The 144179-nt window shown below is 38.8% G+C and overlaps 6 protein-coding genes and 3 long non-coding RNA genes across 14 annotated transcripts in view; 6 read left to right on the top strand and 3 right to left on the bottom strand.

The window, feature by feature from the left end:
• LOC145551320 (uncharacterized) overlaps positions 1–1766 on the top strand; it is a 2757-nt gene extending 991 nt beyond the window's left edge. The window contains exons 1-2 of the long non-coding RNA XR_014087131.1: positions 1–738; positions 840–1766. The exon at positions 1–738 is cut by the window's left edge and continues 991 nt beyond it. This is a non-coding gene — a long non-coding RNA (uncharacterized LOC145551320). The remainder of the gene's footprint in view (positions 739–839) is intronic.
• An 8379-nt stretch (positions 1767–10145) lies between these two features.
• LOC145551514 (uncharacterized) lies at positions 10146–11661 on the top strand. The gene is made up of 3 exons (XR_014087378.1): positions 10146–10463; positions 10955–11069; positions 11164–11661. It is a non-coding gene; the product is annotated as an uncharacterized LOC145551514 (long non-coding RNA).
• A 26341-nt stretch (positions 11662–38002) lies between these two features.
• On the top strand, positions 38003–55729 carry s100p (S100 calcium binding protein P). Of its 2 annotated transcripts, none has more exons than XM_008407816.3 (5): positions 38003–38248; positions 47433–47540; positions 47657–47827; positions 49275–49470; positions 54824–55729. In XM_008407816.3, exons 2-5 carry the CDS (start codon positions 47491–47493, stop codon positions 55106–55108), a joined length of 702 nt encoding a protein of 233 aa, XP_008406038.1. In that variant the 5' UTR covers positions 38003–38248; positions 47433–47490; the 3' UTR covers positions 55109–55729. The 2 variants fall into 2 exon arrangements, with proteins under 2 accessions (XP_008406038.1, XP_008406037.1); XM_008407815.3 differs by lacking the exon at positions 38003–38248 and adding an exon at positions 40081–40253.
• On the top strand, positions 50790–53020 carry LOC145551513 (uncharacterized). Its single transcript, XR_014087377.1, has 4 exons — positions 50790–52209; positions 52388–52525; positions 52635–52737; positions 52826–53020. It is a non-coding gene; the product is annotated as an uncharacterized LOC145551513 (long non-coding RNA).
• Positions 55730–56733: 1004 nt separating the features above from the next.
• Positions 56734–69865, top strand: mep1ba (meprin A subunit beta a). 2 transcript variants are annotated; one of them, XM_008407814.2, is made up of 15 exons: positions 56734–57184; positions 57274–57301; positions 58448–58498; positions 58571–58614; positions 58807–58885; positions 58970–59087; positions 60629–60807; positions 61501–61719; positions 64573–64722; positions 66066–66281; positions 66475–66731; positions 67354–67564; positions 67646–67822; positions 68510–68760; positions 69739–69865. In XM_008407814.2, exons 1-15 carry the CDS (start codon positions 57143–57145, stop codon positions 69769–69771), a joined length of 2055 nt encoding a protein of 684 aa, XP_008406036.2. In that variant the 5' UTR covers positions 56734–57142; the 3' UTR covers positions 69772–69865. The 2 variants fall into 2 exon arrangements, with proteins under 2 accessions (XP_008406036.2, XP_008406035.2); XM_008407813.3 differs by having other exon boundaries at positions 68510–69865.
• Positions 69866–70442: 577 nt separating this feature from the next.
• uhmk1 (U2AF homology motif (UHM) kinase 1) lies at positions 70443–85250 on the bottom strand. 4 transcript variants are annotated; one of them, XM_008407812.3, is made up of 9 exons: positions 84310–85250; positions 83441–83570; positions 82853–83042; positions 82582–82773; positions 82200–82294; positions 82045–82121; positions 81791–81889; positions 80049–80137; positions 70443–78910 (listed from the first exon to the last, which is right to left on the bottom strand). In XM_008407812.3, exons 1-9 carry the CDS (start codon positions 84602–84604, stop codon positions 78764–78766), a joined length of 1314 nt encoding a protein of 437 aa, XP_008406034.1. In that variant the 5' UTR covers positions 84605–85250; the 3' UTR covers positions 70443–78763. The 4 variants fall into 4 exon arrangements, with proteins under 4 accessions (XP_008406034.1, XP_017159908.1, XP_081462775.1 ...); XM_017304419.2 differs by having other exon boundaries at positions 82853–83039; XM_081606649.1 differs by lacking the exon at positions 80049–80137.
• A 594-nt stretch (positions 85251–85844) lies between these two features.
• Positions 85845–94292, top strand: akr1a1b (aldo-keto reductase family 1, member A1b (aldehyde reductase)). The gene is made up of 9 exons (XM_008407810.3): positions 85845–85977; positions 86910–87005; positions 87882–88001; positions 88228–88379; positions 89251–89446; positions 89523–89722; positions 93637–93709; positions 93811–93897; positions 94026–94292. Exons 1-9 carry the CDS (start codon positions 85909–85911, stop codon positions 94089–94091), a joined length of 1059 nt encoding a protein of 352 aa, XP_008406032.1. The 5' UTR covers positions 85845–85908; the 3' UTR covers positions 94092–94292.
• Positions 94293–94350: 58 nt separating this feature from the next.
• On the bottom strand, positions 94351–104405 carry c4h19orf44 (chromosome 4 C19orf44 homolog). Its single transcript, XM_008407809.3, has 10 exons — positions 103955–104405; positions 102822–102983; positions 102246–102367; positions 101669–102164; positions 100023–100350; positions 98017–98078; positions 97442–97919; positions 97261–97350; positions 95525–95691; positions 94351–94524 (listed from the first exon to the last, which is right to left on the bottom strand). The coding sequence occupies exons 1-10, from the start codon at positions 104072–104074 to the stop codon at positions 94477–94479; spliced, it is 2073 nt and encodes a 690-aa protein (XP_008406031.1). The 5' UTR covers positions 104075–104405; the 3' UTR covers positions 94351–94476.
• A 12772-nt stretch (positions 104406–117177) lies between these two features.
• On the bottom strand, positions 117178–131171 carry LOC103464012 (protein shisa-like-2A). Its single transcript, XM_008407806.3, has 3 exons — positions 130840–131171; positions 128134–128270; positions 117178–121697 (listed from the first exon to the last, which is right to left on the bottom strand). The coding sequence occupies exons 1-3, from the start codon at positions 131019–131021 to the stop codon at positions 121510–121512; spliced, it is 507 nt and encodes a 168-aa protein (XP_008406028.1). The 5' UTR covers positions 131022–131171; the 3' UTR covers positions 117178–121509.
• Between the last annotated feature and the right edge of the window lie 13008 nt (positions 131172–144179).

Here is a 144179-nt window from a genome sequence, read left to right as displayed (position 1 = left end):
ATTTAATACTTATGGATTCATATGAAGCACATTGATCCAGTGATGTTTAAACAAACAGCAAAAAGTTTGGAAGCTTGGAAACTACAGCTCTGAGGAGGAGCTGCGTCTTGAAGGCAGGGCTATGTCCACAGCTGAATGGTTGCCACGGGAGATTAAAAGTTCTCTCAAATGTGTATGAAAACATCAAAGCAACACTCCAGGTACGTTTTTGATGAGGGAATAACATAACATGACGTAAATCTCAAAAAAAGCATAGATTTGACATAATCCTAAACAAACCGTTCTCTCTCAACTGATTTTAATTCAAGTTTGCAAGCAGAACTATCTGACTGCTTGACTCTTGTTCTGAACTAAAATGGATTAGCACTACACTTCAGCTAAATATGAATGCAAGAAAATGTAGCATTGAGATTTTTAATCTTGGAGAGTGCAGTGCGTTTGCTGAACCTGAATCTGCTTCTTTCAGTCACGTCTGAAGAAGAGAAGGGAGAGTTTGGGGATGTAGGCAGATGGCAAACACTTTCCTGCTGTACGGAACCATGGCAGACTGCAGAGCACTGCTGCTCTCTGCTTGACAAGACTGAGCAGGCATACTATGTGTGTGTGCGTGTGTGTGTGTGTGAGGAGCTCTCAGTGAATGTAGGTGAAAGGGCTTTGCTGTCAAAGCCAGGCAATGCAGAGCCCAGCAGAGCAGAGTGGAGCGGTGGAGAGGCGGATCGATGTGGGAGGAAGGAGGAGGTGAGACACTGAAGCCACTTGATTAACTTTTGAAACAATGGCTACAGTTTTGTATTCTGTCTCATGCAGCCATCTTTCAGTGTCGTGTCTTGGCCTTGCAGGGAAGTTGGGAGAGAAGAAGAGCGGCTGGGGTCAGTTCAGACTCAAACTGGCCACCTGAGTCTGTCCAAACAGGAAATGTGTGTATTTTAGTGGAGCTGTATTGTTCAGTTATTATTATGAGTGGATGTCTTCAATAGATATAAATTCTAGGGTCTAATGATGCAAGGTAAAGAAGAAATCTGGTCAACTACTTACATTATTGCTATGGAGATCTTAATTTTTATGGGGTCAACTATCATCACGCATACAGACTACTGTCCTTTTTGATTATGCATATTGTGGTATAAGTTGAATTCTTTTCTGTTCTGGACCAGCCATGTACAATTATTGGCAGTTTGTTTTCTCCTTACTTCAGACTGTAGTTATTTTCACACAAATGCATCGTAGAAAGAGAGTAGAAACATCAGCAAGGCCTAGTTCAAGTACAGAGGTCTTCTTCAAAACTGCAACAGAGAGGTGGGAAGTTTTGGATGAACTAAATAACGGGGCTCTAGAAATGGTGAAAGCTGTGATTCCATAGTGCCGTCCTGCTGTTGGAGCTTATTACTTTAGATCAACATTTAGCTGTATACTTTTAATATCAGAGCAAGACCTAAGGAAACTCCTCTTAATTTACAAATGTAGAATAAATTTAGAAAGTATATAATCTACCTAACAACCCTGAACAAGAATCAAGCATGTAGATCCAACATTTAGTTTTATTAGAAGAATCCAGAGAAACCCGTATTAGTTTATGAATTTTGGACTACTACTTTTTATTCTTATTAAACATGGGCAACCAGTATGTAGTTGTAGTTTTATACTTTTACCTTTTGTCTTTATTTTGGTTTTGTTGTTTTGTTTGTATTTCCTTCTAACTCATGTAAAGCACTTTGGACTTCCTTGTTGCTGAAAATGTGCTATATAAATAAAATGATCCTACCTTACCTTTGGGCCTCCCCAAACTTATTCAAGTCTCCTGCATATACAAACATCAGATAGTGGAAGCAGACTAGTTGAAGCATTATATCAGTATTGCTGTCTGAACGCATTTCTGCATACAACACGGCAACAAACCTCAGACCAATCACACAGTGTAGTTCCAGCAGGGCTTGGTGTGAAGAAGGGGCGGCAGTTTTTATCTGCATCATTACACATTACCTCATCTATGGTCATGAGCTTTGGGTCATGACCGAAAGAACGAGATCACGGGTACAAGCGGCCGAAATGGGCTTCCTCTGCAGGGTGGCTGGGCTCTCCCTTAGAGATAGGGTGAGAAGCTCGGTCATCCGGGAGGGACTCGGAGTAGAGCCGCTGCTCCTCCACGTCGAGAGGAGCCAGTTGAGGTGGCTCGGGCATCTGGTAAGGATGCCTCCTGGACACCTCCCTGGTGAGGTGTTCCGGGCACGTCCCACCGGGAGGAGGCCTCGGGGAAGACCCAGGACACGCTGGAGGGATTACGTCTCTCGGCTGGCCTGGGAACGCCTTGGAATTCCCCCGGAGGAGCTGGAAGAAGTGGCTGGGGAGAGGGAAGTCTGGGCCTCCCTTCTGAAGCTGCTGCCCCCGCGACCCGACCCCGGATAAGCGGGGAAATGGATGGATGGATGGATTACACATAATGTTCATTATTCTTTTTAAGTCATTCTGATTTATTATCGATCTTTACATAATCAGAACTATTGTTTTCCCTCTTAATTTATATGTACAAAACCCTCTGCCCCCTTTAACTATATCTTTTTAAATTCCATTTAAAGTCTCCACATATTTCAGTTTATTGTTCCTTTCTCTTCACCCACATCTTATCATTTGCATCAATATACAGATGATGCACTGGTGCATATTTCTGTTTCCACTGGTCTCAGGTCCGTTTGCAACATGTATTTGTGGTAGCAACTGACGGATCCTCGGCCGTTTCAGCAACAGAACAGACACAAAACCGAAACACTTGTGGTTAACACAAAACGTCCGAGGCTGAACGTGTGTTCCAACTTGACACTGGTTCCTCTGAAGACATTCGGAGCATGTTGGCAATCAAGGAAACATCTTGACTAACCTCCGTTTTGAAAAATTACTTTTCAAGAATCATGTCTCTCCTGGCATGCAGGCATGTTAAATATGCAAACGCTCTGTGTTTATGGTGCCTGGCTTCAAGAAGGATACACACACACACTACAGTCGGACAAAATGACACAATGTACCTTGTTCTTCTGTGCTTGTGTAAAGTAAACGCTGTCAGAGAAATCAAAAAAGATCAAATCAACATAATTCATCCACAGCACAGCTGCAGAAAGACAGACTTCAAATAACCCAAATACCGTATTTTCCGCACTATAAGGCGCACTGGATTATAAGGCGCACCTTAAATGAATGGTCTATTTCAAAACTTTTTTCATATATAAGGCGCATAGAATAGACGCTACAGTTAAGGTTTCCACCGGCGACGTGATTTGGACCATACTCTACAAATGTGGATATGTAATAATAAAGAAGTGGTCCCAGAGTACTTTATATACTAGGCTGCCCCAGTCATTGTTTCACTCACGGTGTTGGTGTTGCGATATTGTGCCCAACTGCTTTCTGGGTAACACAGACCAACCGACACGCTGCCGCCGCAGTCTCTGCCTCTCTTCTCCCGCCCCCCTGGCTTTAAATGTATAGGGGCTGGTCCCTTGGTAACCCTAGTCGAAGCACCCTGGATGAATATCTAAAGCCACTTTGTTGACATAAAGAACGTCAACAAAACAGTCCGACTCCGGTCAGCGAGGAGAGCCTTCCGCGACTGGGCCGGGGCGTGGCCGGACGATGGTCACCCTTCTCCGTTTGCGCACAGCATGTTCATGGAGAACCTGGTGCTAAATGACCTGCAGACGACATGATTATCAGGTCGGTAGGTAGAGAAGTCAGTCAAACTTTATTAACAAACCAGCGTTCTGACAACTATCCCAGCATGCACTGCGAGCTTCTTTTTCTACGGGTGAAAATGAAGTCGGCGGCTGCTTATCGCATAGACATAATATAAGGATAGACGCCTCATGGACCACTCTCGCCTATTGTCGCTGACGAGATTTAAGGCGGCCATCTTGGAGCGGTACACCACTCCACTCAGCGTTATGTGTTTAGCAGGCAAAATAACGTATCAGCGCATTTAATCGATCATAACACGCTTTTTTGTTACTGGAAACCATATTCAAACATCTATCAAAGCTACATTAAAGCGATGTAAGACGCTGGTTCTGCTCTCGCTGTTGAACCGCTGCTACGCGCTACAGGTAGTAATATTTCACAGACTGAGCGCCGCTTCTGCTCCACCTGGTAGTGACTCTCACACCGAACCTCTGTTTAAAGCTGCAGCATCTAACCTAAAAAAATACATTTTACATACGTATTAAAACTTTTGCTGTCCTAACATGAGACAGATAATCTCTAAAAAAATAATCAATCTCCTCCCTGCTCTGCATAATTATTCCGCTCAGTCAGAAACGGCCAATCAGAACTAGCAGTAATCAGTTAGCCGCCATGCTAACAGGAAGTTTTCATTCAGTAACTCAGGATTGTTTATTGTAATGGAACCTGTATTTGCCTTTGAATGTTAAGTTTTATACTTGAATTTTTTGGCAATGTTGAGAGGTTTTATTTTGGCTCTTTGCATTATTTAGCCTTTTCATAGCCTTCATATGTTATCAGTCTGTTAAAGATAGTACTATCAATTAGGGCTGTTGTAAACGATTATTTTAGTAATCGAGTAATCTATAGATTTTTCTTACGATTAATCGAGTAATCGGATAAAAACAATTATGAAATAAAATATCGGTAAATCTTCCATAACACCAGTGTTACTATCGGATATCAACATCAGTCTATTTTTTTGACATTTGAGCTTCCCTACCAGTTACTTTTTTGTAGACCGGGGGAGTAATACTGGATATTTACAGCTCCTCCGTTCAGAAACTCATCTACCAGCCATGTTCCGCCTCCCGTTTGTTCAGACCGGGATGATATAAGTTTATTGTGCGGTTCGTCCGTAAAGCTGCTCTTACCCTGTAAGCATCAACCCTCAGCCGCCCGCCGTGTTCAGTCTCTCCGCTCACCTGTATAAATCCTCCTCAGCTTCTTCCCGCCGTTCAACCAGCAGCTCCGGAGCAGAAAGGCTGCCGAATTCCCGGCATCGCGCCGGTCATTTTAAGGATGTTTATTGGTCCCACAAAAACGATGAAAACCCGGAATTATCACCAATCAGTAAAATCACCACGGGCCGAACTTGAAGATTGGACGTTATGCCGCTAACACGTAGCTTCCGTCAACAACTCAGAGGCGGAAGTCAGAGCTCCGCGCAACGCAAATAATGTTCCGGCTGAAACACGGTGCGCTAAATGATAAAACATAAATTAACGAAGCTTCGAGGCAGGTCAATTTTCCTCGAGGAATTTTAATAATCGAGGTACTCGAATCACTCGAGGAATTGTTTCAGCCCTACTATCAATAGCAGTACAATTTGCAGAATGCCTGTTTTGTTTAGTTTTCTTCTTGGAAAAAGTTATTAAAAACAAGTTTGTGTCTAAATTAAGGTGAATTCATGGTTCCTTTTTCCACATAATGTAACCGGTAGTGTTTATGAACAAAAAAAATTAATAATTATGTGATCGGCACCGGTGATCGGTATCGGTGATCGGCCCTCATGGGTAATCGGTATTGGTATAGGCAGGAAATAATCTGATCGGCACATCTCTAATGTATATACATATATATATATATATATATATATATATATATATATATATATATATATATATATATATATATATATATATATGTGTTTCTCAGCCGACGAGTTCTAGCTTCAGAGTGATTCAGCAGCTGAGACTGAGTCCAAAATCCGATGTGAGATTCATCCGTGCTGCAGTGAATCTGTCTGTCTTTAAAAGATATCTCTCTTCTTCCTCACATTGTGTCTTTATAAAACTTTCAAAACAAAAACGGAAGATTTAGGATATATCTTACTAGTGAAAGAATTACATATAAATAATAGTCTTTACCACCTGTGCAAACTTTGCTGGTGAATGTTATAACACATAATATAAGTTTTATAATATGTGTTACATTGTTTCATTTCTAATATAAGCTCTTGTGTCAGATAATCTAAGTCAATGTTAGAGAATAATAAATTTTTTTAGATTTACAGAATCTCAGTTAGCCTTCATAGCGGGGCTGAATCCCGTATTACACCAAGCACTGTAGCTAATATTAGCTGGTATCTCACCGGTGGACATAAATACAGTAAAGTAATATTCCAATCACAATATATACACAATAATATGTCCATGCTACTTGTGAAATGTTGTCTGTGGAGCCCTCACATCAATAGTCCATCAATCAGAACAACAATATCCCTCAGTGCTGAGGCATCTTCTGCTGTTTTGATTGAGCAAAGTAGGAGGGTATACTGCTCCAAGATGGCCGCCGTATTTCCTGTGCCGGAGCAGCAAATGCGGGGTCTACTCTTATGTCTATGGCTTCCCGTAGTTGCTAGACCTGTTGTGGCTCAATATTGGTCCATATATAAGGTGCACCGGATTATAAGTCGGCTTTGGAGGAAATTGAAGGTTTTTAGGTGCGCCCTATAGTGCGGAAAATACGGTACTTTCCTAAGACAGCTTTAGAAAAGTCTTTGGTTATATAATACAAAGCTGTTTGGGCTGCAGGAGATGTTCGCTGTTCACCAGGGAGAGATCTGCTTCCTGTGCTTAACAAGACTGAGCTATAAAAAGACAAAGATTCAGCCTGCCAGTGTGTATGTTTGTGTGGGAACCTGCATGAGCTGCCTGCAGGCACAAACCTGGGAAGGACAATCAACATTTCCAGGCAGCTGAGAACTGGTAGGGCGAAGGTGTGAGGGAGGTGCAGCCGAGAGACGGTAGAAAAATGAATCAGGGTACATGTGAGCGCTTGGCTAGGTCAGATAATGAATTGCTGGGAGAGGGTGGGAGCCGGGGGCGCAGAGGAGTAAGGTTGAGGTTACTTCAGGCCAAACTGTCCTCAAGGGACCAACAGAGCAGCTAAACAAAGCAGGCAAACAGGAAGATCAAAGGATCACAAAATTATTCTTTCCGAGTAAACCGTTTTCCCACAAACACTACAGAGCTGGAACTCTGCAGATGTTACCTGACAGAGTAAGCTTGTGTGCTCATCCTTTCTTTAAACATACAAAAATATGCAGCAGGTGCTGTATTTTAGTAATCTGGTTTTACCAAACTCTAGTTTGTTTCGAGAAGTGTGAATGTGTGCAAGACCCTACAATCCCAATGTCTTGGGTCATTGGGATGAGAACGCCAAACAGACCGGAGAGCGCTCCAAAAAGGAGGAGGTGGATTACAGCACAGGGCATTCTGGGTAAATACAACCCAAACTAACATGTGAGTCTAACGCTAATAGGATAAATGACCCGTGACCTTTTACCAGAGGATGCGATCCGGTGACACTTTGTGTTCAGTTACCTGCTTTCCAACAAACTCACAGAAACCGTCGACCTTCGACTGGAATTGTGCTGGTAGATTTGGACCCAGCGATGTTCGTGCTGCGGCGCTCCAATGGAGGGGCGGTTATACTGTTTGTGTTGCACTGAAGTGGTAACATCAAGAAAAAAAACTGCCTGCACAGTTTTTTAAATATTAATCTCCCAGGCAACTACAAGGGTATGGAGGGTATGAATTAACATTTAATGCATTAATCAGGAAGAGGAAAACAAGACTGAAGTCACACCTGACTGCAAGATGCATGAGTAGAAAAACTACAAAAAAAAGAGAAGTGTGACATATTGTCTGAAAAACAGTTTATAGAATTTAGAGAGCGTGACGATAAGTCACATCATGCACGTTTACATAAGAGTTAGACATTGATCCAGCTGAATGTGTCATGGTTTTGTTAAGATGTCTGACCCACATGCACAGATGCTCTCAGAAGAATAATAAGATTTAAAAAGTGAATCCAGGGTGATTGCTCTGAGTAGTGGTTAGAGAAAGAGGATCCTGATGTTTCCTGGGACTAGGTTGGTGCTTTGGAAACTTTGGAAGATAAAACGGTTGAACAAGGATGGTTGTTACCAAGACGTTCAGGCTGCTAGCCGTGAAGATGAGGACCCTGGATTATGATGACTGAAGGATTTTCCAGCTGAGGCATAACCAGGGGTTTGTTCAGGAGGGAGAATCACACTTGGAGTCAAATGAGAGATACTCAGGAGCTCAGGGAAATCAAGCTCAGAGGTTCCTAAAAGAACACAGATTTTAAGTAAGAGCCATAACATGCCCCTTCCTTAAAAGGGACATGTTCTGCAAAAGCCACTAGGGGTAGTGAAGTGTTTTCTATGTCAAGGCTTCGCAGCGCATGTTGAGTAACCCAGGAAGATTTTCAAGGCTTGTGTTGATGGAGGTTGTGACGTTTGAAGCCTCTGAAGGTGACTGATTCAGGAACTGGTTTGTCAGTTTGCTTGCGGATTAAAATAAATGGCACCAAAATGCTGCTGTTTCACCATCACATTTTCTTATTTTATGATTTTATTGTGTGCATGAGAAACAACTGAAAAACAGTGCTGAATGCTATTATTTTATGAGAGTAACAATTGAAATGATGTTCTGAGTCTCATTTGTAAGAACTTTCTTGCCATCTTGTTTGACTCTTGTTGCCTAACTCCAATCTTTGAGTTAAGTTGGAGTTAGAAACACCAACTTTGAGGCAGTTGGTGTTTCTAACTCAGGTTCTGTTGGAGAGAAAGGTTTTTTTCACCATCACAAACTCTTTGTTGTAAGTAACAGAAAATGATGATTGTTGTGACTTAGCAAAAGTTAATTACTCGGGTTTTTAAAGAGAGTGGAAAATATCTCTGCATAATAGGGAGGCTTCCCCATCTTCAGTGGATGGATGAGAATGGTACACTGCAAAAACTGAAATCTTAGTAAGATTAAATATCTTAAATTAAGGAGATTTTTCTTGTTTTCTTTCTGTCAAGATAATTTTTCTCACCAAGAGGGATTTATGTAAGAATATTTTTCTTATTTTAAGTGTTTTTGTACTTAATTATCTCAGTAAGATATAAAAGCTTAATGTTAAGAAAATATTACTTATTATGAGTAAATATGTGCTAGAATCTAGAATATCAATATTTACCAATCAAACTTCAAGTCTAGAACTTATTTTATATAAGTAAAAATTTCTTATTTCAAGCACAGAAAGCGAAATCACATACTTAATTAAATGTATTCAGATAATTAAAACAGACTATGTCCAAATGGAATCCTTTGTGTTATTGACAATGAAAAATTAAAAAAACCCATGAACTTATATTCTTGTATAAGTTGGCAGAGTGTACAGGAAATTATAATTTAATATTTAAACGATTGACATTTAACACAACAATTTCAGAAACAATATCAGTTTATATATCAAGATAATTCTTGGCATGTTTCCATCTGCTAAGGACCTTCTTAATTTGATCTTCTTGATGCAAGATGTGGGACCTCTTACTGACATGTCATGAAATTTCTATTGATGTGTGATTTGAAATGGCTGGTATTCCACACAATGAGATTAGAATCAACAATATTGATTAGCTCAATGTCATGATAAATATTTTAACTTTTGGTTTATATTTCAAATTCTTACTTTATAAGTTACTAATATTAGTTTGAACAATATTTTATTCATCATGTTTGTAACCCCTTTTATGACATCATACAATCCACATGGGAAAGCGCCCAAAATGTCAGTGAGATAGTATTAATGTTCGATACAACAGATTTTCTTTCCGATCCAATACCGAGTAAAATTTAAGGTGGTATTGGCAATACAGATCCCATACTTTGTGCAAAAGACAATTAATTTGTTTCTTAATTAAATAAAAAATAAATGTAATCCATATCTTGGCTTCATAAAAAGAACACAATGTACTCTGATGCACTCATTTTAAACTCAGAAGTACATTGAGAACAATCTCGTTTACTATAAGCTATTTTAATTCAGCAGAAATATACAAAACATATGAAAATGGAGTTGCAAACTAAAAAAAAGAAAATTAGTAAAGTAATAACCCTACTAAACACATCCTTGTTTAATTATTAAAACTACTATAAAATGACAGCTGAAATGGCTCCATGTCACTTTTTTAATAATCTGTCAACATGTTCATTTCTGAGTGAGTGAGCGTCAGCAGCACGCTGCGCTTGGGCATTACGTCCTTACACATTACATACTTACCAGGCGGAAGAAAAAGTAGTTCCCATTAATAACGTTTCATTTCGGCAAGATCTCAATAATTTAGTTACTTTCTAACTTGCTCTTGTTGATCTACATTATCTCAAATTACTAAAGTGTTGAAAGTATTGATCCTTGGATCTGACAATAGATTTTAAAGAATTAAGTTCTGGTATCGGAAGAATCGATATTTCAGTATCAATCCGCACATCACTAACGGCAACGCCAGAGATCATTTAACTGCCCTGATTAACCGTTAATTCAGTTGTAACAGCCTAACTAAGCTTTTATCTACTGTACTTTTATAAGATTTTCTTTTGGCAAATTCTCTAATCTCGGTTGGACATGAATGAAGATGGAGGACTTTTTTACGTGTATAGACCCTACAGCTGCTGTACTCAGAGGTAAGTTTAAAGTTGTCTGTCTTTCTAAGATAAGCTAACTGAAGCTAGTTAGCATGTCGTGATATGCCAATTTTCATCCGTGGTTAAAGAGCTGCTCTTGTGAATATGAGCTTTGAACAGTTATTAACCACAATAGCTGTGCCTTAAAAATATCGACACGAGTCTTGGTAGCTTCCGTTTTTTAACATAGCTAAGGTGGCTTCTCATTCGTAGCTTATGATTCGGGAAATGGTTAAAGAGCAATTCCGCCTAGTATTTCACTAACTGAGGGTGTTTGATGTGCTGTAATTTAAAAACTTAAATGCAATGAGACTAAAAGCCTAGGTTAGATATTCCACACTGTTACCAGGATATTTTAAACACTATTTTTGATTTGTGAATTTAAGTAGTCCTAGTTTGATTTAATTAAAATAACTTTCTTGCCATCTTGAATTCATGTAATATTGTAATTGAGCACATAAACTAAAATAAGACTTGTTTTATTTTTCAAGTAAACCAAACTGTTGCCATGGTGAAGCCTATGCCAGACACATCTCCAATCACGTATTGCACCATCTACAAGAAACTTTGGGAATTGCAAGTGACGGCATCCTTCACATTCTTGAGGTAAGAAATTTATGATACTGATTCATCATTACACTGATTAGTCCCTAAAACGTGGTTTGTTTTGTGACTGTTTTTCTGTCTGTGCTCCAATTAGCAGATGACCCAACAACTTCAAACAAGACCACTTTTCAGCTCTGTGGTGATCGTGAAACCAACTTTCTACTGGCCATTGGAACCATGCCTGCCTGCCCTGATCTTCTGAAAGGAGGACATCATAGCTACTACACCTTTCAGCATCCGTGTGTGGGGCCACTCCTCTCTGTGCTGCTGACAGACGTCTTGAGAACGCCGTCCGTAACTGAGGCAAGACTTCCACATATAAAAGGCTATGGCTTATTGGAAGAAGTTCATTGCGGGGGAAGCTCCTATTGTTGACATCTAATCCCAAGATTTTTTTTTGCTTTGGACAATTTGGTTTGCTTGACTCTTAGGGCATCTTATGAGTGCGGCAGATGTGTCAGATCTTCATTGTTCTGTCATTTTACAGGATTGTTTCAGAATCAGATGCCCATCCAGACTTTAAATTCTGACCAGTAGTCATGTTTTATTGTGTTTATGTGAAACTTAAACGTAATAAAGATGTTAAAAGTAATTGAACTTATGTCTTCATTTCAGCAAGCCAATAACATCTCTAGTTCCAGTATTCACAGGATCAATTTTTGGATGTTTGTCTTAGCATAAGAACCTTGAGTAAAGCTGTGACAAAATATTTAATCCTATGCAACAATAAAAATAAACTAGATTTAGGTATACACTGCAAAAAGTCCCCTTTCAAAAACAAGAAAAAAAAAAGTACAAAAATAGGGTATAATTTTCTTAAAATAAGAAAAATTATCTGCCAACAGAACAAGAAAATTTATCTTGTCAAGATTTTCCAAAACAAGAAAAAATATCTAACCAAGATAAACCTACAAATATCTTAAAATTAGTGTATTTGTACTTAAAACAAGCCAATTTTACTAATACAAATAGAATATATGAGATTTATTTTCTTAATACATAGAACATTTTTCTTAAAATAAGAATATTTTACGCTATTTTAAGAAATTCAGTGTCAAGTAACATTTTCTTTACTTGAGATAATTTTTCTTAAAATAAGATAATATATCTTACTCGTATAAGTAAAATTGGCTTGTTTTAAGTAAAAATACACTAATTTTAAGATATTGTAGGTTTATCTTGGTAAGATATTTTTTCTTGTTTTAGAAAATCTTGACAAGATAAATTTTCTTGTTCTGTTGGCAGATAATTTTTCTTATTTTAAGAAAATTATACCCTATTTTTGTACTTTTTTTTCTTGTTTTTGAAAGGGGACTTTTTGCAGTGTAGGTATTTGAAATATGGCTGCTCTTGCTCTTGAATAGCATTTTCTGAGCAGCTTGTGTGTGACAGATGGAGCACTAGTGGTGTGTGGAGTTTGGGGGTTGGGTTGATACAGTGTGCCAAAGTCGGAGAAAGTGATTCTCCTAAGTGCATGTCCCAATAAAACACGGGTCGTATCTGAGACTTGACTGGATTAGACTATTAAATAAAAACCCGGGGCAACGAGGAGAGATGGACTGCTGGGTGGGGCAGGAGAGCTGACGCCAACAAGACTCTGAAAACATACAGAGTAATACTGAAAAGAAGAAAACAAAGGGGGAAAGAATGAAGGACACATACAGGCTAACGGTCTCAGATGATCGACTACTGTTGAATTCCATTGCTGCATTTGATGTGGTTAAATTCAAATTACTGTATTTATCCTGAAGGGAAATTAAATGTTGCTGTAACTTACAGGTATACAAACAGATGTACTACAGCAAGACGGCGGATGTTGCATAAAAAACAAGCAATGTACAAGTGAAAAAAAAAAGCCTGCTAATTCAGGTTGGACCAGAAAATGGTTTGACCTTACATGTTTCAGTTGTTTTTATTTTCAAACCTTTCTGGATACAAAAAGATGCAGTCATCAAGCAATCTGTACATTGAAGTAATTTTTTTATATAATCTTAGTGCTGTGAGAAAATGTGTTTATGTGGCTTATTCAGTCAAAAGTCAACTTCAGTTCAACTGGAAAAGAGGGCGTAGCATTAGCTTCTATGCTCCTCAACTCTTGAGAAAACTTGAGATATGCAGACAGACTGAAAACATGATGTAACGTCTTTCATACTGAGGTGGACAGATTGATCCAAAATATGAATAATATTGGTACCAAGTCAGTATATGTTTCTGCTTCAGTTTCAGATTCCTTCTTGGACATTTACTTCAATTTTTTCTTTTGTAGTTTCTCAACTCTACCTCAAAAAACATTGTTTTGATTAGCTGTCAAATGATCACTTTTTGCACTGCTTTAATTTACGAAACATATGCACAAATATGTTTTGGTTCACTATCGTGTCTGTTTATCGAGTAATAAAATACATTATTAAAGTATTTTGTAGAAACCTTTAATTTTTGCCCAAATTCTGTCCAACATTTTAGCAAAATAATTCAAAGGAAACCCACAAAAACACCTGATGGTCACAGTTATGATATATCGAACTAAAAACATCAAAAATAACAATATTGTGTATGTGTGTACACGCATATACACTAGTAGAGTGTGTATGTTTTATCAATAAACTTTCTATAAATTGCTAATAGAAAATTTTACTGAAAAATAATTCAAGTTAAAACCATTTACAGCACATCACTTTATGCATGTGTTCTGCACATACACAGCCTTATGTTAATCAAGTACAGGTGACGAGGAAAAACAGAAGCGTTAAAATTCCATGGTTCCATTCCAGAGCAAATGCTGAATGAATGCAGGTTGTACATTTGAGGCAGAAGAGTTCTGGAGAGTAACGATGGATAAAAAGGCTGAAGCAGAACAGGAGGGAGAAAAAGTTGAGGAAAAACTCAAAAAGAGAAAAAAATGGCGGTGAAGCCAAAACACAAGTGTAAAACTGTGGCTGACTCGTAGAGTGAGAAGTGTGTGCGTGTGTGTGTGCGTGTGCGTGTGTGTGTGTGTGCGTGTGTGTGTGTGTGCGTGTGTGTGTGTGTGTGTGTTGTACTCAGAGTCTAGGGAGCTGCTGCTGCCTGATCAGTTCACTTATTTATAGATCTAAAGAAACAGACACAAAACACTCTTGTTAGAGCATGACACTCGATTCCTGCATTATTTTCTAGCCCAGGATTCTCATAAAGAGCTAGTGACAATTTTTTAAAATTGTCATCGGTAACCTTACTTAGATGTCATTAACTGAATGTTGAAAAAGATTTGAAGCTTTAATCTGATGGAAATCACCAAGAATAAAAACCTTCTACCATTTCTAAAGCTACTATTAATACCAGTAGGCTTTTTTTCAATTCTAAATAAGGATAATAATGCATCTGGTTTAAGCAGAATTTGTATAATCTGTGAAAAATGTCTTCCAGCATTTTGTGTTTTTTCTGCCCAGAACTGATGAAGAACACAAAGAGACATCTCCTCTGTGTGTTTTGATTCCCACAAAGTCTGCAACATTCTGACTTCATCTTTGCAAAGTCTGCTTTAACTTTTAAAATCTAATAATGCCCTTCTTTGACATCTAACTGATGCTTTCCTTTTCCTGCTTACTTTAGATTTTTTTGTGGAACTGGATTATTCTTTACCTTAAGCTCTTGTATATCATCTCTGTCTTTGAGTTCACTGACGAAGTCAACATCAGTTCATTAATAAGCATTTCTGCTCCTGCAAGAAGAAACTCCTTCATAACCTCAGTGAGAGAAAGCTTCACTCTGAGGAGTAAAGAGGGAAGGTGTAATGTAATCCCTGCTATGTGTTGAAGCTCTGACCGTCTTCTACATGATGTGTTTTGTTCCATATATTAGAGGTTGGATTCAGATGGCAGAAGTCAAAATCCAGATCATCTCATTTGATTGGCTTATGTTCTTCTTTTGTTTCCCAATATGTTTTCAGTAACAATTTCACACATTAATTTAAAATATTAAGTTATTTTTCCTCAAATCTTACCTAATACATTTCTGTCCTCTTTTATTGTTAATAAATGTTGACTTTAGTCAGAGGTTTTTGCCTATTTAGAAAGAAGCTAGAGTCTCCTGGGTCTAGTGTTCACTCCATAAAGACCAGTAGATTACTGAAGTGAGTCAAACAGAGACTGAATTGCGAAGCATGTATCATGTTTAGAGAGAAAAAAAAACACATTTTAATTTTCTGTTGTTTGTATTTTTTGTACATTTTTCCTGCTATTTTTCCTATAGCAGATAATGATGTCATATGTTCTCTGAAAAAAACAGAATTAAATTCACACCCATTACTTCTCCAGTCTCATCAGCAGCTCATGCTGAAACTCTGCAGTTCATTAATAAATACTCCAGGGCTTTTACCAAGTGTTGGTGTTGCTGCACTAATTAGAGTCTGTCTGTGATGGGTTTGGCATTCGCCTAAAAAATGTGTTTGATTTTGCTGCATTTCAAACTGAAATGAATGTATTAATACAATGATATATTTGAGCCTGAATTCGTAATGCCATGCACAGCAATGCTTTTCTGTTTTCCTTGGGACACATCAGGAGGCTAGAAAACTGTTTGGTATAAATAATCCCACTGAATGTTTTGCTCAGCGATGCATGGGCTAGACTTGTGTAATGCTTTTCCAACTTAGCTCTATACGAACAAGTAAATTGTGGATTTACATACACCCAATAAAGACACGTACACCTTTTATTTCTCACTGTCTGAAGTTAAATCAGACCAAACCCCTGTTGCTTTTGGTTGGATAAAATTGTCAAAATCATTTCAATTTGCACAAAAATGAGGAAAATATGTGAGAGGTGTTTAATAATGTCTTGACAATCAGAAGTTCACATACATATTTATTACACTGGGTTACAAAATAATTCTTGGAACTTGTCTATGATTTTCAGTTGAATTTGGACTATTTTGCACCTTTGAATCAAAAATGACATCTGTTTTAATCAATCAGGTCAAGTTTTTATTCTAATTTGATTTAGAGAAATCTGATCTTCTGACTGAATTGAAGACATTTTTGTGATATTATCAGTTCATTTCCGTTAATATTTCTCATCCAAAAGAGGTTATAGGAGAAAATAAAATGTTTTCTAACAGAGTGTATTAATCAAATGTTACAAACTTGGATTTTTATAAATTTAATATATATTTGTTTTTTGTAAGATGAACAATGAACAGTGATGGGTTTAAGGGGGAAGGGGGGGAATAACAGAAATAAAAATTCATGCCAAGCAATCAGAATGAAATGGTTTTTCTGCAAATCAGCGTAATAAAAGAGGCTTTAATGGAAAAGGAAGGCCGGAGCCAGGGAACCGTTGCAATCCAAAGATACTTTGAAATAATTACCTATTCTGCTCAAGAGCTGTTAATTGCACATATTCACAGCTTTCTGCTGATGTATCATCACTGTCACTCTTGGCCATCAGCGATACAAAATCACCCAGAGTCAGAAGCACAAATGGAAATCTGCTGCAGCCTCTTTCTGATCTCAGAATGGTTGTTGACAATATAAAGCCATAAACGAGCCTTGTGCTCGGAAATGTTCTCTGACAAAGTGTCATTCTGTTTTTTTACGATAGGAATGGCTGCCTTCGCAGGCTCTGATTCTGCACCACTGTACCTCGCCGTCTCTCAACAACAATTTTCAAATCAAGAAGAAAAAGGTAAGTGAACCATATGGTAGGCGAATTAACTATCAGCCTCCATTTTCATGAATATAACATCAAGAAATTCTCGGAGAGGATCAGATTTGAAACAGAAAGTTGGGCGTCCAGCAACAGCAAACCGGTCTTGATGAAGTCACATGACGCTGGAGAGCAACTGTACCACCTCAGTTTGACTCAGTCTTTCTGACGACCATAATACATTTGGAGGCTTATTTCAGAACCAATACACAAAGGTCACCAGGATTCTGTCAAATAATGTTTGACAGTTCTTTCTAGACAGAATGTTGAAATACAGAGGCTTACAATATTAAAGTCTATAGTTTGGTTTGCACATGGAATCAGCCTCTTTTACTTAAATGCACCTAAATAAATCTGGTGCACTAACTCTATTCCAGGACTCAGCATCTTAGTACACAGATCTAATGTAACTTCAGTATATATGTAGCTGTTGTTTGAAGGCCTCTGAGGATTGTGAGAAGAAAATTGTAAAGATGTTTAAATGGGGGGTGTTATGTATTTTCCAAGCATAGTGCCTCAATTAAGTAGCTAGGTTACCTTCAGTTATTGTGAAAATGTGAAATCAAATATGACTTAAAAGAAATTTGTCTTTGCAATTTAAACCCTCCCGACCCCACTAAGGGACAAGGGTGTACAGAAATTGGATGGATGGATGGATGCAATTTAACACCTTGAAATTGTGCCCCTGTCTCTTTAAGAAGCTCCTGCTCTTTCTGACTTTTCACAAAAATGTATGTGGGGACCTTTAGTTATGTTTTCCAGTCTTGTCAGATAGGTTTGTTAGTTTGTTTCCATGACGCCATGACTTGACCAGCTATATTTTCTATGAACCATCAGAGGGTGCTGTAGAGTAATTTAATAATTCATTTTGAGTGCCATCTGCATTTATTTTTCTAATTTCTTATTTCATAAATAAAAAAACTATAAAAATGGTTAAAACCTCCATTTTAATCTAACGTTCTTTGAAAACGTAGAAAATAATTTGTATTAAATTCATTTTAAATATTTCTTGTCAAAAAACCACAATACAAATAGTATTTGTAAATTGTACAGTCTGTCCAGCGCTTTGCTGTGTGATTGATAGACCAGCAGAGTAGCTATTTGCATGGTTTCTACACTGACCAATAATTTCCAGTAAACACCATCTGAATTGTTGAAGGCTGTGTCATAAACGCAGCACGAGTGTTTATGAAAGGACGAATTAACGAAACTGTCACATAACATCCAGAAAATATCACTAGCTCAAAAGCAACTAATTTTTCCTTGATTATTGGTATACATGTTTTATTTATTTATTTTTTTTCCTAGTTTCACAATTTAAAAAAGAAAACAAATTGTTTTTATTCAAACTTGATGAATTTGAATGAAAACATCAATTGATTTGACATTGATGTGATGTCACATCAATTTATGACATCACACTTTTCTATAATGCATCACAAAAAACTGCAATCTTGAATTCTAGCTGACAATCGAGAAATATTTAGTCAAGACTTCAAAACATTAAGAAAGAGTATTAAGAAGGAGTATTGAAAAGAGTATTAAGAAAAATGGTCAAAATTATTCTTTTAAACAAAGGTGATCCAGGCTCTGAGTCCCCAATGATGATAACACACTTGGATAACATAATTGAAATTATCCACAAACTAAGAGGCAACATGGATGAAATGATCATGACGTCCGCTGATGGCGATTTACCTAGAAAAATTGAAGATCTGAAGAATGAACTTAATGATGTCAGTTTGAGAGTTACCACGATAAGAGCAGAACTTCCTGAAAAATTGGAGATGTATAAAGTTGGAATACAGCAAAGTCTGCAACAGCTGGACAACCAGATGAAAGACATACAAAGGCACATGAAGAAAATTAAGGAGCAAAAATCTTTTTTCAAAGGTTTAGCTGCAGGCATAGGAACATGCTTATGCGCAGTAGGTCTTGTAGTAGTGGTGGGGTGGACATGCTTTTGGTAAGCCTATGCTTAACAGACCTTTTAAGTAGGGGAGCCACTATCTAAAGTCCACGATCCCCCCAGGGGCCTGGCCTATATCCCGCTTCGACAGCCAAAATTCGGATGAATGGGGGTTGGAAATGGAGCATCTGGTCCTGCTGGCTTTCGCTGCCAGACGAGTGAGTGTGAAGGACATGGTCTTCCCTGGGTCTCCAATGACTGTACAACCAGCCAACCCCTTGTCCACCCTGGAGAATCTGAGCTCTGGGAAAGGACAAGGGGGGCTCAGGTCTCGCTGCATGGGACAGGTCCTGGCCATCCTGTACAGACGGCCAACCTCTTATCCACCCTGGAGGATCAAAACTGTGGTAGAGGACAAGGGGGCCTCAGGTCTCGCTCCATGGGACAGGCCCTGACCAGCCTATGCAGGCTGACCAACCCCTTCTCCACCCTGGAGAGTCTGAGCTCTGGGAGGGGACAAGGGGGGCTCAGGTCTCGCTGCATGGGACAGGTCCTGGCCATCCTGTGCAGGTTGACCAACCCCTTCTCCACCCTGAAGAGTCTGAGCTCTGGGAGAGGACAAGGGGAGCTCAGGTCTCGCTGCATGGGACAGGTCCTGGCCATCCTGTACAGACGGCCAACCTCTTATCCACCCTGGAGGATCAAAACTCTGGGAGAGGACAAGGGGGGCTCAGGTCTCGCTGCATGGGACAGGTCCTGACCAGCCTGTGCAGGCTGACCAACCCCTTCTCCACCCTGGAGAGTCTGAGCTCTGGGAGAGGACAAGGGGGGCTCAGGTCTCGCTGCATGGGACAGGTCCTGGCCATCCTGTACAGACGGCCAACCTCTTATCCACCCTGGATGATCAAAACTCTGGGAGAGGACAAGGGGGGCTCAGGTCTCACTGCATGGGACAGGTCCTGACCAGCCTGTGCAGGCTGACCAACCCCTTCTCCACCCTGGAGAGTCTGAGCTCTGGGAGGGAAAAGGGGGACTTTTCCCTCCCAGAAAAGGGACTTCCGGTTTTAGGGTCGGAGGGAGGTGGGTCGGGGAGGGTGAGTGGGGGATGGATGAGTGTTTTTTTTTGGATGAGTGGAAGGTGCATGGTGTGTGCAGTTGTTCCTAGGAACAACCTTTTAATTTGTATGTGATGTGTAAAGTGCAAGTAATATGTCTGGTATATTCCTGTGAGTGTTGGTCAGTGACGTGCGGTCAGGGGAGGCAAGCGAGGCCGAGCCTCACCTGTTATCATGGAAAAATAATATAATAATAAAATGATTTATATTGCTATTTTCACCCTGTGGTTTGTACTACAAAGTACCTATTTTTCATTTAACTTCACCAGGTTGATACATTAAATGTTTTTTAGCCATTTTATTGGCGAAGTACAGACAGGAGGAGCATGGTCTCATAGAATGGCAGCCAGTGCAGTTAGCGAGAGGTTGATCAATCCCAGGTGAGGCTCAGCTCACTGCTGCCTCACCAGCTTCACTTCTGAGCATTGAATGGGAAAATGGGAAAATTCAGGGATTTTCAAAAAAAAATCATCAGAATTGGTGATGTTAAATGAAAAATAGATACTTTGTAGTACAAACCACAGGGTGAAAATAGCAATATAAATTATTTTATCATTGTTACGGCCAGTGGCCTTGTGTATGTTTTCTTTTCCTTTTTTTTGTACATCTGCAGCTTCTAATCAAGTTGACTCCACTTGGAAGTGGATGCAGCCCTGCCTTCCTGTGCCACTCCCTGAGGCCTACAGTGATTGGCTCACCAATTGCCAGCTCCACCAATCCCTGAAGAGGCCTCCCCTTTAAAACCAAGAACTTCCTGGGAGAAGGTGCGGCTGATCCTTTGTTCAGACAGCTTTCCACTTTGTTGGGTGTTTATTTTTGACTGCTACTCGCTTTGTTAGCTCTGAAAACTTTTGATAGCTTGTGTAACTCGTCTTGTCCCTGTGGGGGATCTTTGAATCTCTGTTAGAGATTTGTAGTTTGTTTTTGTTTGTCCTGGACTTGAAGTCCATTTTTGTTTGGTTAAGATCTTTGGTTTACAACCCTGATTGCTTTGTTGATTTTGTTTATTTAGTACATTTTGTTGTAAGTCCCTACATTTTGATTATTGTTGGTTTTTTCCTTATTTATTTTTGTTGCCAAAACCCAAACAATAAACCTAAATTGTTAAAACTGTACCACCTTGGTTTCTTTAATGTTACTCCCCTTTTCCCCTGGCCGAGCCGGGTCGTAACAATCATTATATATTATTCTTCCATGATAGCAGATGGCAGGTAAGGCTCTGCCTCCCCTCACCGCACGTTACTAATATATATATATATATATATATATATATATTAAAACTGTCATTATGTTGTGACAGTAGTATGAGAGATAATTTGTAAAAAAAAAATCTATTTCCTCTGCCTTCTTTCAGTAATATCAAGAAACACAACTAATCAGAGGCAGGAGAGTTTTTAGTGCTGTCAATCACAATCTCATTTGGCTGCTCATCTTTATGCTTTGCTCCCGCTTCACAGAAGCAGCTTCGCTTCTGCTCCACCCCGCAGTGAACTCGCACTGAACATCTGCTTTAAGCTCCAGCTTGTAACTTAAATAAACAAAGATTTTGCATATGTTTTAAAACATTTGCTATGTAATGTATGAGCTAGATAATCTCTAAAAAAAAATTTATCTCCTCTGCCTCCTCCCTGTGTTCTGCAAAATTACTCAGCTCAGTCAGAACCAGCGAATCAGAACCAGCATTAATCAGCTAGCCATGCTGTCAGGAAGTTTTGATTTAATAACTCAGGATTGTTTAATGTGATGCAACCTGGATGTGACTCAATGAATATTTCTTTTTTATAGGCAGTGTTGTGAAATTTATTTGACTCATGGTACAGAGAGCCTTACTGTTAAATAATGTTTTACTGATTGTAAGTTTTCCAGTTGTTCTTTGAACTGAATAGCTGCTGCACTGCAAAATTTTGGATGTTTATGTCCAAATCAAGTGAATTTATTGCCAGATAATTTTTCCATTTTGTCAGATTAAATAGCATTTATACCTAAAATGAAAAATTAACAGCTAATCCAGGTGATCGGCAGAGATTGGCCTGATGGGTGATTGGCATTGAAATCGGCAGCAAAAAACCTGATTGGAACACCCTTAGAATGTACATGAAAATTTAACATTACGTCTCCATCTCTTTTCTGTCCTGATGGAACCTCTCCTCCTGCTCATCACTCATCATGCAGATTTTCAGGAAAGCAATCCAGATGTGAGAACAAGTCCTGCATTTTGATGCTCATGTTGCTCCATGGTTCATAAAGTTCACCTGATTAAGCAAAACCAATGTGATTTTTGGATTCAGCTCATCAACATGACCCCCCAAAAAGTTTAAACAAACGATGGAAAGTTGGAAAAAGAGAGGATATAGTAGCCTGAAGCTCTGCAGTCTAAAAGTAGTGCAGGTGGAGAGAAGCTGTGGGTTAGTGGGGTTGGTGAAGACACAGGGTGACTGAGGCCATGTGAAGGCCAAGAGGAACACAAAGTAATTTGATGAATGAATTATAAACCTGCTGGAAGGCGGGTGTGAATGTTTGAGGGCACACACACATATGTTCTTGCGCACACTCGCAGGAAGAGATAAATAGACTAGAAGCCATGTGCAGAGTAAGGGGACCAGAAATAGCAAGCCAGAAGTGGAGAGCATACATGAAACAGGCTGAGATCTGTGCCAGCAGCAGGCACAGCACAGCAGCACAGGCACATGTACAGCTGCACCAGCTTCCATGACAGGAACTAGTTTTATTTATAGAAGTAGACAGTGTGTGTCATCACTGAATCAGTCACTGATTTACCTCTTAGTAAAAACCAACACTACTGCTTCAAATCAAAGCTTTTTTATATTTTCTTCACAGATGGAGTTAAAGGGGATGAAGAGGAAGAGTGGTGATGAAGGTGCCTGAGACTTTTAACTTGGCTCTGTCAGTCATACAATGTAGGGAAAACTGTAGTGTAGAAAAGTCTTAAAGGGGCGGTATTGTGCGTTTTCCATTCACATAGTGCTATTTTATAGTACAATCAAGTAGTTGTGTTACCTTCAATTGTTAGAAATATGTTAAATACATGTCAAATATGACTTTAAACAAGTTTTACTTTGTAATATAATCGCCTTGAAATTAGGCCGCTGGCTCTTTAAAAACTATTGCTCGTTCTGAAACCCCGCCTTCAGGAAGTCATCACAACATGGCTCCTGTTAACCCTTTAACAAAATTTTTACCAGGATTTCACTGAGAAGTAGCTTGTATAATATCAGCAGATGCACCATTCCGCCAGATGTTTGCCATTTGTTGCTGACTATTCTGAAGGAGCTCAGTGATGGAGTACTGCTCTGTGAGGTGGAAGCTTGGAAACTCCACCCAGGCATTTATCTCAGCTGAAAGGTTGCCAAGGGAGACTGAAGGATTTCTCAAATATGCATGAAAGAATCAAAGCAACACTCCAGGTATGTTTTTACTTATAACACGATGTAAAGCTAAGAAAAAAATACTGCCCCTTTTTAAGATTTCCAGGCAGTAAGACATGAAAAAGAAAATGCACAAAGGCATCAGTAGATGAGAACATCACTGACATCCATTAGTATACAGAAAACAATTATGCACTTATTAGTTGAAATTAATATCAGAAAGTTTGGCTTAGACTAGTGGTTTTCACAGTCGGTCCTCGAGGGCCAGCATCCTGTTTTAGTTCTCTCCCCGGATCAAATGATGGCTCATTATAGGCCTAAGAAGAGCAGGAGGTTGAGGCTCAGGAGGTTACGGCCACCAGGGACATAACTTAAACATTCAGCATGTTTTTTTTTAAGGTTTTATTGGCTCTTGTGGCCTTTATTCGATAGTTAATTGACAGAAAAGTTGGTAATGAGAGGTGGGAAAAGACATGCGGCAAATGGTGCCAGGCCGGGAATCAAACCTGCGACAGCCACATTGAGGACTAAGGCCTCCATACATGAGTTGTGCTTAACCCCTGTGCCACCACAGCACACCCACAAGGGTTTTTTTCTAATCATGTGTTCAATGCTTGAATGTGTTCACCTGGTGACATCGTAATGTAGAACTGTGTATCATCTGCATCGCTGTAGCAACAAATACTTTCTTAACCTGATCTATTAGGAGCATGTAGATATTAACTTGGAGAGGTCCTAGGACTGAATCTTGAGGTACTCCTCCTGTGACGTCTGTGGAAATATGGAAAAAAAATAGCTTGGATTAGCTTGGATGCAAGCATGTAAACTTTTCTTGCCTTACAGTATTGTACTTTTCGGCTGTGACACGTGAACTGATGTCTTTCATTCTTGGCTGGCAAAATGAGACACTGAATTTCTTCTCATTCATTCAGTTACTAAAAAGTGTGTGTCAAGTTTTTCAGGTTTGGTTTGCTGCACTATTCCCCACTTGAAAGGGATAGTTTGAAGTTTCAACTGGATTTCACTCAAAGAGCCTTTAATTTAGTTGACTCATCTTTATTTTCTGTATGATGGTCCACATAGCCCATAGCCCATAGGTGATAAACCTCAAAACAAACAAACACATCTATTACATTCTGAAATTAACAAGATAAATACATTGTGAATAATCAGATTTCTACCCCTTTAAACCAGTTTCAAAAGTATAAATATTTTATAGTAAAATTTAACAGCAATAACTAAATTTGCATTTTTATCAACATTTTGTTAAATATTTTCATAAACATTCTGACCAACATTTTTTTTCTACTTTAACCAATAAACACCAAGTGTATTTTTCTCTTTTTTTTTTTTTTACTTACTAGCTTGACTTCAATAAGATTAAACAATTTGATACAACAATCAATCAGAGTTTTTTTGCTGCTCCAATGAAATTCAGCAATGAGCAGCAGCATTGTGAGGCTTACCGGCTGTCTTTCAGTTTGTAGAAACTTTTACAGTTCTGAATTTACATGCTACCAGCACTGTTTGCTTCTCATGCTCTCAAACAGGAGTGGCTGGTCAGTCACACCAAAAGTAGCTGCACTCTGATTGCTAGGAGATTGAGTCCACCTGGTTCTCCTCACTAACAGGCAGAGAGGAGCTGCAGAAAGGTGCAGCAAAGGGGAGTGGCAGAGGGGAGTGGTTACCTGGCAGTTCACAAGAACAGTGCGTCTCTACAGTGAACCAAAGATGGTGAAAAGATTTGCTGTAAATGTTTGCAGCATCCTGTTGCACCAGCTTCAATGAGCATCCATTCAATGTTACTGTTACTAAACAAAGATCTTACAGAGCAACATTACAGGGGGTTGATCTGCATGAAAATAAGTGCAAAGTTTGCCTCAAGGCAAATTTCACCCAAAGATGATGGGAAATCTGATGCCATAGTTGAAAAATTATACCAATGTACAATTTGTAAAAAATACATGGGTGATGCAACAGTGGTTTAAAGCACTGTGGCTTGTTCTTAAGTCAGTATTTATTCATTGTGGCAATGTGTGCAAGCAGACGTTGACATGATGCCATGTGACAGATTGAGGCCACTGAGAAGAGTAAAAGAGAGGCTTCAGTTATTGATCCAGGGATTAAGCTGCACAGAAAACACAATGGCTGCAGCACAGAACGTCCATGATAACAGACTGGATTACTTCAAAAAATAATAATAATCATGATCTGCTTGTTGTTATAAGCAGAATACAACTTTAAGTTTTACAGTAGAAAAACTTTAGCATAATATTAATGCCAAAACAATATGTGGGAGCAGCAGCAGGTGATGAAATTCATAGATATCCCTCTATGAAATCTTAGTGCAATTCTGTTACTGAGAGCGTGTTCACACAGGATTATGGTTGTTCCATGAATTTTGGTAAATTTGAAAAATCTCCCTCAGTGTAAAGTCCATCATGTTGCCCTCACCATGAAGATTTTTCCCTGCTGTCTCTGAGATGTTCTGCAGTAATCCATGTTACTAATACTTTCACCATTTCCTTTCAGCACAAATCAGAGTTCGGTCACCAGCAGAAACACATGAAAACTCTCCGATAACTCTGCAGGTTTTTTTAGAACAAGACAGTTAGAGCCAGCGGAACATGACTGGCAAAGCTATTTATGTTCAGTCCATTGACCGTCTGTTGGAGGAGCTGTTCTTAAAGACAAAATGAGCGTCTATGCATCCTTCAAAGCACAGTAATCCAACAGTGTGCTTTTAGTCAAATGTGTCTTTAGATCCGCGACAATGATGCTTTGGAGAAATGTAGAAAATCTGACATCTAATTTCCCATCAGGATTAGTGAAGTCCTGGTTTGAATTATGTTAAATTCTATTCGACTGAAGTCCAAACAAGCACATTCTACTAGTTCAGAGTGTTGTAACAAACAATGAAGGGAAATGTGTAACATGTTTTATGAATAAACTGTTTCCCTGGGTGATTCTGTAACATAGTACGGTCAGCTTTTTTATTTTGAGGGTTGTAAAATTTGGTTCTCTGATGGTTTGTTTTATGTTTTCAGTCGTGCTGAACCTCCTGGCTGCATGTAGAGGAAAAAACTTACATAAAGTGGGACTAAATTGACATTTTATGGAATACAGATGAAGACTGGTGTGTTAATGTGGAACATTTACCACTGTATGATGCAATTTTGTTTTCAACATAATACACTGGATTTGCTTGGCTCTGACATTGAGAGAACACTGGGTTTCTGGGTATATCAACCCGTGTTCCAGCGATGATGAATGAGTTTAGCAGGACATGTAACTCATTAGGAAATTAAAAAGCCACGCAGACTGAGTAGACCTTCTACGAGTCCCTGTGGAGAATTACTTGCTGCTTGTCACAACAAAGCGAACTGCTAAAGATTAAAAAGGAAAGGGTCGGAGGTTAAGTGGCTACCAATGACTTCTGAGACTGAATGTCTGGATGTTATTCCCTACATCACCCCCATAGACTGCAGCTGTTATCTGCTGGAGTTTAACCACTTCTAATGAAAAGCTTCTGTGCCTAGACACTGAATAAGTTGAAAATGTTAAAATTAGAATATGGATGTCAGAAAGAGTGACAACTCATAAGTCATCATGTAAATAGATTGTGGATGATTCTAGCATCGTATTATGTTGCCCAATTCTATTTTTGTTCTGCCAATAGCCGCTGCTTGACAATTCAGCATAGATTAAATTCTCCCTGTTAGAATGTTACTTGTTTAATATTTGGAACTTACTTGGGGACGGAATTAAAATCATGGTGAATGATAATAGACCCTGAATCATTTTATCAGGACGGGTTATTTTTACCTGTTGTCTGAAAACAAGGTTCTTGATTTCACAAAATGATCCTGTTCATGATATCTGGCTCCAGTAGACATACTGTGTAAAATCTATCAGACAGATGCAAATAAAAGGTTTTTTTTTTTTTTTACATAATGTTTATGTTTTCACTATTGGCCTTTTGGTTTATTTCTTGTTTTTAATGGCTGAATAACATTTTATATTCTATTCAGCATAAACATATGCTATATATATATATGCCTTACAGTACTGAATAGAAGCTAAACAATGAACCCTACAACAGCTTTCCCATTGCATCTCTTCTACAGTCGGTCCTTATGCAACTCAGTGTCCTCACTCAACTCTGCCAATGTCAGATATAAATAGCAGCATGGCCGCCAGTGCTCACAGCTCACACCCAAAAGCACTCACACAGAAATACAGCTTGACAGCATGTTCTACATGATAATCACAGAGCTTTCATTTTCAGCTGGAACAGTTCAGTTTGTTCCCAGACTGAATATGCATTGATCTGTTGCTTGGATACCTGCACATTCATCATTAGAAATAAAACCATCCCATATTCTCCTCTGTCCTGATGGCCAGTAATTAATAAGGCACAAGCTTGGCTGAACCATGCTACTTTAGTAGTCATCTCATATTTTTTCTTTAAAAGTAATTCATGTTTTCATCTGTGGCTGCTGTGGATAAATGCTTGGTTGTACATTGGACACTGAGCTCCTCTAAAGGCTTTTTTGTGTGTGTAGAGGGACAGAGAGCCAGACGGGGGAGGGGTGGGAGAGACTTGAAGGTTTCTAATATGCTTTGGGATCTGGTGTGATTCAAAAATGAACACTAACTCATCTTTCAGATGTGCAAAACGCAGATTACTTATGCTTGCACACAGTGTGTGCAACCATATTCCAAACGATATGTTTGGAATATGGTTATGAAAACATGGTAATATCCCGTTTTTCACGTCGTTAATGCAGGTTTGCCCATGTGTTCAGTGGTGCTTTCACACACACTGAAGACCAAAAGTCTTACAGGTGTCCAAATTTCATGCTGCTGTTTTGTAACCAGCTTGTGATGGGAAAAACAGGAGTGAGAGACGAGCGATAGATTGGGAAATTTATTGACCATGACGTTTAAACACACACAGGTTGTTGAAAGTTTGAGGGCATAAACCAGAAACAATCAAAGCCAGAAACAGTAGTTTACAAAAAGGACCCAAAAGTGAGAGGCACAAATGTTATTGTTGAATCTTATTGTTGATGTTCTTGATGACTTGCAGTTGCGGGTAGAGATGTACACAGTTGTTAGTGAAAGGTCACAGGTCGCTGTGGGGAGCGCTGCACTCAGGCCCAATATAACTAAAGGCTGTGAACTGCAGCGTTGTCCTTTTGAAGACACAATCACCACTGGACAGATGAGGACCTTCAGTGAAGACGCCTGTCCCCCACAACATTCCCTTACAGCCCCCTCTCAGCCTGGTGCTCCATTCATCCATCAAAGGAAAAAGCTCCCAGATCAAAATGCAAACTCTATTTTGTTCTGCCTTTAGATCACAATCCTTGTCCATCCATTGTTGAGTTGCCCCATGACACTGCCTATACCAAATGGTGTTTGACATCGAAAGTGAAGTTTTGACAAGTTTTTTCCAAGGTGCAACTCACATACTCAACTCCACTGCTCCACCAACAAATTTTCCTTACAAATGTGGCATTTTGCTAAGACGCATCACTACAGCAAAGAAAAAAACAACAACTATATTTTCTTCTGTAGAAAATTCTTGTACTCACAGAAGTCTAACATCTGATCCACAGAGAAGACGATACAAACTGACATCAGACCAACATCCATAAATTTCATCGTCATACAGTCTTCAGTCCAAACTAAATCAACCCCATTCCCCACTGCTACACTGTCAAAGAACGTCTCTTATTTAAATTAGTGTATGCCATGTTGCGTTGCTTTGTCTGATGTTATTTTATCTTGGGAGTTTGCCTTTAAAGAATATGAATGGGCGTTTCCTAATTTTTGTTTCTTTTCAAAGTTCTCTCAGAAAATGCTCAATACACAGAATCTTTCAGTTCTCTGCTCATTTTACTGTTTTATTGAGGACAACATTGCATGCATATGACGAAATCCTAATTGAGCTCTTTTTAAGAATGAACTCTGTCAACGTTACTTTCCATACAAGTTTTCATCGTTGTGCCATTTTGCTCTGTCCTAGAACCATGCCAAGCCAGAGTTATTGTGTGAAACATTTGGGGGAAAGAAACGATATTTCTGTCCTGCTCCAGACTTCTGCTGCAGAGGGAAAGACACAGCCTGCCTTCAGTAGTTAGAGTGAAATATTCAGCAGGAAGCAGATGAGGAGCCAGAAGGTAGTTTACTTCAAAAGTATTTAGGCATTTTTATCCAAGTACAAAGGTTTGAGTTCAGTCTCCAGTGTCTTTAAGTCATTGATGATCTTATGTAGCTTCTGTTGGTATAAATTATAGCACAGTCTTCTCTCCTCATGGTTTGTGAATAGATGGGTGAAATTGTCTATTGTAAGGCAAGAAATGGCCTTGTTAATATTTTGGGTTTAACCAAATGATTTTACTCAATTTACATTCTATTGTATTTTTCCACCTGGAAACTAGAAAACTGCAATTTTTAACTTCAAGTAAAAATTCAGTGTTGTATGCATTACAGACCTGAAACCTACATGCTGAACCCACAAAACAGGAGTTTTTCATGACCCAGTCTGGAGTCCGTTTTTAGAAACTCAGTCCATCCTTAAATATGAGGAAACGACATGCTGAGACACAAACATGGCTTCTAGTTTAAAAACGATGGAGAAACAGTTGTAGCTGAAAGCTCTGTTAACCTAGAGCAGAGGAACGAGAGAACGAGTCATGGAAGTGATGCAGCACTCAGTGTTTGTGTTTTTATTCTCAGATATTCTGTTTTACGTCCCAGAGGAAAGAAATCAGTCGGGTTAGATGAAAGTGCTCTGGTATCCAAGTCGTAATCTGTGAGAAGTATTTGCTAGTACCAACAAATCCCCCTAAAACCCTCATGTTTCCATTTTCCGTTCCATTTATTGCTATTTTCACTAGCTGTGTAAGGCCTGACACTACTCATCTGTGAAATTATTTTATCTGGATATTGATTATGCAGACATGTTTTTTATATTACGTTTTTGTGAAATTCCACAGTAGGCATATTTTTTTCCATGCTGTTTTTGTAATGGACTTAAGGTCGTTGAAAATGAAATAGAACTCTAACCAATGATGGACAAACTTCTGCGATTCTGCAGATGTGCTAATAGCACAGCTAATTTTTCATTTAGCACCTAAATGTTGTCACTAGCTTTGAAAATGGTTCATGCACTTAACTTCCCCTACATCATTTTTTTTCTAGATAAATTCTAAAGTGTTAACTTATGTGGCTGTTTCATACATTTTGGGTTAATAAAGTCTGACATGTATGTTGAAATGTTGGTTATCGACGGTTAAGAAATCTTGAAGCAGTTAGACATTTATATTCATGTTTTTTTCTTTTTGAAGTGGATGAACAACGGCAAAACTGTTTTTTTGCAGCAATACTGCTTCGTCTCCTCACTTTCTCTTATTTCCCCCCAAAAATTGATTTCAAACAAGAAACATTCAGGAACAAATTAAAACATGGAGAATAAAGAACAAGAAATAAACGTAATTTACATGTTTTACAATTCCCTTAAATGCTGTACTTATGATGTCAAAATTAAATTGATACTCAAGGATTATAGTCTTTCAAGGGCATATGTAATTTGAATTGAAGTTAGTGCATCTGCATTAGCTCAAATAATTTTAAGTTAGCGGTGCCCACCTATGCCTATAACCATTTTCTTTAAGATAGAAAAAATTACCTTTTGTCTTGATCCTGCTTTAAGAATTTTTGTCTAACCAAATAAGATGTTAAGATACTTAACTGCTATGGGTAAGATATTGATTACTCATAATCTCTTTGCAAAACCTCACAAAAATCTGAACTGTGCCTTAAGCTCCACAAACCTCTACCCAACATTTCAGAGAGCAAACCTCAGTCTGAACACACTATTCAAATGTTTCATGTTGCTTTTTTGGAAATAAAACTGAATATTTTTGAGTTATAAAATGAATAACTTTCCATGAGTGGTGATCCATGTGATCTATAAAGTTGTCTTCACATAACAGATTGTGGATCCATGGTCAGATTCCATTTTCTGTAGATGACCTTTCACACAGCTTTGGTTTTTATTGAGGTCAAGTTCTGTTTGTTGTATTTCTGTCCTTTACAAGTCCGGAGTTGGATCCATTTCTTTTCTTCTGGTATTATACAACAAAAACACAAAACATTAATACTGTCAAATTGTACAGAACCAGAATGATGCCATTTCTACCATCTACACCGAGTTTAATGAGCAGTTTTCTGGACCAATCAATATTCCTTCCATCCACATTAAAATAATCCCAGGCATCAATAGAGCATTTTGTTTTCCACTGTGTGCCTCAGCCAGGCAGAACCGACTCTTCATTTGAAGTGGAGCACACAGCCTCTGGTCTCCCAGGCAACAAGCCAGGTTTCCTGGGGTAACAAATCATTGAAGCCCATTGGTGGGAGGATGAGGAGCTCCCTGCAGCATTCCCATGGCAACCAGCTCTGTGGTTTCTGAGAAATGATGGCATGTTTTTTTTTATAACTCTGTAACACCAGGCTCACCCCCATGCAGACTCTGCACACTGCATACATTTCATGACTGTAAAGCACAGCCTCTTTTTCTCTTGCTTAAAGACAAAAGCTCTCCAGTTCTTCTCCTAACTGACAGAAGCAATAAAACCTGCTCTTCCATGGACTTTCTTTGTTAAACTACTGTAGCTTCAAGGATTCCTAGAACTGTATAACCTTGACTTGGTTTCCTACCTGACTGAGAACAAGGGCAGGACCCTGAAAAGAACTACTAATCTTTACGTGCGTTTAAGAAATCACCTGGCTGAATGAAATGGGGAACAATTCGAGATTTATTATTCCTTTTTAAAGCAACAGCAACATACTTGGTGATTTGCTATATTTTATACGCCATAGCTTATTGTTCTCACCTCTAAATAAGTCTAGTTATTTTGTGCAGTTCCTCTTTTTCTAAATTTTAAATACATTTCTTTATGGACACCATGCAGTCATTTTTTCACCAAGGTGATCTTTAGGTCTTTTGGTTATTTCTACCCTTTATCATTTTTTAGCCCCATTTTCTGACTTCTTGCTTCCATGTTGTGTCCCTTAAGTTTAAACACACAAAAGTCCAGCATCAAGACCCAATGTGTAGATGTAGTGTTAATGTGGAGAAGACAGGTCAAAACTGACCCTTCAGGGGACATTATAGTATTTCTATGGGACCTCTGGTAATAAACAAACTGCTATACAGTGTTTAAATGTATCAAGGGATGAGGAATATTTTACCAGTTTGCTTTGCTAGTTGTTAGGATGTTCACTGAGCCAAACAATAAGCCATTCCTAAGAGTTTTCTGACTTGAAACCATGAGCAGAGAGTTATGGCACGATTTTAGTGCCAAAATTAAGACTATTGCGGTCCCAACTTTGGCTACTTCCTTGACACAGAAGTTTACTGTAAGTCGGCTACTGATCTGATTAATGACCTTTTGCATGGGTAGGCTAGTGTTAATATTGTACAGGCTGGTAGTTAGCAATGGATAGACAAGTGTTAGCATCGTATAGGCTGGTGGTAGCAGTGGCTAGGCTAGTGTTAGCATTGACTATACTGCCATTAGCCTTGAACAGGCTAGACTTAACATTGGCATACAGTAACTGCTGGCTGGCTGGTAACTTAGCCAGGATTGCTGACCTATCAATCAAATCTGCAGCTGGTTTCAGAATGGATATATCATCCTGCAACAAGGAGGGGCCGCAATAGTCTTAATTTTGGAACTAAACCTGCCGGTCACATCTTTCCCAGATCTAGGCTCTGAGGACTAATTTCCAAGTGATGAATGGAATATAATCAACCATAGTCTTTTGGTTGGTTGAAATGCTAGGATCTCTTATGGTAATCTGGACATACCTGTTTGTTTGTGCTATGTAAGCTGAAGCGGAGACTCTATCTGATAAATGTAATAGATATCTCTAAGGTAGAACACCAGGGATACCATTGTATCTTAGCAATTCTCCATCATGGATGCTTAGTATATCTTTGAGCAAAAAAGGAAAACAAAAAGACATATACATGGAATAGTCAGGGCTGATTGAATCTTTCATCACCCCCGTCTGACTCAGTGGTTGCTATAGCAATGTGCAAGAATAAAGCACTGAGCAGCAGCACTATGGTTTTCATTACTGATGCAACATTTACCATAACCCCAACACGATCCACCCCCACACATTCACACACACACACGCATCCACACACACTCACCAGACAGAAAGCACTTTCTCACTTTTATCTCTGAGAGTTTTACGGATTTTGTATGTAGGTCACCTTTTTTCTTGGAGGAGAGATGGAATATGAAAAATGCATCCCGCTACAGTAACTGCTATTGATTGGACAGAACACACACTCACTCACATAAACACACTCAGAAAGTGCTCTCATAACTGATTTTGAGTGGTCATCTCTCTGCTACTGTGTTTCTCTGACCTCAACCCACACGAAAGAGGTCAGATGTCTTGTCCTCTTTGGTCCTTTCTTGTTTTGACTCGATCTACATTTGCTTCACCTCCTCCACCCGCCTATATAGCCTTTGACCTACATTCGCCTTTAATGCTTTGGGCTCACTCTGTCTTGCTTTCTCTTCCAATACCAAACACAGTGGAGAAAAACACACACACACGCGCGCGCATGCACACACATATTAGCCAACACAGAAGGATCTGGGTGAGGTGGAGTCACTGAGTCCACTTGGATCTGTTAGGGTGGAGTTCCAAAATAGAAGCCAAGCTAAGCCTGAGTGAACCCTGTTCCAAAACACTGCATGTTAGAGGCTGGAACTATGGAGGATGTGTGGAAATATCTCCTCCTTCAGACAGCCACCACCTCTCTCATGTCTGCGCTTTTAAGCTCCACAGTGACCCCTGCAGAGCCCTAAGCAACATTGCAATTATGTTCAGTTAAGGTTTCGCTGTCAGATCAGCACTGCTGACACCAAGTGGTATGTTTTATAACAGCTTTTAATCCAGTCTTATAATCCACATTACACAATACATTCCATTCTGTTACATATTACAGTGTGGTATGTGTGAAAGTCAGGATGTAGAAGTTGGACTCAAAGTCAAAATATATAGGTATTGAGATTAAACGGTTTGATTTTATTGAACTATATTATGTCAAACTGGTTTTTAGAAGACCTTCAAATTTCTGATTCTTGTTTTTCCCTTCTCTCTCTACCCTTTTTGTCTACTTATTGTTGAATAAAGAACAGAAATGCTGTAAAAGCATTAAAAAAATGTTGGAGGTTTACAAACTCAAGATCCATTATGGCTGTTATTGTTATGAGAAGTAGTGGTAGCTGAATATAATATGGATATTATTTGTACTTTTAATTATCTATACTTAATTGCATCACACTCTACATGAGTGCTGATCCACTTTTGTTATCAAGTGTGTAGCTAAGGACTTTAACCTGAGTTAATTTGTACCTATGTTGTACCATCCATCCATTATCATACATGCTGATCATGAGGGTTGCTGGTGCTGATCTCCAGCTGTTAATGGGCAAGAGGTGGGGTACACCCTGGACAGGTTGCCAGTCCATTGCAGGGCAACACAGAGACAGACAGGACAAGCAACCATACACACACATGTAAGGAGAATTTAGAGAGACCAATCAAGCTGACAGTCATGTCTTGGACTGTGGGAGGAAGCCGGAGTACCAGGAGAGAACCCGCGATGCACAGGGAGAACATGCAAACTCCATGCAGAAAGACCCGCAGACCTTCTTGCTGCAAGGCAACAGTGCAACCAACTCCACCACTGCAGCCCCGATCCTTCACCATTTTATCATTTTTGAATTTCATTTTGAACTTGTAAAAGTGCAAACCACAGCACATCAATTATTTTTTTTATCTTACTTAGGCAAGAATTATGGAGAAAGAAAAATGACCAAGTCTCATATACAGGGGTGAAAGTAAGGGGGTACGGCAGGGTACTGCGTACCCCTAAAAGATGTAGCAGGGGTACGCAGTACCTGCAAGAGAGGAGCAGCTGTCTGCTGTAAAAAATGAATGGGTTCACTCTGCAGCTGTGAGTTCACCCACTAATCAGCCGTGATCGATTAGGTTTTCAAGAACAATCTAAAACACGACTTAATCAGTTAATACATAGTTTTTTCTCGTTTTATATTGTTTCTGAACTGTTTGTGCTTTGCTAGAGCAGCGGTGCAATATGTCGATCGCGGAAGGTTTTGAGTCGATCTCAACATTAGGTGACAAACTGAACGCAGCCAGGAGGCTGAGACCAGCACGTCCTCCTCTGACTCCTTATCAAAACATTCGTAACTTTATTAAAACAAAGAGCTGCCTGTTTGCTACACTTGCAGTGGAGATGAAGATGGTCCATTCAGGAAAGCAGAGCTGCATCAAACTTTAACGTGGAACTGCAGAAAAAAAAAAAAAAAGCATAAATTGAATTGTTAATGCATGTCACCATGAGAAAAGCCTGCATTAAAATCACACATTTTTGTCTCATGAAATTAAAAAATTATTTGCAAAACAAACTTATTTGCGCTTGTCAGAAATCTTTTCTTGCTATTCAAAGTTTTTGTTTGTGATTCAAAGTTTTGCTTATAATTCTCACATGACGTCGTGGGCAGGGCCTAAAATCGCAACAAAAGATTTCTGATGTGTGCAAAATAAAAGTTTATGTTTGGCAAATAACTTTTTAAGTTCACGAGACAAAAATGAGTTACTTAATGTAAAGAATTTTTTAAACAAAACATTTTGTTTTTAAAAAATAAATCATTACAATTCCAAAGGTTTTGATTACAATTTTATTTTACTTAACTCAGGTTAGTTGTTTTTTTCATTGAATAATTGGGGGAAAAACGATTAACTTCATACTCAGCGAACCAGACCCTAAACTTACTTAAAGTCTGGATTGAGTTTTTTCCCCATTATTAATGACATGTTTTTATTGCATACATTATATCTATCTTGGTAATTCAGGGTGAGTTATTTTTAATTCTACATGAATATCCTTGTTGGACTTTTATTTAAGTGTTATTCTCCTTCAAGATACATTTACCTAATGCCAGAATAAATGAAATGTATGTCTGCATAAAGGAAATGTACATTATGCAGCAAAGGATAATCCATTATGGGCGATGTGCCCTTATTGCATAAGCAATACTGAAGAATGGCTGCTATCATTAACGATACAGGGAAGAAGCTCCCACTACTTCTCATAACAATAACAGCCATAATGGATCTTGAGTTTGTAAACCTCCAACATTTTTTTTATGTTTTTACAGCATTTCTGTTCTTTATTCAACAATAAGTAGACAAAAAGAAGGGTAGAGAGAGAAGGGAAAAACAAGAATCAGAAATTTGAAGGTCTTCTAAAAACCAGTTTGACATAATATAGTTCAATAAAATCAAACCTTTTAATCTAAATATGTATATATTTTGACTTTGAGTCCAACTTCTACACCCTGACTTTCACAAAGCTAGATAGCTTTGATAGCAAAGTCATTAGCTAGCAGCTAGCTAATAGCACAACAACAGTCTCCTCCCGCTCAGTAGTTCTTCAGAGAAAGGCAGACGCAGAGGCCTGTCAGTGGCTGTTGTATTTCATTACCTCTCTGCTTAAACCTTGACTCCGTGCTGAAGCAGAAACGATACTTCAACGTTTTCGGTTATCTGACAAGTAGCAAGTCTGCTCCACTTTATTCACCAAAATCTTTTTCTTTTAATACTCTAAAAACTGTTCTGTAATCTGGAACGTTCGCTACGTTGAGGTCCAGTTAGCCGCCTTATCTCACTGCGCGAGAGGCAACTGCGTCATGCGTGACGGGCAAAAGGTCAACGGCAACAAGGTGACCTGAGGGCTTATGTTGTACAAAAAACACCCAAACAAAAAACTAAAAAAATTTGTACATGTTATTATGTTTCAGAAGATTGCTTAGAAAATAATACCAAAAGAAATAAATAAATAAAAAATTGACCAAAAGGGCACTTGGGGGCAAGGAGCAAAAGGGGCAGGTACTCAAGCACCCCTAGCGCCCCCGCCCTCCTCTGCTGGGAGATATTATTTATTGGAATCATTTCCTGATAACAGACGATGAGTAGGCCTCCATTTCTTACCCAGAAGGACCAGGTTTGAAGAAAACCAAAACTAACGGTGAAGGGGTGAAATGACCAGCATGCTTCAGGAACAGAAAAATACCATATTGTTTTTACAGCTAATTGTTGTTAGCCTCACATAACATTTAACAATTGGTTGTCCATGTTTCAACTGGAGCACAGTCAGAGAGAAAAAGTTATTCCTGAGTTGTTTTTCTGCAGTGTTGACTGCTTGTTTTTCCTTCACTTCCTTCCTCTCCCTCCCTGCCTCCATCCTCACCCACCTCCCCACGCAAAGTTTGCATTACTATCAGTATAAGGCCTTTATTTTAACTTTCATTCACTTTAATAACTACATTTATGTCTCACCCAGGGATTTTAGCCAACCCTAACCATTACTAATCCTAATCTTAACTAAATCTTAATTCACACCTTACCTCTAAACGAGACGGCTTTAGTCTCCATATACCCTGTCAGTCTTCAGGTAAAAATTGTCCTAAATGATATAGTTACACAAGTGCACACGCACCCACACACACACATACACTGTATACTTACACTCTATCATTGTAGCACAAATTTTGACTTTTCCCCCCATTTCCCTATTGCCTTTGAAGAATGAACTCTAGCTGACATTTGGCAATTCAAAAACACACAGTTCAATGAATATTGTTGAATACCTATCAAAGATTTGAGTAAAGAAATAAAATAATAGAGCAAAGGAAATCTTTGGCCCCTGGCTTCATTAAGTGAATGGGAAGTGTGTGCAGTTATGGTCTCCTGCCATCAGGAAGGTAAGAACAGTCTCCACTTCCTCCTATTCTCCATCTGTTTGCTTATGGGATTCCAGTCCATCCTGTGGGCCTGACCGTTGGCAGTCCTCTCGTCCTCTCAGTCTCTGGCCAGCTGATACAAACAGTAACAACTGCATCCAGCACCAGAGGAGCTTCAGGCTAACCATCATCCTCTGCAGCCGAGGGTTAGACTTACAGTAAGTTTTTGTTTTCATTCTGTCCTCTCCGTCTTGGTTTTACTCTCCTTATGCTGTGACACATGTACTTGTATATAATATTGTATATAATATGAATGGAGGTTGTCCCTCTTTTAAGTCACTATTAAACTGTTTTATGGTTTGCATGAAATCTTTGGTATGATTTTGAAAAACACTAATTTGTTTACGCACTTTACTCAGTTATTATCCGCGTTACATCCCAAAGGAGCCAATAATAGCAGATGTTTTGCAAAACTAAACAGCTTTTCTAAAAGCATAAACACATTTATGACTCACATCTCACATCTATGACTGTTTTCCCATCTTACTCTTTTCTTTTAACCATTTACTATGATGTTTAAGGTTTTGCTGAAGTTTCTGATACACAAAGCAAACACTGAATAGACTGGAAATAAATAATGATGAAGTCCACTGATGAATGATGTCATCAACCCTTTGACATCCCACCAGAATGAAGTCTCACTTAGTGCCCATAGGAGACAAATGGAACCCTCCAGAGAAACTGCAATAAAAATAATACATATTACATTTTGTTCTGTAATCAGAACTTTTAAGTATTCATAAAAAGAAAGAAAAAAAAAGATTTAACAGCAGTTTTGCTCTGACATCAAGAAAACTGTAAAACATCCAGGATGGCATGTTAGGAGTGTTTTGGTTGTGTATGGTTTATGAAAACTATTTTGAGTGCCGATTATATTCTTTATTTAATACAACTGAGAGATTCGGCTCAGACTCCTACATTAGCTCTGCTGCCCTCTGGTGGTTAAATATACGATGTCTTTAAGAAAATCCCTTCAATAGCATCAGGCTGGATGCTTCTAGTGGTCAGTGTTACAGCATGTCTAAAGAAGCCTCTGACTGAAAACACTCTGCTGTTATCTGACCGTCTCAGGTAGAAGATGTTTAAAGAACTGTCTTTACAGCATCACACTGCTTTGGAATTTCATGTCCAGAAATTTCAAAGCAGTCTTGTTAGATTCTTCCAGATTTGCCCTAGATCTAAGTTTTCACTTTTTTGTCTCTTATCTTCCACACATTCTCTACCAGAGACAAGTCTGGACTGGCAGGTAGAATCTGAAATGTCTTCAGCCATGTATTTGGATTATGTAGAACAGCATTTTGCAGTCACTTGTTGAGAAAACCTGGCTTTGGACTTCCTACGGACAACTGTGTGTACTGATGTTCTCAACTGTGTGTCAAGTGTTCTCAAAAAAACTGAACAAAAACAGAAATCCTGAAGATTTTTTCCTGTGTTTAAAAGCCATGCTTACACTCTGTGATGTTCCATTTTGAAAAGCCTGTGAAGTTTTGCGATTTGGGTTAACATGCCAATCTATTTATTACACAGGAACGTTTACAGCAGCATGTGTTAATGTGACTTGTGTTCCACAAAGCTTTTGTAAGTAATCCCCTGTCCTTGGGGTTCTGTTGAGACTGATGAGAGGGATTTACGATCAGAAATACACTCTTTGAGCTTAGGTTTGCATGTTTTCTCAATGAAATGAGTCCATATTCTTAAAATCTTTACTGTATTGTGGACGATCTAATGTAATCTTTGATTATAAAAAAATATTTTCACATTCTCCTGGATAATCTTCTGTCAAAACTGACACTGTGCATAACATAATATTTTTTACATTTTAGAAACAGTGCATTGACTTTTTCTTTGCTTTACAGTCTGTCAAGCAAACAGACTGCTTTACAGTCTGTTTGCAAGTATTTCAAGGGGCAAGTATTTCAACCTGTTTGTTGAAATACTTGCCCCTAAATCCCTCTGACACATAATATCACTTACATATCAGCGTACACAGCGAGGGCCAATGACTGCTGCTCGCTCTACAGTCTGGAGGCATGCTGAAGACTGCCAGTGCAGCTCAGTTCATGAAACCCTCATTACATGATGCACTTCCTACAGGACACAGCAGGATACAGCCTCAATGAAAACCTAGAGCCAGGAAAGGTTTGGTGACTTCTCCATTTTAGGGTAAGTTCAGAATCTTGGGTTCTGTACAGCAGTTTAGATAAAATGTGTTGCAGGCCAGGAATTTCATAACTGACTGGCAGTTTACAATGTGATGTTTACAAAGTTGTAGCATCTCTTGCCTATCTGTGAGGATGTGGTTGTGGAAATACCTAACTAAAATTAATCCAATTAACATTTTTAATTCAATTTGATTTTTAATAAAGCTTTTCTCAACACAACCTACACTGCAGAAACAAAATCTTTCCAAGTGTTTTTGTTTTTGTCTAGTTTCTATTAGTAAACTCGAAACAAGACAAAACTAACTTACAAGTAACTTGTTTGAAGTCAATAATTCCTTATTATTGATCAATAAGCACAAGTTCCACTGGCAGATTATTTTACTTATAACATGGGAAAAATATCTTGTCGTAAGTAAATGAATCTGCCAGTGGAAGTAGGATAATGTGCTTTTCACTACTGCTGCTGTTTCTAAGATATGTGTGCACCAATATAGTTTTATCATCCATTGGCACCATCGTGGAAGCTCACTATTTATAAAATAAAAGTTCACCCCTTAAAATTTGTGCTTAAATTTCATTTCTGCATTCCTGTTGCCAGATTTAAAATGCTTGCTCAATTCAGGCTTTTCAATTTAAAGTTCACATTTTATAGAAAATATTGATCCTAGTCATTTAATTGGCTACTTGAATCAAATAACACAATATTGGTTCATCCGCTTGAGAAGCAGCTGGATGGTATATGGTCTTATATTACAATATAAGAGTTAAATAAAGCTAGAAGTGCAATGTAACACATTTCTAATCTTTGTGATTCTTAAAATTTTGATGACCACAGATGGTTCTAAGTTTGATTTCCATTAGCTATTGTTCTGTATTTACTTCCTAGTGTTTTATAACACTAAGAAAATCCAGATTTTTAAATGATACATTTCAAAATTTCCAATTTATATTTTTATTTTTCAGGTTGATATTTGTTTCTTAGTTCATGTGATCATTTAGGTCTGGGTTGGTTCTACTGTTTGTGTTTAATGACAGTAACATTGTTTTGTGTCTTGAGACACTTTGATAACAGAACATTTGAACGAGCCTACTATAGCTACTGTTCTGTGGCTTTCTTTAGTAATTTAATTACATGTACCAGAATGACGCTTTAGTAATCTGGATTATTTCATTAATGCTACATTGCTGTGAGGAGACACAGAGTCTGATCTTGACTGTTAACACCAGCTGTCCCTGCTGCTCTACTATTACTCATTCTAACAATCACAACAGAAGTGACAGATGAGCCAGTCTGAACCTCGCTGTCCTTCACTTCCTCCTCTCTATTGAGGGGTGGTGGTGGGGGTGGGGTAGTTAAGTATTCAGTTTCAACTTAAATATTTATTTTCCAAATTAAACATTGTATTTAGTTAATCAGCTCAGTCCCATTGTTCCAGCCTTTTCTCTCCCAGTACTTCTACAACGTTTCTTCTCTCACTTCTTGCAGATTCCCTGCAGCCGTTAAAGCAGCACATCCAATGTTGTCATCTAAAATGTTGGACATGTTGGGAGGCAAAGAATAAATGATTACAGTAACAAAATGTTACTAAAGTAACAATTCAGTCCCACTAGTGGAGTTTATATAGCAGCCCCCAAAATCCAACTTTTATTTTGAAATTTCACTTCCACTTGTCGGAAACTAAATTGCATCTTAACTAAATATTTAACTTGGACCTAAATATTTAGTTAGCCAGTTAAATATGTGTCCTCTGCCTCCCACAGGTGACCAACTACATGCTGACCGGAGACCAGAACTCCGGTTTGTTTTTTTAATTTTCTGTTTGAAAAAGGTTGGATCTACATTTACATAGTACACCCGCAGTTTAAAAGTGTTTGAACATGAAATGCTGAAAATACTTCATCAGCTTGTGTAGATATATGTAGTGAACTGAGCATAAAACAAACCTCTGTGGTTTCCCATATTGCAGCAAAAATCTTGGGATGCCAGGAAAATCCTCTTTCCTAGATCCAAGTTCTGTCCCAGAGGTAAAGCAGCATATTCCTAAATAATCTGTCAAACCGTCCGTCTATTGTTTATACCAGCTCGTCTTTGCGTGGCCGTGGGGGACTGGTGCCTATCATCAGTGTTCTTTTTGAAAAAGGAGGGATTCACCAGTGACACACAGCACAATGCCACTGTGCATACACACGCACGCACACACACACGCACGCGCACGCACACACACACACACACCTAAGGGCAACTTAGAGAGGCTAATAAATCAAACAGTCATGGTTTTTGGACCTCTGTTAGAAAGCTTGAGTACCCAGAGAGAATCTATGGAGAACATAGAAACTCCACAGACAAAAGCTCCAGGCCAGGACTCAAACCAGTACCGTCTTGATACAAGTCAACAAGGCTGCTGACTGTGCCATGTGCAGCCCTCTGTCAGACATTTCAGCAGTTTACATCCTGGCTATGCATGTGATGTGACCTTCACAAATGACCTGACTCTTCAGAGCAGCTCTTTACCCTGAATGATGGGACTTGTGTCTCAGGTAGTGACAGCTATTCTTGTTTGTTATTTTTTCCATATAATGCTGTCTGAGCATACATCATTCATGGTTTGTTTCGTCACGTGTCATGGCGTCTCTGTGCGCCACCTGGCTGCTCCACTGATGGTCACGGTGCTCCTTTCTCCATGGTTTCTTCTTGTTTGTTGCTTCTTGGTTAAAGTTCCTAGTTGAGTGTTACCATTGATGCATTGCCTTAGTTCTTATATTAAATGGTGCAGAAGAGGATTTTTGTTTCAGCCAAAACAACAGAAGACCAGTTTTTTTTTCTGTTCTTGGTTACATTTTCCTTTGTCATTTGTTGCTTTATATTGATGATTCAAAACAATTAATATAAAACTGTGTTAATGATAAATTGTCGGTATTTAGAAATTAAAGTATATTTTCAGAAATGGACCATTTGAATGGTTCTTTGAATGGATACTGAGGATTTGGTTACCTGCCCATCGCTGGACCAGGCAATAGTTTAAGTCACCTTGTTTCATGGAACTGAGCAGGTATTAGACTTTTTAATTTGATCTGATTTCACAACTGTAATGGTAAGAAAAAAACAAAACAAAAACAAGCTGACTAAAGTTCTCATGACATCACTTGAAAACACACAATTTCACTGAAATAGAACAGTGCAGGAAAGTCATATCAAGACCAATTTTGCAACGACATTTAGTCTGGATTTGAAGTTTACACAAAACATATTTAACTTTAATAAAACAAGCTGTTGCAATACTAATGTAATAAAACTGTCATGCAATTAACCTTTCTGTAACAGGATCATAATTTACTGAAACTATGTCTGCCTATGTTACAAATGTTGGAGGTCCATACAAACCGAAATCCTGAAGCATAAGTCATGACATTAGACTGATGGTGTGATTTAAAGTTAGGTTAGGGGATCCAAAAGGGCATCCAAGCAAAGAGTTATGTGAGCATGAGTTTCCATATAAAAGCATGCATGTATGCCAGCAAGCCCAACCATGTCACTCAGAGCAGCAGCAGCAGCGCCAGCGCCACGCCACCTGCCAGGCCGGCCTTCCAGGAAGAGGAACACTCAATGCGTCAGAAAGAGACAAGCGTCTTATGATCTGCTCCAGATGAAGCCAGCATGTGCATGTGATTGAATGCATGGGTTGGTGTGACATGTTTTTATGTAAGCATCAAAGGATGAAGGAAGGGATGCCTTGGTAGTGCATTGGTACTTCTTTTTTTTTTTTTTTACACAGTAGGTTTTTTACATGTAGGTTTGGGTGTTTTCTTTTTTCCTGTGTTGAAAACAAACACCTCCATTTAAAAACTGCATTTTGTGTTAACTATTGTTGTCTTTGACAAATATTTCAGTTGGTTTGATGTTCTGAAACACTGAAGTGTGATAAAACTTTCTCCAGCTGAACAGAAACAAAACTGAAGTTATTATCTTTGGACCTAAAGAGGAGCGAACCAGAATCAATGCACAGCTTCAGTTATTACAACTAAAAACCAGCGATCAGCCCGAAACCTGGGAGTAGTGATGGACTCTGACCTGAACCTTCAGAGACACATTAAGACAGTCACAAAGTCGGCCTTCTATCACCTGAAGAACATCTCCAGGATTAGAGGACTTATGTCTCAGCACGATCTAGAGAAACTCATCCATGCGTTTATCTTTAGCCACATTGATTAGTGCAACAGCGTCTTCACAGGTCTGACTAACAAATGAATCAAACAGCTACAGCTGATCCAGAACGCTGCTGCTCGTGTTCTCACTAAAACCAGGAAGATAGAGCACATAACACCAGTTTTAAAGTCCCTACACTGGCTCCCTGTAGCTCAAAGAATAGACTTTAAAATACTGTTAGTTTATAAATCACTGAACGGTTTAGCACCACAATACATTAAAGATCTGCTGTTGCTGTACCAGCCGTCTAGACCCCTCAGGTCTTCTGGTTCTGGTTCTGCTCTGCATCCCCAGAACCAGAACCAGACGAGGAGAAGCAGCATTCAGTTTCTATGCACCACAAATTTGGAACAAACTTCCAGAAAACTGTAAAACAGCTGAAACACTGGGTGCCTTTAAAAATCAACTTAAAACCCACCTGTTTAGAGTTGCTTATGGCTAAATTAGGGTTAGAGTGCGGGTTTTGATGTCTTCCATGTTTTTACCTTTTTTTTTTCTTCTTTCTACTTTAACTAAAAATCATATATCCTGCTCAGACTTCACCCAGAGTTTATCAGTCAGTCTGTTCACCACAACTGCAAACAAGAGAAGACTCAGAGCTGATCCCTGACCTAAGAGCTACCACCTTTCTTCTTACTCCATGTTCTACCATTCTATTTACACACATTGCAGATACCTCCCTCATCTATGCTGACAGATGCTGATGTTCTCTCACTTACAATTACCCAATCTGTCAGACAAGAAGACCAGCCAAACACAGATCAGTTACACTTTTTCACGTCCACTACAAAGATACATTGTCTGGAATGGTACCTTGGATCTGGACCATTGATCTTAAAAGATCAGCTCTTTGACATCTCAGTTTTTTTTACCCCCAAGAAGAATGTTGAGTTTTAGATTTATGACTTCTAAGATAGAAAAAAATATTCTTTTCTTCATTTGTTCTATTTTTTTTCAAGGGTACAAGGGTGTAGCTGTGCTCTACTTTAAGGGTTTTGTGTCAGGAAAATTTTACTTAACAGTCACAGGCAATAAGTGTATCAAAACGCAGCAAAAGGAAAGTCAGGATAGATCGATGGATGGACAAGCTTTGAGGTGATTTGGGCCATGCTGGGAGAGATATGCTCCTATATGTTAACAGTTGATCATTGTCTGACTGCGCCACCAGAAACCAGCTACGTTCTGCTTCATCATCACTTACCTGGCCTGAAAAACACAAGACTGTTTTATATTCAATATGTTATGCAGATTATGGCAGGAAGACAGTATTTCCTTGTTTCTTGACACCTCACATGAAAAAAAAAGTAGCAATTCTATCCACCCAACTTAAAATCACTGGCTAAGAGGTGAGGTAGAATTTAAGCGCTTAAATTCCCAGTAGTGAAAACATCCAGACTGGTAGCAGTGCTCAGGTGAACCATTTATTCAGAATGGAGATGCAGGATTGTAATTCTTCACTGACGTTGTTCCAGCTATCCTCAGCCATGCTCAGTGTTTTGCTGCCTGGTGTCTTTGGGCTGAACATCAGCTAATGGAATGGTGCTCAGCTGGGTTTGTGCCAGCGCTCCAGCTCTGCCTTTCATCATATTCCACCTCTTCACCCTGAATAGCTTTTGGATTGCCACAAAAAAACGTTGAAATCATTGTCCTGCTGAATGGCATGTGTTGCATCCTTTCCATGTGTTGAGTCCTATCAATCACCTGTCAGCAGTTAATTTATCAGCAAAGGCCACTATAACAGTCATATTGGCATCCAGCCATGCCTGAGCTGCAACCAAAGATGAGGCTGTGTGTGTTGGGCTAAGATCTCTGTGGGTTTTTTTTTTTTGTCATTTCATTGTACATTCATTTGACAGAAGTTAATTGCGTGTTGGGACCAGATTCTCTTTTTGTTTGGAGCAACTTTCTTTTCAGTTCCTGATGTTTACCACATTGCTTTGGATTTATTTCAAATGCAGGGAAAAGAGAAAGAAAAATTGGTGGAGTAGAAAGTTAAAGAGGAAAAAAGGAGGTAAGACTTAAAAAGAGGAAGGATAGAGAATACAAGAAAACACCCTAAAAGCCTGCTCCTGCACCTGCAAACAGAGAGAAAAAAAACAAGAAACCACAATAAACAATAACATGTAGATATATGAAAACAACATCACTGAAAAGCGCACGGTATTAATTAACATAAGTGAGATCTGAAAACAACTAAATCCAAACCTCAGTGAACTCCTGGGCCCTGTTTCACTAAACAGTTAACAAGCCCAGAGTGGAAGGCAGATACTCTGAATAAACCTACCTAAACACTATTCACCATGGCAACGGGAGAAAAAAAGAAGCAGTCTGCATTTCTCGCCAATGGAGTTAGACATTTTATTGATGGCATGAGAATATCAAAAACATATTTATTAAAAAAAAAAAAAAAAAAAAGAAACAATGCTGCTCCCAAATAGCCAGTTAGCATGATGCGCCAATACCTGAGAGCTAAAATAACAATCAAAATACAACTTTCCTTGGTGAAAATTACTCAGATCATATTTAATCTTGGCTAATAGCAATGAAATAAGATTCTGAACATATCAGCTTTATTGTATGTAAGGCTGGAAATAAACCCTGATTGTGCCAACTCACAGTCATAGTTAGAACATCAGCTGCTTTTGCTGATTGATGTGATGAATTAGACTTGTTAAATTTAGGACGTGCATAAATGGGAGCCATGATGGATCACCTCAGTGATGATGACATATTCAAATGTAGTGTATTCTGAACACTTGTTGTGCACTGCAGTCTGTTCATCAGCTCATATGTTAAAGGAGAAATATGATCCTTGGAGTCACTTTGTATTTGCAAGGTTAGAGCATGCTGAAGCAAAAGTTCTCCTCTGAGAAAATGGAAATCAATCAGAATTCACAAAAAGATCTGGTTGGTCCTTCCTGATTCAGCCCCAATGAATCCAGGTTGTTTGAAACGTTGCTGCATTCTTTGTTGCAGGTGGATCACATCCTCTAGCAGCAGCGGTGGACTCCTGTCTCCTGACTTCTCAGAAACAATGTTTCTCTTTGTAGGAACTAAAGTCACAGAGAGAAGGAATGAACGCAGGTACCACCTTTACTCTGAGCCAGCTTTGTTTTGAGTTTGTTAGATGAATTCATTCCTGCTGAAGTAGACGGAAAACACATTTGACAAGAAACTCACACCATTTTAACCCTGTTCAGTTCTATTTACCAGAGGATTCGGGACCATGAGGTGCTGGACAGGAGGAAGACGGTGACGGCTCTGAGGGCGGGCGAGGACAGAGCCATACTGCTGGGGCTCAGCATGGTCTTCCTCTCTGTCATGATGTACTTCGTCCTGGGCATCACCATCCTGCGCTCTTACTCTGACAGGTACTGTCCTGCTTTATACTGGACCAACTTCTGGAAAGGTGATCACATCTACAGTCCCTTAAAGGTGTAGTATGTAATTTTTTATTTTAAAAAATATGTTTCTTTCATATGTGTTAAAGCTGTCACTATGTTGTGACAGGATGTTATGAGACAGATAATCTGTGAAGTGGCCCTGAGCTACTATTACCATGTTTATGAATGCACTGCCCCCAATCAAAAAGAACCAATCAGACCCAGGAGAAGGGTCTTGAAGCTGCCAATCAAACCTATGTAGTCGCTGCTAAATGTGCTAATGTCAGAGAAACAACTTACAGGAAAACCATTTATTTCCTGTCATTGACCATTCTCTAAGGTTTGAGAATCCTTGTATGATGCTAACTAGCCTTAGCCTTCACGCCAGGTGATGCTAGCTGCAGTGTAGCAAAGAGCCAGGTGAATGTTAGAGGGGGGGATGAGCAGCACCACATAGAGAGGTGATTCAGAGTGCCAAGACCCTCCCCCTGGCCCTGATTGGTTGTTTCTAGTCAGAACTGGGAGAAGGCAGAGGAGATACCAAACTGTCACAGTATGGAGACCATTTGAACAACCATGTAAAATAAATATTGTTTTTATAAAACTTGTACATGGCAACTTTAAAGAAGTACTCTAACTACTTCCTCTTCTATACATTTTATCACATGACAGACATGAGTTTAAATGCATTTTGTGTGAATTTTGTGGGCAAATTCTAATATAGAAGGCAAATGCTAAATGATTCTCAAAATGAAGATAAACATTAAAAAACAAATCTAAAATGTATTATTTCACACAAGAGTCTAGCACAGGGTTGGGCAACTCCAGGCCTCGAGGGCCGGTCTGCAACTTTTAGATGTGTCCCTACTTCAACACACCTGAGTCTAATAATGAGATCATTAGCAAGACTCTGGAGAACTTGACTGCACTTAGGCATTGATTAAGCTATTGGATTCAAGTGTGTTGGAGCAGGGAGACATCTAAGAGTTGCAGGACACCGGCCCTGGAGGACCAAGTTTGCCCACCCCTGGTCTAGCAAAACCACCTTCCACTGTGATTAAAGCTGCAGATCTTTAGGGGTTTGTCTCCACTAGCTTTGCACACATGCAGAATACACCTACCACATGTCTACTGTGTGCAGTACAAACTTAAAACTTGACTTTTCATCGTGGTTTTTTTCACCATTAGCTTGCATCCATGAAGTGAACAAACAGAGTTTGTTCATTAATGTAGCCTTGCTCATGCTAAATATCAATTTCTTTTTGCTTGCTCATCATGTCTTACTTTGTCTTGTGATCTTGCCCTGTCCCATAAAATCCCAATGAGATACATTGCAGTTTTATGTTGGATCACTGACATAATGTGGAAACGACCAAGAAATTTGAATACTTTTCCAAGATGCGGTGTTAAAAAATGACTGCCGTTGTCTCTCCAGTGTGTGGACAGATGAGGATAGCTGCACCATTGTGAACTCCACCATAGTGTGGGATGTAAACTGTTCATACAGTTGTGGAGTAGAGTGCTGGAAGAGTTCCCGTTACCCCTGTCTCCAAGTGTTTGTCAGCCTGAACTCATCAGGACGGCTGGTCCGATTGCTGCACAATGAGGAGACACACGACAGCAATCCCGAGGTATGCAACCACTGATGCTGCAGCTGTGGCTTCATGTCATTCACAAGGACAAGTCTGGTTTGAACAACAAGTGGTGTCACCCAGAACGTGCTACTGTCAGGTGTAGTCTCTGCAGCCTGGATATTGAACTCTTAGTAAGTTTCATCCGTATCATTTACCAAGATTGTTATTTCGGTAACAATCATTAACTGTTGCTGACAGTGCATGTGATGTCATCCTATCTCTTGTTGCTAAGCTATAGACACAACACGCCAATGTGTTTGTTAGCTGCTGTACCAGAGAAAGTAAAATGCTGCGGTTGTATACCTGTGTCAATGATTCTTACACCTCCACACAATGAACCTCTACTTGGCAAATCAGATCACAATCTTGTCTTTCTCTGCTCAGAATATAAATCCCTTGTTCAAAGACATAAAAAGATGACTGTGAAAAATGTTCACAGGAAGTTAAAAATGTCCTGTGTTGTTATGTGTCTATACAGTAGGAAGGACAGAGATGATGTTACTGACTGTACAAACTCCCCACCAGAACAGTGAGATGTTCCCAAATAAAAAAAACATGCATCATCAGGACTGTTAAAAAGTGAAAAAAAGAGACTTTAGGGAGGGAGACAGGGATCATTGAGGAGTATACAGAAACAACTTGAAGTCAAGACAGCAAAGAAAAGTAGAGGAAGAAGCTGGACATCAACTTCCAGCAAAACAATGTCAGAGACATGAAGATCACAGGTTCCAAGCAAAAGCAGGATTGGAAAGATGGAGTGGAACACATTCTTCAAAAGGTTCATCTTGGGAACAAGCTCATCATCCTCCTCTCCTGTCCCCAACCAGACAGACATCCTGCCCTCCTCTGACCCACAGCTTTCCTGTAAAACCTCAGATGCTTTATGTTCTACTTCAGTCACTGCCTCTTCTGCTTCCACAAGCTGGAGAGACTGAACCAGAGCAAGGCTGCAGGTCCAGACGATGTGAGCCCCAGAGTCCTGAAGGCCTCTGAGGGATTCTATAACATCTCCTCATCCTCAGCCTGACCAAACAGAAGGTCCTGTTGTTGTGGAAGACATCCTGCCTGGTTCAGGTACCAAAGAAAACTCATCAATCAGTAATTAACAACTACAGACCTGTTGCCATGACATCACACATCATGAAGGTCCTGGAGAGACTCCTGTTGGCCCACCTGAATAAGCAGACAAGCACATATCAGGACTCTCTGCCGTTTGCTTATCACCGTAGAGTTGGAACTGAAGACGCCATCATACACCTGCTTCAACAAACCCACTGTCATCTGGACACAGCAGGCAGCACTGCTCTGCTTTGTGGGAACAATTATTTCATCTTGAATGTAAACAAAACAAAAATATGATTGTAGATTTCAAGAGAAACAGTTCCTTTTTGTTCCTTTTAATAAGTTAAACTACATGGCCAATTATAAAGTGTTAAAATCATAAAGTAAGTCGTGTTTAGGCCTGTCGCGCTAAATGATAAATCAATTAATCGCACAATAAATTAAACCTATCGACCTCATTTTAATTACCGGCTTTATCATCTCTTCCTGCCTTTTTTTTCTTTCTGTTGATGACACTGAATGAACAACCCAGGTGAAAAAAGTATACTTTAGTATACTTCAAACATACTTAAATTTGTGAAAGTACACTTTAAGTATACTAAATATTAAGTGTACTACCTATAAGTATATCTGAAGTATACTAAAAATATACTTGTACCAATTTCGAAATTAGTACTTTAAACGCACTTAAACATAATTGTACAAAAATACACTTTTAATATATTAAATAAAAATATACTTTAAGTGAACAAAATATGAATGAATATGTATGAATTTTTAAGTGCCTTAATAATCTTTTACTATTTATTAAAATTTCATACATAAAAAAATTATAATCATGATGTAATTTTTAAGAAAGTATCCAATCAATTTTCAGATGTGATGTAAAACCTTATAATCAACGGCATTAGCTCCAGTTCATACTGCAGACCAGATGGTGGCGGTATTGCACATTTTCATTTATTTAAAAAAAACCGCCACAAAGAGAAGAAAAAACTTAAAGCAAGGAAGATAACAGACGCTGTTTAAATTCGCCATTTTTACTCGCATAATATTGCCTTAACAGTAGAGAGGGCCTTGACAATAGTTACTAATTTTGGTAAATTCAAGCTTGAGACGTCCTAGTCCGAATTAGACGACAACACAACGGGACAACAACCGATAGAAATGAAATGTGTGTTACAAAAGGAGCCCGGGGAGACGAAGGCTGCTAAGTGTTTCTAGCTGGTGGTAAGTTTGGTTATTAATTATCTTCATTTAATTATAATCAGTGCAGTAAAGATATATAACTTACGTTGGTTTCTTAAATAATTATTTTATCAATTTTATTGTGACTTGTATGATTATTACTATAGTAATCATTCAGCTTCATGTTATAACTGCATGGAGGCTGTTTGTTGCGACTTATACTTTAATTCATAAACTAACCTGGTTTTAATTAAGCTCCATAAGACAGAGAGACTTTGATATTGTGAGGTTGTTGTTCTAACTCGTTCATCAATGATTTTATCTTCAACATATGTTTGCAGTCCAACTAAGCAAATGGAAGATGAAAGAGGAAGCCAGAGAAATCGGGTGTGAGAAAACCTAAAGACTTTCTGTCTCAGTAGAGGCTCTGACTCCACCAGATCACCAACCAGCTCTGAGGATGTACCTTCACATCGTCTTCATGATGTAAGTTTGTTTTTTCAATGAGGAGCTAGCTACATTTTCAACAACAAAAACTGCTGTGTTACCAACATAAAGTGCTTAATAAATATGATTTGATTTAAAGGTAACTGGAAAGAATTTTTCTCTTCTTGTTAATCTAACATTTATCTTTCTTTTTTTATTATTTGTTGTTGGCTTTCAGGGCCCTGTGATGGACTGGTGACCTGTCCAGGGTGAACCCTGCCTCTCATCTGATGGCTGCTGGAGATGGGCACCACCAGCCCCCCTCACTACACTGCAGGGATCAGTGTGTTCAGATCATGGATGGAAAGATTTTAAGGTAGTTTGTCTCCTTAAGTCCACACTTAAAACAGCTTCATAGTTAATGCCAACATCAACTGATTCTATGACATTGCTGACTATTTTTTTTCTACTTCTAACATAAACAGGCAAAGACACCCAGAAATGTTTTTCCACCCCAGGCATCCGGTCCCAATCATCATCAGTTCTTATGATGTCACATACATGGCGAGTCCACAACATCTTGAAATAGTAAGTATTTTTTTATTTGCCATTTTTCTGTTCTCTTTATATACAAATACTTTCTTAGTTTAATTGCTCTATTGTTCTTTTTTTGTAGGATTCCGTAAGGTGCAGTGAACGGGAATGTTCTGTCGTTGATCCTCACTTTCATGTTTTATTGTCACACTTAAACTTTCATGTTCATGTGTTCACTTTTGATGTGTAAACTGATAATTTATGTAAAGTTCATAAAGTTGTGAGTAAAATTGGGCAATTTTAAAATGTTAGTAATAAAACAAAATATTTGAATTACCTTGGGCATCTTGTGTAATTAATCTTTCCATGTAAATGTAGCCTAAAATAATGTAAGTACTGTAGTGTAGTTATACATGTCATTTACAAAATAGGAAAGTAGGAATAAAGACTTTCACGAGTAATTAAAATTGTATTTTATTATCAATAGCAGGAAATAAAAAAAAAATTAAGTGTAATTTAAATACATTACTGATAAAAATATACTATTATTAATAGTATATTAAAAATATATTTGAAGTGTATGAAATATATATTTTAATATAATTCTGAGACAGAATTATTAAACTCATAATATAATATTTATATCAAAATATAATAATAATAAAGCTGTGAAATATTTAAAAAGTATATTTTAAGTACACTCTAAGCACACTTGAAGTTGTTCCAAAAAAGTACATATAGTATACTAAAATATACTTTTAGTTGTAATTTAATACTATTTAAATACTACTAAAGTATACTAAGCACAAAATTAGTTGTTCCAAAATAGTACAGTTTAGTACATTGATAAAAGTATGTTAAAATTTAGTATACTAAAGTATACTTTTTTTTCACCTGGGAAAGGCTCAATTCCGGTGCTCTCCACTGACCTTCCCTTCCTCATTTCCTTAGTGTAATGTCCAGCGCACACGACACGAGTTGTCGGCCCATTTTCAAAATCTGAGAGACACAGAAATCTTAGGTATAACGGTTCGATCGGGTTCGATTGCTGTGTGGTGTCCAGCCACACAGCCATTATTTTGGACTTGTAGCCCAAAATAATGACTACACGTCCAGTTAGCTAATTTTAAAATCAGGCATTAATCAATGCTTTACTAGAATCTGCCTGTGATGCATGTGGCTAGAGTCAGCGTAAAGTCCTGACTGAATGAAAATCATTATAACCTATTTATGTCACGTTAAGGAAGAACAGCTGAAAAGTTACCGGGTTTATCAACTGCGGTAGCAATTTGGCTCCAACTCATCTTGTCATTTCTATATTCTTTGCACGAAATTTTAAATAAATATTAATGTTGTTTCCACATATCATCTCCGATGTAATTTCCCCTTAGAAAGCAGAGGAGAATCCACGCTTTCTGATTGGCTGCCCGTCACATTCAGCTTTAAGCTCCCAGTCGGGGAAAACCCCAGATTTAGATCAGAGCGGCCATGACGATTAAATCACACTACAGGATGACCGGTTACGAAATCACCAGCGACAATCTTAAGATCGGCCAACGATCTAAGATTGTCATAAGGGGAAAATGGGGACAAAAAAAATCGTGTAGTATGCACTAATGCATTAGGTTGTCGGATGTGCCCATCTTCTCTATTTAAATCTAGTTATTACTGAAGGGCAATATAGTATACAGACTTCATAATCTGCTCTCTTTTGGTTGAATGCAGTATTTATTTCCACTTTGGCTTCATGTTGTTTAGTTTTTATTCAAGTACGTTTTTGGTTAATGGAGACTGAGAATACATTTTATTTTTGTTTTGTTTATTTAGTTTATCAGTTAGTGTTATATGTTCTTTTGAAAATAAAGTGTATCTATCTATGGCAGGAAATGGCGTACATTAGTCATTTCCATTAAATCAGTGTCAAAAGGTATTGAAACAATATTATCGTTTATCGCGATATTTTTTTAGACAATTAATCGCTCAGCAAAATTTATCATGACAGGCCTAGTCGTGTTGATTCATTAAACAGCAACTATTACCATAATATTGAAGTATTAGACAAGCCTAAAAGAAAAGTGTGAAATATAAATCTGTTTTTTACCAGACAAATCACAATGATTACATTTTTTCTATTTTTCAGTGTTTCTACATTCCAAAGTGTCATAAAGACTATGCTGCCACGCATGCCATGGTTCAGGACATTTCTCAGAGACTCAGGACTCAACTCACAGTTCAGTGTTATGTCGACCCAACAGAGAAGACAGACAGCGCCATCATGACCCAGATTTATGGTCGAATTGCCGTCTTCCACTCTTTATTCTGGCCAACCTGCTCTTTGATCGGAGGAACCGCCATCATTGCCATGGTGAAGCTGACCCAGTATCTCTCCATCATGTGCGAGAGACTCAGCCGCATCAAAAGGTGAAGGGAAACAGACGGAAGGTCAAAGACAAATTGAGGTTGTTTTTTTTTTGCCCCCATAATAAAATAAGGGAAGAAGTAAAAGCTGACTGTGGACTGCTGTTTCATGAACTAAAGACATTCATGTCTCACAACCTCCATGCAACCTACAGAAGAAGCAGACACACTTTTGGAATGAAGTCTATCTCAAACATAGGTAGACAAAGCTGCTTCTATGTCGTATATATTTGGTTTTCTAAGTTTTCTTTGAAATTCACAACCAGTGGGTGCAGATGGTGAGTGCAGCTCATTGACTGTAGTTGAATTTAAACAGATCTTGTAGTAGCCTCTTTTGTAGACACAGCACTTGAAATATTGTCCTTATTCCCTGTTATTTACAGACATGCATATTAGGCATTTTAGCTAACATTATTAAGATGTCTTCCTTTGTCTTTATGTAGCCCAACAGATTGTAAGGTCAATACCATTACTATGTACATGTGAATGGATTGTTTAGTATTGGAAATTGTGGGTGTGGTTAAATAAAATGAGTATTTAACATTACTCATTTATTCACAGTCACTGTGTAAACTACACCTTGTGGATGTGAGGGCTATAAATAAATGACCAAGTAAATGTCAAACAAGAGGAAAGTTGCATGTTTGTAGTACAGACATCCGTAAAGTGAAATAAACCCGGCAAAAATACATTAGCCACAAGTAATCTCCACTCTTATTCAGAGATGTGCAGGTGGAGTAAATTGGATTTATTGAGCGCTTTAATAAATAAGAATACAGGCCACGCAAAGTGCTTTGTTATGCTAACGTGCACAAGAAAGATGGACGTCAAGTGAAAATTTCTTTGTGCAGCACATTTCAGCCACCGGGCAGTTCAAAGTGCTTTACATTATGAAAACATAATGCAATGATACATTATGGGACAAGCAATAAACATTACACTTTGCCAAATGCCATCATCAAAAATAATAATCTTCAAAAAAAGACTTGCTTCGTGTTTATAATCAGTAGCACAAACAGGTTTGGGTTTGATGCTTACTGTCTCCTGACACCAAATAAACACCACAATGTCTGGTTTAATTATAGTATATTAGCTAAAGTATACAGTGCAACACTCAGCACATGTGCAAATTAATTTTGTGCAGGGGCCTATTTTATTTTCTGACTGGTTGTTTTCATTTTTATCTCAGATTTTACTACATGGCACTCATGTTGACCAAGAGTTACTGTAATGAATGTTTCTCTTCAGTTTAAACTACTGGTGTAGCTTTTAAGAGTGGCGATTAATCAGTAACTATAAATAAAGGTTTACTGTATCTGGACAGTTTTAAAGAAACAAACATATACTTTCTGATGGTATATAAGTTTGTTTTGGAAGAATAAATCTGGGTTTAGAAATGTAAAATCAGTGCAATTTGTCGCTGTAAAAGCCTTTGTTTACTTGTGGAGAACTAACGTTCTTGCTACTTTTAATCTTTTGCGTTTTATTGGAACTTTTCTCAGTCATTAAAATGTCTATTTTCATCTGTATGCTCTCTGTCTCACTGAAACATGTCAAGTGTTGGGTTTTGTGATCAAATAGGGCGATTGTCAGAGAATTATGTTTTAGAGCAAATTGACAACTGAATTTTGCTTTATGCTTTGAAATGTTACATTTCTGTCTTTCTGTCCTATTTTAGAGCAAAGATAAAGTAAAACATCTAATAAATAGATAGTCACAGTGAAAAGGGGTGGGTGACTATTTTTTATCATATATGCAAGGTTTAACTTAAGTGTTTCCAGGAACTGTTTACTGACGTGTGTTAAACTGTACTACATCTGCAAAAATATGCCTGAATTGTGCTTAAGTTTATTAGTCTGGCAACAACATTAAAGAGTGAATGGGATGTTGGTAATAATTAACGAGGCAAATAACCACAATATGTCTGCCCCTTGACTCATAAAATTGATTAGATAGTTTGTGTATTATCAACACAGGCGTTTCTTCTGATGTTCAAAAAGAGCAGAAGATTTACTGTGTGAAGGAGTCTGCATCTGGAGCCATGATGCTCAGGTGGATCATTCTGGTGTTTGGTTTTGGACTGGTAAGTACTGTGTCTCTTTAAATGTGGAGAAAATGCCTCAGAGGAGTGAAGATATGCAGTGATGCATCTCAATATGTTTTATGTTACAGACAGCAGCAAAACTGACAAGTGAAACAGGTTGGTGAACACATTTAGCACAAGACTCCTCAATTCTCAAGGTTCTGCTTTTTGCTTTCAAGCCTTCATTTACTAGCTTTGAGTTTCTTCTGCTGTCCAGTTTACTTACAGGTCAAAAGACAAAGTTAGAAATGACATCAAAAGTCTTCCTCTAATTGGCAGCTGTAATTTGATAGTATGCATATAGCTATCTATTTATGTAGATCTATAAATGCTTAAAAGAAGCAAATTTATTGAAACTTTCCTCCTAAGTAGCAAGACAAGAAACCAGCCTGCCATGCATATCTTGGGTACGTCAACCAATTCTACAGAAGGAACATTGATTACCAGCAGGCAACACAGTGAAGAGTCCTGCCTGAGGACACAGGCAGGTGAAGCCGGGATAAAACCGGAAACTCAGTGATTGCAAACTCCTAAAGCCTTTGCCACAATTGTCCCACTGTACAGGGTCTGAACCCTCATTGAGAAATGATTTTTTGGTGGAGGCAAGGACTCTGGTGAAGTTTGAAATGATTGAAACTGATTTTACACTGATTCTTTAACATTTGGCTGTGAAAGATGTAATGCGCCAGTTCGATCATGAAGGAAGTTACACTATGAAGCTTACCAGAAATTGCATGTGCTGTAAACAACCATTCCTCACTGTGAACAGAGAAGTTTTGAGCCAAACTAGAGGGGCGTTAATGAAAGCTGCAGGCTTTAAACATTCCTTTTGCTCCAACTTTAATTGCTCAATGTTTGAAAGCGTGGCCAACAGGAACTGAATGGCTTTGTTCACTTCCTCCACAGCCAATGCCAAACAACAACCATAGGCAGACTACAGTTCTAAAGCAGTGCAGAATACAGCTAACAGCTCCTGCTTCTATTTGCTAATTGGCCCGGATGACATTCACCTTGAAAATTCGAGCTCAAAGGGAGGCTGAAGAGAGATCGGGGTTGAGTGGCATTGTGGACAAAGGAAATGGCCAAACTTCATCCAAAGTAAAACACATACTTCAGAAACGACAGGAACTGTTCACAAAATTCTGATGATCTCCTCATGTCTAGTATTGTGTAACTTATTTTTCAAAATGCCACCATACTGTACATGACAAGTTAGGAAACAGCTGCAGCATCTTAATATTCTGACTTATTCCACATCCGCAGAAACTGATGTTGATCAGGGCCAAGACTGGGACATCTTTGACATCAATAAAGGTTTGTTTAGTTTTGGTCATCTTGCTGTTCTCAGAGTTTGTGCCTCTCAAAAATAACTATGATCCTTCCCAGCCGCTGACCTGGACCTGCTGGAGGGGGATATAGAGCAGGATGACGTGAGTGTCATAAAGCTGTATTTTCACTCCAATCTCTTCACTGTTGATCCAAACCAAAAATGTATGGACTATTATATATTCTCGGACACTCCTCAGTAATAGTGAAATTCCAACAGCAATCACATGACAACTTTTAATTACAACTGCTCTGGATTAATTCTACCTTATAACAGCATTCCTCGTTCAATCTAGAACCTTGACAGAAATTCCATCATAGGGGATGAGTATCGCTGGCCAACAACCATTCCCTATTACCTGGAGGACAGCTTAGGTAAGATGTACTGAAAAGTGACATAGTACACCATAAACTCATTAAAACATGCTGTTTAAATGGCTCCTCCTCTTTGTGATATAGACATCAATGCTAAGGGAGTTATACTGAAGGCATTTGATCAGTACAGACTAAAGACTTGCATTGACTTTACACCGTGGAAGGGAGAGGAGAACTACATCTCTGTGTTCAAAGGCAGTGGGTGAGTAAAGCCTGACTGTTGCCTTTACTTCAAGTCTCTGTTTCTTTTCTGCTTAATAAGTTACAAGTCAAAACCAGGAGCATCCATAAAATCCAAAACCATCACATAAGCAATCATGACAGGCGCCCTTGCTCCATCAATTAATATCTGACTGTCATACACATTTTGTCATGGTACAAGTCAAAGAAAATGAGATATTATTTTAGTTAAACATATGTAGAGAAGAAACCTAACTGCTACCATTAGCCTCTCAATTCCGTCGCTCTCTTATTTAGTCTATTAGTCATCCTCCTCAGTATCTTTGCTGTGGCGTCTAAAGTCAGTTCTCAAGAGTCGGTATCTTGCGCATTTTCTTTCTCTAGTTCAGCACATCTGACTCAAACAGCACCTGTGCAGAACGTTGACATGCTGCAGAGGAAGTTGGACTGTTAGAATCAGTTGTGTTGGAGCAGAGACTCGTCTAAAAGTGGCAGGACACTGGACCTTAGAAAGACGACAAATGAGATTAAACTGATGCGGGTCGTTCCATAGTCACTTCCTGCCCTAAATAGATACATCACCGAAGCATAGCAGCGACGTATGGTACAAGTTATGGTATCATATTAATTGTGTCATAGAAGTCATATGGTATGGTACGTGGTCATACCACAGTTGTCATGCCAACTATGGTATCACATAGTAAGTGGAGGTTCAACATAGATACCCCATTGACGCACTTCGTTATCAGTATGCATTTTCTGGCTTCTGTACAGAACAATCTGCTCAGAGGGAGCCACCTGTTATCGGCTGCAGTTCTCCAGTCTGACCCTGGACTCTGCTGTGTTTATCTAAACCACTGAGTCACAGCTGATTTCCCACATATTTCTGTTCTTAAGCTGGCACTTTGGAAACTATTCACACTATTCTCAAGGCATCTGAGCCCCCGTTATGAATGATCATATTTCTACTCAATATATTTTGATTCTACTCTTTATGGCATAAGACCCCACAGGTCTGTACGATGTGTACTCTGTCTGGTAGTTGATCACATCTTCAAACTAAGTCGCCATGCTTTGGAACACATTATGACTGGTTTCTGTGTTTGCATAATCAGAGTTTTTTTTTTTTCAGGCCATAGGTCCATAGATATCCAAGCCCTTCTTCTGAATTATAATTTTTCTACCTCAACACATAAAAATCATATTCACTCATTCTTCTGTTAAAGTTCTTTGCATATTTTACACAAGAGTCTTTCGTACTACTTTAAACATAAAATGACTGAGTTTCAAAACATTTCTGCTAAAAGTTATCAGATGCAGATTATAGACTCCAGATCTATACGCAACTCTTTGGATTAAATCATTTTCTCCTATTTAAGGAGGTATTTACAGATCTTAGAGAGCATCAGGCTGTTGCCAAAAATAAATTCTTTCAACCAGGGTGAATATTACAAAAAATGCTACAAAAAAAAAAAAAAAAAATTCAGGCCTGAAATGATGAATCAGACGTTTTGACTGTTGAGAGACAACAGTGTGTGTATCCTGACTGTTTTCTCTCTGGAGATGTTACTCCTCAGTAGGTAATCGGCGTGTTGGAAAGCAGCAGCTGTCCATTGGTACAAACTGCGACCGACTGGGAACAGTAGAGCATGAGTTCCTGCACGCTCTGGGGTTCTGGCATGAGCAGTCCAGAGCGGACCGCAATGACTACGTCAACATTATATGGGAACAAATTGAACCTGGTAACATCTTGTTCTTTTTCTCTTCAAGTTGATTTCTATCAATTAGCCTTTATACCTGCATTAAGATTGTGAATTTATAATAAAAACAACAAAAATGTTGGAGTCAATTTTGTAACTCAGAATAGAAACTGAAGCAGTTTGCTTTTTGACATTCATCCTTCTTGTAGAATCCCAATGTGCATTCTATGAAGTAGTATCTAAAAAGTGTGGACTAATAAAACTGACTAAATCGTTTATATTCTGTTGCAGACCTGAAATGAATGTACAGCAGCAGTCAGTTCCCAGCCCTGATCCCCAGGGCTGGGTACACACACTGGACACACACTGTCCTGTGTGTTTTAGATGTTTCTCAAGTCCAGCACAGCTGATTTAAAGTGACTGCATTATCTCCTTAGCATGCCATAAACTGGCTTCTGCATTAGCTCCAGAAGCCAGTTAATCACCCTACAGCAAAAATATAGACAGTGGCAACCCTAAACCTAACCCTTCAAATTTCATGAGGCAGCCTGGAGTGGATTTCCTTTAAGGTCATCAAACATTTATAAAGAATGTTAATGTTAACATCTCTGCCCTGTTTGCATTCTCTGAACTCAAGACCTAGCGGACCGCGATTCAGTCAGATCAGCATGAAACTGTGAAATGGACTTGTTCTATGACAGGCCTGAAATCTCCCAATATGTTCATGTCCTCCAGGTAAGGAGCACAACTTTAACACGTATGATGACACTGTGTCCAACACGCTGGGGGTCCCATATGACTACGGCTCTGTGATGCACTACAGTAAGACAGCCTTCACCATCGACTCTGAGCCCACTATCGTCACAAAGATCCCACAATTCATGGATGTGATTGGTCAGAGGATGGGATTCAGTGCCAGTGACCTAGCCAAGCTCAGCCTGCTCTACAACTGCAGTGAGTTTCAACATGCTGTCCGCAAGTTCAAGTTTGAGTTTAAAAGGGCAGTGTCATGTCAAGTTAACTTTTTTGAGCTTTACATCACTTATACTGTTATTCCCTCATCAAAAACATACCTGGGGTGTTGCTTTGATTCTTTCATTCATGTTTGAGAACCCCTTGAATCTCCATAGCAACCATTCAACTATACAAACACCTGGTGGAGCTGAGCACTGCCTTTGAGATGCAGCTCCTCTTCTGAGCTGAAGTTTCCAAGCTTCAAAGCTTCCAGCTCACAGAGCGCCCGTCCACCACAACTCCCTCACTCAGCTCCTTCAGACTAGCCAGCAGCAATTAGCAAACACCTTGTGGAATTGCTCATCTGCTGAGCTCATTATATGAGCTACTTTGCAGTGCAAAGCTGGTAAAAACAACTGAAGGTAACATAGTTGATTGTGCTATAAAATGGCACTATGTGCCCCTTTAATAAAATATTTGTATTCATCATAAGGTCATATAGGTATATGCTAAGCTCAACACTTAGCATTAGCAACACTTAATGTGAAGTTTGTTCACAGTATTTTTTAAAGTATTTGGTGGTAATTCTGTTCTGGCCTTTATACAAAACCAAACAGGTAAAAAACTGGGTGATTACAAATGAAACAGAATTATTGAAGTTTGTTTTTCATGTTGCTGACATGCTATAATAATCTCAGACTTCAGCTGTCAGGGAGCTGTGAATATCTTAGCTGCAACACAAGCATGCAGAAACTGGAGATGACAATAGGTATTCTATCCCACTTTATTAAGGAGATTAGCATCTCTCACACTCAGCAACTTATCCAGGCCCTCTGCTTATTTGTTCTCAGTCTTCTGCTCTCTTCTGTTTTACTTTTTGTCCTTTGGACTCAAATGTATCTCAGCAGATTTTAGTTGATGTGATCATGAAGATCTATTGCAATTAAACGTTGCCCTCATTCAGGAGATCGGGTTATAGCCTCTTATTGAAGTCAACCCTTTTGTGTCTCAAGTAAAAGAGATCTGGCAACATAGCAGATCAAAGGATCTTCATTCAATTCACTTACATAAGAAGTAAAGTTTATGGGCTGTTGATACATTGATGTAGAATGTTGATGAATACTATCTGAGGCTGTATCTTACTGTTCTTTATCTTGAACTGCAGAGAAGCCAGCATTCACAGCCTTTCATGTTAACAGGTGAAAAATGTGCTGTGGAAAATGAATCCTATAAACAGAAAAATTAATGGTAGGAGGTGTAGCGAGCGCTACTTATAAAACCATAAATTACTATGACTCAACATATATTACAGTCTTTTTCATGCTTACCCACCCAGCCTGGTCAGTTTATTATTTCATGAGATGGAAAGGTTTAGGGTCTACAGGAATAACTCAGGATCCACTGAGGTTCAAGTGTGTTATAAACTGGAGCAGGCTTGTCTCTGTCCACAATTTTTATATCATTATGTACTGAGAGGGTGACAACTGGGTAAAACGCCCAAAGACAAAACCAACACCAATCTCAACCCAAATACAGCCACACTGAAGCATGTACCATCTGGGGAAATGTTTTATGATGAAAAGCTGAACTACCTACCCAGAAGTGACGAGAAAAATATTTGGAGGATCCAGATGAATAATTTCAGGGTTAATTAACCATTAAGCATGCTGGTGGAAGCATCATCCTATGGGACTGCTTTCTTTCCTCTATAGTGCATTGCAGAAAATAGATAATATAGAGAGATTGGAGGACTACCTCCAAATTCCATTTCTGGACTGATAATCCCATCTTTATTGAAAATGTATGGACCATAAAGGCACATGGCAAGAAAAACATGCAAGAGTGTTAAGAACTGTGATAAGAAAGAGTGACAAAATATCCATTTTGTAGTGCAGGGCACAAGATGCAAGAGGTTTGTCTGTAAGAACAAACCTTTTGTAGCTTTCTAGGTATGCAGCTAGCTAGGCATGTAGCTGGTTAGAGAGCTATCTAGGTAGGCAGCTGGCTAGCTGAAAGTATTTTGTTTTCATTAAGTTGTAGCAGAAAATTATCAGGATTAAGAGAAATACATCTATTTTTGTCGAATTAATCTATGTAATGTGTCTCACTTGAAGACATATAGAGTTACTGGAACAAATGGACTTCAATTATATTCTAATTTACTGAATGGGTCTATAGATAGATAGATAGATAGATAGATAGATAGATAGATAGATAGATAGATAGATAGATAGATAGATAGATAGATAGATAGATAGATAGATAGATAGATAGATAGATAGATAGATAGATAGATAGATAGATAGATAGATAGATAGATAGATAGATAGATAGATAGATAGATAGATAGATAGATAGATAGATAAAATAGATAGATAGATAGATAGATAGATAGATAGATAGATAGATAGATAGATAGATAGATAGATAGATAGATAGATAGATAGATAGATAGATAGATAGATAGATAGATAGATAGATAGATAGATAGATAGATAGATAGATAGATAGATAGATAGATAGATAGATAGATAGATAGATAGATAGATAGATAGATAGATAGATAGATAGATAGATAGATAGATAGATAGATAGATAGATAGATAGATATAGATAGATAGATAGATAGATAGATAGATAGATAGATAGATAGATAGATAGATAGATAGATAGATAGATAGATAGATAGATAGATAGATAGATAGATATAGATAGATAGATAGATAGATAGATAGATAGATAGATAGATAGATAGATAGATAGATAGATAGATAGATAGATAGATAGATAGATAGATAGATAGATAGATAGATACAGTTCCTTGATGTAGCTGATACTATTTCTTCTCCACAGCTAAGTCCTCCACCTTTGTAGACAGCTGTAACTTTGAGGAGGAGAACATCTGCGGGATGATTCAGGGTTCCAGCACAGCCATGTGGGAACAGCGCAGCTCTGTGTCCGGAGGCCCTCACACTGACTTCACCAACATGGGACAATGCAAAGGTGATCTTCAAGTCATTACAAGGTGTTGAGCTTAAGGATGGCATGATTCACTGGTCAACAGCCACCTGTGCAAATACAGACAAGTGTAGGGTCATGCTGATAGAGATTTTACAAGATAAATATGATCAAATAGAAGTAAAATAGTGGAAAGATAACAGCACTCACTCCTCAAACCTATAGGATTCTCGGCCAACATGTGAAATAGGAAAGAACTTTGTCACGTAATGCCATACTTAACCGTATTTATACAATATGTCACCATGTTTATGGTGTGATGAGAAAACCCCAAGCTCTATGTTGAATAATAATAGTAAAAAATAAGTTAATGAAATCCAAATTTATCTTGTTTATTCTAAAACATACAAATTAGCAATATGTTTTTATATTTGCATGTCATTGTACGGCAAGGACAGGTGTGATTTAAAGCTGTAAACCGCTCAAACCTCCTGCTCTTAATAGGCATTTAAGTGCTGCAATGTCATATTTGATCTTTGACTTGTGGGTTCAAAAGATTCAGAGCTAACAGCAAGTGCAGGGGAATCTTCAAAGACCAGTGCTTTTATTTTCTTTTTACAGTATTGTTGTTGCACCGGCTGCAGTTTAACTGAATGAATACAAGCATAAGTTTATCTTTGTTAACTAACCTTAGATAGAAACAGGTCATAAACTATGTTACCTAAGAGTTTTACAGCATTGTGTTTGCAATTAAAGCAACATCTAAAGTTTCTGACAGTGGTGTCCAAAGCACAGGGGCCATTTCAGGTCCGGGGCTGATTTTGTGCAGCCTCTCACTCCAATTCATGAACGTCATCAACTTGGTTGATGTACATGGAGACTTTTTGTTTCAACTGAAGCAAAATTATTCACAACAAATTAAAGTCTTCTTGTTAGAAGATTTAACAAAACAAAAATTTGCTTTATTTGCTTTATTTCAATAAACTTGGATGAAAACTGGAAGTTTTCACAGAAGCAATTCCTAAGAAATGACACAAGTGTTTTCTATTGTTTTGTCTTTCAATTGATCCCAGAGGAATTTGCAGCCTTGATGCTTTTCTCTTAATAATTGTCTAATTAAAACACTGCATAAACAGAAAAAACACAATATATATTTTTGTGATTTTATCTTCTCATTCTTTTATTTGTTTTCTAAACCACATGACAAAAAGTTTGGAGACCTCTGATCTAAGACAGTCATACAGATTTATTTTACTTGTATGGTATTCTGATTATGAAATATAATTAAATGACTTGTTTAAAATGCTGTCCGTGCAAATCTAGACATGGTGTTAAAGCTGAGATGTGGAATAACCTTTTTTTTTATTTTTTTCGCCATCCCTGCACAGGAAATGGCTACTTCATGCATTTCAGCACAGAATCTGCTGAACCGGGGGAGAGCGCTTCCCTGGAGAGTCGTTGGCTTTACCCCAAAGCTGGAGCTCAGTGTCTGCAGTTCTTCCTCTACAACACTGGGGCAGCTGATGATGTTCTGAACATATGGGTCAGAGAGTATGACCCAGCCAGCCCCAGCGGCAAACTCAAACTATTCAAGAGCATTTCAGGTGAGAAATAATTCATTTTAACCTGCATGAACCTGTACTGAGCAGACTGTGTATGATTCAAAAATGCGGGACTCTGGTGCCACCTTGTGGTAAAACCATTAATGCTCTCAGACCTAAACTAAGTCGCATTTAAATGCAAATGCAGCTGATGCAGAGAATCATCTTCTGAGTGTTTGTTCTGCTTCCTTCACAGGAGGAGTGATGGGCTCCTGGGAGCTGCACACCGTCGACCTGAGCGTGACCCGGAAGGCCCGGCTGGTTTTCGAGGGGGTGAGAGGAGAGAGTCCGTCACATGGAGGTTTCTCTCTGGATGACATCAACGTGTCATCCACAAAATGCCCCCAACACATCTGGCACATCCGCAACATGAGCCATCTGCTGGCCACCACGCCACCTGGACAGAAACTGTACAGCCCTCGCTTCCTGTCACCGTCCGGTTACTCCTTCCAGGTAACACAAAAGAGGAATCATAACGCACCTTTAAAACCTAAGTGAAAAGGCATTTTTGATCTTTATTCTTGATGTAACCTCTGCAGCCTCAAGATAAAATTAAATATTTCCCTCCTGTGTAGTAAAGTTCATCTCAGTGGGGTTAAGTTCCAGCCTTTGGCTCATTATATATTGTTGATATTCTGCTAATGATGAAAAAAACACAATTTAAAATCACATATGAATAAGTTCTTTCACATAATAGATTATTAAAAACCTGTCATGAACCTTGACTAGGAAATTAGTTAAAACATAGACTGTAGATTTAACTGTAGATTTAAACTCAGAGCTCCTCAGAGGTTTTTTTTCTGTAAATTGTTGGAGCATTCCATGATTTGGTCTTTCAGGGGATTTTTTTTCTCCTCCTTGAATGATGAAAATTAAGTTGTTTGGAAAACGGCCATCCAGTGGAGGCCAGTGCTCATGGTGGTTAGGTAACTGATAATATCTGTCTTAGACGGATGAAAATGACGAGACAATAATCTAATTTAGAAAATAATTTTCATTGTTCTTTAAAGTTACACAAATGGCCTTCACTAAGCATGTTACTGTATCTATTTCCATATTTCTCTGGAGTCTTCAGGTGGGTGTGTACCTGAACGGACGGAGTGGCACTCCTGGGTACATGGCTACCTATTTCCACCTGACCTCAGGCCCCAACGACCACAATCTGAAGTGGCCGTGTCCATGGCAACAAAACAACATAGCCCTGATGGATCAGCAGTCTGATGTCAGACAGCAGATGAACATGCACCGCATGGTGACCACCGACCCCAACAAGATGTCCTCAGATGGTATGAGGGTGCTGACGGTGGGAGTCTGTTGGAGGCGTTTTCAGGAAGCTGCTGTGCCAATCAGTGTCCTGTTGGTTTCAGGTACTGAGTTTTACTGGGATGACCCCAGTAAGGTGGGCTCCAAGGTAACCGGGTCTGACGGCAGCTCTTACTACCGAGGCCCTGGCTACGGGACCAGCACCTTCATCTCACACAGCAGGCTGAGGAGCAGGAGCTTCACCAAGGGAGGCGACGCCTTCTTCCTACTCAGTCTGGAAGGTGAGAGGAGTTTCTGAGGATGACGATCTAATATGGAAAAATACATAAGGCAGTATCGTCCCACATATGAGATATAGTATTAAAATTGTCTTATACTGCAGTGTCAGCACAGACAATATATGTGAGTATATTGATAAATATAAAAGAATTTATTACAGTCACGACAAAAAGGGCACTGTGTTTTTACATTTAATCTAACAAACTATTTAGATTTAGACTTATGAAAGGAAAATATATTTACCAACATATTACTGGAAATATCTTGTAATATTTTCTAATATATTATTTTTCTGATACATTTTCAAATACACTATATACTGTAAGTATACTGAATTACATCTTTATTATTTATGTATTTTGCAATAGATTATATAACTATATAATCTATTAAAAATACTAAATATACAAATGATTGTGTCTTTTCACATATTACAGCATGTTTGTATGTGTTTATATATCCCAGCTGTTGCTGTTCACAGACAATACATGTATTGTCTGTGAACAGACATATCAATAGTAACTGTAATCAACAATAACTAAGGGAAATGTATTCCTCTACACAGATTTACAAGTGGTAGTAAATGATTAATTACATTGATAAGATAAAACGCACTGATCAGATCTGCCTTTTCCTGATTGGTCAGTAATTCTACACTAACCTCAGGTCTTTTATTTATCCTCTCCTAGATGTATCTGAGCTGCTGGCTCCTCAGCCTCTGCCCCAGTCTGCAGCCTCCACTGTTGGCCGTCTGATTGGAGCAGCAGACCAACCAGCCAATCAGCTCTCTGCAGTTATAGCAGTGGGAGCGTGTGTAGCAGCAGTCATGATGTTGGTGGTCATGATGATTGTGGGTAATGTCTGGAGGCTGAGGAGGAGGGAACAACATGTGAGGAGTGGCTGCATGGTCATAGAGAACATGCCTGGCTTCATGGACAGTGTGAGTCAGCACGCATCCAGACAGCCAGCTCCTTCTACACTTTGTGTCAGCAAAACCTTTGACATGTTTATAGAAAAGCAGAGCATAACTGTGAAGTGGAAGGACATGCTCAATGGTTTTTAACGTTAAATAAGACGTAGAGCAACAAGCTGCCACACTGAGAACAGAACGCCTGCTGAGCAGAACCCAGCAGAGCTCTGAGGAAAAAGTTCTGAATTCTACAATTAAAGTCAGACTTTTGAAGAAAAAAAAACTGAGCTCTAAGATTTGTCAGAATTCTAAGATTCATGCCAGAATTCTGAGAAAAACAGAATTCTAATAATATCAAAATTCTTATGGAAAAAGGTTTGAATTAAAGTCAGAATTCTGAAGGAAAAAAATATGAATTTAAAGATTCAAGCTAAACTTCTGAGGAAAAATGTCAGAATTCTAAAATTAAGGTCAGAATTCCACAGCAAAGATGACAATTTGAAAATTAAAGCAAGAATTTTGAAGGAAAAATGTCAGAATTCTAAAATTAAAGGAACAATTCTGCAGAAAAAAGAATTTTAAGATTCAAGTCATAATTCTGAAAAAAGGTCAGAATTTGTCAGAATTGTACTGGTTAACAACCATTCAGCATGTTTTCCCACTCACAGTTATGCCATTTTTCAAAAATACCACTGATGAATCTTGGACATAAATCTGTTTGTAGCATATTATAGACTTTATTTCAGCCGCACTTCAAATTGTTTGTGGTGAAAAACCTTGTATTCTTTCCTTCCTTATCACAACTATACTCTAGTTGTGTTGTTCTATCAGATCACGAACTGCTGTTAAAGTCCACTGATGTTTGATATGTGACAAAAAGTAAAACATTTCAAGGGTTATGAACACTTTAATAAGGCGCCATGCCGCTGCAGTTCAAGCTGTATTGTGCTTTGTCTCTTCTGATAAATCAAGTTGTTTAATGTGAGAAAAATGTCTTCTCCCCCACAGGAGCATCCAGCCGCTGACTTACCTTCTCCTTGATCTGCTCCATGATGGCCAAGAAAAGAAAGAACCACCAACCGCTGACCAGACTGTCCGACCTTTATCAGACTCTCCAATAAAATCTGACACCAGTTGTCTTTGACTTTCATCATCCCTTTAGCTTACCTTCCATCAGGAAGACAAGTGGTAGTGAATATGCTCTTAATTTTGACCCATTAATGAATCAAGAATCATTGAAGTTGGTGGGACATTGATCCAAAGGGGATTTGTGGATATCTTTAAAGGGGCAGTATTATCTAAAATCAGCCTTTTTTGAGCCTTGTGTTATGTTATTCCCTTATGAAAAACATACCTGGAGTGTTGCTTTGATTCTTTCATGCATGTTTGAGAAATCCTTAAATCTCCATGGCAACAATTCAGCTGTGCAAAATGTCTGGGTGGATCTAGTCCCGCCTTCGAGGTGCAGCTCCTCCTCAGAGCTACTCCCCCAAAGCTGAAGTTTCCAAGCTATTGTGACTAAAAGAAGAATTTTTAGGATCATCAAGTTTTAAAGGTACATTCAGTAACGTAGAGACAGGTGGCAAAAAGTAACCACAAGTCACCACACTATTCCATGAAGAACTACTGACATGCTGTTCAGATCATCTCATCAGGGAGATGTTTAAAAATCAAAAGAGGAGCTAATACAATAAACAACCAACCACAAGGAGTTCACATTAACAGTTTTATTGTGATTTTCTCAAACAGCCTGAGTGCAACAATTCATACAAATGGAGGGCAGGAAAACATGGATAAACTCACAAAGTTTCACACATGTTGCATGTATGGTGGCCTTTGTCCACTGTGCTTCTGTTTAAGTTGCAGAACCTGAAGAAACAATCATTTCACCTGCGGGACATTTCAGGAAAAATAAAGAGAAAAAATGGCTACTACTCCCCTCATCAAAACAGTGCCTGTGAGGAAGACTTCCAAGGCCACAGATTGTCTTCTGACTGTCTAGAATGGTTCAGACATTTTTGAATTGCTAACAGTCACTAACAATAATGTGCAATTTCACCTTTAATTCTTAATGTTTTGGTTTGATCCAGCTCAGAGCTTTGTTGACCCTTAGAGCTTTGCTGCTTTTTACTTTTCTCTCACATATTAGTTTGTAAGAAGCGAGATAAAACAGACACGTTGTAGAACAGGGCCTGTGGGTTTGGTTTAATACTGACATTTTAAGGCATTTCAGGGCTGTGCAAAGCAGGACCTTTAAAGACGCTGTCACCAAATCTGCTTCCCTTCAAATTTAGACTACAGTTCCTTTGGTTTCTGTCTGACAAAAACAAAAAAACAATTAAGCCACATCGAAAACAAAAGAGAAACATTTTCCATGCAACACTGCATGGTTCATTTTTTATCATTTCACAGATATGCTTCACATCCAAATAAAAAGATAAAGAGTTGAGACCTGTCCAGGAACAGGACAACTCCAGCTACAACCAGACTGCTGCTCTACGTGGCCTTCAGCTGATCAGTCTCGGCAGCATTCTTGACTGAGCAGAACTTTCTTCCTGTGAGACATTTTAAAGGCCAAAATGAAAACTGTCCAAGATGAGCTCGGATTCTCATCGAGTTGCACTTATTGTGCGTGTAGGAGATAAGCCTGGATGCTAGAAATAAAAGGTTTGCAGCATTCTCCACTTCACACACACAAATTTCACTTTGTATCTGCTGACTAAGGAATACCATGCACAACTCTGCAACTGAAACCTAGAAAAACTGTCTCCACAAAACACTACACAGGTTAAAGTAAACAAACCATCAACTGCACAACCTTAATGAGGGATTGGGGTTTTATGTGACAGATCAGAACAAACCAGTGCATAATGGCACCTGGTGTAAGGTAGTGTCCCTCCTCCACCAGCCAATCAAACAGCTGACTTCTCATCTACAGGAAGCTGCTACTTAGATGTTCCTGTGATCTGGAATCAGAGAAGTTTCTCTTGGTCCTTGGAGACTAGGATTGTTCATGCCTGGTTTAGATCAAAGCAGAATGGCCAAGTCAAAGTGCAGTCTTACAAATCCAATCAATTAACCATGGATGGCAAGGCTTGAGGCACACCCTGAAAGGTGAAGGGCAGTAAAAGGCAGGTTGTTGTGTCCAGCCTCTTGTTCTACGCTTTTGGGTCTCAGCTGTATTGAGAAACAATTGCTTGCTGGAGATGTGGACTCTTGAAGTTTTAAATAATTTATCTGATTTTACCCAGTTGTTAACGTTTATCCATGGCATAAGTAATGGCCAACTTTACGAAGCTTACAGGACGTTATATGTGCTGTAAACAACCCAGTGAAGAGTCAGGCCACAAGATCTTTTCCAGCAATAAAATGTCCTTGACTCTATGTTGCTCCGACTTCAGTTGCTCAATATATGGAGGCGTGGCCAACACAGACTGAGCGGCTTCATTCACTTGCTGTACCAACATTGTCAAACTACAACCCTGTGTTGCCAGACAACAATACTAAAACAGCGCAGTAAATCTATATCATCGTTCACAACTTCTCCTTTGCCGATTAGTTTGGTTAAATTTCAACTGGAGAAATCCCAGACGGAGCACCAAAGGGAGATGAAAATCAAGTGGAATTGCACGGGAAGGCAATGGCCAAGTTAAGTAAAAGTACAAAGTAGTTCTTCATAGTTGTGCGCTACTTTGTGTTGGGATTTCACATAAAGTCGGAACAAAGTGCAAAAATGTGAAAATCTTTTTTCAACACAATGTCCAACTAATGGACAAAGACTTAACAGCCTGTATTCACTATGTCTTTGCCTTCCACATGCCCAGTGTTAGCAGTACATAGAAGTAAACTAAACGATGCAGTGCTGGGTTAGAGCCTGGAAGATACAGACATGTTGATGTCTGAACCAGACTGTGTGCATTTTTTTAATAGGTTTTCTGAGTAGAAAACATGAGGAGGGGACAACTAAACATTATAGAGAATATTTTTGCCTTTCACAAAGAAAGGATATGTGACAGAATGGATCTCATTCCAGACAGTCTGAAAACTGTGGAGGAGGGATCTCCATGCTAATGTAGCGTCTTTTGTTGCTCATTTTTTCATTTAGGGTCTGAAACACCAGAACTTGTGAAGTTGGATTTTGACATTGTTAATCCAAACACATCAAGCAAAGGAAGAGAAAAATCAAGACATGCCTAAAGCTACCAGGTTTACCAGATCCAGCCTTTTAGGCTGCTGTTAAATGAGCAGAAAACTCTTTTAATAATCACTATTATATTGTTTTTAATGCATAGTGACTGGGCTGCCATTTTTACAGAGGCCCAAGACAAACTTGTCAACATTTTGCATTTTCTTTCAACAAAAAACACCTTTCCCACACACACAAGGAGTAGGAAGCATCCAGCATTTGCTGGAATATAAAAATTAAGCCACTAGATGTCCCTAGTTCTCATACTCAATCTTTAAACAAAAGCTTCACATTAAGGGTTAGTTAGATTTTTGAGTGATTTTATCCCTTTGCTTCAGTGCTGTGCCACTGAATTACCGTGGCTTAGTGTTTGTGTGCAAACCTACTAACGACTTTAAACACATCCAAAGCCTGCAGGGTGGGATGTCAACCAACACTTGGAAAACTGTAAACTGGTGAAGTAGCCAGCATGAGCAATTTCTCAGAGGCTCCCCCAACTTGAATGTAAGTAAACTTTCAAAACTTCAAAGCGTTTGAGCAATTCTTGGCGGCATATCTGCAAACTTGCAACACTTAGCCTCTGCTAGACCTGGAGATTTTGTATCCCAGCATCTCCAGATGAGTCAAAACTTATCCAAAATTTTTCACCTAAGTAAGGGCACGTCAATATAAGGGTTGGCTACTTCCTGTGATAGAAAAGATCTTGTGTTTGCTCTGTCAACGAACGCCTAGTTCACATGACAAACTTTTTATGCTGAATTTTGTCCCCACTTCCCCCTTTCCACAATCTTAAGGACACTTGATTATTGTGATATGTCTTATAGTCATAAGGGATATTAATGCCATGTTTGGTGTGTTAAGAATGATCTCGTCCGCTCAGAAGGACTTCATGACCTAAAGTCGATATATTGAACACACTGGATTGTCTTGGTCCGATATCGCAGTGTGTGTGGTCTTCACACAGCCTAAACCTTCCTTAAAGAGTTATGTATAGCAGTCAGCTCTTCTAATGAAGAATATGACGGGGCTGTTCACTTTGTTCTCTCCCTGTAATATTTTCATGTCCAAGTCCAGCTGGCATCACCACTCTTTAATGTGGGTGCTGTTATTGAGTGAAGGAGACTCAAAGTTTGCCATTTGCAGGTGAGGAAAATGTAGGAAGCTAGTTAAAATATTGGCTAAAACATGTCGCTACATGTCTGCTACTCATTTAGGCTGCAAGACAGCGAGAGAAAGTCAGGCGTTCAACAACAGGAAGCAAGAATACTTCTTAGAAATCTATGAGGCAAGGTAAAGATCTACATTCTCTAGATAATACAACCCATTAGTGCTGTTACTTAATGTAGCCATGCTTAGTTGCTAATATATTACAGAAAGTTTAAATGGCAGCTCTGTAATCACTTTTGACATTTTAAAATGGTATAACCCTGTTTTACTATGAATGCACTGTCACACACACCATGTGACATTGCCTCTGCTTTTAATGTGACCACAAGGTGTCTTCAATCAGTAAGCTGCTATGATGCAGATAGCTACAGGAAATCCTTACGGCTCACAACCATCAGCATCTACATCAAGTTTTTGAAGAAACTAAGATAACATGAGTTAAAACATTAAAGTTCCCTTTTGTGATTAATAAAGTCTGTTTGAAATTAAATGAATTAGAATAATGAATGGATATTTGCAGCAGGGAGACTACACCTAAGGTCAGAGGTCATTTTGATCTAAAAGTATTTGTTGGTAATAATTGCATGATTTTCTAAGGAAAAAAATTCTGAAGTTTTATATCTACAATTATCCTAAATTAGTTGAAGTACTATAAAGTCTTGGGTGTCCAGCTTTACTAATTAAGGTTTCGTGTCCTGCCAGTCAGATGTGTCTCCATTCCAAAACAGCTGATTCAAATGCTCCAACTAACTCAGTGTGACAATGTTCTGCTAATGATCCATCATTTGATTCAGGTGTGTTGAAAAAGGGAAACAACCAAGACTGGCATACCACCAGCTTTTCAGGACTGACTGCACCTCCTCTTTAAATGGAAGACTATAACATTTAAAAAGGGAAAAAACTTCTGTGTCAGATATGTGACAAGGTACGAGGCAAAGAATGAAAGAAAACGTTCCATGAGGTTGCAGTTTTCAGGCTGGTGCAAACTGTACTTCACTGAAAATTCATTTCAAGCTACACAAAGATTTTTAGTCTAAACACTGCTTTGTGAGAAAACAGGTATTAACTTTTCTTCAGGCACATAATATTTGAGAGGAACCATCTTGACACCAAAACTGCACTTTTCCCATTACATATAGACTTCACAACATCTTCTATTGAACAAAATCTATTTAGGGGCGGCGGTGGCTCAGGAGGTAGAGGTTCGTCCTGAAACCGGCGGGTTGCCCATTCAAACCCACATTCTGTCTGTTTTAGTCAATTTACAGGTGAAGTGTCTCTTAGTAACAAAAAGGTTGCTTTTTGACTTTTGCAGAATTGTTCAATTCCGGTCAATAGCATAGTGCTTATTTGTTAGCAATGCTAACCAGGGAAGATTTAATAGTTAAGCATAATCAGTGCTTTAACTTTTCAGCCTATTTATAGCAAATAACAAATGGAAAAGCCATCCAACATCGCTTAAGTTACATATGAAATGTGGATCTGCTCTAACTAAAATATCACATCTCCATTTGTTTATATAATATAGAAATAAACCTTATGAACTAATTGACATTCGTGGCATGTAAAAAGCAAATGAATTTTTATAAAATAGGTTGCAATAAATTGTTATTGTCTAGCAGCAATAATGGAGATTAAACGGAGTTTGTCTTTAAGGCAAAGGACACATAAGTGGTAATGGGGTAGATTCATTCATTTCAACATTCTACGGATTCTTTTTGTCTTTAATCAAACTAATTATTCAATTAGAATGTGTAGTTTGTGTGTTTGTTTGTGTGTAATGTTTAAAAGGCAAATGTACTCTACCTATTTCCTGTCGTTACAGCAGCATTTTAAATGGCACTTGTGATAGTATAATAATTGTGCATAACGTAATCCTATGAGAGCTGGGCAGTAAGAACTACTTTTACTCAGATTTACTTGAGTAACTTTTTAGAAAAAAATTAGCTTTTAGTAATAGTTTTAGTATACCTCAATTTTTACTTTTACTTGAGTATAGTTACTATGAAGTATCATTGCTCTTACTTAAACAGAACTGGGTATTCAACAAACTGCGAGTAACTTCACTGAATGAAGAACAAACATGTTTTAACCAAAAAAGTACCTGATAGAGACACAGCTACATTTTATGATGAAATGAGAGCTCTTGTTTGAAGAGGTCTCACTTCTTGTTCATCAGCTTTGTTGTTCTGATGATCATTTTTTATCTGATGAGATAATTACAGATGGAAAAACAAAGACAGTAAACACTATACATTGTCACTGGAAGTATTTTACCTTATTCTGACATATGTAAAGAGAGATAACTTACTATATTAGTTTAATATGTTTTTTTAAAGGTATTTGGAAAAGCATTTGTTCTTCCTTAAATTGTTATTTTGTAATTATGTAATTAATTTGCATCAATTCTTTTCATTTTGGTTTTTCAGAATGCTAAAAAAAATGCACATAACTTTGTTTTGTTTGTCTGATGATGTCATTTAAAATATATATTAATGTTCTCATCAGTTACTGAAGTACTTGAGTCGCCTTTTTAATACTAATGTCGAGTAATTTCTTGGATGGATATGTTTTACTTGAGTACAATTTTTGGGTACTGAACCTCTACATCTGGTCATAAATTGGAAGATGAACCAGGAGTTTCATAATTGCTTATTCTACAACAGTAAGTCCATAACATTGCAAAAATTTCCAGCTTTCTGTCGCCCAGGGTGATCTGCTTGAAGCAGTAAAGATGGAAAATACAGAGGAAAAAAAACTTTCTATTTGACATCTTGAAAAAAAAAAATCTAAACTTTCTGTTGATATTTCAAGCACATTTTTCTGCAGAACAGTACTGCTACAAAGCTGGGTTAAAAATCAACCCAATGCTTCTTGCACAAACTAACCAAACACACCAGGAGATTGTCAAACATTCCTTTTTTTCCTCGCAGTCAGTCACTTCAGCAGCCTCTGTAGGAACATTTAAAGGTGCCACAAAGTGAAGAAAATAAAAAGTGGTGCCAAGAAGAAAAACTCCATCGTCCCAAAGCAATGTCACATAGAAATGTCTGAAGAGAGCTACAGGTGGTTCTCTGCTGTGGCTGACTGTGTTCGCTTTAAATCTGCATCTGGAGCAACGCTTCGTTTCCAACTGGCAGCAATGCCGGTTGCCGTAATGAGACGTTTTCTACTTCTGGTCAGAGCATTTTCTGAACTAGAAGAAAAGCGTAATTTCTAACTTCAATGTTTTACAGGGTTCCTACCTGATCTTTGTGTAAACATTAGACATTCTCAGACTCCAAAACTTCTTTGTTCCTTGTGCTCATTTTAAAATTTAAATTAAAATTTTACTTTTTTTGAGGTATGAACTGGAAACCTGCCCATGACGTAGCCCTTCTTTCCCTCAATGCTATCTGGAACATACACGTATGAAAAATGGATGGATGTTTCTAAAGTGGGGAGGTTTTTCATCTTGCTACTGCAGGAACAAGAACCTAAGAGGAGGAAAGGACTCAAGGCAGGATGAAAGGAAGGAAATAAGGACACAAAGAAGAAATGGGAAAGAAAGAAAGAGAGTGGAAGAATGTCAAAAAGTAGGACATAGGAAGCTAGCTCAGTCAGAACAAGAGAGGAAGAGGACAGGAAGGATGACACTAGGAAAAAAGTTTGATGGGAGGAAAAAAAACTAAATTATTTTCCATAGTTTTCTACACTTATCCGGTACATGAGTGTAGAGAAGTCAAACGGTATCCCTATGAACTCTGGATTGAGGATGTGTAATAGTTCTTGTGATATTTTCAGTGCTACAATGAAAACATGAAGTTTTCCTGGATGGAAGCTCAGTCAGAGGAAACATTCCGTCAACGGCTACAGGACAGCTTCCTATAGCCACAGGGCGGCAGTATATCCCTCAGTACCATTCCTCCACCTTAAAATACATAACATAGCCCAAAATAAATAGATAAAAATAAACTGCTGGAACAACAGTACCACATGTTAGCTTTCACCACAGTGAACCTTCAGCTTCTCTTTAGGATTATATAGTTTGAAGATCTAAAACATCTAAATCACTTGATACACAGAACAAATTACATCCCTGACACACAACGTCAAATGGGTTTTCATTAGCCACTCATACTGCACTATTCAAAGGCAACGGAGCGCAGCTTCTCCTGCAGCAGACTGCTAATGTTCCAGTAGAGTCATCAGACGAGTCGGATGTTTTCACAGTGAAGCACTGGGAGGGTGTCTGCACACCAAACATCACAGCTAGTTTCAGCTGCTGCTCTGCATGGAAACAATGCTGAGCAACATGCCTTTCAGCAAAGCAGTTGCTGCATTTTAAACAACCCATCTCTTATGCGCTTCGTAAAACTTCAGCAATGACCAAGACATGCAGATTAAGCCTATAAGCATCGCAGCGGTGTTAAACGGGAACAAAGTCTTGATTTTTGATTCTAATTGCTGCATAAATATGATTGTAAACTCATCTTAGAAATGTAAATGTGTTGTCAGAAGGACTCCAACTTTAACTTATTTCCTTAAAAGTAGAATTAATATAGCAATTCCCCTACAGGAGAAGCTTGATAATCTAATGTCTGCATCTGCATCCAGGTGTTGAAAGTATCAGTATACGGGATGTAGGCCAAAACACAGCGCTGTTCTTTAAATGAGGCGGATGGAGGAGCAGACTGATCCTCACTGCACCGTCTGGTACAGGTAACCTCTCTTGTAGGCGCTCAGCGGGTAGAAGGTGGCCACCACAAACCTCCCGTCGAAGGTTCGGCCGGTCAGCAGCCGCTGGGCTTCTTTGGAGTCGCTGGAGTTGGCGTACTCCACAAACACCTGATGGGAACGAAAGGGTTAAAGGACGAGTGAAAGAAACGCTGAATGTTGTAGAAACAGTCAGAACATTGAGCATTGATTCAATCTGCCTCAGGCTACGTTCACACAGCAGGTCTACATCCTCAATCCCAAATGTTGGCTGAAATCTGATTTCTTTTGCGTGGTCATTCATACTACTGACTGAATGCGACCCAAGTCAGACTTAAGTGTGAACAGCTTAAGACCTCAAAGCGACCTGCATGCGCAAGAGGAGAAAGTAACCAGCACAGAGCAGCGCTCTGTTAACAATGGATGGAGCTTTTCATGATGTCACAAGATCATAACAAAAAGTCAATAAAAAGAAAGTACAACTACTAGAAACGGCCGTTTGTTGGGCAGTGACTGCTGGCGCTGTAGAGAAGTCTGTTTGGATGTGTGGCAGTGAGAGAGGTGGGGTTGGGATGTGATGCTTCACTGTTGGCACTGCTTGCTCCAGACACTGTTTAATGCATCTGGCTTCTTCTGCTGCAGAATCATGTCAAAGATGTAAAAGATGGATGTGACATATCCAGATTGCAGACGCTGTGAAAGCTACTGGATAAGTTTCTGATTTAGCAGCACATACAGCCTGGTATAAACCAGCCTCTTAGATGGACCCTGGATATGGAGGAACTGTTGCTTCCTGGAGGTGTGGACTCTGTTGAAGCTTGAGACTTTAACCAACTGCTAACATTTGACGTAGGTAATGACCCAGCTTGAAGCTTATTGGAAATTGCCTTCACTGTAAACATCCATCCCCCACTGCAAAGAGAGAGAGAAGTGCCGAGCTGAACAGATATCAACTTAATGTTAAGTTGATATCTGGAAGCATGGCCAACACGGACGGATCGGCTTTGTTCTCTTCCTCCGCTGTTATTGCTAAAACTACAGTCGGACTACAATACTAAAACAGCAGAAAATCGTTCACAACTTCTTCTGTTCGCTGATTGGCCCAGAAACATTTTATATGCTGAATTCTGTAGAAAGGCAGTGGACAGGGTATAGCACATGGCAAGGTGACACAATTCAGATTTTTTTTTCTGAAAAAATTGGGCCGTTCAGACTGTCATGAACATTTACCTGCTATGTGAACAATGACTTGTTGGCTAAATCCTCTCACCTGCCCTTTTCCAGGATTCTCCTTAGGAATGAGCAGAGAAACCACTGAGCCGTACTTCTGGCACTCCTCCTTCATGTCCTCCAGTATGTCTGGGAACAATAATCAACACAGACTGTTGAGCTTCTGCTTGCATTCACTGTGGGAAGTTTTTTTTTATTTGTTAGATTTCCTTTTGTTTTGTTTTTTTGCTGATATTAACCTCTAGTTACATTGACACGTACCGACTATACATTCTTCTGTACTAATTGCAGTCACCAGCTGGTTTCTCTAATTGTTATGGCTCAATTAATTTGTGCTCAGGAATGTATTTCAGGTTTCACTGAAGTGAAGAAGTCCTGGGAAGCTCACATAGCAGAGATGCCGACATTGGCACCAGAACGTTCAACTAAGGCTTGGATTGACCGATGGCCCTGATGTCTTTTACTTTTTAAAAATGGGGGAGAGAAGAAATTTCTTGCTTCTCGTGCAACACGTTCAGACCTTAAAAGCTTGTGCAATTCTCTAATGTTCTCACAAAGATGTTCTGAAACATATCTGAAGTGTTTGCTTGAAAATGTGCCACACATTCTCAACTGAAGCGTCCGTTGCTCTAAGGTCTTTGTGGATTTTTTCTGCATTATTACCAACAGCCTGGCAGCAGGTGCTGAGGCATCCTCACACCACACTCAGAGATGGTTACCGGCTAGATGACGGTGTGTCGCCACGACTTCCACTTCCTCCAAAACGATCACAAATGCTGTTTTATATGCCTACAGTAGTCTTTCTCAAACTTCGGTCTGCGGACCACTGGTGGTCTGCGGGTGCCCCCCCGAGTGGTCAAGAATGTTGACCACTAGGAGGCAACATTTGTGGTACTGCATGTGAACGACTGTTTATTTGCCGAGACGATAACTTAAAGTGAGACACAGTTAGCTTACCAAAGGACTTTGTTAAAAATAACGATGGAAAATTGGTTTAAAACCGGATCACTCAAAAGAAAAGCTGCAGACATTGGTGGAAAGAAAACAACTCAGGGACTACTTATATGATCAGAGGAAGCTAAGTGCTGAGTGTTGGTGTGTTGTTCACTAGCGATGGATTCCTTTGAACGGTTAGCAGTAGGAATCACTCCAGTTAATCAGAACTGTTCTTTGTTTTTTATTACTTTGTTTGGTAATGGATGATGCTCTGCTTTTAGGTCAACAGCAATTGTTATTTTTATTTAATTAAAAAAAAACATTACATTAAAGTAAATAAATACAATTGTTAGAAATGGGTTAATTATTTTTATATTTAATGGTGCAGAAAAATATTTTTTTGTTTCCGTTAAAGCAACTCAAGTCTATTTTTCTTTAACTGTGCTTCTAAATCACAATTAGCCCTAAATGTTAATAACATTTGGTAGTAAAGAACAACTTATTTTTTTATTTCCATGTATTTGACATCATTGGAAAGCTTAGACACTTTCAGAATATGTAAATAACTCAAAATGCCCAAGTAGACCTGTTCATATCTTTGTCATCACATTAACCAAACAGCACCACTCTTCTCATTAGGAAAACAAAGAAACAACAACAATATGACTAATATTTTCATTTCAGATTGCATCATATATTAAGTTGTTTTATCGCAGGGCAATTTCAGGTTAGGTGGTCCGCGACTGTTTGTTAAATGGGTTAAGTGGTCCTCAAAAAAGTTTGAGAAACACTGGCTTCTGTAACAAAAAAAGAAAATTTAAAAAATACAATAGAAACACACAATACCTTCATACTCTTCGTCATTGTGCAGGTGGCTGTCGTCAATCAGGTTAAGCAGACGGAGAACAGGGGAAGGCAGTAGAACCAGATCCTCTATGTGAGGGGCTGACACACACACACACGCACGCACACACACACACACACACACACACACACACACACACACACACACACACACACACACACACACACACGTAGGTAAATATAGCAGAGTAGGAGCTTCAGGGATGACTGCAGACATGCAAAGTATGTCCACCTACCGAAGGGGATACTGAAGAACGGGTTGAGCAGGGCAGCTTCAGCTGTGCATCTCTGCTTTGGGTTGTTGAGCAGCATGCTGCACACAGAGCAAACAGCCCACTTCACTGTAGACTACGTCAAGGAACAGAGGCAGAGTCCAGGAGCCAACACTTACCTTTTAATAAGGTCTCTGAGGTGATAGACTGGGATGGCAGGGCACATCACGCCATTACTGGCAAAGATGCGGTTGACGACGGCAACGCTGTTGTCCTGCAGCCCAGAAACAGAGGCAGTGTGATCTGATTCCATTATCCAACAGATTTCCATTATTACAAATTTCCTTGTTTTAAGCTTAGAAAAACACAGAAGTGTTCAACTGGAGCATGAAAATGAACTCAGCAGCAGCATTATATTATCACTAGAAACGCATTTAATAAAATAAAAGTATTAAAATGTTAACATTTCTAGTTTTAACAGGATAAAAAAGAAATGGTTGAAACTCAATATTTTCCTTAATAAAGCCAGTCGTCCTGGTTCTGTGGAGTGTTTGGCGGTACCTTCCAGTCCTGTGAGCGGACGGTGTCTTTCAGTTTGATTCCTGAGAACATCTCCAGCAGGATGACGCCCAGGCTCCACAGGTCGATGGCAGCTGTGCAGCCGGAGTCTCCCTCCATCCCAGCCTGTGCCAGGCTGTTCTGGAGCTCGGCTTCCGGGGCTCGATACCCATCCGTCTGGATGTACTTCACATCCTAACAAAACAAATAGATCACTTTAAGAATCCCTGTTAGCCCGTCTTCTATTTTCTCACAGCCCAACATGCACACAAACCTGGTTTCCCTGTTTGAAGCTCAGCCCGAAGTCGATGAGCTTGAAGCACTCGTCGTCGGCACTCCACAGGATGTTGCGTGGTTTGAGGTCAGCGTGGACGTAGCCTTCCCTGTGAAGGAAGGCAAGAGCCTCCAGGATGTCTCTGGCACAGTGCTGTACCAGCCACATGGAGTGGCCCTTCTGGGGTCTGCTGCAGGGCATCAAACACAGGGGGCCAGCCATTCATTTCTCAAGTTATAGGCTTTATTTGCAACTATAAAAGGACAAATAATAGTGGAAGAGCCAACAGCCTTGATTTTAATAAATGTATTTAATCCATTCTTATTTTCCATGGTGAGATGATTCAATGACAAAAAAAAAATGCTTTTTAAATCGAAGAATTTGGTCAAAGGTGTCTTAAGAAATAAATCAAGTGGCAAATAACAATAAGACAACAACCACAACTGGTTCTTGAAGCTAAATAAACTCTCTGACTTTCCTGTCTGCAAGTATTCCAGCAGTAAGACAGGAGCTAAGACACGTAACCCGCCTGCTCCAACCAGAGACCAAGAATGACAGTGTGATCAGCAGCAACATGGAGCTGCTTACCTTACACCCTTGACTCCATTGCTGCGCCTCACCAGCAGCTCCGATAAGCTGACATCCAGGAGCTCCAGCAGGAGGCAGCGCGTAGCCACCCCCACACAGTTGTGGTTGGTGAACACGCCATACAGTGTGACTGAGAAACAGGAGGACACATCATGCATCATAAGGAAAGTAATCAAAACTGTTTTCAATTTTGATCAACTTAAAAAAAACAGGCTTCAACATATTTTAAAGAAAGTGCATGCAGTGGGCCAACACAAAGTACTGTAAACTGGGAAAGAAAATGTAAAACATTTTGTTACATATAAAGATCTGATAATTCCTTCCATCTCTTGATGGTGGATCTAACTGAACTCCAGAGGATGTTCAGGGACTTAGAGAATGTTTTGCAAAGTACCTGCAAAACAGGTACTCTGAGGCGAGTGTAGCAAAAGCTGGTGTTGCAGTGCTAACTTGGAGGGACTAAATGCAACTGCACGCCACAGATTTTTTTCCAGACAAGTTTTCGAAAACAGTGTAATAATTATCTTTCACTTCACTTGAAGTGTACTTCATTTTTAGATCTCAGAAACTCCAAAAGAAGAGACTGAGGTTTTGGTTTTAACATGACATAATGTGAATACATTTAAAGTGTGTGAATGCTTTTGACTTGCTCAGCAGATTAACTATTGGAAAGAGAATCACTCTTTCAGGAAAAACAATAAAACCTTTGGGATTTTTGCAGAATTTGGCTAATTACTAGCCACGGTTGCAGAAAGACAAAACTCAGTTTTTGGAGTTGCTTACTCCAAAAAGTAAGCAACTAAACACACAGGAAGCAACGTCACCTCTGCAACCAAGCACACACTGAAAACGTCAAATATTGCTCTTACCGATGTTCTTATGCCCCTGGATGTCCTCCAGCACGGCCCTCTCTTTGTGATAGCCATAGTCCCCTCCCTGCGAGTCGCCCTGGAACTCCTTCACTGCGGCCGTGGCAGCTCTGCCGGAGCTGACTTGGTAAACCGAGGCCGACACACCTTGACCGAGCCGGGACTGAACGGTCCAGATCTCGCCGAAAATCTCAAACAGCACCGGCCTCATGCTCTGGTCCACGCTGACCTGGGACGGGATACTTTCTGGAGCCTGAACCTTGGAGGTTGGCTCGGACGGGACGCAGTGAGCCATCGGAGGGCGACGGAGGAGAGAAAAGCAGAGGAGGGGAGGCAGCTAGTTGAAAGGTGGAAGCAGCTGCGGGAACATTGCGAGCCAAGTTCTATGGTCACCTTATCTGCGCTGCTAATTAAACACCTGGACGAGTCAACGCCAGCTTACACACAGCGTGGTTACATCAACAAGCCTGTTTAAAGCCAGCACCAAGTAACGTCGGAGCATATTAGGAGAAGGTTTGCTGTCAAAACGAGTCAGCTGACAGATAACGTTAGCCAACTTAGCTTCCACAAACTGTTTATCTAGCCACCGACTTTGAGGGCAAAAACACACCGCTCCCACGGCGGATGGGAGATAACGTCCTCCATAATGCACCAATAACTTCTAAAGCGGCCAAATGTTATATATAAATTGCACAAAAACTAGTGTATCAGAACACTGCGAAGTTTCGCTGAAGTTGTAAATTCAGGTTGTTGACACTTAACTAACTTCCGTTTCTGCTGGGTTCATTTCCGTCTTCTCAAACGAAACGTCTGCCCCCTGTCTGTTAGGAGGGTGCTCACACTTAGTGTTTTTGTATGAAGCTGCTTTTGAAAACCTTAACGTTATTAAAATTTCCACTATGTCATGTTTATACCATAGTAGAAATAAAAATTATATTTTTTCATAAAACGGGCTTGTAATTGAACCCCAAAATATTAAGAATAACGAGACTGCAAAACTGTTCATAACAAAATAAATACATCAATAAAGGTGGACTGCCACCCTAGGGGAACAGTAGAGAAGTTCTGCATATAGTCTGTCATGGTAAAGAAAAAGTCGACTCAGATAATCTGACCAAAATAATGAGATCCTAAATCCAGACTCAGAAGTTCTTAGAAGCATCTAGTTGAATTCCCACACTCCCTGTGGAAACAGCTGTATTGTGTTACTGTTTTCATACGCTACTTTCACATTTTGAATTAATTTTATTTTAACATGGCTGAGTCTTTTCAAGATTTCAGTGCATTTTAAAATCTGAATATTTCTCTTTAATTGACCATTTTTTACTTTAATTTTAAAAAAGAGCTAATGCATAGTATTTTCGCCGGAAATTGAGGAATGTACTCTTCCGGGAAAAGGGAGCGTCAGCAAAATCAGGGTGGTGTTTTTGAACAATTTAAACAGAAAGTGGCAGCTCTGCCCCGGAGAAGCTAAAAGAAAAGGAGTTGTTGAAGTAGCAGGTGGCGGTGCAACATTTAGATCAGCTCTTCGGTGAGTTAAGCGACGCGGAGCGCCATGTTGGTTGTTGTCATTTATTTCACTGCTGATAACAAGCAGCCATGCTCTTATTCGAGAGTCAAATTCTAAAGCGAGCGTTACCCCGGTTATTCTGTGAGGCCGCTAAAAGGGTGAGTTAGATAAATGCTGCCTTTTCTGGTCTGCGTATAATTTTTAGCTGTGAATACGGAACAGAAAATGGGGAATATGCCTGCTTATTTACGGAGTTCCAATCTGGAGCACCATTCTGCTGGCTAGCTGCCTTTATTAAATGAGCTGCAGGTAGCAGCAACTTGGTTTTACAATTTGAACTGTATAATAAATAGATGCCGGTGAGAAATAATTTTTAGCACTTAGTTATTGGTTGACGTGAAAATATCCAGCGCGAGCACTTAAGTCCAGTAAACGCGAGAGCTGTGGTTACAGCAGCTAACAGATGAAGCAGCCAGGAATAACACGATAAATTCACTTTGGTCACGCGCACAGCTGGCTCCTTGATCCTGAAAGTCACGTGACAATCAAACGACTCGATGTGAAATATTATGGACTGCGTTGTTTTGGGCTAGCCTAGGTTTTCAAGTTTTTGTTAAACTTGAGTCTAACTTATGAATAATTGTGGCAGAAAAAACGACTGAATAAAGTCTATTCCACCTCTTACGTCTTTGCTGAAGAAAGTTTTTTGTTAAATTCTTCCGTGGGCACGGTTTGTAATGTTTTGCTTTCCATTAGGAGCGTGGTACTGAAGTAGTTACAATTAGCCCAAGTGGTATCAGTAGTACCTAAGTTAAAGATCAAATTTTCCTGCATTTATTCCGCTGTCACATCTGCATATTTAAAACTATGAAGTCAGTTTTCACCCATTATGTTGTATCATAGCATCCTCATTGCCGTTTGGATAGATTTAGTTCAGTTTTATGTCACCTCAGGCCCCCCACCCTCCAACCATCCTAGTCAGAGTAGAAAAAATGTTACATTTACCAGATGTGTCTGAGGTTAGTTTAGTGTATTTCTTAAAGCTTTGTACCTCCAGGTAAACTACGTTCTCTCATCTTTTCTGTGTAAGGTGTTTTGGAGAGGCATGAATGACTTTGCAGTTCTCAACACTGGGCGGAAGATGCCCCTTATTGGATTGGGCACATGGAAGAGTGAGCCTGGAAAGGTAAAAATAGGATTTTATGTTATTCACCTTTTTAAGAGATGCTGTATATTGTCAAAAAATGTGTACATCGTTGTATTCAGGTGGTCCAGATGGATAAAATCCTGCACATATAAGTTCACTCAGGAGCTCGGTGAATTTATAACAGATGCCACAAGAATTCTGTTGATACAGATTTATTGCTACTAAATATTACACAGTCAACTGTTGGTGTTATTATAACAAAGTGGAAGTGACTTGCATTTTCAGTCATGAGCTACTAGGCCATGATATGGTGGTCAGAACCACCACTGGACTCTGGAGAAGTGAAGTATTGTTGGAAGACCTGTACGATTAATTGTCTCCTTCTGACAATCCAATGGATGAGTCTGGGTTTGGTGGTTACCAGGACAACTGCACTGCCCTGACTGTAGTGCCAGACTAGCAACTTAATGTTATTTTTCTGGGATTCTTTGAAACGTGCAATTAAATGTGAATCTGTCTGTTTTGATTGGATTGATTTGAATTTATTTCTGGATATGGATCGTAACTGTTGTGAACTGACATCTACAAATCTACAGAATCTAAATATTTAGCTCATCCACATTACCAATTAAGAATTTTGAAAGTATTTCACTGCCCCTAGTGGACAAAAGTCTCAGTGATTTTAACAACTGATGTGATTTTAACCCCCGCGACCCGACCCTGGATAAGCGGAAGAAAATGGATGGATGGATGGATGGATGGATGGATGGATAGATGGATGTGATTTTAACATTTTGTGTGTGCGAGTTTTAAAGAGGGACAGACAATTCCATCATTCTTAGGAAGTACTTCATTCTCCAGACCTTCATATGAGTTTTCATAACTGCTCAGGTCTCTGCTCATCTGAACTGACAGGTGAAACAAGCCGTTCTGTGGGCCTTGGAGGCTGGCTATCGTCACATTGACTGTGCAGCTATCTATGGGAATGAAGTTGAGATTGGAGAAGCTCTGCAGGAGATTCTAGGTCCGGACAAGGTGAAGCAGTCCGTCTCATCACACTGAGCCCTGAGCTGATGTTTTACTCTTTTTGTATTTTATTATGCACATAAATGTTCCACTAACATGGATGTTGAAATATTATGTTTACAGTTTTCTTAACATAATTAAACTTTTTTTTTTAACCGATTCCCTCCTTTTATGTCACACATTCAAAGTTATTTAAAGTCTTTTTTTTCCTAAGATCTCTTGTCTCGTTCTTCAGTCTCTGAGACGAGAGGACGTCTTCATCACATCTAAGCTGTGGAACACCCGCCATCACCCAGAGGATGTGGAGCCCTCCCTCCTGAAAGCACTGAAGGACCTGAAGCTGGAGTACCTTGACCTGTACCTCATCCACTGGCCCTACGCCTTTCAGTAAGTTCAGCAGCTTTTTTAGATCAATGTATGTAGTGATGGGAATACTGTCCTCACTGTGGCTCGGTGCCTTATAGAACCGCCTGTAGGAAGAATAACTCTGCGGTTGTTTTCTGTCAGACTTTATCAGCCTCATCACTAGCTGCCTTTCCTCTGACCATATAATTTTGTAGTTTTGACATTTTGAAAATAAATCTGCTTAATAGGATCACACCTATTTCGCAAAAAGTTTTAGATTTTGATAAAAAGTTATCAAAATGTCTATTTTGTAAAACTGGAATGGAATCACACTTGACCAACCGAATATTGTCACTGGCACAAACTGCAAAGAAGACAACAGGAAGTAGTTGGAGGATGATGATGTGACATGTGTTTTAATGACTTATCACATGACAAAAACTTATTCACATGTGATTTTAATTGCGTTTCTTATTTAATGCAAACACAGTAATTGCGAATTGCGGTCTTGTTTTTTTTTACGACAAATATCGATATCGACAAAGTTGTTCACATTTGTAATGAAGACGCAGCTTTACTCCTTTCATTGAGATGTGCTGAGATACTTTTATGCACTGATAGTCTGAAGGACCTACCAATGCGTTTTAATCATGTTGAAGTCTGGACTTTGACCGGGCCATTGGTACACCTAAATTACTTTCATATTCAGCCGTGGTGTTGTAGAGTTGCCAGTCGGTGATAATAACTATGCATACCTTAACATAACTATTATCAGTCCCCTCTCACCCCCAACAGTTTTATTGTACTAGTGCCTTTATTCAGTGATAATACAGGAAAGGGGACAGAGATAGTGTAAGGTTAGGAGTCAAACTGTGTGCAGCACTCACACCTGACTTCCCTTTCTGTGTGCCAGACGAGGAGACGCTCCGTTCCCCAGGAAGGAGGATGGCTCCCTGCTGTATGATGACACAGACTACAAGGTGACCTGGGCAGCCATGGAGAAGCTGGTAGAGAAGGGCCTAGTCCGATCCATCGGCCTGTCCAACTTCAACAGCAGGCAGATTGACGACATCCTGTCTGTGGCCAGCATTAAGCCCACTGTTCTTCAGGTACATGACGTCGCTTTAAGGCTGAGGAACGGAAAACACAATCAGCTGAGGGGGCTTCTGTGCTTCTGTCCGGCAGGTAGAGAGCCACCCATACCTGGCCCAGGTAGACCTGTTGGCACACTGTCGGGACCGGGGTCTGGTGGTGACCGCCTACAGCCCTCTGGGGTCTCCAGACCGAGCCTGGAAACATCCAGATGAACCCGTCCTGCTGCAGGAGCCTGCAGTTCTGTCACTGGCAGAGAAGTACAAGAAGTCTCCTGCTCAGATCATCCTCAGGTGATTTTACTGATAACAGCTTATATACACCACATGTATGTAGCATTGACTACATGCATGCAATATGTAATATTGTGTATTACACATTGTGTATTACTTCATATTGTGTGGCAGGGTTTCCCCCAGTGTACTATAGGCCTGGCGGCCCACCATGCTTTACTAGCGCCACCGCCAGGCTAAGCCTTTGTTTTTTTTGTTTTGTTTTTTTTTTTAGTAAAATAAAATAAAAAAATCGCCTCTTTTTTAAGCCGGATTGCAAGTGTTTCTGTTGCTCCAAGCGTCGGTATCAGAGCAGATTTATTCCTAAAATATATGTTTATAAAAGATATGTTTATAGTTTATGCATTTAAAGCCGGACCAATTACACCGCTGGCCTCTGCTCGTTGCCTCGCGCGCTGCAGCAGCTGGATGGCTAAAGTTAAACTTAGCGCCGATCCCATGCTCCTCCTTTCACTCAAACTGGACACAGGCTGACCGCTATGGATACTTACATCAACCCCCTGTGAGGAATTATGATTAGTTATGAGGAGTTATTGATTAAGGTAAGAGTTTAAACCCACCGTGTTAGCTCTGGTTGCGCAGCTCTACGTGAACCGCAGGAATAACTTGTAGTCGCGCTTTCAGAGGTGCTTTGAGGAGCGGTGAGAATGATGTATATTTGTGAACAAAACATTATGCAGCTTTTACATCTCAACACGCTGCCCAGCGTTTGGCCCCGTCTTCCCTGTAAAGTTTAGGTCTGTGTTCCCGGTTGGCCGGTGCGTTAGTGGTTAACGACCCAGTGCTAATCACTCACCGGTTTAACCCGGTGAAGAGCTTTTGCGCTCTCCTCTCAGTCACGCATCACGCTGATTATATATTTTATTATTATTACTAGTATTATTTTCCCGTTACACTAAGCACTAAACCGTATCAAATGTTTTGCCCACTTAGTCAGACAGTTAATGCGCGCGGCCACTGGACATCTGAAAAACTCGTCCAGAAACTCAACTAACCAAAAGTTTCTGTGTCCCCTTGTTAAAAACTCAACAGACACAAAATGAAAGAGCTACTAAAGCCACATTAGCAGGATTGAATTAAATCTCCCATTTGTTGCGCATCTCTGCGCAGTGCAGCGGATTACCAACATCATGCAGGGCCGGTCCAAGGATGTATGAGGTCTGGAACAGAATATGACTTAGGGGCCCCTTTTGTTGCTAAAAACATCAGCACCTCTAACAGCTTCTGTGTTTGATTTAGTGAAACCTAGGACAGGGGGAGTAGTTTAACTGGCAAACCTAAAAAGCAATAAATTATAACTGCATCTTACTAATTTGTATTTGTGAACAAACTGAGCTGAAACTCAAAGATTAAACTCAGCATCAAATTGTAGCTGTGGTAACAAACCAATCTGACTATGAATATTGTTCTTTGAACTTCTACAAAGTAAACTTGCCAGCTCCTTAAAATCTTACATATAAATGTTAAATAATTTAAAGTCTTTTAATTTATATATGCTGAAACCATTATGTCAAATTTAGCAGCAATAATAATCTCAATAAACAAATGCTACATTTATATATCTGTGGTCTATGTTAAAATATTGGCATTTATGGGGCCCCTGAAGCTCTGGGGGGCCTGATGGAGCCGCTGACTTAATTTGGATTTAACAGAAGTGGACATAATTGATATTCATTTTAATTGTACTTTTTGATTAGTTATTTTTAAGACTAGTTGTGGGTTTACATAGCAGTTCACTGACGATGTTTTCCCATAACATATAATAACCCAGTGATATTTTTACTTTTATTGTCTACTTAACATCTTTTAATACAAAAACACGGTGGACCGCCTCAGCGCCCCGACCACCGGGCTTAGCAGGTTTTCTGGGGGAAACCCTGTATGTTAGATGGACTTTACAATAGCACTCATCATCGTCACCATAACAACTGTTGCTGCACGATAAATTGCCCGAGATGTTATTGCAATAAACAATAATATTGTGGTTTTAACACCATTTTCAAGTAATAAAATAATAATGGCTCACTAATGCAACAACACATTCTCAAAAATCAATAAACTTAAATTTTTTTTTGAACATTTAGCACTGGAACTGGATGACATTTTAAATATCCAAAATAAATAAAACAGAAATAACAAATAAACGAAATGAATTGTGAATTCTCTGTAAAAACAAGTGTCCTTCAGAAAAAGACCAGATCACCAGACTGAAGACTTTTATCATCCAGTTTTTGGTAGAAGGAAAAAAGAAGATAAATCATGCAAATGGAAATTATTGAGGGTTGTTTTAATTTATCATGGATTAGTTGATTTATTGCTTATTGAGACAGGCCTAGTCACAATACATGTTTTGAAATATTAACTACTCTGCATGTATTTTATTCTCCTTTATGAAGCATCAGAATGGAGGAAAATACAGCAGTTGTGTCTCAGATTAATATGAATGGTAATTTTATTAATTCAATTAAAGTTAAAATGGTTTTGTTGCTCATATATATATATATATATGGGGATATATTTAAGTCAGTTTATGTAATTATGGCTAATATAAATTCTAAATTCAGCTTCTTGTTAAATTATTATATTACATAAAAACAATAGATTTCAGCATTGAAATGTTACGTTACATATTATAGAGAGAGTTGTCCAGATGACAGTTGTTGACACTGTAACAAGGAAGGTCTTCAGAGGGTTGTATCCAAGCATAAGATTAGAAGGAAAATGTGTCATTATAAAAAAATGAATAGGAGCAAGAGATGTCTGCAGTATTTGGGTGATGACTTGTATCCAAAAATAGTGACAGTATTTCTTTACATTGGATTATTAATAAATGCTGCAGGTTTTTTGTTGATCCCGCATAAATAAGTAAAAAAAAAAAAGCATTTGTTGCTTTCTGTTGCTACTTTTCTGGTGCCGATTTCTGCTATTTAGCTGCATTTTTTCAACAGTGACACAGGATGTCACCACTCATTCCAATATGAAACTATGTACATTTTTGGTAACACTTTATTTGAAGGGGGGTGAATAAGACTGTCATGACACTGTCATAAACATGAATAAGCCTTCATGAATATTTATGACTGTTGTCATAAAGCGTCATTTGGTAAATCATGACACTTTTAATACAAAGTTGACATTCAAAATGTCTTTATGACAACTTGACATTAACCAATAAATCATTACTGATAAATTTGTTCTAAAAGTATTACTGATTGCACTTTAAAAATTAGGTAACTTTGTTATTAAAGGTAAAGTTTAAACAGTAATGATTTCTTGGTTAATATCAAGTTGTTATAAAGACATTTTGAATAATGTCAACTTTGTATTAAAAGTGTCATAATTTACCGAATGACTCTTTATCACAACAGTCATATTCATGAAGACTTATTGATGTTCATGACAGATGTTATGTCATGTTTATGAAAATGTCATGTCAGTCTTATTCACCCCCCTTCATATAAAGTGTTCCCAATTTTTTGTTTACAGACTAAAACTCTTTACAGTGACCCTATGAGCTGACAACTAATAAAAAAAAAAATTTAAAAAAAGAATATGCTGCATCTTTTAAAACTATTGCAAATTTAGTTGGTTGCCAAAGAAAAAAAGGGAAGCACCATGAGCTAACGCTGGAAAAAAGTCACTTGAGTCAGCAAAAAACCCACTGATTTAGTGGAAGTAAAAGGACAACAATGACCGGAGTTTGGGAAACTTCCAGTAATGAAACATGTCACTGGTTTCCTGCTGAGTGGGTTCCAGTAACGCACATCTTGTAACAAGTCTTTAGCTGGAAACTTTTCAGCCCCACAGAGAAGCTATTAAGGATATTGGTCCACATGTCAATTTTTCTTCCATATCTGTATTTATGTAGCCATAAACACGGTTTCTCCAACTCTGTTAAACTCTGGTCCTTTCAGATGGCAGACACAACGAGGCGTAGTAACAATTCCTAAGAGTGTGACGGAGTCGCGCATCAAGGAGAACATCCAGGTAATCTGTCACACCTGTTTCCTTCCACATAACATGTTCAATGAGCTCAGGTGTTTCTGTGCTTCAGTTTTTATTTGCTGAATAAACTCTCCTTCTTTCAGGTGTTTGATTTTACCCTTGAAGCAGAAGAAATGAAAAGCATCACAGCACTGAACAGAGGCTGGCGCTACATTGTACCAATGATTGAGGTGAGCAGGCAGCATGTCATGATTGGCAGTTCCTCTGCAGCCGTTTGAAGCAAAAACATGACCTAGATGTCCAAAAATATCCGCCCAGACAAGAGAAGCGCACTAACTTTGGCTCCAACTGTTTTCAGGTGGAGGGGAAGCGAGTTCCCAGGGATGCAGGACATCCCCACTACCCCTTCAATGACCCCTACTGATGACAGACACTATAGCTTCAATTTGTGCCTTCAACTTTAACCTCACATCGCTCACCAGTGTAGTTGTGCCATCTGTCTTCACTCTGTTAGATTCTGCACTTGTCGTTTGAATGCATCATGGTGACAGTCTGAGACTGCAAAGAAATTACTGTAACTGGATGCACACCTGTTCTTTTTTTAAATAAACATTTTGTTACGCCGTCTGGTGGATTGTTTCCACAGTTGATCATGGAAAATCATGAAGCAAAACAGCATTAACTAACCGTTGAATTTTTTTTTCTTTGCTATAACAATCCATTATTAAAATGTTTTAGTGAATATGTAGTAAGTGGTCAGGATGTTTCTGAAGCAGCTGGCTCCGCCTCCATTTCCTGTAGAACCTCCTCTATGTTTTCTCCCTGTGAGGTTTGGGACGTCTGCGCCTGCAAATGCTCTGAAAAACAAAGTTTAATCAACCCGCTTTAAAAATTCACAAATTCTGAAGTTTAACCTAAGAATTACAGTCATAAAGCTGCAGTATTTAACTTATAAAAAATATATTTTTCACGTATCTGTTGAAACTGTCAGTATGGTATGAGAAATAGTCTAAGAAAAAAAAATTAAAAATCGAGCCCCTTTCTGCTCTCAGTGCTAACTAGAAACAACCAATCAAAGCTAGGAGGCGGGTCTTGGTACTGTCAATCACCCCACCCCTTGCTTTCTGCTACGCTGCAGCTAGCATAGGCTATTGTGAATGTTAAGCTAGTTAGCATGGCCACCGATGATGGAGAAACGTTTTTTTACCCTTAGCGCATTTAGCAGCAAATACATGAGCTTGATTGGAAGCGCTAAGCCCCTCCTGGCTTTGATTGGTTGTATTTGGTCGGGGAGTGGTGCATTTCTTCAGACAGTAGTAATAGCTCAGGGAGGAGGTGGAGATCGATCTTTTCACATTATTTCACAGATAATTGTTGCCACTGACATGGCAACAATTTTAACAAATATGTAAACATTTTCTGTAATGGTTACATACTGCAGCTTTAAGCAAACAAACGTGTCATAATGCAGAGGCATGAGTATATCAAGAAGATGGAAAGGAAAATATGCTAGACCATTGACCTGCAGTATCTACACTCCTGTGCTGGTGCAGTTCTAGACATCCCATTGAATTCTGCTCATAATCAGTTTTAGACTCAAACTTTACAAATAACTTTGAAACTGACCTGAAATAGCAACTTCTAAAACATCAGAAGATATGATGGAAACAAAACCACCCTTGGAAAAGCTATTTTGTCTTAACTAAAAAATATTTGAAGACACAACATGAATTGCAAATAAATATCCTAATAAGGTAACACATTCAAAAATACTTTATTGACCCCAAAGGGAAATTAAACATTGTTGTAACTCATGTTAATTCAAATTCTTTTAAGACACAAGTGTGTAAGGCTGACCCGCATGGTTTCCTCCAGCGTGGTGTATCTGTAGTTGGGGGGTTCCAGGCTTTGCATCAGGCAGGCATGGAGGTGTTCACTGCGCTCCATGAACTGCTTGGTAATGGCCAGCTGCTGCTTCAGCATTTCATTCAGAGCAAATCCAGCCGGGTCCAACATGCTCGCAGCTGATGGAGTGAAAAAGAAATCTGGTTTGTACGACTTCTGCAGAACTCATGAAGTTCCAAATCCGACCTGATTTTCCTTAGTTTTGTGAAACCAATGATCCACTGGTGTTATCTACCTCCACAGGACTGAAAATCAGCCACCGTCCCCTTCTGCTCTGCCCAGAGAGAGGGCTGACTGACGGAGCCACCCACTGGGTCACATCTGTACTTATGTGGTTAACAATGGTCACCCTACTGTTGCCAACTTAACAATTTTTCACATAAAAAAACAGTATAAGTCAAAATTGGATCTGCAGATCAGATCTGTGATTAGCCAGAAAACAATGCTGATCAATATTATGACCGGCTTTATAGCAAAAGCCCTGATGTTTGCAGTGCACAGAGTACATATGTAGTGATATATCTGCCCCTCCAGGATTTTGAGATCACTACTATTAATGCAAATTCACTCATCATTCATAAATTTTGCGCAGACTTAGAATTTTCACAAGTCATTGCAAGTTTTCCGCAAATCTGACCAATTACTGCAACTCGGCTGAATTTTCACCAATCGCTATTGCCCCATTCTCATTTAACTTTACTAAAGCTCTTGAAAGCCAAATCTACAAGATGCTTGAAGCTTGAGTGATGTTAAATGGCAATGTTTTTGGCTGCTGTAAAAACCATATTAAGATTTTCCCTAGGATTTGCTTTTACTGTGTAAACAATTCATGTGAATATGAGTTACCAATTTGGAATTCTTCTTTTGCATTATGAGAATTCATCAGAACATGATTGTATTGGGATTTAGGATTCTACTTCAAGATGGTACTTGAAAATATTATTGGCACTTTACATATTAAGTATATTAAAATCATGTCTTTTTTGGGAAGGTTATGTGCAGCAATTTTACCTTTTTTGTAAGACCATGGTATGTAAAAGAAAATAAACATAAAAAATTGCAACTCTGACTACAACTTATGAAATTTAAAAAAAGATTTATATACTGTATATATATATATATATATATATATATATATATATAATTTTTTTTTATCAAAAAATGAAATAATAGCAGCCAAAATGTGAGAAGATCATACATAAATAATACTGATTTTTAGGTTTTTACCTTAAATATTATCTGTTCTTAGTCTGCATAGCTCCACAGTGGATTGCCTAATAAAGTAGATAGAGCTACAACAAAGAACATGAATAGAATATAAGAGCATTCTATATTTATATATGAAACAAGAAGAGCAGGAATCTGAAAGCTGGATGCTGCAATGACTAAAAGTAGTCTTTTATGACAACCTGCAAAAGCAGCAGTCCACCCATAGATGGCGATGCAGCACATCTTTAGCTTCAAAAAGACAATCAGCCAGCAGAGATGAACTATCTAAGGGTTTCCCCCATCTTTTTGAAAACCAATCATCTCTGTGTTAGTGATGATTTCAAAAGATCTAGTCGAACCTCATAGGAAGAGAACTCTCTGTGGTTTCTGATCCCCACCCAACAACCATAAACTCCCTTTAATTCAGCACCAAAGGTGAGGTTGTGCATCTCAATCTGACCTGGGGCCAGTGGACGTACCTTCTAACCTGTCTGCACTGAAGGCATGGGGGGCCACATATGTGGGTCCCATGTAGATCCTGCCAACCATGGGGTCCAGCGGAGCCATACCTTCAGAACAACGAGAGCCCAGGTTCAGACAAAGCTTCATGAACATGACCAGAACTCAGTCTGACAAATATCAATGAGAACGCAGACTGACCTGCTGACCAGGAGTAACCTGGTGGATCAGGCCAAGTCTGTGCTGCTGCATCTTTGAAACTCCTCCTGTGCTTTCTTGAATGCTGAGAGAAGCTCCGTCTGCTTCTGCTGAATGATTCTGATCTCACACTGGAGAAAGTACTGGAATAATCATCTTCCGTCTTCCTGAGAGACTCGTCTGTCCTGGAAACTGCCTGTGTGACCTTTGATCTGACGTCTGATCTGACGTCTGATCTCACCTCTGATCTGACCTCTGCTTCCTCATCACAATCTCCTCCCAGGTACTCTGAAATCTGCCTGGCGCTAGAATCAGTGTCAAAGTTGCTGTGATAGTCCACCGCCGCCTCTTCTTCCTCCTCCCATGGTGACAGCTGGCGTCTACTTTGGGATCCAGGGACAGCGTCTGCCATTTTGTTTTGATTCTGCATTGGCACCAAAACCAAATCAGTAAAGTGAGTCTTTTGGTAATCTAATGAGCTCTGGAACAAAAAGTTAACATGGGTTAATATTGAAGCTTTTTTTTTTGATTAAGTTGACATCATTACACTGATTTTCCATCACATGTTTTGTTCCCACCCGTCTTCCTGGCATTTCAGAGGGAGTCAGCTCATCGAGAGTCATCACATTGACCCTGATCTCTGCAGAAAAGCAACAGAAAATAGTTTTCTCTTAATAAATGAGGCCACAGATGTTGACGCATGCTGATGTGTCAGATGGATGTAGCATCCTTGCAGTTTTAGCAGCTCTGTTTTGAGAACTTAGTGTCTTGCAAAGGTATACGCACCCCTTAAACCTTTCATATTTTGTCATGTTCCAACCACCAACTTTAATGTATCTCTAGAGCAGTGGTGCCCAAAGTCGGTCCTTGAGGGCCGACATCCTGCATGTGTCAGTTCTCTCTCTGGTGGTAGTAACAATCTTTTCAACATGTCAGTGTTCTTCTTAGACCTTCTAATGAGCCATCATTTGATCCAGGTGCGTTGAACCAGGGAGAGAACTAAAGCATGGAGGATACCGGTCCTCCAGGACTGACTTTGGGCACCACTGCTTTGGAGGGATGTTGTGTGATTGATAAAAATCTGAAATGCATGTTGTGTGATCTGAATTCAGATTGGGAAAATGGAGGTGCTTGTATCAGATACATAAATCCACATTTTACTTTCTCTATAGTTGTGGAAAAATTAAGACACCCCATTAAATATTGAGTTCTTTATTAACAATGGCAGCAGTTTTATCCTGTTTGGTTGAAGTAACTTCAGTGAGATGCTTTCTGAGACTGATCTGAGGAAAGTTCAACCACAGTACTGGAATCACCACCATGTTCTTCAGCTGAACAGAAACAAAACTGAAGTTATTATCTTTGGACCTAAAGAGGAACGATGCATACAGCTTCAGCTATTACAGCTGGAAACTAATGATTAGAGTGAAATCTGGGTGTAGTGATGAACTCTGACCTGAATCGTAGAGATGCATAAGGACAGTTATAAAGTCGGCCTTCTATCACCTGAAGAACATTTCCAGAATTAAAGAACTAATGACTCAGCAAAATCTATGAGTTTAGCTTTAGTCACATTGATTACTGCAACAGTGTCTTCACAGGTTGGCCTAAAAATAAAAAGAAATCCTCCAGTTACAGCTGATCCAGGATGCTGCTGCTGGAGTTCTGACCAAAACCAACAGGATAGAGCACATCACCTAGTTCTACAGTTCCTGAAGCTCAGAGAATGGACTTTAAAAACATTTTATTTTATAAATCACTGAACGGCTTAGCACCACAATACATTAAGTATGTATTTTGGTCTGGTCTGCTCTGCATTTCCAGAACCAGAACCAAACATGGAGAAGCAGCATTCAGCACCTATACTCCACAAATCTGGAACAAACTTCCAGAAAACTACAAAACACTGAGTTCCTTCAAATCAAAGCTGAAAACTCACCTGTTTAGGATAACTGCAACATCATAACATCTGTTTTTCAACTTGTGTCTTATTTGTCATTTTTACCATTAACTGCCTTGTTGCTGATATGTGCTGCACTAATAAACTTGCCTTACCTTCTTGAAGATTTCACTTTTTATTGTTTATTTGTATAACTTAAATTCCTCAGCATTGTCAAACTGATTAAATAATCCTATTTATCACAAATGGTATTTTGGTCAACAATTGTTGCATCCTAAACAATCCTTTGCAAAAATAAAATTATACACAGTTTCACTGTGAAAACATTGTAATCATGATATTTTGTATAGACTTAATTCAACCCCCTTTTACTCTGATACTCCTAAATAAAATCTAGTCCAATCACTTGAGCTCAGAAGTATAAATAATTAATAGGGCTCGTTTAATTTTAAGAACAAATCCAGCTGTTCTAGAAGAACAAAACGTCTCCAAAACACTAATAATCCACCAGGCACAGTGTGTTGGTTCTGCAGAGGAAAAATGGACGTACCTCCTGGGCCTTCTAGGATGCATGAGAAGAAGAGGGACAAGAATAATGTTAAAGCCTACTGATCTCTGACCTTCTCTGCTTTCAGTCAAACTAAGGGGTAAAGCTGCTCTCCTCCCCTGATGGGCCCCTCTTACCTTCTGAAGAAGCTGAACTCATGCGACTGTGTGGATGCTCAGATCCCGGCCCCACAGGGAACAGCTCCTCCAGAGAAAGCACTTCAGCATGGCTTGACGAGGATGAGTGGCAGTGCTGCGGACCCTCTGCCTTCTGAGCGGAGCCCTGCCTCTCTGGGGTGGTGGAGGGGCAGTGGGGGGAAGGGGGTGATGGCGACAGCGCCGAAGGACTGAACTGGGCCTGGGCCTGGCCAGTGAATCGGAACGGAGAGCTGTGACAGGAAGGAGAGGGCGGTGAAGGGTGGGCAGCAGCCTGCCTTTCATCCTCCTCACTGGGACTGCTGAGTGTCTGCATGAGAGGAAAAAACAGCCAGGCTTTTAAATCCGCTCAGGTTTTCAGAGCAGTACAGCTTCATCAAAATCCCCTGATGGATTCAGTGAAAAAACCCAGATAAAAAATAAATAAATAAAAAAATCCAAAATTTTCGGTTTAAAAATCACTCCTTTTAACATTTTACTATCTCAAAAAAAAAAACAACTAACTCCATGAATGTGTAATTTTCACCGTCTCCGTTGTGACTGTATGAGTCTATGACATTGCTGTGGAGGACGTCTGCAGCAGTTCTCTTTCTCTTTCTGTTGTTGCTTCAGGTAACTGAGGTTAGTGGCCCCCCGTTCAGGCGGCGGCGTCTCCAGGTCCCCCTCCACTGATTCAGTAAGGTTGGGGTCCAGACCTCAGCTGGCTTATTCAGCACTCTCATCCATCTGTTTTATCCTGTTCCCATGGAAGTTTGCTGCTGTGCTCAGCATCAGACCTTTATCTTTTCACAGACTGACCCTGTAGTGAACCCACTCCTGGTAAAGTTTTCACTTGTATAAACTGAAGAATAGCTGACTTCAAATTCTTTGGAAATTGGTAAGTAATAGAGCTTAATTAATCAAATGAATTGTTCAATTTTGATCCAAATGATCACAAAAGCAAATAAACAAGTATTTTTCCATTATTATTATTAGTTTGACATGTTCCACACCAAGACTGAGTAGTGGGAAGAGGATCTGTTTAATATTTACATAAAAATCTACATTTGAATAAATATTACATTATACAAGAATGTCTCAGAGAACATGTAATGTTTAATGCAATTTGCTGTTTTTTAAGTGAAATAATTTTTTTTCAGTAAGCAATAGTTTAGAATATTTTTAATATTGACCAAAATTATATTTTTTTTCCATAAGAGAGCAGCAGTATGGAGGGCCAAAGGGAACAAAATTATCAAATAAATACATCCATAAATCATTATTTAAATCTACCAAGAAATAAGTAAATTTGTTTAAAAATGGCTAAATCATTTAATAAACACTTAATTTATTAAATATGTCATTAAATCATTAAAATGCAAACTTACAATAGCCAATGTAGATAATTTATTAAATATATAATTAAATATTTCATAATTCCTGTTGCTGCAGAATTACCACGAAATAACATTGTCCGTCAAATCGTCCAATAAAGTCAAGAGGCTGTGGGCGGGGCTAACACTGACCTGTGCAAACAGTCACATATTTAAAGTTGACCATAAACACATAAAGACAGATTTTTTTCCAGAGGGTTTTATAGCTGAATTATCTCAAAGAGATTAAATTAGACAAAGTGAAAGCAGACATACCCTGTGTGGTCTTTTCACAGATGAAGATCTCCCAGGTCCAGACATGCTGATCGATTCTACTGAGTCTCCAAGCAGTTTCCTCATGTCTTCTTCATCACTTTCCAGACTCACACCGCTCATTGGTCTCCTTGGCTTCCTCTCCAACCCCCCAGAAAGTTCAACAGCATCCCCGGCTCTTGATCTGAACCCGACGCCAGCAGCAGCATGTCTTGTTGCCTCGGGGGGAGCAGAGCTGCTGCGGTTTTTCTTTTTGAGGAAACGGTTCTCCCTCTGGCTCTTTTCAGTGTCGAACTGCGCTGACAGTGCCGCAGAGGCCTCCCTGATCTGGACGGCTGCTTCTGGTGCCATTTCCACATCCGAGGCTGGACTGAGGACAGCTGCCGAGGCATTCTTAGCCTGTTCTAGCTCCTGCTTGCGGCTCCGGACACGACTCTCGATATCAGCTAGCCTACGCAAGGCAGGAGCCTGAGAGCCACGCTGGGAGGATGACACACATCTGACCAAAGAAATCCCAAAATAGATCAATTGACAATCTAGTTAGACCTTTTATAGACCTTTTATAGCAACAGGAGTTCACCTTGGTTGTACCACAGCCTGTGCTAGGTTCCTGCTGACCGGCGAGTGGCTGCTGTTAGCTGGTTTTGGAGCCTTCTTTAGGAACCTGCTCCCTTCTGCCAGTGACCTCTGAGGCCTGAGATCCTACAGCAAAAGAATCAGACCAAAGATTAGGACTCGGTTAAATGGTAAATAGACTGAAAGGCACTCTTTCATAGATATGCTCAACAGTGAGCGTGATCCATTGTTCATGCTAAACCCACATGGAGAGTTTACGCCCTAAAGCTTAATTACATCTGTCCAAAGCAAACTGTATATGATTATGTTTGTAACAGTAAGACAAAAAATTCTTAATTCTTGTATCAATCAATCAAAAAAAGAAAAAACACTTAGCACTCAGATAGAACATAATGGTTGTTACGGATACCTGGTGACCAGGAGAGGACCTGATTTACAGCTGGTCCCCAACACACTACTGTTTTTCTTCTAGATTGTAAGAGGTAAATTTGAACACCTCTTCGCAAGGGGAACCAAAAATGTCTCTTTATATTTCCCATGACATTCAACTGTATTTAATGATGACATCACTATAACTCACCTGGGTTGAATCTCCTTTTATCTCAAGGTTCTCTTGTGTATTAGCAAGTCTGGCAGATTCAGCAGTCTGTTTAGAAGCAGAGGTCTCTGAGGAGAGGTCACTGAGGTCAGAGAACAAGTTGTGGCTGTTTGAAGGAACAGGTCCAGCTCTGAAGGAGGCTCCCTAGACACAACGGGAGATGCAGCAAATTTATTTGTGTTCTAATCTCTGTCAAAACGCAGTTTTACAGCAGAGATGTAGAATTAAATATTTACATTTTGTTTCATTTTTACTGTCATAAATAAAATATTAACATTTTACAATTAGCATGACCAGTTAGATCAGAGGATTATACATGTCCCTAACAGTATGTGGAAAGAAATTGACCAGATGACCTTCAATTAATAGCACTAGCTTCCAGTTTCTGCAAATGTAAACAAGTTCAATAAGTTGAAAATGGTGCTAACAATAGCAGAGTTCAACAATAACTCTGACTGTACTAGTTTTATTATTTTCCATGTCATAAAAACTCACCATTTTCCAATAGTAACCCGGGTGAGCACTGTTCCCAACTTTGTGACTTTGTTGGCATATTTAGTCACTTCTTTTTCTTTTTTTATTTCATAAAAGTGAACAGCGATATTTTTTTTTTCTCCTATTGGTGACAGCATGTCACCAAAGTCTTCAATTTGCAGTTTGTATTTGTGGTTTATTTTGTATTTGTGGTTTATTTTGTTTGCTCTTACAAGTAAATTTAAACACCTCAACCTCAATGTAATGATGATTCCTACATCATCATTACATTGATGTGAGGATCTGATCCCACTGGTCGTTCTAGTTTCAGCTCCTGCTGATACCTTACACACAGAACAATTGTAATTCAAGACCTTGAGATGCAAGAGTTTGTTTTTTTTCGTGTGGTATGGCTTCTTAAGTTCCTAGATATGTCTAAAGTGAAGCAGCCAGGATGATATTCAGGTGGAAGCAAAAAATTACTCATGGATTATGCAAAGGACATGTTTACAAATAATTATTAGTATGACTGCATAATTCACTATCCACATCTTTCTAGTATGAATATCTATATTCTTTTCGAAGCGCCATGACTTCGATGAAAACACATTTTCAAAACGTTCCGGACTGTGGATGCACACCTGTGTTTTGGTGGTTGAGTCCTGTGTGGAGCCTCCTCCGTCTCTTGTGCTGCTCCTCTTGCCTGACAGCAGCGCCTCTGCCCGGTTCAGAGCCGAACTCCGACCGCTTACTTTCCACATATTTCAGCTGGTTCTCATGAGCTGTCCGAACCCTTTCTGGCCGTTACGTCGTCAGTCGTTTTTTCCCTTTACATGTTCCTCTTCTTTGGTTTTTACCACACAGGAGAAACATCCTAAGCTAGCGTGCAGTTAAACCGATAGTAGCTAGTTTTAGCTGCATATTGCGCTTTCTTGGGATTCATTCGGAAATCTCCTAACCTCTGAACAATTCATCATCTACCGAACAACACAATATAACCAGGTTCATCTTGTTTTAACCATTCGCTCACTCATACCAGCAGACTGGCGTCCCTTGTTTCCATGGAAGAGCTTCTGTTCTTCTTCTCGATATCGAACGTAGGACGAAATCAGATTAGTAGCGCCACCTACAGTTTGAACGTGTTAGTGCACGAATCAGCCAGTCTTTCAAGCATCTCCTTTTAGGATGCTTTTTTTTCCATTAAGAGTTTTAATTCGTCTTGAGACATTGGAAAAACATGCTTTAAAACATTTAAAAGAGTTTTTTAGACTCCCCAGGGGACACTGTAATGGAAGCTTGCTCTGCAATGAAAGAAGAAATAAAACTCCAACAGAAAATTATAATTTCGGCTCTTAAAGTCATGACTTTGAGATACAAAGCCATAATTTCAACCTTCAAAGGGAAAATTATGAGATTCAAAGCCATATTTATGAAATAGAAAGCCATAATGTTGAGATTCAATGTTCAACATAAAATTAGGCCTTGCTTTGGATCTCAACAGTCCTCCCATGTTCATCAAGGGAAATCCTTTCCACTTCTGCAATCCGGTCATGATAATGTTAGCCTGGTAGAAAACCATCCCTTGTTCTACATTTTGCTTCATACAGAGGGTCTGAACCCTCAGCTAATGAGAAACAGTTGCTTGCTGGAGGTAATTCTAAATTTTGATATAAAGAAAAATTTCAATTTTTTTACAGAGAAGACAAAATGTCTTCTTGAATGAAACTTGCATTTATGCCAAATCAAGACTAAAAACATGCAGTCGCAGCCTAATCATAAACATGATGTTTGTATGATTACTGCCATTCTGTTGTGGAAATCATATGCAAATATATTTGCATTTTATTATTGTTTCCACAACAGAATGGTGGTAAGAAAAAGTTCTATAATTGAGTTTTTATTTTTATACTTTATACTTTAGGCCAAGGTTATCAGGACAACTGTGAAAATCTAAGTATCAATAGATCCCTAATTGCCTTAAAATAAGTGTGCAAAGCTCATCTTGTGATCTTTCTTTTCTCAAAACAATGTATTTGGGTTTGCCATGAGATTCTGCTATTGCTCTGATTATGTGTGTCCAGATCTGGGTGAGGGATAAACAAAATAATCCAAAGCTTAGGCTCTGGCCAGGCTGCCAGGCCAGACGCAGGGATGGGTTGATGAACCTCTGGAGGCTGTGGGTGGCTTAGTCTTTTTGACACACTCACAGAGTTTAACACTCAGAGGATGTAAGCTGTTAAAATTCCAGATCAGAATATAAAAAAAAATTAAAAGTCCACTATGTATTAGTCTACTTTACCTTGCTAGTTATGTTTTTTCAGTCATTCCCATCTCTGCAGCCTTTTGGTCTCAAGAGCGGATGAAACACACACGCACGCACACACACACACATGCGCATGCACGTGCGCGTGCACACACACACACACACACACACACACACACACACGCGCACGCAAACACACATGGTGTTCGTTTTTCCATTACATGCATGCACAACCACTGAAATAGACATGAAAAGCTTTTCTGTTTTTCCATAATCATTTGGAAAAGTGTCTGAGGAAACGCCTGTCCATAGTTTGCTTATGAAGGACAGGAAGAGAAAAGCAGTGGCTAAAAGGATGTGGGTACTTAATGTGCTCTCAGCGAGTCAGAAATTTTGAGAGCTCGAACTTATCCAAAACCTGCACCTGTGCTCTGGCTGTTTCCAGCTCTACCTCCAACTCAGCATGAGGACTGAAACTAACTTCAGGCAGTCCATTAATCCAAAACAGTAAAAAATAACCTGATCCGCTTCTGTTTTAGACAGAATTTGGTATAAACAGTTTTCAGACTATTTTCTTCTTTACTTTTTCATGGCAAACATTTATCAAAGGTTCAGAAACGTTTCATAGAAACTTTGATCTATATCAACATTATAGCATCATGCAGCTGGTGCAGATTTGTAGACTTAACATTTATGATGCCAATCTTGAATTTCACCACATTTCAAAGATGCTCTGTTCGATAAAGATCTGGTGATTGTGGAAGCCGTTAGAGTACAATAGAGTTTAGTGTTTGAAAAACCAGCTTGAGATGATTTGAGCTGACATGGTGCCTTATCCAGCAGGAAGTAGCTTTCAGAACATGGGCACACAAAATGGTCAAATGATTTGCAACCACACTAAGGTAGGCTGATTGAAATCCGGTTCACACTAAGTGACTGAGTATAACAAGAAAATATCCCCATCACTATTACGTCAATAAAATGTAACAGTGCTCAGTAAATGGTGGCAATGGTTTTGTAAGTTTGGATTGTTGGCTCACACCCTCGCTACGTCTGGTTAAGTCATTGTGTCCTTGGGCACGGCACTTCACCTGCCCTGCATCCTGCTGGTGGTCAGAGGGCCTGGCGGAGCCGGCGCATGGCAGCTTCACTTCTGTTAGACCACACCAAGGCAAGCTCAACCTCCTAAGAATGTAATTGTCATGGTGAGTCAACTCCCAATGTTATCTTGGTAGCAGTGGTGCTGTGAAACAATTAATGAGAAGCAAAGCTTTGATGCACCTGTGACATCAAGCTACAGAAAAAAAACATCCCATTGCATGTTTTGTTGTGTTCTCTCTTGGTATATTGGTACATTGTTGACATGATGTTTATTAGCTGCAGGCATACAATGTAACTGTTAAGATGCTGGATGTTCTTTTGGCCTCACAGCTGGATCAGAACATTTCCTTTTCCATGTCTCTCAGTTTCATTGTTATGGAACAAATGATTTTGTATCAACAGAAGGAGAACAAGCCTGAACTCCACATCTGACGTTTTTTTTTCGTAATGGATATTTTTTTCCCACTTATGGAGCTTTGTGATTTTATTTCATCTACTTTGTCCACATGAGCTTCAACCTCCTCCTCTGTTTGAGTTGTTCCTTTGGTTTTCTTAATCTTTGTTCAACTTCTTCTATCAATGTTTGACACATTGTCACTCAGGCTTATATAACCTTTCAGAACCTTCATTTTCTCTGAGGACACAAACTTCAGTGATTGAGAATTCAGCTACTTGAAATTCATCATCTGTTTCATCATTTTGAGCGGTAAATTGGGTTCCTCTGAGCTTTGATTCCAAAGCAACTCATCAGTTCCATCCAGCCATTGCTAAGCGATTCATTTAAAGGCGTTTTCACCCCTGATAGTTCAGTAGACTCAGTTCAGTTGGGAACCAAAATTACATTTGTTACATTTTCAGCTGGTGTGGTTGGCTTTCCAAATCCTTTGAAAAATGTGCTTACCCCCCTCACCTGTGGGCAGCACTGCACCAACAACCACTGAAGAAAATAACACAAGAACTTCTGCAGAAGACACTGAGCGCAACTTCCTTCTTCACAAAATGTAAACAAATGGAGTGACTTCAAATTTTAGCATTTTCCGAATTTCTAAACCACATTTCTCTCTCGAAGAGAAAGATGTATTTACCCAGAATGCTTTGCACTATCGTCCTCTTCCTGGTATTGGAGTGGTCTCCAGTCTGCTTGCTGTTCTGCATTAGAACTGGGTTTACTTAAACCAAAGTAGGTTTTTAGGTGGACTAGATTTTGCTTTTTTGGTCCACATCAGAGTTCGATTACACATTCACACCTCACCAAAAAAAATTGACTTTCTAAGCAACAGAAGCAGAGTTTTATTTAAGGGGCCCAAATGTGGGCTGGTGTGAATGCACCTTAAGTGCAGTGTTATATGACCTGGATGTTGATGTTTGCATTATTGAACCTGCACATAAAAATCTTTTTAATTTTGTTTTCCAAAAATCAGACTTTTAATTTTATTCACAACTTTACATTCTTCCTGCTGCTTTTCAGCACTAATGGCCGAGGCCTTAAGTAGTTTTATTTCTCTTTTACAGGTTGAAAAGCGCTGTTGTCTTTTTTTGTAAGAGAAAGAAGCTTTTAATTAACTAGAGAATGTTCCTGATAAAATTGTTCCATTTATTTGTAAAGCATGTCACAGCACAAAAACAACTCTGAGAAGTTTTGATAACTTTCTCTGAATCTTAAATGATAAAATATTGTCATGACTTGAACAGTGGTTAATGTTCGAGGACATTGCTCTGAATTGGATTGAATCATATCTGACAGAAGTTTATCATTACAGTTTGGGAGAGTGTTTTTCCTCTGTACCTCACTTCATGTCCTCAGTCATTCCTCATGTACAGGCTGATCTTGGGTCAGTCCTCAGGAAATAAATGAAGCTTTCCATTGTTATGCAGGTCATTTTTGAAACTAATAATTTGTGATGTCTCGCAAATTTCAGGACTTTGATTAATAAAATGGATGTCACCCATCTGAAAAATCTGTTAGGACGGTAATTTTTTTTTTTCTAATTGTGAAGCTAACTTATTCCATTAAAATGGTACAAAACAGATTGTGTACATTCATCAAAAACAGTAAAATTCACAGCAGCTGTGTCTCCATTACAAATGTGAGCAGGTCTTTGTCTATATTCTGCTGACATTGAAAAAAATGCAACAAAACAAAACAAATTAAAATCACAAGTGAATAAATTTGTTCACGTGATAAGTCATTCAAAATCATGGCAGCGAAGGGTGTAAACAGCTACATGAGATTCATCATTCAGAGGAGACGCTGGCATCTTATTCAGCAATTTGCAGCAAAGAAACCCCATCAAACAGCCACAGCTGGAGTTTGGGCCATTTGGCAAAATGAAAAACAGAAATAGATTATTTCTCACCTCCTTGTTTAAGCAGACAAGAATAACTCTTCCTACCGGTGCTGTTATGGATATGAGCTGCTGGCTGGAAATGCTCACTCCTCCAAGGTCTCAGACATGTTGATAATAAAAAGGAAGAAAAAGGTGCATCAAGAGTTTACACATCAATGGCTTTTATTGATCGATGGCTTTTATCAAGCCATCGATCAAGGGGTACAAATTTATTATTTTAAAAGCTTTCTGAATGTCCTTTAAATGTTCAGTTTTAATACGAAACAGCTTGTGAAAAAATGGCTTTGCGCTTTGAGAAGCATTGATGCAGAGAACAATCAGTGCGTTAATGAACACTGGTCCAGTTTTCTCCATTAAATTCAAAACACACAGCGCTGCAGCTGGTTATAGTTTCTATCTGGTAGAAAAAAACACCTGAGCTCAATCTCGGCTTTTTAGGATTCCAATAGAGCAGTAAAAAACCATCTGTATCCCTCCTGGAAGTCTTATGTGAAAGAGATTTAGGTATTTTGTCAAAGAGTTATAATATCGTGTGTTTTTTTTATTTGTTTGTTTTTTTGCAGTAATGCAGAAAAAGCTCCACAGATTTCTTAATCCACCTATTTTCCCCACTACGTATAGCCATATGGTGTGGATCATAACTGCAGAAACAAGATGTGAAGTGTCTGAAATGAGAATCCTCCGTATGCTAGCTGAGCTCAGTGACAGCTGAGGAGTTGTGTCATCTGGGAGGAGACCCCCGGGTCAGACCCACAGCAGGCTGGAGAGGCCTTACATCCAGGGGTGAAAGTAGTTTTAAATTCTTGGGGGTACTATGACAAAAAAAAAAAATATATATATATATATATATATATATATATATATATATATATATATATATATATATATATATATATATATATATATATATATATATATATATATATATATATACTGAGGGAGCCTGTGGTAACAGCAGAGAGGAACCAATCAATTTTTAAAGAGATTAAGGTATAAATAAAATAAAGTCAATTGTTTGCTGTTGTTATATTTTAACAAGCAGGTAGAATAGGTGAAATACAGACACATTTCTTTGGAAAAACATTTTACTTTAAGAGAAATATCTAATCTGATTGCTGTGTTAGAAACATAATTGTCCACTTTTGTAAAACACGTCTGCCAGCATCATCAGCTTGCTTGATAAGCATTGTCATGACAACATGACATGTTGACAAGTCTGTGTATGTACAAGGAATCTTTAGTAGCATGATGTCTCTGAAAGAGTATTTCATTTAACTGCGGAATATTTATCTGCCACTCTGTGAGTTTCAATCAGAAAATACAAAAGGAACAGAAATAAAATGGGATTCATTCTTTGAATGCTTAAATGGGACTTTAGAACACAAATGGCTGGAAAAGTGTCAGAAATGTCCCGGCAGCATCCATGACCAAACCTTATGTGTTTACAATCCTGAGCGGGTTGGAATGTGAATATATGCCAGTCTTCTGCTTTCTAGCAGAGGCTTAAAGATTTTAGTCGGTGGTCTGATTGGTATTTGGAACTATTCATAACTGCTTTCACCTTGACAAATCCCCAGTTCTACCCAAAGCAAAGTAACTTATTCATTTGGCAAAAAGAGGTAGAATAATCTCTAGGAAAAAGACAGTCAGTCCTGCACTATGCCAGAGATTTTTCTTAAAGTCAGTGCTCTGCACTCAGAAGTCAAAGATGGGAACAGAACCGAAGCAATATTTTTGCATCTTTAAAAAGATCCCAGCAGCCAGGGTTATTTATTTCTTTGGAGCGTCTTGGTCAGAATGGGGTCAGTCTCCTGGTGAGTCACTCTCAAATATTAAATTGTTTGCATCCTACAGAGCTGATGGCTCTCAATACCCAAAACATTGTCTTTCAACGAATGGTTGTCTGTGGACACATCAAACCTCAGACTGGCTGAATTTATTGTTAGTTATTCTGTGCTTAGCAGCATAATAATAAAAGTATGATTTTAATGCAAACACAAGTATCAAAGTCTAATTTTGTCTGCCCATTTTGCCAAGGATGTTTCTTTCTTTGAGGACGTGGTGGATAATCAACACCTGTGGTTCTGTCAAACTTCTGCTAGAATGACTTTCCAAGCAAAACCTCTCCCTAATTGGAGCTACTCTTCCCCTGTGCATGAGGACATCTGTAATAAAATCCTGTGATGAAGAGGATGAAAAGGACTAAAAATTAAAAAAAAGTCAGTTTTTGTCTCTCTGGTGTTACAGAGACACCACAAAGAACACAAAGGGCTTCTGGAAAGTACAGAATGGTGTTCATATTAATCTAGGGATTCAAATGGGGAATCTGGGGACAGATTTTTTTTTTCCAGGCCCAACATCACAGGATGTTCAAAAACAAGAACTGGGTAAACCAGCCTGAACTTACTGTGGATTTTCTCTAATCTACAAAAGAGCAAAATTACAATCAGAGGCTCCAGTATGATTACATGCACCCTTACTCATACTTTGTTTGATGTTCATTTGAAATCTGCTCCTCCACCACTGAGGTGATACCACCGACATCTGACCCCTCTGATTGGTGTTCATTACTAAGATAGTTGAATTCCTGCATGGATTCAGCTCTTCAGAATAGTCCAGGCTCAGGGCTTTATGGAGTATTCCAGAACTTTAATGGCACAGTCATTGTTTCTTTTTGAGCAGCTTATTAACATTCAGAGTCCTGCATGGTCAAGCTTCTTCTGATAATAATGGGTTAGTCAGGCCACAGACCCCTCTAATCTGTTTGTGTTTTGTCTTTAGTGAGCCACATTGGGGTTTGGGGTGTTGAGTTTATTTCAAATACACAGCGATGGAAAGGGAAGGAAAGGGAAACATTTAAAAAGGGAGTAGATAAGAATAGAGATGAGAAAGAAGGATAAAGAGAATAAGAAAACCTTAGAAGTTGGCGTCTACGCCTGCAGAAAAAGAGCAAAAACAGAACTGACAAACCATAGCGACAAACAACGTTACAGCCTTTACTGCTTACTGCTAAAAATCTCTGGCGCTACCTGAAGATGTTTCACTAAAGGGTTATTTTACAGTTTTTATTGTTTTTAGTACTTTCTTTGATATTAGGACCTTCACAGATTGAGAAAAGCAGCAACTTCAAAATAAGAATGAACACAATATCTTCTTTTGTTTCATGAGATTACTATCAGAAATCATTGGGACAGAAATCACAGCACAGACACTTCAAACACACTAAAACAGACATTCAATTATCTGAGACAAATAGAAAGAAAGAAAGAAAGAAAGAAAGAAAGAAAGAAAGAAAGAAAGAAAGAAAGAAAGAAAGAAAGAAAGAAAGAAAGAAAGAAAGAAAGAAAGAAAGAAAGAAAGAAAGAAAGAAAGAAAGAAAGAAAGAAAGAAAGAAAGAAAGATTTTTTGATTTTTTTAACAACACATTTATTTTTCAAAAACAGTACATTTCAGCATTATTTACTTTAAACATTCACATAAACATTGAATTAAAAACTAGTTTTCCATCACTCACGGAGCACACAACATTATTAAAGCACCACAATGACAAAAAGTCTGTTAAGTTATTCATCATTGTAAAAAACATAAATTCTGCTTTTACTCTGTTCTTTACCATCAAAATAAACATCTTGTCAACCTTTTCCCCCATGATTCCATTTAATTTATTTTTCCTGCTAATATAAATTGAAAATTTTGCCTGTCCAATAAGAAAATTTAACAACTTCCACTTATTAGCTTCCTTTTTTGTATAACCCGCACCAAATATAAAAGCTATTTCAGACCAATAGACACCACATTTTTTAAAAACATCTTTCAACAACAAAAACAATGGAGAGAGTCGTTTACAATCAAGAAACATGTGAAAAGTAGTTTCTATTTCTTCACAGAAGGGACAAAGTTCACTTGTGTCTTTTTTAAATTTTGACACAAAACTGTTAACACTCACAGCACCGTGCAGAATCCTCCACTGTAAATCACTTACCCTCTTACTCAAAGGGGGCTTATAAAAAACCCTCCATATAGGTTTCTGGTTATCTCCTACTTTGAACTTATCTCTCCAAACAGTATCAGTTCTTCCACTTAATTGTTTCTTATTTAATCCTTGAACAACCAATTTGTAAAAAGACTTCCCATTCAATATGCAAAAATATAAATTTTTTTGATTGAGCAGAAGAGGCCCTGTCAAATCTGAGAAATCAATATTTAGACCCATCTCTGGAAAAGGATCCGTAGAATCAGGGAGTTCTTCTCCATTAGACCAGTCCACCAGCATCTGTTTTTCATCCAAAGTCAATTCTCCGAGCCACCGGTCTAAAATAGTTTTCATGACTCGAATTGATTTTGTCCCAAGCAGGGAAGCTGTCGCCTCTGCGTTTTGAAGTTCTGGTCCAGCCGTTTCCACAAGGTGTCTTAATTTCAGAACTTTATTCTGAAGCAGTTTTCTAGATAATCCAACTTCACCTTCTAAAGCCAAACGTGCTTCAAAAAATAAAGGTTCTTCTAAAAGCCAAAACAAAGACACCGTTGGTTCCAGTCTTTTCCATTCGAAAAGTGTCCAAGCTCTAAACACACTTTTGTAAAACGTTGACATTTCATACAAATGCAGCAGTTTACAGTTTAGTAAAAACAATGAACCATCTAAACCAAAACCTCCTACTCTTTTCAAAACCATACTTGTTATTGGTTTCCAAAAAACATCCTCCTCCCTCCCCATTAGATATTTTTGAATAAACTGTAACCTGAACGTGGCAGTTCTGCTCTCTAGATGCACCAACCCCTGCCCAGCTTCCTCTTTGGGTAAGAAGAGCACTGCCTGAGATACCCAATGTTTGTTATCCCAAAAGAAATTAAGCATACAAGATTGAATTCCATTAAGTAATCCAACAGGTGGTTCCATACATGCTAATTTATGCCACAATAACGAGCCAATTAAATTATTTATGATGAGCACTCTCCCTCTATAAGACATCTGTGGTAACAACCATCTCCATTTCTTTAACCTTCCCTCTACTTTCTCCATCACTCCCTCCCAGTTCTTTTTTTCTGTGTTCTCATCTCCCAAATATACACCAAGATATTTCAAACCCCCTCTTTTCCATTTCAATCTACCTGGAAGTTGAGGAAGCCCACAAAACCAACTTCCTATTGCCAGAGCTTCACTCTTAGCCCAGTTGACACGAGCGGCTGATAATTTTGAAAAAAGATCAACAATTCTACCTAAATTATTCACTTCATCTTGATTTTTGACAATAACAATGATATCGTCGGCATAAGCGGATAAAGAAAAAGATACATTGCACCCTGGTAAAACCAGTCCTTCATTATGTGACCTAATTTTTTTTAACAGTGGTTCAATAGACAGAGCATATAGCATTCCGGACAAAGAACAACCTTGTCGAACACCCCTTGAAACTCTAAAAGGTTTACACAGACAACCATTAACTTTCAGTACACTCTCAATGTTTTCATATAGAACCATAATCTTGGCAATAAATCCAGAGCCGAGACCAAACCTCTCAAGCACCTTCCACAGGTAACGGTGCTCAACTCTGTCAAAAGCCTTTTCCTGGTCCAAAGAAACTAAACCAGCATCACAACCTAATGATCTGGAGACGTCCAAAATGTCTGACCCTCTTAAAAGTTAGAAACTCCCTGCAATTTGTTTTCAAGATCAAACATCAATTGTCTCCTTTATCTAAAGAAAGCGGAAGCAGAGCTTCTCCTCTCCTGGCCTGAACTCCTGCTGTTTTATGGCCTTTCACAGATCAGTGTGAAGCTGGAACTTCTCCTGATTCTTTCCCAGACAGACACAGGGCAGATCAGAAGATTTAGCAGACAATCTGCTGTAACTACAGGTAACATAAAGGTCAATAGGGCAGAATAATTTATTAATCCGAAAACTATAATTAGGCTATTTCAATCAAGACATGTTAACAACTAGGAGAGATCACAAATTAGATTATGTGTTTTACAGATATTCTACGTTGCATTCAGTTTTACACCAGCTGTTTAAATCTTATCAAGATGGTCAAAAGGTTAAACTTACACAAACAACCACGGCCCCCAGTGAATGCCTGCTCAGTCCACAGAGAGGTTAAGAACTGTTTTAAATTATAGAAAACTAAAACTAAACTATTTTAATTCAAGTTATTGTGTTAAATTTAATATAAACATCCTACAAATGAGATGCCCACTGGACCATGGAGGCAATTTAGAACTAAATTTTCTTATTTTAAAACGCTAATTTTATATAATATTGTACATGTCGTTAAGTTTTAAAACTAGCATATTTTAAATTTATTTTCTTAACAAGCCCTATACTAAATATGTATGATAGTGACTCTGTGTGGGTTAGAAAAAAATCTACAATGAATTCACACTTTTAAAGTTATTTGTTTTGTTGAACTATTCAACTGGGAGGGGAGAGAGTACAGAAAAGAAACTTTTACCAATAACTTTCATGCTTCTGAATGTTTAAAGATTCCACCCATGAACTGTGGCTGTTGAGCTTTAGTGAAACCCAAAGCTTTCTAACACTGAGCTGAACCTGCAGCAGAGCTTCAGGATGGAAACTGTACTAACCCAACATGTTCTGTTTCTCCTGAAAAGAAATGAGGGTTGTGGAGAATCTATGAATAAGTTGAGAGTAAATGATGACAATTTGCAGATCATTATGAAATTATGCCTAAACTGCAGGACGAAGATGAACTTTTATGTTTTCAGTCCACTTTTTTTTTTCATTCATTTCATTTTATTACATTATTTCTCCGAGGTAGAACTTGGGAGTAATCCCATCCAACAAATGCACACATAGATTGCATCAGAAAAAAAATCTTCACACAGATCACACAGAACAAGTGTTCAAGTAAAACAACATTTCACCAGCCTTTTTCTCCCTGTCTGTTTTCTCCCTTTAAGGCCATTAAAAAAAGTATTCAGCAGATTCACTCCCTCACCAACCAACTCCCAACCTGCTGCATTTGCTGGATGTTTTTATTAAGGCCTCCTTCACTAAAACTGAACCTTGCAACTTAAAGTTCTGAGTGACTGTCAGCAAGAACTTTCCTACATGTGAAACCATTTTGATATCATATGACAATAGCACAAAGTTCTTTTTTAGAAGGAACCTTTGCTAAACCTTATTTAATTCTTTTTCAAGACTAATATCGGCCAATATTAGTATTTTCTTTAACGTATTGTATTGGTCAGATAAATAAAACTGGGTCAATGTTGATGGTATTTATTTCCTTCTTGTTACCATTTTCTTCTGGAGACAGGAGGTCGGTCATGTGGTCTCTGTTTGGTCATACGACAGTGATAGGGTCACAAAATTGTGGGAAGTTTAACTGAAGCAAAGAAGCAGTGGTGAAGATAGCAGTGTGGTCGTTTTTTCCAAGATGTTGAAAAGGAAGTAATCAGCCACATCAGCAATAATAATATTGGCATATACACATATGGCATATTATTATATTATATCATGCACTCAGGTCTTCAAGATCAAATTCTTCTACGAAAGGATAATAAGCCTTGTCCAGCCCTTAAAATCACCAAGATACTTAAAAAATTGTTTCAAGTTTCATATAGTTAGCTTTTAAAATGACCAATAAATTGGAAGTCTAGAAAAGAAAGAAACAAAACGTAAACACATTTGCATCTCAAGGTGTCTCATGGTTTAAACTGAACTAAATCTGAGTTGGTTCAGACCAAACTAAGTTTGTAGCTCATCTATGGCTGTATGTGTTGAATAGAATATAAATGATCTCTGTTTGTATTAGTTAATATGAGACATTCTGTTAGCGTCTGTCCTTTAAACAGCTTTCTAACCTCTTCTGTCTACAATAAAGCACTTACTTTTTTGTGCTGTCATAGCAACGATTGTGCCATGCATTATTGCTATGATGATAAAACATATTATGTCTTGCTTTGTCATGCTTGTCTCAAGTTTTAGCTTCCACAGAGGATAATAACAGATGAAACTCAACAGGGACGCAGAAAGCAGAAAGAGGAGTAGATCTGCACAAATTCCCCCCTAAAAACACTTTAGAGTAACAAGGCAACAGCAAAAAGTCGCATGCTTCCCTCCTAATGTGGAACAGAAAAACAAACTTTTTTCTCATACCAATACCGCAAAAAGAAACTATTCCAGAGGAAAAAAAGATTAAGCAATTTCAGATTTAATGATAACAACACACAAAAATGTCCTCAGAATGGAGAATACACACATAAAAGCAAGAGGGACAGTAGCAAATATTCAGTACAGTAATATCAAACATAAACATTTGTGTAAACAACATTAACTATATTGAAAGGTATTTACATTCATGAATATTCTTAAAAGCTGCATTTGTGGCATTGTTCCAAGACATGAGCATCAGATTGACAGCTGGCTCTGAAATTCACCCAGATCCTTTCCACAGCAATCATATCGGAGTGGAGAACGGGAGAATCCATGTGTCACAAGATTTGTTTCTTTCTGACTGTACAACGGGACAAAAAGGTTAAAGCAGATAAGCTTCAACCTTACCTGCCACAATGTGGCACCACACAATGTGGCAGCATGGTGCAGCAGCTCTGATGAGGGTTACTTCACCTTATAGGATTAATAAAAGATGGACTGTAGGTAATTCTTAGTTTTAGTATTTACTGATCAATATCAAAAGTCAAATCTAAATGAAAATGGCCTTTTACTTCTTAGTGAGCTAAGAAGTAAAAAATTTCTTTCGGCACCAATGGCGAAAGTGTGGTTCTTGGAATACAGATGGAAAAAAAAAATTTTTAAAGCGTCATCAAATAGTAAAAAATATGAAACAACAACACATATTTGTCTTTTGTTTGCCACAAAAGACAAATAAAAGACAAAAAAGACAAACGGTCATTTAATTTGACCGTTGAATGGGGCCACAAGGATTTAGGATTTGTTAGAGTCGGAAACTTGGGGCACAGCCATACATTAAACCTGGCCGAGAACACACAAAACATTTTGTTTTCTTGGTGATCAAAATAGAAAAGAATCAAACACAAACTTTTTGAAAATTAGATGCTTGTCTTTCAGTAAGTAAATATAAGACCCTTGATATGTTTTGGGTTCACATTAATTTCTATGAAAATTTTTGACCAAACAAAAAAGATCTTATTTCATTTCTTTCAAATATTGCATGATTAGTGGATTGTTAAAGATGTTAAAATAAAACAAACAAAAATAATTGATAACATAAAATGTTCATAAAGACTCCTTCATGTTCATGACAGGTGTTATGTCATATTTATGACAATGTGATGTCAGTCTATGTCAGTCTTATGCACACCCCTTCAAATAAAGTGTTACCAAAAAAGTATTCTGGGAGGAAATGTGGTTCTGTGAGGTTGCCTAGAGTTCTGTATATCTTATATGGGGTGAGACCGTGGTTCAGAACCAAAATGAATGGAAAAAGTGTTTATACAATGTTTTCAGAAAATAACGGGAAAATAAGAGTATGTGAGGTTTGTGTATTTTTATGGAATACACAAATATTATATTTGTGTATTCCAAATGGACATTACCTGTCCAAAAATGGACAGGTAATTCCCATTTTGATATTACCTGTCTGAAATGGTGTGTTAATGGGTATGAAATTAAAGTAGAAAGGAGGAGAATGGTAAGACGAAGGAACTAAATGGTGCTATAAATTGCTAATTAAAGCAGAACTTACCTGCTACTAAAACTGTAATAATTACTACTTACAATGTTTGTTTAAAAGAGTCTTCCAGACTGAACTTTTGTCAAGACTCCATTTCTTCTTCTATGCTGCTAAAAACAGACAATCGCCAAAGTTCAGGAGACATTTTCTGCTTATTTTTAGGTCTTGACACAAGTTCCTGAGATCTGAAATAGACGCCTGACATTCTTTGGTCAAAAAGCCAACGACAAAGAACCAAATCTTGGTTTTCAGCCATGAGTGAACATAACTGAAAACCTTGTGCATCCACAGCGAAGAGATTTAGAGAACGCATTGAGGCACTTAACTTCATTCCATCATATTCTTCTATTGGTGAGTAGTTTTCTATGCTTGATTCAACAGCCAAAAACTACAATGTGAATGTACATTCAGGTTTAAAAAGGCGCGAAAAACATTCTCCTATCTGAACAAAAGCAACAGTGATAAGCTTATACAACAAGACGCCACACAGATAAATATTTAGCAGCCATAATAACATTTAATACTTACATTTCCCTCAGCGTGAGTTCAATCTTAGACAGCTGCCACTGGTCTATCTATAAAGAGCCCCATTTGTATGAATGATGTGAACTGGTAATGTTTGGGAAAACAGCCAGTTCAAAAGGATCAAATCCCTGCAATTCTGTGTTGCTCAATTTATTATTTTTGAGGGCCCAGATTAAATCAGTTTGCTGAAATGTGCTTACCCTATTTTATAATATCCTTGGTGAAGCGTCTGTGAGCAGTGAAGACACTCAAATGATACTCATACGTCGAATTCTGATTAAGTCCACATTTAGAACTGGGACAGGTCCATTATGGGCATGATTGGAGTTTGTATGTGGGCTTTCTCAGCAGAACTTTTCAGCAGGATTACTAATGCTTCTAAGTATTGGCAATGGAATTTTTGCTTCATTTTTTTCCTTCACTTTTCAGCAACCACTTCTATATTAGCAGAAGAAAAAATGGTCTGCTTGGCACTTACAGTCTGAGCTGAGAGAGTGACAAATGCTTAACATTTAACAAAGACCCATAAGGGAGGGTCTTTACCACATATCATTAAACTACATATCTATTAAAACTGAATAATTTATTTACTTTCTGTTTTGAAATAAAAGTTTGACTGACTAGAGCAGAAACACTTGCGAAAACTCGATACACGTACGTGTAGACATAAATTTAAACATTGCTTAGGTCCGGATTTACAGCATCTGGCTTCTTCAGAATGCCTCAGGTTAATGATGCAAAAGTGGGATTAAAAACATAACAGTTTAGGCTGCTTAAACTGTTATGAATATACCTATTCTGAAAATATGGATGCGTATTTTCATAGTGTATCTGTGTTCTATTTGTGTTCTATATGTAATACATACACAGATTTTTTAAGAGGGTGAAAACATCAGAAATGGGCTGTTCAGACTGCCGTGAAAAAGTTGGATTTTCCAGCTGTGAATGCAATCTGCAAAGATGGAAAAGAGGATCAGTCCCGCCAATATTGTTAAAAGAGAGAACGGTATCGTTCCACTGAGGAATGCATAGAAATTGACTAGTTAGATTAGAGTTGGTGATAATCTGGCACACGGTTACAACAGATGTGCCAACATAGTGTAGGATAGAATGGCTGCATGACAACACTCTGATAACATCATCACCTGTATCCAAGGTGGAGGTGCTGCCACCTATTACTTATTTGATCTGATATTAATAATCCTCACAACAGTCAAATATTGTTTCACTTATTTCATTCCACCAAGCTATTGTGTGCTTAACCTTTATGTGTGTACTTTTGAAACCCAAGGTGCCCTAACAAACTGCATGTTGTGTTTTTTCTAGAGCTTTAAAGATATTAGGCACTTTAATCATCAAAATATGTGCTTTCAATCCTCATTTTCCCCATAAATGTATCCCAATATGACCAAAAAACAAATTTTGACATCTTCAGGTTGTAAAGGTTTTCCTCCTTTGATACCAGGGTTATACAGACAAACACTATCATCCCTGAATCCTTAACAATAGAACTAAAAATACACACAACATTAGAATGGTGTTAATGTTGGTGCTGTTGAGCTAAATATGTGCGCTTGTGTAAATGATGCAAGAGAAAAGACGAGCATGATGTGCTAATGGACTGTGGTTATAAAATCTATTCAGATCTCAAAGAATACTGACAGCTTTTAGGGAAATGAATCTGATTTTCTAGAGCAGAATATGTAAAATTACAGGATAGGTGGTGATAAACAGCCTTCACTGCTCACATTGGTTTTTCTAAATAAAAGTACAAATAATTAAGAACATGAAGTAAATCATACACCCAAATAAGAGCAAACACACTGGTTTTAAAAACAGCAATCCTAGAAAGGCAAGTTTTCACTTTTCTCCTATTAGAAAAGCTTTCCATCCGCCTGTTTAGTTCTGACAAACTGAGTTGTTAAACAAGAAAAAAGCTCCATCGAACTTTAAATTATTTTTGTTCATTGTTATGGACAGAATAGCTTCCTTTTTTTTATCAAGGCAGATACAATAGAAACACTTCAATGTTAACTAATTAAACAGCTATAAAACTAAAGCTCAAATATCAAATGTTACCTGTCAAAAATCTGACTTGAAATTCAGGTTTTTCCACATATGGGGGCCACAATAAAGTTTTTGCACTTGCAGTTTGGTTCTGTTGAATTAAATAATGATAATGTATTTGTTGATAAAATACAAACAACAACTCAGATTAAACTATAGGGGCAGAGAAGAAAGAGACATTAACACAAATCCAAAATTTTGAAAAACGTGTCGTCCTATGTAGGGTTCTCCACGTTGATGGATGTGACAGTGGCCATGAAGCAGCGCTGGAAAAGGCGGTCGGGGTCTGGCTGCTGGTTGTCACAGTCTAGCTTGCCTCTTACAAAGTGTTTCCTGAGGCCTTGTGGGCCAGCAGGGGCGCTGCTGTGGCTGGCTCCGGCTCCTTGTTGACTGATGATGGCGTCTGAAAAAATGAAAGAAAAACAAAAAACAAAACCTAAGGCTGGATTCAGCATGAAAGACATATTGCTGCTTCTCCAACAGATTTATCAAAGCAACTTAACCCATTTAAGCTTGAATGGCCTACTGTGAGGAACATGTACCAAGACACGATTTATAATGAGGAAGAGTTAGGCTTGTCCATGACACAAATGGCTCAAAGCCAGTATTCTTGGTGTGATACTGAAAAAGGGGACTCACATATGTTTAAGCTGTGTTTCACAAAATAAAATAATGTTCTTAAAACCCAACTGAGACCGAGATAACATTTTGCACCCAAGACGGAGGCAGCAATAAAGGTTAAACAGTTATTATCAACAACCACAGAATGTCTTAAAGTTTCTTTTGCTACTGGACGCTCAGATTACTTTGTCTCTTCAGATATACCTAACATGTTTCCATGATATGCTTCTTAGTCTGAAAACTGAGAAAAAAGAAAACTTGAAGAGGTGTCACAGATGTTTCCAGAGGCAGCATCAACCAATCACTATGACGACGAACTAACAAAGCCTACTGCTGCTGGCTTTTTGCTTGACGATGTCATTCCAGGTATAGGAAGGCTAGAAGGTCCCTCATCCCGGTCCGTGGCTGTGTGGGTTTGCTTCCTAACCTTCACCGCCTCCATGATCCAACGCTGAGGTCTGTTGTTTCCCCTTTTGATGATCTTGCCCCTTTCCCAATCCATGATGTGATTTTCCCATTTAGTGTGATCCGCTGTAGATGATTTCAAGTTTTCTTGCAATGCCTTGTTTCTTTTATTTGGCTTGTTGCTAGGCTTAGAAATAACAGCTGTCACACCTCTGATGAAGACGGAAGCATACAGTCGAAATGTCAGGTAATTTCAGTATTTAATGACAAAATCAACTTTAAGATTTTATTGCATATAGACACAATTAGTTTTATTGAAATAATAATAAAAGGTGAAAATTCAAAAGGTCTGAATAGATTCTGACTACAGCCCAGTAACCATCTGTGAGACAAGAGGTCAGAGGATTCAAGCCATCTCCAAAGGGAATGTTTCCTAACACAAACGCGCTTGTGTGGATTTTACGAGGCAGACATTGATAAGAAGGTTTCATTCTCTGTTGGCAGGGTTGGTTCCCAGGTAACTGTCTTCTAGGTGGCACAGGGAAGGAGGCCCCGTAATTATTGGGAGCCTCTTCCTTTCAGTGGAACAAAGATGCTGTGGACAGAGTTGGGCCATCACATGGAGAAGCGGCAGTGAGCATCCTGCTCACAGGTCTGGCTCCTTCAGCAGGATTTCGATTGGGGGAATGTGCAGGATTGTCCAGAATATGGTTGTTACAGTTACAGCTATTCACCAGTGGACATCCACCTATCTGTGGATTCATCTATTCACCAATGTTTCTGTGGAAAGCAACTCCAAATTATTTGCAGAAAACTCCTATTCACGGAATTGTGTCTTTATTTTCAAATATCTGAAAATAGCATGTTTACCAATGACTCATTTATTTCCCTCAAGACAAGAATGCTAGGGAAAAAATATTGAACACTTTTCTTTTATCAGATTAAATTTGCAGAGGAAGGTTAACGCTTTACAAAACTCGAGATCTTAAAATGTTCAAAAACTTCTGATTGGTAAATCTCTAAACCTCTTTAAACATTTTACAACTTGCTGAATGCTGGACTTTTATTCAGAGTTACAATCAGTGAGAAAGTGATTCAAAGAATTAAAGTTCAATTATGTCACAATTGTATGTACGTAACAATATGTACGTATGTTTCATTTTCAAGAAAAAATGGGGAAGAATGGCAGCAACACAACTACCAATCAAAACTTCAGACATCAAAAATTAAATGAAAAGACAACAGTCCACAATAATATCCCGCTTATGCCAAATGTAACTTCGCCTGCTTCAGTCAGTTTCTAACAGAAATGCAATTTAAATAAATTACAGCAATTAGAATAATAAAGACCAGACACCGCCCCAGGTACTGACTTCAGTACCTAAACTCTTGAGCCTATTTCGTGAGTTTAATACACAAAAAGTACCATCCATTCTATGGATTTTTGGAAAATCAACCAAAGAAAAGAGATCTTTTATCCTGCGATATCAAGAGCCTTCCTCTTTTAACTTCATAAAATAAAAAAGTATTTCAGTTCTTGTTAATTAATGTAAAAAAAAAAATTCGTAGTGACTTCGGAAGACAAAAAACTGGTGAAGTCAGACACACCGGTTGAAAAGGAGTCACTTGTGTGTCTGAAATTTAACTTAACAAAAAATGATCATAGCACGAATAGAGAAAAATTTGTGATGAAGTTACACTGCTTCCTTTTCAGGAGCCACAAACAGTCAGACATGTAGAAAAAAAACAAATAACCCACAGTTTCTTTACTCAACTCATTCATTCATCTTTTACACATTTCCTCAGGGCAAATCCAGTCCAACATGGGGACAACGTTGGGCTAATTGCAATACCAATAGACAGCCCCTATTAAAGGGCCAGCATTGTTTTTTCCAGGCACATATGCCATTTTCTAGCACAATCAAGTAACTATGTTAACTTCAGTTGTTAAAAAATGCTACTTATATCAAAGAAATTTGTCTTCATAATTTAATGCTTTAAAATTGGGCTTTAAAATTTGTAAAGAGCAGACATCCTGCTCTTTATAAAACTCCACCTTCAGGAAGTCATCACAACATGGCTGCTTTATTAACCCTTTAACAATGTCTTTACCAGCCTTTCACTGAGAAGTAGCTGCTAAGAGCTAGTCTGAAGGAGCTGAGTGGGGCAGTCCTGGGTGAGTGCTGTTCTATGTAGTAGAAGCTCAGAAGCTTGGAAACTGTAACTTTGAGGAGGAGCTGAGTCTTGAAGGCGGAGCTAGGTCCACCCAGGCTTTTTGCACAGCTGAATGGTCGCCATGGAGATTAAAGGATTTCTCAAACATGCATGAAAGAATCAAGGCAACGCTTCAGGAATGTTTTTGATGAGGAAATAACATAACATGATGTAAAGCTTAAAAAATTGATTGTACATAATACTGCCCCTTTAAGCCGCTTCACACAGACGTGTTGTTTTCTACGATCTTTGTGTCCATATCCATAAACTCAGAGCTGTCTTTGTTTTCTTCTGGATGAAAGAGTAACACAGTTTTGTGTTGAGAACCAGGTTTTTCAATGGCAATCCATTTTCTTCAATCATCCCTGATGTATCCAGTACACAAACAGCCAAACAGATCCCATTCTCCTTCAAGAAGCCGATCTTCTCTCAGTGGACCTTTTGTTCCAACTGTGCACATGATGCTGGCACATCTACTCTTCCACAACAAAGACACTTTGTGCTGTCAGAATTGCTTCTTTTACTTTCACGTTTTGCTCTTTTTATTCCAATGAAGTGACATTTGTAGCATCTGTAGTTCCCTTTAACTAAAATGAGGTTGTGATCTCTGCTCCTTCACACATTTATTTAGGTTTGATAAGGGAGCATAGTTGGCGTTTCCAAATAAAGGGAAAGTTAGGATAATTTTTCTCTTAATAGAGAATAAAGTTGGTTGTTCAATTTCTCCTGCAGTTTGTAGGGCACCTTTTTGGTGACTACTATACTCTATCTGTGATGTCCAACTCATCCAGGTAATGAACCCCTTCCATGTCACTGGAGCATCCTCTAAGGACATGGCTGTGCTCCTGAAGCATCATCCCTTTTTATTGGAGGCTGAGAGAAAACTCGTTCCATGGAAGCATGGGCAATATTCTGCTAAATAATGTTTTTGCTTTCAGGATTGAGAGACTGATGGGCTCGCCCATCAGACCTCAGTTCCAGAAGATAAAGTCAACCACTCAGTTAATCTTTATTGAAAACCTAGCTTTTATTTTATTTTTTTTGCTAAAATCGAAGGCATTGTGTTGCATCCTCATTATGTACAGCATATAGTTATGATCCTCATTTCCTGAGCTGTGATTCATATTTTGAATGCTTTCATTTTATTGTAGTGTCCTCTCTCTGTTATTATATTGAGGCAGCATAATACAACATTTATTAGATACAGACACAATGTATAGCTAACGTAACTCCCTCTGAATGAAGAGTCCAATAACCGCTTCCTTTGATGCTCAAGTAATTCATCTTTTTCTGCTGCTGATTTCTCATGCTGTTTTTTCTTTGCTGTTTTTTCTTAACTGATACTGCATCAAATTCAGAGGAGGAACAAGACGGTGCTGGGTTAAAAAAGAGACACTGAGATTAAAAAATGCCTTTCATTACTTCACCACGTAAAAACATGATTAAACTAAAAATGATTGCAATACGTGAAGCTGCCACACTCTCGTCTATGGTACTCAAGCAGGTGGGTGAATAGCCCCTAATTAATTATTGAATGACATATTGATAAGCAAATAAGAAAACTATAAAATTTGAAACCTAAATGAATGAACATCCGACAAATTACTTTAACGGCTCCTACAGAAACGTCTACGGACCCAAACAGATGTGAGTCTTCATGAATCAAGCTGGTGTTGCAGAGCCCTGTTTAAGCCTCGAGTGGAATTCAACAGGACTCATATGGAGCATTTCATGTAAAATTAGTGCCAGGAATCTTCTGTTCATTAAAGTGAAATGTTAATGTGTACATATCAAACAATACACATAGTAATACACAGCGTGATGGCGGTGATGGTGGTAGGAGTTTGAGCTACACTCGGTGGTATGCCGGTTTGGTTTCTGGGCAGCTTGCCTGCCCACAGCAACTGTGGCTACAATTCAGTAGCTTGTCGTCATCAGTGTGAATGTGCCCTTTACGATTTTGATCTGAATAAAAGGCATTATAAGTAAAATGTATTATTTGTATGTGAATAAGCTCCCTCATGTGATAAGTCATTAAAGATCATGGCAGCGACGGATGTACATAGTTGCATGAGATGTATTCATAATTCAGCCTTGGCGCAAGCAATCATCATCTATCAGCCAATCAGAGGAGACTTCAGCATCTTATTCAGGTGTTGGAGCAACAAGCTCCGCCTACCTTGGAGTGGCTGTGTTCTGGGGACATTGTATTTGGCTATTTTACAGAGGAGATGCGGATTCAACATATCTGAATGACACGCAACATTTTCTGAACTGTGTGATGCACAGAACTCTGGTGCAGCTCCAGCTGTACATTGTCTGAAAAAAAACCCCATCATCCTGCTACCACTTCCTATCTTCTTCTTTGTCGTTTTCGCCAGTAGTAACTTCCAGTTGTTGATCATGTGACTCATGAGATGCGAAAAATGTGTTTCTTTTGCAATCTTTCTGAAATGCGATACGGCTGAAAAACCAACTCACTCTAGAGCAAAAGCTTTTTATAGAAAAACTTTAGTTTTTTCAAAAGTAGCGTGCCTCCACTGAGCAAATGTATTGTCATAGTTTTAATTTGCACTATTCTATGGATAATGGAAATGCATCTAACGTCTGTTTAAGGTCTCTTAAAACCATGGGTCATCCCTAGTCAAATGTACAAAAGTGTATCTTTGGCCAGCTAGTTACACAAACAGACACATCAACCCCTGGAGCTGCCAAGTCAATTAATCCAAACATTTTCAGAGTCTAAAAACTCTAAAAATGGGCAACAACCAGTTAAGGCACATCAGCCTTTTAATTTTTATATAAAGCTGGTTGACAACATTCATATTCAAGAATTCTTAGATTGATTGATTGATGTAAATCTGCATCCAGCAGCCAGTCATTTACTTTCTGTTCCTGCTTCATTCTTTCCAGGGTCAAAGAGGTTACAGAGTTATTGCTAACACCACGATATATTGTCGATCGTGCACACTGTCACACGGCAACCACTAAACCTGTCATGCATGTGAGTTTGGAAAAGAAGGAGTCCGGAGAAAAGCCCCACAGGCACAGGAATATTCTGCAGTCTGATGCAGTAATGCCTCAGGTGAGACTCAAACTTGGAATATTTCTCCTACTTGGTTGATGCTGCTTGGATTTTATTTGACCTTGTCACAATGGGCTTATTGTTAGAATTTCAATCACTCTCCTCTCACCAATTCTAAACTGAAATCATGTTTAAAGCATTTCACTTATGGAACTTAGGTAAATTTAGTTTGAAATATCGTTTTAAGCACATTCCACGAGTAAGACGCCTAGAAATGCAGAGATAATCCTTTACAGCTCTATAAGCTTCACTGAATTCTCCCCAAGATTATTCAAACCCCAGAGGGATGAACGCTGTGGGGTAACACTTAATGTCAAGTGTGTGAAGACAGACAGGCTAAAACTATTGACATTATTCAGTATGATAAGTTTAAGGTCTTGAAAATACATTTACAGCCCAGTCCGTCTTTTTTTTGCCCCCAACGCTATTGTCAGTGGACTACTGAATAATTTAAAAGCATTTCAATGTTTTAGTAGACTGGGCCCCACACAGACCCTGCATCTGGAGACATTACCTGGTGCTCCAAGGGGCAGTCCGCTGTCCAGACCTCTGGGTTTGGTGGTGACAAACAGGTAGCAGAGGACGCACAGAGTGATGACGAAAGCAAGCAGGACCACAGCTGCAACGGAGAGACCCACAAGAGCTCCGAGGCTGCAGGGCACAGCAGAAGGAAGCTTAGAGCAGAGAACAACAGAGCGGGGCTAGAAGGTTTTTCTATCTCCGCTCGCAGCTGCAGCACTTCGGCTTTCTTCTTTTCCAATTTTGCAAAATAAAAGCTGCAGGTGTGTTGGGTAATTAAAGCTGACAACTTTTTTGTCTGAGTAGCAATGATAAGACAGAATCTGTTCTATGATGAGAAAAATAAAGCCTGCTTATTTTTAATTAGATCATTTCGCGAGATTACCTTCATATTCTGCAAATACAAGAATGAAAATTAAGTCAAGAAAATCAGCCAATGGGAAACATGCTCCAGTTTAAACCCAGAGACTCAGAGCTGGATGTTAGATTCTGATTAGTGTGTCCATTAAAACATGCTGGATAATTTGGACTGAATGTGCTGGCTCTGTTGGTTTCACAGTCCGGACACACATACACACACACATACACACACTCATACCAACCGGCTGAGAGCAACAGTCATTCAGCAAAAACTGAGCTGAAATATCTGCGCTCATAAGAACATATTGAGATTCTGGTGAGCTTCCCAGGATATACATTATGCAGCATTAGAGTCTACAGCGCAGCCACAAGCTCATTACACATAATGCCACATAACGATGCATAGTGGCCAGCATACACAGACCAGAGCCAGTAATTCTCATGGACCTCAGAGCTGTTGCACAATCAGGCTGGGGCTATATTCATTTCATAAATATAGAAAAGTAAATGTACTCAGTGACTGCTCAGCTCATATACCATTTTCGGCAAATATGTTTTATCTACAGAGCGACACGCAGCTCAGCTCCACCTCCCTCACAGCAGAGGCAGACACCTGGATTGATCCATGGCTGCTTCCGTCTGCGTGGGCTGCAGGTGTGGAATGAAATAGCAACATGAATTACTACTTAACATGTCTTTGGGAATGTTTTCACAATCTGGCAATAATCATAACACTTCATGGAGTCTGTCTGGCAGCAGCAGTCTAACCTTCAAGGACTTATTCTATCTACAACTGTGACCTTAACATGTTGATTTTGTGGAATTACGTGGATCTTAAGGCACAGAAAACTTTAATGCAATTAATCCACTTTTTTTTCTAACATACATACATAAAAAGTTTCCAGAACTTTTGTATTCACACATTTCTGGTACGTCCATAAATCTGATGTAGAACCAACATCCACAGCGAACAGCAGTGATGGACGACAAAATCACTTCTGACTTGTGGATTTGACTCTGAAACGTCTTCAGGGTTATCAAAAAAAAAGACCAATGGAGAGACCCTGCAGCTTCATTATGGGATTATTGTACCCTCCTGGTTTCTCTGGTTTATGAAAAGAAATTAGAGATGAAACAACTATCGAGAGTTTAAGAGTTGATTTAATACATGTAGAGTGTGAAGGGTAAACTGACCCCATAAAACCACTTGTGGTTTTGTTGTCCATATTTGCGGTGGTGGTGTTGGTCAGAGGGCCCGGTGGGGCCAGGGCCTGGCAGCCTCCCCTCTCAGACTGCCTCAGGGCAGCTGTGGCTACAATCCAGTAGCTTGCCATCAGTGTGTGAATGGGTGAATGTAGTGTGAAGCGCTTTAGGATCCTCTGGAGTTGATAAAACTCCAGGCATTTACTTCTCTTGGTCCATTGGGCGTCAATGTCTGCTTCAAAAACCATCTGCTGGAAAATCGTTGTGTTCAAGTTGTGCTAAAAGGAGTTAGCCTACCAGTGAAGCTATTCAAGCCTAAAATAGCATCTCAGTACTAAATATGTAGCAGCAACACAGAGTCTATAACATTAATGTCAGCGACCACAGTGAACATTTCTGAAGAAGTTCATGAATGACCAGGAGTTCCTGAAACTCTGGAAAGATGAATGGATAGAACAGAACTTTGATCCGATCTGATGGTTGGTATAACAGACTAAAAACAAAACTCTGTTGTTGAACTCTATTTGCTATTTATTCAATAATTCAGCAGCAAATTAGGCTTTTTCCTAAAATAAGCATTTTAGCTATTTTTTTTTATTAGCGCCTGAATTGCTATTAATTGAAATGTATTAATTACAGACTGCAATTAACTATAATTAAACATTTTAATGGAGTCTCACCACTAAATCAAACTCCAGTGTCAACGTGATTCTGGTCTTATTACCGGTTTGTCAGCAGTCTGAACACACACTGAGATATCTCAGCACACACATGCTTAATTAAAAAACTTGTTGAATAGCTGCTCTTTGTTCAGTTCATTATTAACTGCGCCTCGTTTATTTTACGCTTCACTGTTTGAACGTTTTTTATCAACCCAGAAGCAGTTCCGCTGTTATTATCTGACATAAAACAACAAAACACGCAAATTCATCACTGCGCGGAAACTCTGCAGGCTAAATGTCAGCAACACCTTCCTGAGCGAACCAGAGGTGTTCAGTTCAGCCAGGTCAGGGAGGAACGCAGAGATCAGTCTGCTCCTGAAACATGTGGGCTGCTGCTGCTGACCTGAGCAACAGGCAGTTTATCACCTCCTGAACCCAAACTGAGCTCCACCTGCACAGTCACAGGGATCCCTCACCTCAGCCACCACATGTATCCATACTCGTAGGGGAAGAAGCTGTTCGGGTCATCACAGCAGTACTTCAAGTCACTGAAGCCGCAGCAGAACACCGCCGTGGACTCGCCCCCCGCCTTCGGACACGTGAAGCTGTCCACGAACACCTTTTCCCTGGAGTGGTAACTCTCGCACAACGCGCTCATGTCAGGCGCACAGGACGCGCAGCCGGCCAGCGGGAACAGACTGCTCTCATTCCGCCCTGATCCAGCTGCTGCGGCTGGGCGAGAGAGAGAGAGAGAGAGAGAGAGAGAGAGAGAGAGAGAGAGAGAGAGAGAGAGAGAGAGAGAGAGAGAGAGAGAGAGAGAGAGAGAGAGAGAGAGCTGCACACAAGACCCCGCTTCCCCGCCTCCCCTCTCTTCATCACTGCCTCACCTGCTCCAGAAGCTCCTCACTCAGCTTTAGATATCATGGACTAAAGATAGGGGGGGATTAAAAAGCACAACTTTAAATATATTTAGGTGTAGCATAACTTTTATTTATGCATCTATAAAAATGTTTGACAGTTTGGTGTGAGACAGATAATCTGTGAGCAGATCAATCTCTTCCTCCTCCCTGAGCTGCTATTGCTGTCAGAAGCAATGCACCGCTCTCAATCAATAACAATCAGAGCCCGGAGGAGGATTTAGTGCTGTCAATCATCCTCATGTACTGTTGCTAAATGCGCTAAAGGCGGAGAAACAATAGGAGAAAAATAATCTGCCATCATCTGTGGCCGTTAATTAGAACTGGAAGAAGACAGAAGACATTGATTTTTTTTTCCACAGAAGTGGCTATGAGAGAGACAGTATAGTCTCATACTGTACTGTCATGACATAGTGATAATTTCAACAAATATGCAAATATTTGTTGAAATAAAAGTTACATACTGCAGCTTTAAGTGTGCTAAAGTGAAGTGTCTTCAAGTGTACTGAGGTACATCTTAGTCTATAGTTTCTTATGTAGTCATTTATTGCTTTATTATTACACATCTGCTTTTCTGAGCTCTAAATAGATTTTGAATATATTTTAGAGGCAGCTGGTGACACAGTGGAAGAGTGGGAGGTTTGATTCCAATATGTCTGAATTACTGAGAATAAACATTACAATATTGGGAAGCCTGCATAAATGAGCTTCTGTGGTAGTTCTAAGACTGTTTCCTGTTCAGGTATGCACTTTTGAATTATTATAATAGTTATGAACATTTGTAGAGAGGTTCTGAAGTAGCCAGGTTTTAAATATTTATGGGTGGTTGTGGTCCCCTGCAAACTGAGGGGTTCACTGTAAAATGTTGATGTTTTACTATCTTCATAACCTCCTTAAAATAACAAATATACACATTTGCTGCTTTAGGCTAATTTTTAGTTGGAATTATATTTACATAACACTAAAACCCGAGGGAACTGTTTCAGTGATGAACCGCAGGGTAAACTGCAAAAGAGTGGAAATGAAAAACTGATATGTCTGATTATGTAAACCTGTATATAATTAAAATTTAACATCTATATCAATATGACAATGCACAAACAGGTTTTCCTCCCCAGCTAATTTAAAGAGGTAAAATGTGGAACAAGACAAAATGGGAAATAAGAAAACATTGTGTAAAAACATTGCTATAGAAAGATGCTTGTGAAATCCTCCAGGCTGATTAGTAAAGTTAAAGTCAATATTAGGGAGGAAAATCAAAAGGACTGATATAGCTGGTCTGCGATTTTGTTCTGACAGAAGTCAGATAAATTCTTGCATCATACAGAAGTCTGGTACAAATACACTGAGAAAACCTTTTCATGTGTGGAGCCTCACTGTAAAACAGACGGCTTTATACAGATACAAAAAGTTTATTGTACACTAATGGAGGCATTTGTCAATAGTTTCATCTCAATAAAAAATACATGAAAACATAAAAAATAGAATATAACATATCTGAAAGATGTGTTATTGATGTGAAATCAAAAGCTCTTGCTTGCAAGTTACATTTATCAACGTCTTTAAACGGCTCTTTGTTATTTCTCCAAAAGGGGAAATGAATGTTGGCATAACTCGTCATCATCTCAGTATTTTCAAAGAGTCGTTGTGGATTGTGATTCTGTGGGCAGGAAGGTAGCAGTCAGGTTTGCAACGGATCTGAAAAACCCTCTGACAAAACACTATTTCTGCATGAGTCCAGTGACGATCATAACATAACAGCTCAATTCCTCGACAGCAGAGAGACAATGTTCAACACGTCTTGGATGACATCATTGGTTGTTGGCAAGCACTGCTAATCCACCTTGTTTGCTTTTGCTGCTCCTCTCTAAGTCTCTGTTTGGTTAGAAAGTCTGGGAGAGAGATGTTGGAATTGAGGACATGATGGTTTAAACTTCCTGCTTCTCTCTCTGCTCTTCGGTTCTGCTCTGGATCCATCAGATCTCCAACCCAGATTAACGTTGAACTGCAACCCACTGAATGGCAGGAGACAAACAAGTTGAATAGGCTGATTGAACAGGAACTGCAAAATAAAAATGTAAAAAGGGTTTCACTTGCATCTCAAACAGTATCTCTTCAGAGTCATCCAATGAAAGGAAATGCAGTTTGGTTTCACGGATTTCTAACAGGTTTTAAGATTCACTGAAAGGTTTCACTTCACCGTAGCAACCATGCAGGTGCAAAGAGAAAGACAGAAAAAGGACACAAGCACTTGTGAAGTTATTAGGAATGATGATCATCTATTGGATTACCAATATTAATCAATTAATACAAGCAAACCCTAAATCACAAATGTGTTATAAGCAACCCTGCAGAGCATCATAGTGTTAATTTGTAATGGTTGTATGTTTTTTGTTTTTTGAGGAAGTGTGTTATGAAAGGGGTTCTGATTGATGCTCTCCTGGCCCAGTCTGCTGGTTTAGATAGACGTTTTTTTTATTTTGCAGCGCTTTTTCAACTTTTAAATGATGAACTGAACAGAGTTCAGCGAGGTGTTCAAAGCTTGTGATATTATTTTCTAACCTAACCCTACTTTAAACTTCTTGTTACGGTAATGCCCCACTCCCAGCTCTGTCCTTACAGAGTTCTGACATCCATACAGTCCTGTGTGTGAAACAATCCCCAGTAAATACCAACCTTTTCTCCCCTTGGCACTCAGAAAAACATCCTCCAGGTTTCCAAGGTTGCAGGATTCCTTGGTGCCAAGAATTCACTTTAATCATGTAAAGCCCCACTTCCTGTTTCAACATGATTATAAATCCGCAGTCTGTTTTAATCTGCAGAATTTGGTTGGTAAACTATCTGGAGGAGAAGCTGCTGATCTTTTTGGAAATTTCACTTATTGTCAATAAAAACTCTTGACTTTAGGTATTGAATCATACAAGAGCCATTTTATATGCGACAGCGTTCACTTAAGTTGTTAAATATTAGACAATCATTTACACAGATTAAGCAGAATTATGCAGTTTGAATGTTTTTAAAGTCGACCCAAATGCAGAGAGGAAGGCAGCAGGTGATTTTTGAATATTTAATAAAAAATTTTAAAAAAGGCAAACTTACAAAATTTCAGAAATCCAGAATTGAACCAAAACAAACCATAACAAAGCAACCAGGACACTAGCAAAGAATAACTACAGACAATAAATGAACATAAGCAGGAACACTAAGAGGAGCAAACCTAAAGGAAAACAAAAACAAGACAGATCTAACCAAAATAAGAATGCAAAAATAATAATGAAACTCAAATCAAACCAAATGCAACTGAACAACCCGAGATCTTAACAAACAGAGTTTACAGCTACAATTCTCCACAAAGTTAATGCTTCTGTACTCGTTTGTACATTTGTGAAAAGATAGACACATTATCTTCAGGCTGGAAGAGAGAAACTGTCAAATTCATGTGTGCATGTTTTAGGCAAGCTTGATCCTATATGATAACATTCCTATAAAGAATAGAACAGAATGTTTTTTCTGTTGAACTTAATCGTTTGATTTTCAAGGATCGAGCAGCACAATCACAGAACGATTCTCTGTCTAGATGTGGATAATTATCAAGCAAGAAGAAAAGAGCGCTGTGCCATCTGACTGCATGACTGGAAACATTCTGCACAAGCACACCAACTCAAACTCAACAAAGCTCAGTGGAAACAATCGCACCAACCTGGCTGAATTTAATGAGACTCCCCGGGCCACGCCACGGCAAATAACAATTGACCTTGACATCGTGTAAACATGTTTCACTGAGCTTGAACCATTTTCCAGCTTCTGCTCCCTGCACTCACTTACACACTCTGTCACTTGTCAGTTTTCTTAACATCCAAACCAGGTTACCCACAATGCAATTCATTCTAAATAGACCCAACAAGTATAGTGCACTCTAGGCAGTAGCATAAAAGGACCTTTTCTGAAATGTAATTAAATACTTTTAAAAAACTGAATGGTATGGTATATTTGAATGGTATATTTTAAAAATATTTTTTAATTATTACAAAATAAAGTTCACCGCAAAAACTGAAAATCTTACCAATTAATTATGGTCTAGTGCAAACATCTTAATCCACTTGAAATAAAGCAAAACTGACTTACAAGTAACTTTTCAGCAAGAGACTTGTTTTAAGCAAATAATTTCTGAATATTAATGTAAATGTCATGAAGTGGTAAGTTGCGGTGAGGAAGTGGACGCAGGTAGACCCAGGATGTAATGAAAAATGATGAATTTAATGACAATAATCCACACAAGGAACAACAGAGAACAGCACGGGGAAACAGGCATCTACGGGAACAGACGACATAGAACCGACGAAGAACACAGGGAACAGGTGAGACTAAATACACACGGGGTAATCACGGGAACGAGACACACCTGGGAGACAATCAACGGGGAAGACGCAGAGACAGGACTCAGAGAACAGGATCACACAGAAAACTCAAAAATAAACACATAGACACACGGATCACGACAGTAAAAAGACTTGTTCCATTGGCAGATAAATTAAATTATAATATGGGAAAATGTCTTGTAAGTGAAATAATCTGCCAATGAAACTAGTACTTTTGCATCAAAATTAAGAAATTATTTACTTAAAACAAGTCTCTATATCTTGCTCAACAGTTATTTGTGAGTTAGTTTTGTCTTATTTCAAGTGTAAGATATTTGAAGTAGAAACAAAATCAAGAACACTTGGTAAGATTTGTGTTTTTGCAGTGTCAGAGCTTTGAATTGAATGTGACTAAATTTTAAAATATATACTAATTTTTGTATTGTCATTAAAAGCAGACAACCTTTAACGGTAATTTTTCTGCCTAATTTCCAAGAAAAAGACAGAGTTCTTGTCAGAAAAATTTTGTTCATTTTGCGGAGTTCCTGTTCTAGCAGAACAGTGAACTGGTGCCTCATAGCCCACCTCTGGGAGGATTTAAAGTGGAAAGTGCAAGATAGACCAGCTTGTCCAACAACAGTGCTTGACCACATCTATGCTCAACTGGATCAATGGTCCACTTGACCATTGATCCTTTATAAACTGTTGTGGCCTCTTTTGGGAGAAAGTAGCTGCTTCAAAATACATTAGGGTCAGTACAACCTCTGGACTGACTCAGACAATAACTAAATTCACAAAAAAATAGGTGTTATGTAAGTTTTAAGTTTTTTAAAGTCAAACAGTTACATAATGCAGCTACCAGTCGCTGACTGACAAAGTTATATTAGAAAACTTTAAATTTAAGGGATCAGATTGAGTCATTTCCACCTGCTTCTGCTAAAGTGGTTAAACAACCCCAGCAGGGGGAGCGAAGATACACACCTGAACACAGGTCAAATCTCCATACAGTTTCAGGTAACGTAAGAATATCTAATATTCTAAATCTATTTTATGTTTAAAAAAAGTAATTTAAATTAAAGACTTTAAATTAAGACGTTTTAAATTACATAATTACATACATAAAAGTTTTAAAAAAAATTTTAATAACTTGGGTTGTTTATCCACTGAAGTGATAGATTCTCCCATTACTTCAACATGTTTTAATTAAAGTGTTGAAAATCAGCTGAAAGACTTCATAAGTCTGATATCAGACTTATGAAGCACATTTCAGGACACTCAAGACACTTTACATGAAATCAATCATTCTTATTCACTCCCCAGTGGTGGCAAGCTACTAGATTATAGCCACAACTGCCCTGTGTCAGCCTGACAGGCCGTTATAACCAGATACTTACCAAATGCAGGACAAACTTCATGATCCTCCAGTGCATCTAATCTGAAACCCTTGTCACAAAACACTCACAGCCAGACATAAGTACACACTATACAATAGGTTCATTTCCATTAGAAATGTGTGCAACACTTTGCCAATATTCCTCTAATTAAAAAAAACGCAATTTAGCAATTGCAGAGTTTCCATTAAATAGAAAACGAATTTAAGATCACACATGAATAAGTTTATTGATGAGTCATTAAAATACATGCATTGTCCTCCAACTAATTCCTGTCGTCTTCTTCTTTGTGGTTTACATCAGCTGCAACATCCGGTTATGAATTATGTAACTCGTGTGATATGAGAAAAGTTTTTCCATTTGCAGTTTTGTTATAACAAAACCGTAAAATTACCATATTGAAACCTATTTCAATATGGCCAAAAAACCTCCTCATCCTCATGCCAAAATGTTTTATCGAGCAACAAGACTTTTTGAAATTGCCATGTTTGTTTCTATTAAATAAAATTATTTTTGAAATGTCAAATTGTGCAATTATATATAGTTAGTGGAAATGCAGGTACTTAGGTTGTGTTCACATGAAACTGCTGTCTGGAAACTGCAGATATTTTTCAAATGCTGATCAGAGAAAAGTTCTATGTTCAGACAGCACCTGCAAGTCACTTTGAATGTGCTGTAGTTGTCAGCCCGGCCACTATGTGGTGCTGTCATTGTAATTATTCTTCATCTCAATAGTCTGTTGAGTATCTACATTAAATGCAAAGTGAGTCAAACACACATATCCTGTATTAGAAGATGTGTTAAGCTGAACAGGTTAAGTAGCACAACACAGTGTAATGCTGTCCACCATGTTTTTTCCTGCTACTTCCCCGTGCATACGTAGAACAAATCTTGCACATGTGCTCTGAATACTTCACTCTACTGTAGGGCGTGTCCCCGAAAAGTTTCACTCCAAAACCTGGGTTCAAAAAGCATCAGTGTGAGAGGCTCTGATCTCTGGAGACTTGTTATAACGAGGAGCAGGAATCACAAACAAAAAGGTTATGGTTCCACTGAAAACCCGCCTGTGCAAACGTGACCTAAGACTGTATAGACAGCAACGAGCCTGAATTCACCTTATTCTTAGTTCAGTTGAAACACAGCGGTTCAGTCAGAAATATGCAGCTTTCACTAAGCCTGAAGGGGAGGCAGGGCAGTGGTGGGGGTGATAATCTGCTGGTTTGGACTCTGTCTACACAGATTAGAAGCACCATAGTACAGAAGACTGTATAAAGTGATTTCTCACAGGGAAACCAATGCAGGTTTTTGTCCTACTGAGAAATAAATAATCCAGACGAGGAAATCTGTAGTATTTCTGCACACGACATTGCTGTTTTTTTTCTTCTTATCATGTTACCCATCATTTCCTCCACCTGCTCTGTGTTTGAAGCATGTAAACGTCTGCAGTGGACAGGTACAGATGGCGTAATGTATGTCACACAGACAGTTACTGCGTTCGGTGGTATAAATCAGGTCTTAAGGGTCTTCTTGACCTTGAAGACCTGAAGGCTACCCACCTGTCATTTTTGTAGGGAGAAATGCAGCTGTCTCAATGTCTGACACCTCACCTTTCTAGTCCCTCAACAGTTCCAAATCAACATCTTCAAACACAGACAGACTCGTCATACCACACATGCTCAGTGGGGTTCAAACTGACAGAACAAACAGGAACTGATTTCACCACCTGTGACTGAGCAGAAGGCTAAAGATTTCTGTAAGCTGGGAGCTGTAAAGTGTTTGGACTGTTGCTAGTGTTGATCATTTCACTTCCTCTGTGTGCTGGATTCTTTGCCTATATTTCCATGAAATATAATCTTAGAAACATTTTCAAAACCCATTAGATAGTTTGACTCCACACTAAATGTATGCCTAAGTGAATGCCTGCAGAAATAAAGCATATTATCAATGTGCATTATTCTGGTTAAAAATGTTGCCAATTCAAGCAGGTAACAGATGGATGTGGATTTTAAGAGTCAACTTTCTGACAAACTGATTCAGTCAGATTATCATCAGATTTCACCAGAGTTCAGAAAGGTTTGATCTGTTTGTCTTTTGGAATATGTGCAAAAAAAAGTTGTGGCGCTTAGAATAAGGTCACAACTTTTATTTTATATATTTAAGGAAATGGGTGGAAAGCTATTTTATCTTTGCAGGCCTTTTGCTTTCATGATGTGTATTGTTACATCATAACTATCACAAACACTGTGATTAGACAGTGTTTATGATATGGTTTCATAAATATGTCAAGAAATACCTGATATGCACCATAAATGTGTTTTTGTTGATAGTTTCACAGTTTTGCTTCATTAAGTTTTAGAGTGTTTTGATTCTACTGTTTCTATAGCTTATAGCTTTCTAATTTATTTATGTTATAATTTCGGTCATATTAAAAAAAAAAACAAACAAACAAACAAAACAAAAAAACTGGTGTCTTTCTGCATAAAGTTTCCAAGTTTCCATTATTGTATGTGCTGGTTCTCTCCTGGTACTCTGGCTTCCTCCTACAGTCCAGAAACACGACTGTTAGGTTAATTGATATCTCTAAATTGGCTCTCGATATGAGTGGGTGTGAGCCTGGTTGTTTGTGTCTCCATGTTGCTCTGCAGATAAAGGCACCAGCAGGGAGAAGGAGGAATGAACAGATGGATCTATTCCTTGTTCTGCCTTCAGAAAACAGAAGAAAAAGTAATAAGTACCCAACTCCTGCTGAACCAGCAACATTTCACTTAACAGATTTGATCAATAATGATAAAAAGAACTTTGCAGAGAAAATATCTGAAGTACAACAAATGATAATAATGATAGTATTGATTCACTGCATTAAAAAGTGTATGTTTTAGTCAGAGTTATTGTTGCACCACAAAAATGTTTTCAGTGAGTCTGTTTATCCGTTTTATCGTTCTCAAGTCATCTGGTGAGATAGACATGAATTTAACAGCAATCTTTTGTTGCTGCCTTTTTAGCTTTCACAGTTGTTTGTATCATTATAAATATTATGCATTTTAACCACACTGAGTGAACTTGAAAACATGATTACCACTTGTAGTTTGTGACTGTGAATTGTCGAAGCACAAAAAGCAGAAACAGCATGGGTTCCATTTCACAGGCCAGGTAAAATCATCTTGTGTGATTTTCTTGCCAGTCAAGTCGAACAGAAACTCCTGGTATTTTTGAGTCAAATATGAGACCATTTGAAAGCTGCAGCATTTGCTCCAAAATTTGTGATTGACAAGACAGTGATCCCAATTACGGCAGCAAATCTACAACAGAACGGCTGAGGAAAACAAGGATTATGGTGTTGACGTGGCCCATTTAAAGTCCAGACCTCAATCTGACTGGAATGATGTTGTGGGACCTTCAGGGAGCTCAACGAAAGTCCTTCAGGCCTCAGTAAAGTGAAATCTCAGCATAATGAAGAATCCTTCACGGATAAACTGAAGCCGATTTCTAATTCACATCCTTTAATTCAGCATTTATTTGACACAGGGCTATTTTAACAGTTTTTTATAGAATAAAAGGTAACACTTTATTTGAAGGGGGTGAATAAGACTTTCTGGATGCACCGCAGCAACCACAAACGTGTCTGGTGAAAAAAAAAAAGAAATGAAGAAATACAAATCATGCATTATTTTCCTTTACTTCCAAAAGGATGATTGTGTTTGTGTCGGTCTGCCATGTAAAAACTCCACTGCTCCCCAAGGGGGGATTTTTTTTTTTCTTTTGCATTACCTTGGAAATGTTTTTGTGCTCCCTCTCAATAGGTTTTGCGTTCTCTGGCAATAATGTACTGTTCAGTTCATGCAGCATAGCTGAATATTGAAAGTCTTTATTACGCTGCCCATCATATTTTCTGCTATTATATGAGGTTTTTGTGAGGTTTTTTCATGTATGTTAATATCTCATTGTGAAATATCTGAAGTTTCATATCTTTTCCTTTAGGACAGAAATGCACCACAAACCTAAGATGTAAACAGAAACTTTCCAAAAGTTGGAAAGAAAGAAAAAATGCATCCAAATTATTTCTGAGTTATTATCACGGGGTAATAAGTCATCTGACAGTTTTGATTGTGTCTCTGTTGTGTTGGTAGCCTGAATGGTTTAAAGGCCCGTTTTCATGTCCAGTTCCATCTCAGCCTTACACAAACAGGCAGAAACATGCGAAGAACAAATCGATTTCCAATCAGTTTTTTGCACCAGAGCAGGCACGTGCAGAGGGGGGGGGGGCTGTGAGTGCTTGAGCATCTGCCCCTTTTGCTCCTTGCCCCCAAGTGCTCTTTTGGTCAAATTTATTTATTTATTTATTTATTTATAAATGTTTTTGGTATTATTTCAAATACAAATACAGATGTATCTCTATACAGCTAGCTTTGCTAATATCACGTCAACGAAGCTTACCTTTCTTTAAGCTTCTTTTCTAAGTGAAGAAAAAAGTTGGTCGTTGTCCCCAACATCTGTGAAAGCGAAGCACTGCTGAGTTAGCTGTGGCCATCGGATTTCTGATGATTTATGCAGCGCTATTCTATTACTGACTATTAGACAGACATCTTCTGCCGCTTAGAGGAAACCACTGCGCATGTCTCAGAGTGATGCATGCGAGTGGAAGGTGGGGAGGGGGAATAACAGAAACACGGTTATTGCTTGGATTTTAATCGGTGCGTTTTGCATCCACTGAAAACAAAGATGTCAGCAAATAAACTGGACAGTATGTTGTACATTTAGTAATATTTTCACAGTTGCGGTCTTGAAATAAAATGCAGAGTCCTCAGCGCCCGAGACCAAGACAAGACAGATACCAAATGGAGTTGAGTCCGAGACGAGACCGAGATCATCAAAAAATGGTCTCGAGACCAAGACCGATCTCGAGTACTACAACACTGCTGAAAACACTGACTATATGTTGAAGAACTGTTCTCAGAGACACTACCTTTTAAGAAGACTTGGTGATATGTCTTGAATTTGGGGGGGAGGGAATCATATAGACCAGCAAATACTGCAGTAAGCATATTGCGAGGGAACATGAAACTTATTTTGAGGTAGTGCCAAGAAAAAATGTTCCGTATGGGGCTCCGTAAAAAACCCAACAAAATACATTGAGGTAAAAACTAATATTTTGTAAGGTGCTGTATTAGAGTTGTTTTTATTATGTGAAACTTTACAAGTCAAAAAGTTTACTTTTTACAAATTGCGCTTTACAAAACTCCAAACCTGGAAGTGTTTCTCATCTCAGTGAATATGTGTAAGATTAATGCTTTGGAGCATCTAGTCTTAGAAGATTCTAGACATATTTTAAGGTAAGATATTTCTTTATTGCATCTTTCACAAAAATAAATTCTTGGGGATGGAGAGGTGAAATCACAGGACAGCTTCCTTCCCAGCTTTCCTCTTCCAGCCGGACGACCTTCAGCTTTGAGGTAAAGATGGCTCCTTCACTCATTGACACCCCCACCATGTTCATGATATCATAGCAAGAAGACCAAGTCTGTGTTGTGTAATTATGCAACACACTTTCTTGAGACCGAAGGAAAAGCCCAGAACCTGTGTTAAAGTGTGGCCTACATATGCATCTGATTTGGGCATGAGGGGTGAATTTTGGCTCCGTTGGAGGCATGTGAGCAACTGCATATGGGTTTTTAATGAATGACTGCATGTCGGCCTGGGCATGGTTGTCTAATCCTGTGTAATCCCTCCCTGATGAAACCAGACACAGTTGAAATATTGGCAAAAGAGACGGATTAGCGATCATGGAGTCTGCCAAAGCATGTGATCCCAGCGTGAGCACATGCTTTACTCACATCTATGCAGCTGTCTGATGGACCAGAGCGGTACTGCAGCACCGAGCTTCAGTCCTCTGGTCGGGATGTGCAACTGCTCAAAGTATGTTCAATGATGCATCATCTGCAGCCATGAACAGACTCAGGGGTTTAATTGGACAACTTCTTAATGTGACCTGACTGCAGCACGCTTCATGATCTCACTGCAAGGACAGAATGTGAAGCTCAAATCGATTTGACTCACTTGAGCATACGGAGGATTAAACTCTGCCTTCTGGATGAAATAAATCAATTCAATCAAATCTGTGCTGCAGACAGAACAGGTCAGGAATGGAGGGGAGAGAGGGTGTGCAGGCTGGACGTGTTTTAGAATGTGGACCCGGATAAACAAAGCAGTGAGAAGCCTTGAGCTTACCTCTGCTCAGTCTGGGTTTCTTATCGGATGGAAACGTGATAGAATCCCATCTCATCTATTTGATGAGTTTATGATGTTTGCATATGAACAGAGCCGACTGTTTAAAAATGGCCTGATAGAAATCGGTTTGATCCATCAGAGCAAACTTACATCATCTTAGCAGTTTCATTTTTTATTGAGTCATTTCAAATGATTCATTAATAGTTTAAACTGTTAGTGACCACACAAGAAATGCTGACGCTGCCATTGTGGCAACCAATAATCTAATAAAGCCAACTGATCTTGGTCATGTTAAACATAGTGGAAGGACTTTCAAACAAACATAGTAAAGTCTTTGCAATAATGCAATCCATTTTTAAGTTACTAACATATTGAATATTAAATAACTGCAGCATAGAATGTACTATAATATCTAAAATAAAAATAGAATATTGTGTAAAATTGTTTAATAATTTTTGCCACTCATCTCAGAAGGTGAAATATCATTTTATAGAAATTCATTACACTGAAACGTTTAACTGTTCAAGGGTTTAATTATAGTTTTGGAAGGTACAGAATATGAAGATGTGCTTTGGTTTCTGAGCTTCTTCTAACAAAACAGTCTTTCGTATTTTCTTTACCTGAACTTTGACTATTCCTGGCTCCTTCTGGTCTCAGTGATGATGCGATTAAAAAAGTAATTGAGTTACTCTTTTGAAGAAGGAAAACTGATGTCCAGAAAAATATCAAATTTTGTTTTGGAGAACAACAGAAAGGATCGGAGGCCTGATTCCCTCCAGCTGCAGCTACTGAAACCTTTACAGGAAAAATGTATTCTGTCTGATGAAGGGCAAGAGTCACCCTCAAACTATCTACATAACAATTTAACAGATAATTACATGACTGTGTCTGTTTATTTTCGCCTATATGAGAAGTAACAGATTTT

This window comes from Poecilia reticulata, chromosome 4, assembly GCF_904066995.2.
Source record: "Poecilia reticulata chromosome 4, P_reticulata-male-v2, whole genome shotgun sequence".
Lineage (NCBI taxonomy): Eukaryota > Metazoa > Chordata > Actinopteri > Cyprinodontiformes > Poeciliidae > Poecilia > Poecilia reticulata.
The sequence above is the reverse complement of the archived record's forward strand: the minus strand, read 5'-3'. Positions and strand labels throughout refer to the sequence as shown.

What these genes read in the sequence shown, in the direction of transcription:
- s100p (XM_008407816.3), top strand. Translation starts at nt 47,491, where the DNA reads ATGTTTCTCTTTGTAGGAACTAAAGTCACAGAGAGAAGGAATGAACGC. An exon ending in GAGAGAAGGAATGAACGCAG is followed by an intron (nt 47,541 to 47,656) that starts GTACCACCTTTA and finishes AACCCTGTTCAG; the next exon opens with TTCTATTTACCAGAGGATTC. An exon ending in CACACGACAGCAATCCCGAG is followed by an intron (nt 49,471 to 54,823) that starts GTATGCAACCAC and finishes TCTATTTTTCAG; the next exon opens with TGTTTCTACATTCCAAAGTG.
- mep1ba (XM_008407813.3), top strand. Translation starts at nt 57,143, where the DNA reads ATGATGCTCAGGTGGATCATTCTGGTGTTTGGTTTTGGACTG. An exon ending in TCTGTGTTCAAAGGCAGTGG is followed by an intron (nt 59,088 to 60,628) that starts GTGAGTAAAGCC and finishes TTCTCTCTGGAG; the next exon opens with ATGTTACTCCTCAGTAGGTA. An exon ending in ACTATTCAAGAGCATTTCAG is followed by an intron (nt 66,282 to 66,474) that starts GTGAGAAATAAT and finishes CTTCCTTCACAG; the next exon opens with GAGGAGTGATGGGCTCCTGG.
- uhmk1 (XM_081606649.1), bottom strand. Translation starts at nt 84,604, where the DNA reads ATGGCTCACTGCGTCCCGTCCGAGCCAACCTCCAAGGTTCAGGCTCCA. An exon ending in AATGGAGTCAAGGGTGTAAG is followed by an intron (nt 83,043 to 83,440) that starts GTAAGCAGCTCC and finishes GATGCCCTGCAG; the next exon opens with CAGACCCCAGAAGGGCCACT. An exon ending in TCCGCTCACAGGACTGGAAG is followed by an intron (nt 82,295 to 82,581) that starts GTACCGCCAAAC and finishes TCTGGGCTGCAG; the next exon opens with GACAACAGCGTTGCCGTCGT.
- akr1a1b (XM_008407810.3), top strand. Translation starts at nt 85,909, where the DNA reads ATGCTCTTATTCGAGAGTCAAATTCTAAAGCGAGCGTTACCCCGGTTA. An exon ending in GGAAGAGTGAGCCTGGAAAG is followed by an intron (nt 87,006 to 87,881) that starts GTAAAAATAGGA and finishes CTGAACTGACAG; the next exon opens with GTGAAACAAGCCGTTCTGTG. An exon ending in TTAAGCCCACTGTTCTTCAG is followed by an intron (nt 89,447 to 89,522) that starts GTACATGACGTC and finishes TCTGTCCGGCAG; the next exon opens with GTAGAGAGCCACCCATACCT.
- c4h19orf44 (XM_008407809.3), bottom strand. Translation starts at nt 104,074, where the DNA reads ATGTGGAAAGTAAGCGGTCGGAGTTCGGCTCTGAACCGGGCAGAGGCG. An exon ending in TAAAAGGAGATTCAACCCAG is followed by an intron (nt 102,368 to 102,821) that starts GTGAGTTATAGT and finishes CTTTTGCTGTAG; the next exon opens with GATCTCAGGCCTCAGAGGTC. An exon ending in CAGTGCAGACAGGTTAGAAG is followed by an intron (nt 95,692 to 97,260) that starts GTACGTCCACTG and finishes TCACTCCATCAG; the next exon opens with CTGCGAGCATGTTGGACCCG.
- LOC103464012 (XM_008407806.3), bottom strand. Translation starts at nt 131,021, where the DNA reads ATGAGCGCGTTGTGCGAGAGTTACCACTCCAGGGAAAAGGTGTTCGTG. An exon ending in GGATACATGTGGTGGCTGAG is followed by an intron (nt 128,271 to 130,839) that starts GTGAGGGATCCC and finishes TGTGCCCTGCAG; the next exon opens with CCTCGGAGCTCTTGTGGGTC. An exon ending in ACTGCCCCTTGGAGCACCAG is followed by an intron (nt 121,698 to 128,133) that starts GTAATGTCTCCA and finishes TCATTTTTTCAG; the next exon opens with ACGCCATCATCAGTCAACAA.